Consider the following 144,179-nt stretch of genomic DNA (forward strand, 5'->3'; position numbering starts at 1 on the left):
AGTTCTTTGGAGTCCTCAATAATTTTTAAGTGTGTAAAGGAGTCATGAGACCAATTACTTTAAACAATTGTGTCATGAGTTCATAAACTTAAGTGGTGTGGTTGATTTAGTAAAAAGCAGAACATTTTTCTCTGAGGTCTATAGTTCAATCCCTTCATTGTTCATTTCTTCAAAGCTGGTCTGTTGCTTGTCCCTGCTGGAGGTGTAAAGCAGAAGAAATCTTGACTACAGGAGAGCCCCATTCTATGGTTGGCTAAGAAGAAGCTGGGGAGAGTCTGACATGCCAACAAAATCCCAAAGGTGGAATGAAGAACTTCCTCTTTCTTTTTGTTTTCATTTTTTGTCTACTGTATCCAGTCAATTCTGACAGCTAGCACTTCTTCCTGGTTACATGGTGCTAATGAGTAGCTTCCTTTAAACAATGTAGAATATCTATGCTGGTCCCTAGTGTTTCATGGTTCATGGTGATTTGAGTGATTTCAGACATTCAGATATTATGCAGTTATCACAGTTACTGACGTGTCTTGCCATGGTCAATCCCTCTATAGGTGCACATGATCCCATACCTTCCTGTATTCTCTAGCTGATTGCATCCTGAATCATTCTACCCCCCCTCTCAATAAATTTTTAATTTCTCCATATCAACTAGTTCTTTCTCTATTGCCTTCAAATATTCTCAGATTTCCCCCCTCCTTAAAAAAAGAAAACAAAACCTTCACTAGACCCCACCCATTCCCTCAAGTTATTGTCCTATCCTGTCCTTTAGAAAAGTATCAGTTTTACGTTTCTTCCTTAAGGATATCATCACACTCAGTTTGTATCAATGTACAACATGGAAACAATGTAAAGACTGACAAATTGCTTTCTGTGGGCGTGGGGTGGGGGAGGGAAGTAAGATTGGGGGGAAAATTGTAAAACTCAAAATAAAATCTTTAATTAAAAAAAGTATCAGTTTTAGAACTCTATCAGCTCAATGATATATCACAATTTCAGAAGACTGACGATGGAACATAATATTCACCTTACTTTCTCAGTCAAACTCTGGGGAAAATCCCTATATACTTTTTTGCGATCTGGTTTCTAGTCTTATTACTCAACTTAAATTGCCTTCTTCAAAGTTATCAATGATCTTTCAATTGACCAAACTGATGGTCTTTTCTCAACTTAATCCTTGTCACCTTTCTGCTCTTGAACTTTTCTTTCTGGATTTTCTGTCTTCTCTGAGTTTTTTGGGCACTGCTCTCTCCTAGTTTGCTTCTTACCTGTCTATCTTTTAATTTCCTTTGCAGTCTCACTTTCCACATCAGGTCTCCAAATATGATGTTCCCCAAGGTTCTGTCTTAGATCTTCTTCTCTTCTCCCTCTCTCCCTCTCTAGTCTCTCTCTCTCTCTCTCTCTCTCTCTCTCTCTAACTTAATTAGTCTTCCCGGATTTAGTTATTATTTCTATACAGAAGATCTAGATCTATTACACAGTCTCAATCTCTACATTGAGCTTCAGTCCTGATTTACCAACTATCTGATATTTCAAACTAGATGTACCATAGACATCTTAAAGTTAACATGCCTAAATTGAACTCATTTCCCCCTAAACCTTCACTCTTCTAAACTTCATTTTTATTGAAGGCATCAGTGTCTCAAACTGGTAATATAAATATTATATACATCTCTCTCTTGATTACCCTATACATCCAATCAATTACCAGATCTTGTTGTTTCTACCTTCGAAGCATTTCTCTCTTATATCTGCTCTTAACTCTAAATACCATTCCTCACCTTTGGCCTAGATTATTTTAAAAGTCTTTAATTGATCTCCCAGCTTCAATTTTCTTCCCAGTCTATCTTCCACATAGCTACCAAAGAAATATTCCTGATGCTCTTATCTGACCACATCATTTTTCTATGGATTTTAATTATTTTCTATTGTCTCTAAAATATAAACTCCTCTGTTTAACTTTTAAAGACATATACAAACTGGCTTCAAACTATTTTTCCAAGCTTATTGGAAATAGCCAAACTGATCTACTTCTGGTTCCTCATTCACAATACTTTGTCTCTCATCTCTATGCCTTAAAATGACTGTCCTGGAATGTACTCCCTTCTTATCACAGTTAATACTTAATGGATTCTCCCTCTTCATTTAAGATGTAGCTCAGGAGCTATCTTCTTCAGGAAGTCTTGCCTGATTCCCCCCCAATTGCTGGTACTCTCACAGCTTCCCAAATTACTTTGTGTTTAACTACTTTGTATATATTTGTATTTATTAACTTTATGTTTATACTGTATATGTCTTTATATATAATTGCTGTTTCTTCTATTAGAATATAATTCTATTATTTATTCCCCATTGTGGGAAAGAGTTCATGACTAAATAAGCAATAGAGAAGGAAGAAATTCAACCTATCAACCATCATATGAATAAATGTATTTTATCACTAATAATTATAGAAATGTTAAAGCAATATTGAGGTCTCATCTCATACCCATCAGACTAACAAAGATGACAAAAGAAGAAAATAACATGTTGAAGGGATTGTGGGAAAAGTCAAATTAGTACACTGCTGGTAGACTTATGAATGACCTTTATGAACTTGCACTTTATGAACCCTGTAGTGAAGGGAGCAGAACTAGGAGAAAAAATATACACAATGACAACAGTATTATAGAGAAAAACAACTTCGAAAAGCTTTAGAATTCTAACAATTCAATGATATAACACAAGTCTAGAAGACTGAAGATGGAACATAACTGTATTCACCCTCTTCCAGAGAGATAATGAACTTAATATATGAAGAGATTTCAGGCATGACCATGTGAAGATTTGTTTTGTTGAACTAGGAATGTTTGTGATGCGTTTATTTTTCTTCTTTTGTTTGTTTTTGATTCAAAAGGAGGGACAGATTCTTAATACATATAAAAAAGAAATTAAATTACCAAAAAGCTATCATAATTAAGTAAACAATACCCTAATAAAGCAGAAATTCATTTTTAAATTGTTAGCATTGTTTCATCTTTTGTACTTGCAGAGGAAGCTAGGTGATGCAGTTCATTGAATGTTGGAATCAAGAGAGACACAAGTTCAAATGTGAATGCTGACTCATACTAGTTGTGTTTCTAGACTGGTCACTTGACTTCTTTAGTAGGTGTTTAATAAATACCCGTTGACTGACCCAGTTTGATGAAAAATCACAACTCATCACAGTCACTGTCCAAATATTCTCAGAGGCTTTGGCTCTTGGAGAAAAGAGGTTGAAGGAGGCATGGGTGGGGGTGGCTGCTGGGGAGTTTAGGATAGTATACTTATAATAATTCTGTTAGGAACCATTCAAGACAAGCAGAAACCTTTTTCTGTCACTTGTCCCCAATAAATTTAACTCAGTATTTGGGGTGAGAAAGTCATGATTTGAAGATCAATTTACTGAGAATATATTCTGGGAAGCAGAGACAGTGAAGGATGGAAGTAGGAGCAGCAGTGGGAGAGACACCAGGCTTGCTGTGATGGCAAAAGATCAATAATTCAGGACTGGTCCCTGGCCGGTCTTGTCATTCAAATCTCTTGTTACTCTATGTGTTTTTGTCAATGTGCCCATGCTGAGAGTGAGACTGTTCCAAGCAAGCTCAGTGGAGTGAGGTCTAGCTTCCAAGATTCCTCTCTCCCTACCTCACAGATAATTGGGGACCTGTCAGTGACCTGCCTTCTCTAGGGGTAGGAATGGGGTTGAGTCAAGTAAGAATGAATGAATAAATGAAAAAACATTTGATGTATGTCAGAACAGAAACAGTAACTCAATTTATATAATGTGTAAAATAGGTAGTAAGCAGTTGTCTAAATGTGCAGATGTGGCTCATGAGTGTTATGGATAGATAAACTTTGAGGCCCAGCCAGCCTCTATAGAGGGGAGAAGAGCCAGGGCTAGTAATAGCTGCTGCTAGCCTACTAGGTACGGGGAAAGGCAGGCTACAAGCGTACTTCCAGACTGGGTTCTTTTTTCTTCAGTTTCAGAGAAACCAAGCTAGAATAGTGTCTACCTGTTATATTTCAAATACCTGTCTGGTACAGGGGGTGTGAGTCTGGGTTTAGGAAAAAAAGACATTTTCCTGGTTAATCTTCAGGAGGAGAGTAGCCCTTTACTTACCTTATAAATTCAGTGTTTTCTTACTAAGCACTAGTTATACAAAATATCATCACAAATAGTACATATTAAGTAAATTCATTTATCTAATCAAACAGCAAATGGAAATCAGAGGAGTTATACACATCATATCTCATAGACTATACACAAGTGAATGAATTTTTTAGCTAGGAGGAAGTTTAGAACTCAGGTCAAATCAGAGGAGAAGGAGCAATCTCACTCAAAGGTGGTCCATTTAGGCATCTGTAGGATTTCAAGGAAGTCCAGAGACATATGTACTTGCTATTTCAAAGTCCTTTTCTTTCCTCCTTGGGGTGTCCTTCATCCACATGTCTCTCTGAAGAAGCTCTGAAATCCATTCAGTTAGTCCCTTATACAGGAAGGCAGTAATGAATTCAAGCATTCTCTCCACCAATCAAGAATCCCATTTCCCTCCATATTCATCATCAACTGCTCCTCTCCTGCCTCACTTGGGTGGGAACTGAGTTATTAGTGCTTTAATGTTTGCAAAGCACTTTACATACATTATCTCACTGAAAACTCACAATTACTCTGTGAGAGAGGTGTTATTGATTATTCCCATTTTACAGATAAGGAAACCTCACTCAGAGAAATAAAGAATTTGCTGCAAGTCCCTCAGTTAGTAAATATCTGAGAAGGGATTTGAGCCTAGGTCTTCCTGACCCATTCCTTGTCCTAATGCTTAATAACTTGCTTATCTGATGACTGAGGGATCATATTTCAGTACTCACTCTAAGAGCAAAGGTCTGGGTTAGTGATGGATTGCATGGTTAGAAACTTCACTAGCAGTGGCAGAAATGAACAAGATGCCTTATAGGAATGAGTTCCCTCTGTGATTGAATCATCCCTCTGTTAGGTAGAGGCTGAGAGATCCTGTGAATATGTTGGGCACTTGAACCTGGGGCGGAAGAAGTATTAGGTGGGTTAAGTAACACCTTGGCTGCTTTGACCTTGAACCCAGTCTCTTCAGCATAGGATCATTTACTTAGAATAACAGTTCTTCCAGTGGTTCTCAAACTGTGGTCTGTGGACCCCTAGGGGTCCCTGAGATACTTTCAGAGGTTTCTCAAGGTCAAAACTACTTTCCTAATAACACTGAATCACCATTTGCCTATTAAAATATTTTCCCAACTGCATATCTCTGTAAGGCTGACTTTTTCATATCTTTCAACCAAAATAAAATAATACAACAGATTAAATGCAGAGACAGATAAGAAAATCCAGCAAATCCTATTAATCCAGACATTAAAAAGATTTGCCAAAAAATAGGTAAAATAATACCATTGTTCTCACTATTTTTTTCTGTTTTAGGAAAAATATTTATTTTAATAAAAATATTATATTAACATGTAATGGGTATTATTGTTATTTTTAAATGAATGGATAAATATTTTTGAAAGTTTATCACTTTTAATGTCTAATAGGATGAATAGTAATAGATATAACCAGAGGTATGCTGGTAAAAGTTTAACAACTAGCTCTCCCCCCACCCTCCCACCCCCAAAGTATGACAATTTTAAATTTAATTTCCTTGTTAACATTTTATCCACAACTTTCTTAAATATGGAAATTGACCAAAGAAAAATCAAGACTTGGGTTTACCAGTTCCAAGGTATAAATGCTAATACTGAAAATTTAACAAACTGATCTGACTTTAACACAGCACTGGATATAACCTCCACAAACAAAAGCTTCTTGGAATCAATAATTATTAAGAGAATAAAAGTATCCTGAGATGAAAATATTTGAGAACTGATAGCCTAGAGACACCATTCAAGTCATATCACACCCTGCCTTATACCTTGAACAGACATCCAAAATAATTTATAGTAAAGTTTTTGTTTCTGTTTGTCCCTTTCCTTAGGTTATAGAACTCATTGGGTTGTGAATATGTTTGAAAGTATATGAATGTGGCTATTATGAAGTAAAGACATGCTAACTTTTTCTTCATGTAAATGTCAATAAAATCTTTCCCATAAATTCACTAAAAATATGCTACACTCTACCAAGAGTCATTAATATAAGTACTGCTATACCCTCCCTATTATGACTCCTTTCCCTCATGTACATCCCTCCAAGGACAGCAATATTAGTTTCTTGACCTTGTCCTTGCTATCAGAAATCCTAGGAGTATTTCTTTTATGTGAAACAAGAGGAACAAAGGGTATATTGGGCACTTCATTCAATCTTTTGCACCAGTAATTAGAACCTATTGTACATTGATTAGACTTGTCAGGCAAAATTGGGCAGAGAATAGGTATAGAGCAGACTCTCATATTTTTCTTATGTACAAGATGAAGAGATGTGGGTTATATGATAGCAGTTGGGTGGTTTTGGAATAGGCTGAATGAATAAATCATTAATGGATCAATGTCAGCTTAGAGGAAAAAGTCTAGTGGAGGGCACCAGGAATCTGTCCTTGCTCTGTGTGGTTTAATATTTTAATCAATGTCTTGGTTAAAAACATAAATTCCATGCTTATCATAATAATATATGACATAAAGCTGGGAGGAATATCTAACACACTGCATGACAAGAGTCAGTATCTAAAAAGATCTCACTCATTTCAATCTAAAATGTTGACTTGAATTTAATAAGATGAAATTTAAATATGGATAAATCAAATGCTCTGCATTGGAAGGGACCTCAGAGACCATCTAGACTAAATAATTCTAACTTGAATTCTCTCTAACAACATACTTGATGAATTTGTGGCCAGCTTTTAGAGAGAATGCTAGGTGAAGAGAAGGGGAGAAGGAGAAGGGATTGTAGAGATCTGAAGTGTTTTACAGTTGTGAACATGGTCAAGGATGGAAATCTGGATCCTGAAATTGGGGAGGAGTAGAGGAGAAGAATATCTCTAAGCTATATGAATACTTACTATTAGAAGAGGAAGAAAAGGAGAAGAAAAGGTGAGAGAGAGGTGGTGAAGAAGATGGAGAGGTAGAGAAAAAGAGGAAAAGAAAGAGATGGAGAGGAGAGAGAGATTAAAAAAGAATAAGAATAAAAGAAAGAAAACAAGATAGAGCAGTGGTGGTTGGGAGGGGGTTGACTCTCAAAAGAACCAAAAGATGAGTCAGGAAAGGAGCAAGAGCCAAGTGAAGAAAAAGCTGCCTTGCTCCATTTGCATTTCAATGAAGACCTGAGTTGGCTATTACTAATAGGCTTTTAAAAAAGAATTCCTATAACCTTGTACCATCCTCCTGCTTGTTATTTTTAACTCTGGCTTGTTTCCCTGTCTTTCCTGGCAGCAAAAAGCTGGAGAAAACTTGTAGAGGGGGATCAGTGTTCAGAAAAGACCAAAGCACCAGGGTTCATCAGAACAAACCCAGATTTTGTAACCCTGGCTTTGCTGTTTACTTTTTCTATGATTTTATGGGACTGTCTTCATCTTTCTGGATCTCAATTTCTTCATTTGTTAAATGGGGAACATTAGACTAGATAACATCTCAAGTCCTGTCCCAACTCTAAATCTATCCCCTAAGCTAAAGCCTTACTGAATACAGCATCTTCAGATTTGAGGTGCCAAGGTACTAAAAACCTTTTGACTTAAGACAGTTAAATGGAACAATGATTTCTAGAATTAGGAAAACCTGAGTTCAAATTGACCTCAGACACTAGCTGTGTGATCCTAGGCAAATCACTCTTAACCTCAATTTCCTCAACTGTAAAAAGAGGATAATAATAATAATAACACCTACTTCCCAGGATTGTTTTGAGGATCAAATGAGAGAATTATAAAAGGTTGGCACATAGTAAGTACATGGTACATAGTAAGCTTTATAGAAATGTTACCTATTATCAATATAATTCTTCTTCTTCTTGAACCCTTGTATTTTTTTCCAATCCCTGATGACTGATTGACTTTCCTTCTTCTGTTCCTTCCCCTGTACAGGAGAGACAGGGTGATTCCATTTGATTTAGTGTTGAGAGGGGAGACCTAGGAAGTATTCAAATCACAATGTTACCTTGGGCAAATGATTTAATTTTGGACTTTAGGTTCCTCATATATAAAATGGGATTGAGCTAAATGATCCCTTACAGCTTTAAATTTATGATCTTGGAACTTTGTTTTTGTGCCCTTATCTTTTCCTCTTTTTACTCAGGTCTTCACAGGCTACAGACTAGAAGAGTGTGTTCTCTAAGGTTTATTCATTCACAAAGCAAAGAAAAGGAAACCTAAGTATTTAGGGGGTCAGGGAATGAGAAGCACAAATAGAAGTGACTACTCAGCAAACTAGATAGTAAAAACCTTGCTAAGCAATTTTCTAGCTAAAGTCCTGTGATCAACCTTGGGCCCTCTTCCTGGGGCTTAGGAAGGGATGTTCTGTGTGAAAGATGGAAGTGTCTATCTGCTGTGTCTATTACTAGTGTTCTATCCCTGACCAAAATGATGATAGATTGCTGTTTATCTGTTTATCTCTGCATATGTTGCCTCTTCAAGTAGAATGTAAGCTCCTTGAGATCAGGAACTGTGGTTTTTGTCTTTGTGTTCCTTGCATCCAGGACAGGGTCTGATACTTCATAAATGTTGAACTGACTTGAGCTATTCTGTGAATGATTGGGAATGTCCCTTTAAAAAGGAGGAACACCCTTAGGTTTATTTTCCCATCTCTAAAAAAAATTTGGAAGGTGGCATGGTACTGTGTGGAAATAGCAGTAAGGTGGCCATCAAGGGCATATTGATCCAAATCCCCACTTTGTACTACCTGTGCATCCTTGGGTATATTGCTTCATCTCTGTCCTTAATTTTCTTGTCTATAGAATGAGGGAGTTGGACTAGATGACCTCAGAACCTTTCAGTTCTAGAACTATGATCTCATTTAACTATTTGAATTTCTTTGTAGGTCTGAGAAGGTTATAACACCTGACTAAAGATGACTTATGTGGAAGACAGAGCATAAAAACAAACATCTACTTCTATGATGGGAAAAGTGAGTGAGTCCTCATGGAGTGAAGGTGAAAAATAACAGATGGACAACTCAAGTACTTCACTAGTACCCACAGAATACCAAAATCACAAGAGGAAAGGCATCCAGAATCTTGGAAGAATTCTCTATAGAAAGACATGAGCAATGATGACCCAGAATAAAAAGGATGGATTATAATTTGAACTAGAAGAGAGAGAGGATCCACATCAACATCAAAATATCTTAAGCATTTTCATGTTCATCTCTTGGTGGAGAGAGGTGCCTGTTAGATACCTACTTAGCTAAGTCCTATGGTTTTGGTACTATGATACCCTGAATCTACTATGCTCTAAATCAGGATTTCTTAGCTTGGAGTTCATGAACTTGAAGCTCTAAGTAGTTCATATACTTGAAATGGGAAAAAGATATGTCCACATTGGCTTCCTTTGTAATATTTATTTTATTTTGTACATTTAAAAATCTTATTTTGATAAGAGGTCTGTAGACTTCTCAAGATTGTGTCAAAGGGGATTGTGACATTAAAAAAAGAATTAAGAATTTTTTTCTAAGACTTTGTGATAAACTGAGAATGAACTGGGAGTGAATGAACCAGTGACTTTGGTCCAGAGTGCCTATGTAGATAATCTCACTGTCAGTATCAGAAGTTCTGAAGAAAAGATGTTTTCCTTAATCTGTGCCATGAGGCAAGCAAGTAAAACGACTATTATTCCTAACCTAGAAAAGATCAAGATATTTAGGTCCTTCCTAGTGCGTCCACTAGTGTTTCAAGCACAGAATAGTTTAGGCTATATGGTTTAGGACTAATGTTATGATGTTGCTCTTTGGGTTTTTGTTTGTTTTGGTGTCTTATATAAGTGTTGTACCCCATCTCCTGATTCAAGGTAACACAAGGTATCCTGAATTTCTGTTATAGAATAAAATTTAAGTGATGACCTAAGTCCTTGAATGGAACTGATTATTTTTATTGCTTATTGAGTTTTGAAATTGTCAATACAATGTTCATTTTAGGAGCTTTCCTTCCTCATTAGATGGAACATTTGTATTGTGTAATATGCTCTACTAATTTCTCCTTGCAATTAGACATTAATAGTTTTCTTTGAAGTATACAATAACCACTTTTGGTCTCTCGATTTGCCCATTAAAAGTTCAATTTTATTTTCTCTCTTTTGTAACTTTTGGGAGAAGCCCTTACTATCAAGTATTTGTCCTCTATTCTAAGGTAACAATAGCTTCTTCAAGGACAGTCTGAGACAATTATGAGATCTTGAGCTGGACAGTTATGAAATCATAGCCACTTCCAAGACTATTAAGTGTGTGCCAAGACTGGGATGCCCAAAAGGTCGATAAAGAATTCAGAAACACTCTTTGTGAGCTCATCCATCTCTACTCTAGCCAAGCAGCACTCACAGCATTTAAGACTAGGTTAACATGAGATTTTGCTGATAATCTCATTTTATATAATGATGATGATGCTTGTCCTTTGTTCTTGAGGAAGACCATGCCATCAGGGAGGTGATGTCATGACATTCACATGAATTGAATTTGAGTGAGGGATTGCTGTGCTAAGTCACCATCCTCACTTTCTTCTCCAGAGTCATCTGTGTCCAGTGGCCAGATATGTATCAAGACAACTGAAAATGGCCCTGGATGTGAGGTGTTAAGTGACTTCCCCAAATTTACACAGTTAAGTCTGAGACCCAATTTGAATTCAGTTCTTCCCTACTTCAGGGTCCATATTCTACCCATTGTGCCATTTAGCTGACCTCATAATATTTACTATTTTCTGTTTGTTTTAAGTCATTAATTTATTTTTGGAAATATTGAATTCTATCATTAAATGTATAAATAAAATAAAAATTTAAAGTCATTTGTATAAGAAAGAACAATCTAGCCTCAAATGGTACTGTTGCTGATAATTCACTATTGCTTGTTCTTCCCAAATGTAGAAAGACAATGCAGTTGTAGAGAAATGAAGACTCATCATAGGCCTGAGAGCAACCTGTTGGAAGCAGTAATATTACAAGATGATTCCACCTTATCTTGGTACCTAGACATCTGTATTCTGTTCCCCAATAGTCTTCAATAAACCGCAAATGGATATGTTAGTTAAGTATTGATCTCTACTTTGACTTTTACTGGTATGGTAAAAACATTTATATGACCATCTACTACATATTTAGCTATGTTAGGGGAGGATCATCTTTTCTGGCCTCTGAAATTAATCCTCAAATCCAGGACAGCTAAGTAGACTTCTCTTTTAAAAATATTCCTGGTTACACTCATATGTTCATTATTTATGAATGATATATCCCTTTCTATAATTAATAGATCCTAGGAAAACTACCCCAAAATGAGGTGGCAAAAGGTACTCAAAGATGATAGTGGCAGAAAAAAGGGGACAAACAATTAATGTTCATATGTGATATATCTCTGAACTCAGATAGCAAACTTTATTCAGGACCAGGTGACTTGTTTGCATTTCAGAATCAATTCTTCATCTAAAGTTATTAGCTTTGGATACCATTAATGCCTCTATACTACTGAAGTAAGGAAAAAAGGAAATAAACATTCATTAAATGCTACTCTGTAGCAAGCACATTATTTCATTTGATCTTTACTACAATCTTGTGAGTTAAATGTTATCTTTAATTCTTGACAGTTGAGGAAACAGGTAGGATTTAAGCTGTTTTCCTAGATCATGCAGCTAGTTAATGTCTGTTGCCACATTTGAACTTGGATCTTCTTGACTCCAGGCTCAATGTAATATTCATTGCACTATTTAGTTTAGCTTTGAACTCAATAACGTTGACTATTGACTTTAACTTCAGCTGTCAATACCACTTCTATAGGATAATAGATTTAGGACCTGAAAGGGGTCTTCTAATGCAGACTCTCATTTTACTGGTAATGAAACTGAGGAATAAAGGGAGAAAATGATGTACCCAAAATCACATGGATAGTAAGAGTTGGGATTTAATCCCAGGTCTGCTGACTCCAAACCTTCTGCAACAAACATCTCCCCAACAGTTTGGGCCCCAATAGTGGGAACAACATCTACCTGTCCTGATTTATATACTGGACCACAAAAGTGAGAATGGGACCATCACATCTGTAACAGCAGCAAGGAAGGAAGGAAAAAAGAAGGTAAGGAGAAGATTTTCTTGTAGAATTGTATTTTGACATGGAAATGCTCATTAGGTAAATTTTTAAACCAAAAGCTTTCCATTATTAAAAGAAGATTTGTAAAAATCAAGTAAAATTCAAAAATATCAAGTAAAAGCAAATAAAAAACTAGAAGAGAGGGAAAGGTGTGTCTTGAGGACAGCCTCAAAGAAGGAGTCCCCATGAGGGATCTGAGAGGTGGGGAAAGAGTCCTTCAAAGGACCATATATCTTGCTCCAGGGCCTTACAACTGACCCCCTTTAATCAGACCAATTGAAGGATTATCCAAACCCAGTCTTGTCTGTTTTCCCTTTCCCAGGTTCAGGAGGGTAGGAGGTCAGGGAACATTCAGTCATCCCCAGTTTAGAGATAGGAGCACTTGCAGTAGGCCATTTTGGAAACTCTCATTCTGCTCTTCCTCTCTGCATTCCATATCTGAGGGCTTAGAAAGAGAATAATGGTAAACTAAGGGCTGCTTATAATATAATGAACTCTGTTTCTAGGACAATCTAATTATTTTTTCTAGGAAAGAATCACAAGGAAAGGTTTCTGAGGAAGAACTACAGCCTGAACTATGAAAAGAAATCCTGGGAATAACTGATCTCAGAGAAGATCAATGTAACTAGGGCTAGGACCAAAATGGAATTGTTCTTATTTGGTGTTCTCGGTGGAGGCACTTTGAGCAATGGTTGAAGTTGTTAAAAGTTATCCAAAAATGGAATGGGCTGCCTCTGGGGGAGGGGTAGGTTCCCCTTCCCAACAAAGGGGTTCAAATCAGGTTTAATGGCCACTTATATGTTAATAAAGATTCTGTTTCAAATATGAAAGTTTCTAGATGACTACTCAAGTCCCTTCAAACTCTGATATTCTATGACTATGACAATGAGGGGGAATAGTGTTTGGAGTCTCAGTGAAGCATAATACTTCTAAGAAGTAGCTAGTATGCCCAATGGTTAGAGTGCTGGGCTTAGAGTCAGGAAGAATTGATTTTAAATCTGATCTCAGATACTTACTCTGTCACCTTGGATAAGTCACTTGCCTTCTGTTTTACTTAGGTTCTTCATGTGTAAAATGGGGATATAATAATAACAGAATATGCCTCCCAGAACTGTTGTGAGAACCAAATGAAATAATAATTGTAAATCACTTAGCACAGTGTCCATAGTTGGTGCTATAAAAAAATGTTAGCCATTATCATTATCAGGAATTTAGCCAAGATGAAAGGAAACAAAGACTAAATTCCTCAGTCTCCATAAAGCTTAATTAGGTCAGATCATTTGGTAGGAACACCCACAGAATTTATACAGTCTTAGGGTTCAGAAAGGTACTTTAAGATGGTATGGTAAAAAGAATCAGAAAAACAAGGTTCCAGTCAAGTCCATCATGTCCCTGCCACTGGCTGATTTGGTGATGGTGGATAAATAATTTTCTCTCTTTGGGACTTAGTTTCATCATCCATAAAGTGGGAAAACTAATCTGTCTCCAAACTCTGTAAAGGGAAGGACAAGGACATATAAATTTCATTGGTTTGGGGGTCATTCAGCACCTCTGTAACCTGCATAGGATACTAAGAGATTAAGTGACTTTCTGAGAATTTCAGAGCTATTGTGTGTCAGAGACAGGGCTCAAACCAAGGGCTTCTTCATTCCAAAACTGACTCTCTAGTTCAGGGGCAGGGAACATCTGACCCATGCCCTTGAAATCACTTGGTGTGGTACTGCCACAGGCAGGACTCAAAATTCAATAAATTTAGGAGTTTTTTAGGGGTGAATTGTTTAAATGACCAAATATAGCAGGCTATTTTTTAGGCTGATGATTTTACATAACATCAAATGATGTTATGAATATCCAAATGACCCTTGGCAGGAAAAAAAGTTCCCCACACCTGCTATAGCTCTTATGGTCTCATCAATCTGTGTAAAAGAGTATGCAAAAGGGTTTACTATGATGAAGGAATAGGGATGGAGATAGAAATTGGAGTTGTGATTTTAATGATGGAGGGAATTTGCTGGAGAAGAAATTCCTTCTATAGATACAGTGCATCATCTCTTAACTTTGGAGTCTTAGGGGTTGACTACAGCACTGAAATGTGGTTTTAAGTTAGTGTTAAACATGGTGTACACAAATTTAAGTCATTATTCTTCTGAACTTGATTGTACATTGAGTGCTGAAGTCTTCTCCAGCAACAGGAGCATAAGTCACTTTATCTCTACCTGTCTCTTTTTTCCTTCTCCATAAAATGAGGATAATAATAGTGCCTACCTCTCAGTGTTGTTGGGAGGAGAAGAGGAGACTGTATTTGTAAAGTGCTTTGCAAACTCTAAAGTTATATGTAAATGTGAATTATTATTATTGTTATAAGGAGAAAGTTGCTGGAGAGAAAAGAAGGGAATGAGGATGGAGCAGCTTGACTTTGGGCTTTGGTAAGGTATTAGAGGCTTAATTAGAATATTAGTATTACCTTTCCCACTGAATCCCTTGAACTTCGATTCAAGAAGAAGAGGTCCTTGGTAGATCATGGTGTCCTCATGTTCCATACCATCCCCTCCTTGACAGTTTGAGACCAATTTGTGATATGGAGGGTGGAGGTACTTAATGATCTTGGTGTGGTGAAGACAGCCAGCATCCTTAAATGTGTTATCTTATGTTTTGGGGCAGGGGCTAGGGAGATGAACAAAGATCATAATGCCATGGACTGTAAGAAACTGGGAAACACTAGTGGGAGAAGACCTGAACTGGTTTGGACTTGAAAGGAGGTCATCTGGAAGATTATTTAGACTTATCTCTATTTATTCTTTATGTACACATTGTCTCCCCAACAGAATATCAATTCCTTGAGAGTATGGCTGTTTCTTTTCTTTTTATTTGAATCACACAGGAGGCACTTAATAACTGTTTGTTGATTGACTGATTCCAGAAGGCAGAACCAAGATGACGGGGGTGGAAGTTGCATGTAGGCAGATCAGCTCAGTGTAATTAGGAAATGTCTAAGAAGTAGGATCTGTCAAAATATGTGATGGGCTGCTTTGTGAAGCAGTGAATTACTCATTGCTGGAAGTATTCAGACTGAGTCCAGTTGATCACCTACTAGGAATATGTAGAAAGGATTTCTATATCGATAAGATGCCAGCTGACCTCTGAGATCCTTTCTAACTTGGAAATTCAATGATTCTAGTTGGGCGGTAGTGTGGTATGTTGGAAAGATCACTGCCCTGGAGGCAAAGGACTTGGATCCAAATTTCACCTCTGATACTTGCTACCTATAAACCTTAGGCAAGTCATGTAAGCCTTGGTTAATATGAGGGAAGTTGTATTTGATCACCTCCAAGATCCTTTTCATTTCTAAGTCTGGCCCTGGTTACTGTTTTTCCTATCTGTCTCTAGGGCTATTTAGTGGAGAGGCAGATTGTATAGTAGTCATTCTAGCCATCCTTATAAGGGACATTGAAATGTAGAAGAATCAGTTGTCCTTGTTGTCAGAAAACCCATCTTAATGATCTGTAGTGACTTTGGACAAGTTAAATAATTTGGTCTCCTGATCTGTTGTGGGGAAAGTACTTGTGAACTAAAAGGTGCAATAGAAATGTCTGAGTGTTTCTTCTTGAGAGCCAAGCTGCTCCTGGAGGCATCATGAGGCCTGTCTAGTCTTTCTCCACAACCTTTCTGTAGGTACTGAGACCACCTTAGGGGCTTACCTGGAAGTCACTATGGTCTTGTACTGGTAGTAGTTTCCCATTTGGGTGTGAATGGAGGAACAGATTGAATAATATGAGCTGCCTAACAACTTTTGAAAGACTTGAGAACTTAGATCAAGTGTCATCACCATTCATGATTCCAGACAACTAATGATTAAGCAGTCAATCCACCTCCTGACAGAGATACATGATGCAAAATGACACATACACTTTTGAACATGGCCAGTGCAGGAATGTATTCTTTTTGATTATGCACATTTGTGAGAAGGGTCCCACATCCCACCCCTCCCACTCCCAACCCCCAACTTACCACCAAAAGAAGGCAGAGAGAGACAATAAATACTTGATTGAAAATTAAATTAAAAAAGAATTAGGAACATCTCTGGGTTTTAGGAATTGCCAGCAAGACAACCTAGCAGTTTGATCTAGGTTGCCTCATCCTGGCACAAGAGCAAATGGGGGCAGCTGAAAAAAACAGGCCATCTTTCCACTCTCTCCTCTATGGAGAACTTTCCTTGTTTTCTTGGTCACCTTGTTATGATTTTTTTTATGAGGTTGGTTGTCAGGAAGCAAACCTTTGCTTTGGAAGTTTGGGCAAGTGAGAAAGACTGGAAGATCCCAGATGGTAGGGATCTTGTGAGGTAAGCTACCCTGTCCACCTGGCAGGGAAGGATGATCAGTAAGGAGCATGCCAATGGATGAAACATACAATGAGGAAATCTGAGGATTCTGAGTTCTAAAACAAGCAAGTTGTCTTTCTGTGTTGGGTTAGATTTGCCTTCCCTGGTTCCATCTATTGCTTTTGTCATTGGGACCAAGCTAACCAGCAAGAGAGTACTGGGCTAAGGGATGAGTGTAGGGTCATTTCCTTACTTTTGCCCAAACCGACTGGAGTCTAGCCTCCAGAGTAAACATGATAAAAATAACTGGAGGCTGTCCCTGGTCTGAATGTACAGAATTTATTAGTTGCCATTCTTGGTGTGAAGATGAACAGGTAGATGGAGTTGAGGTGATACCTCTGGGAGTCTTCAAACCTCTGCTGAACAGTTTCAGAGGCTGTGTGTGAGGGGAAGACTAAGGGTGAGGGTGGAGGGATTTTCCCACATGTATTGCATATTTATTTGGCAGTGTGGCCAGGGATAAGGCATCAGGGAGGCAGAGAGTCTACCTATAGAAAAAAAGGAATTTGAGGAGGGGAAAACAGAGGGGTAGGGGGAAAAGAGAGTGGCACCATCATTTAGCCATATTTCTTTCATTCCTGGTTAAGGATCCTTGGCATTCTGCAGTTGCCCCTCTTCCCATCTTTTTTCTTTTCCCCATCACTTCCCTGAAATTGCCAGTCCTATGTATGTGGTTCTCCATGGTAGAAAAGCAGGGCGCTCCCCATGTCTGCTGTGCCACTGGGGAGTAGTGGCAGCTTTTAAGGAATCGTGGGACAAGGCATCATAGGATGGGCCTGTGGATTATACACAGGATGGACAGAATCAGTTCTACAGATATACAAGTGAGGGGTACATGAAGTGTACATGAAGTGAAAGGCATCTCTCTATGTAGCTCTTATCTGTAACCTGCACCCAACCCTTTCCTCACCATTTATTATTGATTCTCCTGCAGGTCTGTCACACACACTGATCCTCTACTTTGTGGGATGGGACAAAAACTTTATTCATCCTTAGAGAGGGACCTGAGGGGCTCATGTGGACCATCTTCAATTTCTTGACATGCTTTCCCTATAACAACTGGAGGCACCTGTTGATCCTAGATTGTCTGGGTTGAGGCAGGGGGTAGTGGCCTCACTTTTGCCTCTTTTCTTTTTCCAGGGGTTCTGGTGTAGGTTATGGCAGGTGAACCAGTAACCTCTTCTAACAATATAGTCAAAATCTTGAAAAAACAAATCCTCAGCCTCTCACCATGGCTATCCCTACTGGATGGACTGTCTGGGGCAAATCCCGCTTACCATTTCCATAGAAGTGAATGTTGGTGACAGCACACACCCAAGTTGGAGGCCTTGATCACTTGAGCAAAGAACTGAAACATTAGATAGGGCAGTGGAGAAGATACTGAAGGGGAACACTCAGCCAGAGAAATGTATGTAGAAGAAAGGGAAACACAAAGCCTCACTGCCAGATGGGCATCAGCAGATTTATCCCAACTGTCCTGGGGAGGGGGTAAGGGAGAGGGTCAGTGACAGACATTGGTTACATACTGCTTGGATGTGAGAGTCTTGGGTCATTGCCGACACCAGCAGACTGCTCCATCTCTGTCTCCTCCTACCTGCTGCTGCCCTGAATCACCACACAGCTCTGCTGTCATTTACTGAGATTTGTTCTATTCTAAGGATAAGGTACTGATTGGGACAACTATGTCTGAAAAAGCCTGCCGGATGTGGAGGCAGCAGGGAGGCCAGCCATGCCCCCTTCCTGTTTGGCAATTCTTTTCCCTGTTTTGAGCTTGAATGATTTTTCCTACCCTGTCACTGGACAGATGAGCACTATTCTGAACCCAAAGGATGCAGATGTGTCCACCTAGGCTAAAACAGAGCCAAACTATGCCTGTTAGATGAACTCTACATCAATGGAATGATGAATCTGTCTCCTTTTTAGGTTTGCACTGCTATGGCTGCCCCCTAAATTCCTGTCCTGATTCCCTGAACCAGGAAATCTCCTGGCTCAGTACTGTGTCCTTGCTCAAAAGCAGCCATGGTCTTCTTAGCTATGGTGATCTGATCAGTGATCAGGGAGGAAATAGTCAGGAAAGGATAAAGGACTCAGTCCCAGGAAAGAGAACCAAGGTGGACTCCATGCTTATTTTTCGTTTCGTTTCGTTTTGTTTTTTTGCTCTCTTCTTTCCTCTATTTCCTTGATTTCAAGTTTGGGGATCTTTCAGAAGTTCTGCCTCAAAAATAGCCAGAAGACACTAAGGTCCCCACACTGAGGGTTCCCCTCATTCACAGGCAGCTTCAGATGTGGAGGTCCCAAGAGTTACCTGACTACAGAGATGCTGCTCTGACTGGGAGAAGGGCCTCAGGAGTACTTGCTGACTGGCCAGTAGCTGCCTACTCTTTGGAGGGTAGCAGTGGTCAGGTCCCAGGATCCTGGAGCTGGATGATATCTTTGGGTTTTTGCTCCAAAACTGCCTTGGTGACATGGGGGTAGGAGGTATATATTTGGGGCAGGTGATCAGGCAAAGAGATTCAGGAGAAATGGTTGACTGAGTCAACAAGGAACAGGAGGGTATGGTATTGAGAAGGTTTTGAAATGGGGATCACTACCCATCCCCACCCCCAAGGAAACACACTAACCCCTTCCACTTTGAGAAATGTGACTGAGTTTTTCATTTGAAAACTCCAGTTTGGGTCTCAGACATAAGCACTGGAAGAGATTCCCTTGCTTACTTTCTGTCTTTTCTGTCTTCTCTCAGCTGTACTTTACCTCTTTGTGTACTTTACCTCTTTGCAAAGCCATGCAAAACCAATATAAAACAAGGCTTGGGGTGGGGAGATGGAGAGGTGTAGCTCAGAACTGGAGAGAGGTGATGGGGAGGAGATAACAGGGAACTGAGCACACTGGGGAGTGAGGGGGCAGCAAAGAGTCACTGGCCCCGGACAAGGAGAGAAGGAAGAATTTCACAGATAGGACAACTGTAGGACACTAATGCTGAGAGGTATAAATAGAGATGCAAACAAACACTTAACATAGAGAAGTCCCATTCCAGGAGAGAAGGGTGGGTGCATGGATGGGCCTCTGAGAACAGCTGAGCCTCAAGGGCCAGGCCTGCAGCTCCTCAAATTTCCAAGACTAGCAAAAGTTTCCCTTTTAGATCCTGTCTGGTTCCCATCCCCCACCAAGTTTCACATTTCTTGGAATTTTTGGAGCTTGGAGGGAGTCTCAGATGCAAGAAACCCCCTAAGCAGAGGCCCTAGATTCTGGGCAGGCTGGTGGGGCAGGCACAGTTGGAGGTCTTGGGAGAAAGCTAGATGTCCCCTACACCGACCAACAGTGGGTGAGCAAATCTCAAGGCTGTGGGGGGCATAGATCCCACAGTCTCGTTTCTTTAACAGATCCTCTGAAGCCAACCTTTTTGGGGTCCATCTTGTCCTGCTGCTCTCCCTCCCCTCCCCCTTCCTTGGCCTGTGTGAGTAGTTCGGGACCCACAGCCAGTCACCGGTCACACCGAGCTGCGACGTTTCATGAGGCCACGGAAGGTGGACAGGCTGTGCAGACCAGTGGAGACAGAACTGATGGCCGAGCGCTGGGCCGTGCAGAGGCAACGGTGAGAAGGAGTGTCGACGTAGCGGCCCCCCCCGGGCGATGACTGGCTCTGCTCCACACAGGTGTCAGAGGTGGACAGGTCCCGGGGGATGATCATGGGGATGGAATATTGCAGCTTCTCCCGACTCTTGTACCACAGGCAAGAGCACATGGATTGGAAATGCAGCACCTCCGCGTAGACGTTGCGGAAGCCCCCGCTCCCAGCGATGGTGGAGGACGCGGTGTCTGTGGTGTGGATGCTGCCACCCGCCTGCCCGTTGCGGGTCAGCAGGGCCCTGTGCTCGGCGTCCCGCTTCTCATCCTCCGCGTTCATCGTCATGAAGCGCAGGACTACAAGGTTGAGGAAGGCGCCGATGACCGTCAGCCCCGTGAGGATGTACACGAAGCTGAAGGCCACGTACTGGGGCTGAGTCTGCAGGGCCTGGTCCTTCTGCAGGGCCACATAGTCCCCAAAACCAATGGTGGTCAGGGTGATGAAGCAGTAATAATAGGCCTGGAAGAAAGTCCAGTGCTCATAGTAGGAGAAGGCGGCGGCTCCGATGCACAGGGTGCTGATGCAGGAGAAGAAGCCAATGATGACCATGTTGGCCATGGAGACGTCCGACCTCCGCATTCCCAGCCCCTTCTTGGCCCGGTGCAACAAATATTTCACAAAGGTGTTGATGCGTTCGCCCAGGCTCTGGAACATGACCAGCGTGAGGGGGATGCCCAGCAGGGCGTAGAACATACAGAACACCTTCCCACCATCTGTGCTGGGGGCTGCATGACCATATCCTATGAGAAAAGACAGGACAGACAATGGTTCTTCCTTTTCCTTCCCAGTCCTCCATTCTGCCCACCCTTAGCTGCCTCATCCCCTTTTGCACAAGGGAGGGAAATGACACGTGGATAGATGGAAGGAAGGTCAGCACTTTTTATGGATGTGTTCTATTGAAATAAAAAAAGGGAAACTGAGGCATGAAGACCCCCCCCTTATTAGGACCCCCAGTCTAAAAGAGGTTTCTTAATCCAAGTCCTTCATTTTACAAGTGAGGAAGTTGCTAGGGAGCTTTATAGAGTGATAGATTTGGATCTGGAATGGATGTTTTGAGGACCATACTCCAGATTAATATTCTCCTCCCCATGCTTTGAGTGCCCATCCCAGTTTCTGTTTCCATAGACTTCAGTTCTGGGGCAGAATCACAGACTCTCACATGACATTCTAGATTCTTCAGGAAGAAGCTGGGTCCCTACTGCCGCTCCATCCCTATGGACCTTCTCAGGAGGGTTGGTCTGGGGTAACCATAGCTGGGACTTCAGTCAATCACCAATAGTCATAATGGAGAATTCTGTTTGACTCATAGGAAATTTGGAACCCTTTTCCAGATTACTTCTTCCCAAGCCTTCCTTGATTTCATGCTGTTTTTCAAACCTGGTCTTTGTCTTTTCAAGCCTTGGTAAAAAGAAATGAAAATGCTGAAAATGCCACTACCTTAAAGAAGCTTTCTCTGATCAGCTGAACTGAAGTGTCTCCTTGCATTTTGTTGAGACCCTGCTTTCTATTATACCCTGTACTGAGGCAGCTAGGTGACATAGTGACTAGAACCCAGAAACTAGAGTCAGACCCCAGAACTAGAGTTCAAATTCTGCTCCAGACACTTACTAGCAGTTCAACCCTAGGCCAGGTCACTTAAACTCTCTCAAACTCAATTTCTTCTTCTGTACAATGAGGATAATCATAGCACCTACCTTATAGTTTTGTAAGGATCAAATGATATAACATGTAAAGTGTTTTAAAGACCTATACAGAGTGTTTCAAGACTTTTGGAACACCTTGTATAAATGTTTAGCACTATTACCACTACTCCTACCACTACCACCAGTACTACATTACCACCACCACTACTACCATTATTACCATCACTACCACTACCACCACCACCACCATCACTACCACCACCACTACTCCCACTACTACTCCCATTACTACCACTACACCACTACCAGTACTACTCCTACTATACTTATCTGCCAAACAAGACCTTGAGCTTCTCAACATGAGTCCCTCCTCCCCATTTGCCTCTCCCCATCCCAGTCCAGAGAGCTGATGGACCTTGTCTGGTTAGCAAGTTGTGCCAAATTTGTGAGAGACCTTCTTCTAAGGCCTCTTGAATCAATTAACATTTTCCCTAGTGCTGCCCACAAAGCCTTACATATAGTAGGTATTTAATAAATATTTCAACCAATTAATAAATATTTTTGAAGTGCTTAATGTGTTCTAGTTCCAGAAATACAAAGGCAAAAGTGAAATATGCCTTGCCCTCAAGGGGCTTCTACATTCTGAATAAATGAATGGATACTGCTCAAACCCTTAATACTATTCATAGAATCTCAGAGTTGGAAAGGGATTCCAAGGCTATCCATTTCACCTTTGGATAGTCCTGCTCCTTAAGAAGACTCCCCCTCCTCTTTGAAGCATCTATTCATTGTTTCTAGTTCGGTCCTATGGGACATGTTTATCTGGTTCAGCATGAAAGCTTGAAGGTAGCTATCACACCAACCCTAAGTTAGCACAGGTCATAGATTTAGAACTGACACTTTAGAGGTATCAAGAGTAATGATTTTTATATTGATTAATATGACATATGTAATGAATTTAATTATTATAATCTAGTTTCTAGAGATCCTTTTCGTAGGTAGACTCTGGATCAGTGAAAACAAAGTAATCATTTGTTTTACTCAAGATTAGTCCTGCATTCTTTTGCCACTGTCATGTGAAGTGAATCAGCCCTATTCTATTCCATATTGTACAACCCCAAATTATACAATCAATCCAGTCATTCCTATAGGACTCCTACATGGATGGTTACAAATGATAAAATCTTTGTAAATTATCCTGCATGGTGGTGGACTTGTATTGGGAAGATCACTCAAGCCCCCCAAATACATACATACAAATATATGCATATGTATGTATGTATGTATACTCTGCCCAAATGTTAGCAAGGTGGATTTGAAAATTGGTTTCTTTTATAAGGAAAGTATGTCAAACCTAGGTTAGAGACTGCTCAGTTAACATTAATCTCTTGACATCTAAACCTGCCCCTTCATTTTACAGATGAGGAAACTGAAGCACAGAGAGTAATTGGTGGTTTAACAAAGGTCACAGAGATGGTTAGGTGAAGGAGGAAGGATTTGAACCCACTTTCCCAGACTCCAAATTCAGTGTTCTTTCCATTGTTGTACCACACTGTCAGAATCTTCTCTTCTCATGGCTAAATATCCCTGGACCCTCATCTGGCATAATCTCTAATCCTCTGACCTCTCTTTTGTCCTCCTCCAAACATATTCCCATGGATCTCTGGTCTATCTAAAATGAGGCCCCTAGGACAAGCCCAGCTTCTCTAGATCTAAGATTCTTGGACAGCCTTTTGAATCTTAAACACCAAAGGGGGCTCAGCAACAGTTACACCTGTGTGTGGGAGAACCAAGGCAGGTGTGGCGAGGAACCTGCTTCAGCTGCTATAGTTTTTATTTCCTAGGTATAGTCAAACCCAGGAAAAATTCATCATCTCAGCTCTCCTTGTCTGGCTCACCTACAACAGGGGAGAGTGAGAACATAACTGAGTTTGCCAGCTTTGGGCCCTATCAGAGGAAATAAAATATACCTTGACAACTGGACTGAGTAAGAAAGAAGTGAAATGGCTTGTTCCTGCCCTTGGCCCTGGAAGGGTTACATATTTTCTGAGAGTTGGTAGTTAGAAATCTTGGTGTCTCAGAATTCAACTGAGAATTCAAGGAGAAAGTAGACCCTAGACCTTAAGATACAAGGACTTACTGAGGGGAAAGACCCCAGGATACTATTCAATGGATATGTCATGGTGCTATCATTATCATCCCATTTTATAATTGAGGAAACTGAGGCAGACGGAAGTTAAGTGACATGTCCAGGGTCATACAGTTTGAAAGGATCAGAGGCCAGATTTTAACACAGATTTCCTGGACTCCACTCTATCTCCTGAACTACTAGCTGCCTCTAGGTGGAAGGAACATCTTCACCAGGAGTTCCTAATTCAATAAAATTACAGATCTAAGAAATTCTTGATGAGTATAAAGCTAAAGGAGTAGAAATGTCATCATTGCCTTCTAATTTCATGGGCCAAAGTCCTGGTTATTCATCTAAAGTTCTAGCTCTATATTCTCATCATGCTGTGAACCTATCTTCTTTCTATTTAAAAATCTGTATTTTATTTCAATGTGTTTTAAAAAGTTAAATTCTGGTATTAACTGAACTGCTAAAGCAGTTATGAACTCTATCTGATCCTACCTTGTAATGTTAGTCATTTGCTTTTTTTTTTTAGGTTTTTTCAAGGTAAATGGGGTTAAGTGGCTTGCCCAAGGCCACACAGCTAGGTAATTATTAAGTGTCTGAGACCGGATTTGAACCCAGGTACTCCTGACTCCAGAACCTGTGCTTTATCCACTACGCCACCTAACTGCCCCCATTTGCTTCTTGTATTTGGTCTCCTCAACTAGATGATTCTAAACTACCTTGAGGCTTAGCTGGATAGCAACCAGACCTAGTAGTTATAAAGTTGGTCATAAGAATAGAGTGAGATTCCTGAAAGGGTAAAGTGTGTCCTACCCAAAATACGAGTGATTATAATCTGTGAGCAAGTAAGTAAAGTTTTCTCCTGCTAGTGAAATCAAAGAGTGGATAGAACTTGCTTGCTAGTGTTCTTTGATAGATGATATATGTTCTGAAGCATACAAGAGCTCTTGCTAAGGCTGAAGAGGGTTTGTTTCTGAGTAAGGAGAGTAAAGGGGAGGTAGAAAATCAGACTTTCAACTACTAGTTGAATATTCAAGAGAAAAATTACCTAATTGTGCCTAGTTCATTAGTTTTTCTTTAAATTTTTAAAATTCTAAATCCTATTTTAAAAGTAGCCTTACTTAATTTCTATACTACTGTCCTTTGCAAAACCTCCTTAGAAGCAATCTATAACTAATTGAAAGAATTTGGTTGAAATGTGGGGGGGGGAGTTGGCAAGAAAGGAAAGGAACATTTATTATGTGTCAGGCCCTGTGTTAACCATTTTGCAAATATTATCTCATTTGATTCTCACAACAACCATGAGAAATAGGTGCTATTATTATTCCCATTTTATAGTGAGGAAACTAAGACAGACAGAGGTTAAGTAACTTGCTCAGGGTCATACAATGTCTGAGACTGGATTTGAATTGAGGTCAGGTTGCTATCTGTTGCTTTACCATCGAAATTCTGCTATGAAGTGAGAGTGACAATCTGTAACCATCCGTCTATCTAGGACAGACAATGCAAATAGTGAAGAAAAGAGGAAGGGAATAGTTTGGTTTGTCTTCAGGAAATGACACAACTCCTTTCACTATCCCAAACTTCTTTCATGAAAGTCCATTTTTTAATATCAATATTCTGCTGGCTGAAAGTCAAAACTTCTCTGAAGAATTAACAAAGTATATTAAGAGGACAAAGGAAAGGTGAATGGTGGGGTGGATGTCAGCAGTCTGAAATATATAATCAATAAGGATCTTCAAAGAGAACCAGAAATGAAAGAATATCACCATGGAAATAGGTGATAGGAAAAGAGAGGATTGAGGGACAGGTCCTTGTGCATAACTGATATCCTTGAACTGTCAGGAAAAATCAAGAAATGCCCCTTAATACATTGGTAGAGCCTCATATGTCTAACCTATGGGACTCATGGATAATGGTCAAATGAGATAGGCAGGCATGAGTGGGTTGCAATTTGTATCATTGAGGTGAATTCCCACATCAAGGAGATCACAGCTTTATTAGAGTCCCTTGATTACTGCTATGTTGATTCAGTATTTTCTATTTGGAAAAAAAGCATCAAATGCAGCAAGACTTAATCTCAGCATTAATTAACCACATCTTGGATCTATTTGTTGGTTTTCTTGGCAAATATAGCTTGCCATTTGCATCTCCAGCTCATTTAAGGAATTTTAAGGCAAATTAGATGGAATGACTTGCCCAGGCTCACACAACTAATAAGTATCTGAGGTCAATTATGAATTCAGGAAGATAAGTCTTCCTGACTCTTGGTCCAGCCTTTAATCCACTGTGCCACTTAACAGCATGCCCCGCCCCAATTATCTAGAAACTAATGTCCCAATGGTGACAGCTTACCCAAATTTCAAGTATTAAAGTTTAATAAATTCTACAGCTACTAGTCTTGCAAAGCCCAATTTTGCAAAGTGACAGTAAGGTCCTACTTGTAAGGCTTTTCCATCTATTCAGGGCTAACTCAGATCTAGGAAACTAGTTTTGCATCCAGTGAACTTTTTTCTCTAGCTAGTTCTCCTCTTATATAGACATAGTTCTTTCTTGCCCTTGGAATGAACTTTAAAGATCTTTTCAACCCTAAGACCATTCTTTAGAGACACTGGTTTATAGGCTTTAGAGTTGAGTAGGGCTTTAAAAAGATCTCTTCATTTCAGAGAGAACACAGACATGGAGAAGCTACAAGATAGGTATCAAAGATTGAACAGGTATAATTGAAGAGAGCTGGAATCTAAGCCTACCAAATTCAGTCCATGTTCCACAATATAACAGTACAGTTCTGCAGCTGGCTGTGGTTCTTATGGCTCTTAGCCCTAGTATCAGTCAGGTAGGATAGAGTCTCCTTTCCTAGAGAAAGGTTTATTAACTAATGTCTATTTAGATTATCAACTTGTCTACTTTTTAGCATTGTGTGTCTCAGACTGCTCAGAAATTGGCAAGATGGATGAAATAAATAGGAAGTACTCCCAAGTAAGGCTAGATAGTCTATTAGCAGAGGAAGGAAATTGTTTGCCCTTGGCCTTGGATTTCAAATAGTCAAAGCATGTCCTTAAACACCCAGTGCTGACACCCAAGGTCAAGAAGACATATTTTCCTTTCTGTTTACTACACCCTGGCTCAATACTCTTTCCTTTTTTCAAGAATTATCTCTTCTTTTTTCTAACCCAAATTTCTGCCACCTTTATCCCTGACTCCCATTCTCCTTTTGCTGCTTATTTTCCTGTATGTCATATTAATCCTTTTGACCTGCTATTGACATTTTTAGTACTATTTCCCTTTGCCATCACCATCATGATGCAATTCAATTCAGCAAACAGTTATTAAGCACTTTCTATGTAGCAGACACTGTGCTAGGTGTTTCTAATAGAGTCAAAAATAATAATCATCTCTAGGGAGATACAAGATGTACACAGATTAGTTAATGCTCAGTCATTTGAAGGAAAAAATGATTAAAAAGTAGGTAGGATCAGGGAAGCCTTTGTGTAGGAGGAGGCATCTGCATTGAGGATTTTTAACTTCAAAGGAAGTTAGGAATTCTAAGAGGAGGAGGTGAGGAAGAAACAGATTTCAGGTCATAGAGGTGGGAAATGGAAAACAAAATTCAGGGAACAGCTTGGTATGCCAGTTTGGCTAAAATGTAGTGTGTGAAGGGGATTAATGTTTAAGAAGTCTGGAAAGGTAGATCAGAGCCATATTGGGGAAGATTTTAAATGCAAGGTTGAAGATTTTGTACTTTATCTGAAAGGCAAGAGAGAGGCTCTAAAGACCTTTGAGCAAGGAAATAAATGACACCTTATTAAGATTATCTTGGAATATGAATTTTGGGGGGAATGGAGAAAGGAAATAAGGAAATCTTTTCATTAATCCAGGTGAGAGATGATGAAGACTTGTAGGGAAGTGACTGTGAAAGTGGAGAAAAGGGGATAAAAATGCAAGAGATTCTGTAAAAGCATAAGCTATAACAATTGGCAACTGACTTGATACAGGATGAAGGAGGTAAGAGTCAGGGATGACTGGGTTTGAAAACCCTGGTGACTTAAAGAATGATAGTGCTCCTTGTATAAAAATATTTATAGGAGCTCTTTTCTGTGGTGGCAAAGAATGGGAAATTGAGGGAGTGCCTATCAATTGGGGAATGGTTGAAAAAATTATTGTATATGGATGTATTGGAGTACTATTGTTCTGGAAAAAATCTTGACTGGGGTGAACTACAGAAAAACTTGGAAAGACTTGCATGAACTGATGCTAAGTGATTAAGTGAGCAGAGCCAGGAGAAAATTATACACATTAACAGAAATATTGTGAGATGATAGACTATGCTCCTTTCAACAGTCCAATAATCAAGGACAATTCTAAAGGACTTGTAAAAGAAAATGCCTTCCACACTCAGAGCAAAAACTATGGAATCTGAATGCAGAGCCTAGATACTATGCTCACTTTTTAAATTTTCTTTTATGTTTTTCTTTCTTTTTTATGGTTTTCCCCTTTAGTTCTGATTCTTCTTTTATAAGATGACTAATATGGTAATATGATAAATATAATTAACATCTACATCTATATTAGATTCCTCTTTTAAGGGGAAAGGGAAGGGAAGAGAGGAAAAAAATGTGGAACTCAAAAACTTACAAAAAGATGAATGTGAAAACTTTCTGCATGTAATTTAAAAAATAAAATTAACATTAAAAAAGAATGACAATGCTCTCTCATTCTATAAGAAAATTTACAGGAGGGACAAGTTTAGGGGGAGAGGATAATTAGAGTTATTTTGGACATACTGAATTTGATATGACTAAGGACACCCAGGGGAATATGTCCATCAAGCTGCTGATGACAGATCACAGTACTGGAATTCAGGAGATATATTAGTAGATAGGTCTATATTTATATATAGCTAGATAAATTTGTTCTCTATAGAGTCATCCATATAAAGATGATAATTAAACCTATGGGGGCTAATGAGATCAACAGAGAACATGGAGAGACTCAGAAAAGAACCCAGGATAGAACTGTTGGGGACATCATATTCAGGGGAAACAAAGAGTGAATGAGAAGAGATAGGAGAATTGGGAGAGGGAAGTATTATGGAAGTCAGGAAGGAGAGAGTATTTCTGAAGAGGAAGTGGTTCATAGAATCAAAAGTTGTGTAAAGGTCAAAAAGGATGAAGACTGAGGAAAAAAACCCATTGGATTTATCAGCTAATAGATCATTGTTAATCTTTTAGAGAGTGGTTTCAACAGAGGAGGGACATCAGAAACCAGTCTGAAAAGAATAGAGAAATGAGTGGGTGGTGAGAAAATAGTAGGCAGTGAGGGTAGACAATTTTCAGAATTTGGCAGAAAAAAGGAAGAGAGATATACTGGATAACAACAGGAGTGGACTGTAGAAGGGCAGAGGCATATAAGCATTTTTCAATTAACAAGCATTATTTTCTCCCTTCTCCCTCCCTCTGATCCCCACATTAAAAAATGACCAGGTATGCTTGTAGACAGCAGGAAGGAACCAATAAAGAAAGTGAGAATGAAGATAAGAATGGATAAGTTAAAATTCTGAAGGTGTTAACATGGGATCATAGGCACTGATAGAGAGGCTAGCTTTGGCAAAGAAACTAGAGCAGAGGAGGAGGGAATCAGGGTATTTCAGGGTTTTGAGTGTGATAAAAGGACAGGAGTGGTATCTATTTTCTCAGGAAATGAGGGAAGCAGAGAGCAGATGGAGTGAGAAACGTAAGGAGAGAGGACAAGCCTTGGAATTTCTGGCCCTAGGATTATGATAGAATCAATCAGAGAAGAGTAAAAGTAGTAGGACCCAGGGAAGATTAGACCTTTGGTAAAGGACCTTTTTATCTTAGTTGCATGGCTTCCTGTAGCGGTGTTGAGCAATGTTGAGTGGGTTTGAAAAGGGTGAATGGTAGGGGGCTACTCAGGGCTCAGATTTGACAAGATATGAGCTGCAACAGCACAAAAGGGATTCAAGGGTAAAGGACAGAGTAGTTTAAATAGTCATTCAAAGGACTGAGGATGTGAAGAGAGGAAAGTGAGGGCCCAAGAAGAGGTGATGGAAGAGGAGAAAGGACTGGTGGGACTGGAGATCACAGTAAGCATAAAATAATAGGTTCAAGAGGGGTGAATAAGGAGAAGAAATGGAAGGACATGAATTTATTATCAGTGTAGGTATTTTTAGAGTTTTGGATAATAGAGACTGAACACATATGGTTGATAGCAAGATAAATTGTAGTTATTCCTGTGAGTAACTGGAGTAAAATGAAAATAAAGATCAGCAGAGTTGAGGAAGTTGATGGAGGATATTATGCACACCATGGAGTTTTCAAAGAACAAACTTCCCTTCATCTTAGAACTGCACCCCCTACCTGGAAACTACTTCTCAAATATTTTATATTTACTTATATGTGAACATATTGTTTCTTCCCAACAGGATCCAAGTTCCTTGAAGGGAAGGATATTTAATTTTTTTGTCTTTTTGTCTTTCATTTCTAGCATTTTAATATATGCTTACTGAGTTGAAGTATTGGTTGAAGTTCCTGAGTATGAGGGCAGGAGTTATGGTTGAGAAGACTATGAACCAGGGGCTGAACTGGGGACCAGTAGGCAACTGTACCACCTCTTCATCTTGGTAGACACTGGGGCTAATGCACTTCATTCAAAGAAGCTACTCACACCAATAAACTCATTTCCCAACTACCTATACTCCTTTGGACTGAATTCCATCATAGTGATAGGTACCTCTTTCCCCCTCTTCTCAGTATCATTTTGTGTGTGATCTTCTTCATTAGATTGTTAACTCCTTCCATTCCTCCCCTCCCCGACCCTCCCCTCCCCTCCTCTCATTCTCCTTCTCCCTCTCTCCCTCTTCCCCCTCTTCCTCTCTTCTTCCTCTCTCCTCCTCCTCTCTCTTTGTTTGTTTGTTTGTTTCTTTGTATATGTATTTATAGCATTTATGATCATGTCTGGAATATGGTAGACACTTAATAAATGTTTATTGACTAACACCATCATAGCTTTTAATTTTTTATTATGATCTAGATGGATGATATACAAGGACGAAGGGAATCTCAAAGGAGAAGGCATTGCTAATTGATGATCTCAGAGGACGGGTCTGGAAATGGCAATGAGAAATAGGAAGCATGTTTCCTTTTCTTCCTTCATTGTGTTGTATGAGGGAAGTACCTGAAATGGTACCTCTGGTATGGTACAGTGTGACCAGAAATTCAATGTCTTTCAGTGGAAGCTAGGTTTGCATGAATATAATAAGGTGCAAAGAGTGTGAGAAGAGGAGATTGTGGAAGAGGGAAGTTTCTTAATAATAAAAAAAGGAATTTCGAAGGGTAGAATGGAAGAGGCTAGGGACTGGGGATATGGGTATAGTTAAAGTGGAGGGGAATAAGAAATTAGAGAAATGGCGGCAAAAACATGATAGTTTTTGTTTAGGATTTGTGTAGGGTTACAAAACATTTTCCATTTAATGGAAACATTACTCAATGTAATCCTTACTATATAGCCTGTAAGACCAACTAGGAGTTGTAGTAGATAGAACACTGTACTTGGTATTAGGAAGACTCATCTTTATAAGTTCAAATCTAGTCTCAGACCCTAGCTGTGTGATCCTGGGCAAGTCCTTTAACCTTGTTTACATCACTTTCTTCATCTGTAAAATGAACTGGGGAGGGAAATGGCAAACTACTTTGTTATTTGTATCAAGAAATGGGGTCATGAAGAATCAGACATGTCTGAAAAATGTCACAACATGTATTGTTGCGTGAAGTATTTAGAGTAGCCTCACTTTACAGATGAGGATACAGAGACTCAGAGAGATAAAATGAATTGCCAACAGTCATACTTTGCTAAGTGAGAATACTAGACTCAAACCCAAATCTTCAGACTCCTTGTCTGATCTCTTTTCCCCTTCACCATAGTCTCCAAAGACTCTCTGCTCCTTTCCCTGCTGCTCCCCAGCCTCAGAATCCATTCTGTCAGTAACTCACCCTTCATTCTAGTATTTGCCCTTGCTCACTTTGCCCATCCTTCCCTCCTCTTGGCAGGGCTTCTCTATGTGTATTAAGTATCGACCTTGGCCTTGAGCCACTCTCCAGAGAAAATAACAGATCTGCTGTCATTGCCTCTGGGATGACAAAGGGGAAAGAACAAAAACATCTGCCAGCTCCAGGGTATCTAATCCCTCAGAAGTGAATAGATGTAGGGTAGGGGTGCCTCAGGTAGATACAATGGGAGCACTGGAGTTCAGCCTTGTTAAGCAGCACTGCTGTAGACTCCCCAGTTTTTGTTGACAAGGACTTAGCAAAAACTTCAGTTTCCCTCCAAGTGTACCTGGCCATTGACAGTAAACCAGAACCCAGGTCCTCTTCTGATCCTTAGACCAGTGCTCTTTCCATTGCAGCATGCCCCAAGGAGAAGTCCCTCTGATCCACTCCCAGAACTTTTATCAAAGACATTTGATATCTAAACATTCCAAGAAACAAGTTTTCAAATGCCAGCACCTTCAGGCAAAAACTGGGACATCCTTTCCACCCATGACCACAAATTGGGGCAGTGATTGGGCAGCAACACAGAATCCTTCCCTTCATCTACCTGTATCTATTTCCAGTCCTGGCCTCCTTCACTTAGGGACCACTGTCTTCCTCCTCTCTTAGGCAGGATATAAAGTAGCAGTGATAGATGGATACAAACCCCCCTCCCCCAACCCCACCCAGGACATTCCACCAGCTGCCTTAGCTGGGATCTGGGTCAGAGTCAGCCTTCTACATTCCCTCCTTCTGAGCCCCTGCTTGTCACTTGGGGAGAGTCTGAAGGAGGGCCATGAGGAGTTGTTGACGTGCATTTGCTGCCTAGAATGACTCCAGCCAGGGTTGAGTGGTTCCCAAGGGGACTCAGGAACTTCTGGAAAGTCACTGGGAATGCGACAAATCCCACTCCACTGCCAGCAGGCCAGACGCCTCCCTGGTCTCCTGACACAGAAAACTGGGATTTATGAGCTCAAATCAAGGGAAGGGTGTCCATGGTCTTTACTTGAGGAGCAGCTCCTAGGACTTTCCACCAGATGCTTGGGTCAGGGATCACTCAGGCATCCTTGACTTTTCCCTACCCCAGTTCTTTCTCTTTTCCCATTTTCTCCAACATTCCCCTGGGTGAAAAGCCTTGGGGGAATCTAGCAAATCATTCATAAAGGCCAATCTCTAGAGTAGCTTCCCACACAGATTTCATGACCCTTAATCTTAATCTTTCATTCCAAGCTCCAGGAAATGATTCTCTGATGTCTAATTTGTCAAGCCTTCCATCCCCTGTCTTTAGTACTCATTCTTGCTTCTTATGAATAATTCACATGTTTACAGTGGTTTTGGTAGGCAGTATAAGTATTTTTGTCCCCAATTTATAGAAGAAACTGAGGTTCAGAAAAATTATGTGAATTATCCACATTCATGTATTAAGTGGTGGAATTGGGGTTTGGCCCCATAATTCTTGAGACTTCAGGTTCAGTGCTTTTTCTTCTCTTCCATTCTAGACCTATTAGTGAGACACTCATTTCCACAGTGATTTACTTACAACTTTGTAAGACCAATCTTATCAGCCTCTTTTTATAAAATGAAAAAAATTGAGGTTTAAAATCCTAGTTCAGTTAGGAGAGCCAGTGATCCAAGTTCAAAGCTTTATCCAGTTGTTTCTCTCTAATTCATACATCCAAAGCTGGAAGGAACCCCAGAGGATAGCTAGTCAACCCCCCCCTCCTTTTATAAATGACTTACTCAAGGTCATACAGTGGGAAATATTTGGAATGGGATTTGAACCCATAGTACCCAACTGTGTCTACTACTACCGCTGTAAACTGTTCTTTACCAAGTTCATCCATGATGTCATTGATCCTTTCTGAAAATATCTTCTTCAAAAGGACCACCATTACCACCACCACCACCACCAACAGCAACAACAACAATTCTAGAATTTATTTAAAGATCTGATTATCTGGGTCTGACTACCATTTATTACTTTGAATAAGTCATTTTGATCTCCCTGAGATTCAGTTTCTTTAAATAAATGTACATAGTTTCTACTTCTAAGGATTTATGAAGATTAAACATGAACTTTAAATGCTATTAAAATATAAGGAATTGATAAAAGACAACAGAAGTGAGTAGGTTATTTATATCTTTTGAATCTTATTTTCTTCATCTGCAAAGCAAAGACAATATTAAAGTGAAGAGGGCAACATGGTATCTTGGAAAGATATGTGAGGAACAAAGTTCTGGGTTCAAATTCCTAGCTCTGTCACTAACTACCTGTATGACCTTGAGTAAGATACTTTTCTGGTTCAAAGTACCCCTTAAAAAAAAGGGGGAGGAATTGTTCATCTGTAAGATTCCTTCTATCCAAGGGGCAGCTGGGTGGCACAGAGGATAGAACATCGGCCTTGGAGTCAGGAGAACAGGAGTTCAAATCCAGCTTCAGGCACTTGACACTGTGAGACCTTGGGCATATCACTTTGATACAGGGAAAAAGATATAGAGAATTATGATTGTAACAGAAACAAAATTTGTAATCATTTTTTTTTAGGATTTTGTAAGGCAAATGGGGTTAAGTGACTTGCCCAAGGCCACACAGCTAGGTAATTATCAATTGTCTGAGACCAGATTTGAACTCAGATACATCTGACTCCAGGGCCTGTGCTTTATCCACCCCCAAAATTTGTAATCTTAAAGACTGTTGAATCTTGTTAAATTGGGCAGAGGTTTCCTACTCTTGAGATGTAAATTGACAAGATGTAGAGAATTATGAATGTAACAGAAATAAAATTTGTAATCTTAAAGGCTGCTAAATCTTGTCAAATTGGGTGGAGATCCCCATTCTTGAGATGTAAATCGACATTGTTTTACATTGTTTAATGTAAAATTTGTATCCTGTTCTCCTTAGGCTTCACCCTCTACCTAATTCTGGGTCCAGTAAGGGCAAGGGGATCCCCCTTTTGCCCTCTGGATAAGGACAAGGCTATAAAATCTGAATGGGACCTCCACTCAGGTCTTCAGGACCTCCACTCCAGTCTTCTCTGAACTCATCTCTTTACCTACAATTTTCTTATGCAACTTCTTTAATAAACTTTTGTTTTATTTCCACCCTTGCTTTCCTGAGTCTGAATAATGATTCCTCATAGGCAGAACCAAACTCAAGCAACCAGCACATACATAATGGCGAACCAGCCAGGATGAAATCTCTGCCCAGACTTGGGAAACTGTATTGAACTCCTTAAGTGAGAAGCACACCCCTTTTTTTAGATCCTAGATTTTTAGAAAAGTAGGAAAATTATTGGAACTCTAACCCTCTTTCTGTGTTTCCCTTTTTCTGGAAAATGGAAAAAGCTAGAGTTTTGTGGGGAGTCACCTGAAGTGTGCCATCAGATATGGCCCATATGTTGATTCCATGTGGTGTTTCACAGTAGCCCCTGTGTGGGCCTGCCTTGTGTTCTGTCCAGGCTGACTGGTGTTGGCAGTTCTGAGGTGTTTGGTTTATATCCCACTGTGGAGTGAGGGTTGTTAAGGAAGGATGTTTGGCTTATGTCCAATTGATGTATTCCCTATCTAGAAGTTTAGGAAAATTAAAACATGGGGGAAAATTTGGTACCAAAGACCCCCTCTCCCCAAGCTGTGTGCTAGCTCTTTGGAAGGAATTAGATTTGATTAGCAAAGCACCTGAGCCCCTGGAAATTATCTTTGGGTGAAACTCTCTTACTCTCTTTCTCTTTGAAATGCTCTCTTTCATTCTGTATTAATAACTAATTTCTGTAATAGAGTAACTGGATTTGAACTTTATAAAATTATTTAAGAATGCATTCAATTTTAACTATTGATAGGCTATTTAAAAATCTTTATGAATATATGAGGTTCCTCAAGAAATTCTGATTCTAAAAATTATTTTTTGACTGGTCTTAATTGGTACATTCAAAATGAATGTGTGTGTGTGTGTGTGTGTGTGTGTGTGTGTGTGTGTATGTGTGTGTGTGTGTATGTGTGCATTTAAACACCAATGGGACATTTTCACATCTCTCCAATGGCCTGGAGTGGTGGGAAAATGTTTCTCTATTCTGAGATTTGTTGCCAGCCAGGGTATCCAAAAATCTCATTTTGGTAAATTTGAAATCTGAAATTTGAAAAAGTTGTCTCTGTGTTTGTGTCTGTGTGTGTGTGATTCAGAACTGAAATAGTTAGCTGAGTTAAATGTTACTCTTTTTAGTTTGGATTTTGAATTTAATTGCTTAAAAAGGTCTAATTTAAAATTAAGTAATTAATGAAGTTGGGATCTGAGCCTATCCCCTTATACCATTTGAAAGTTTATAAGTGGCAAAGTTTGTGAAATGAACTCAGCTGTGAGCTAAGTCTTTGTTAACCTAATATTGGTTGACAGCTATATTAAATTTATGTTAATTGAGACTTTAAGGTTTAGTAAATGTAGACTTTCTGCTCTCAAGAGGCTTTGAAAAGAGGGCTGGAAGGTCTGTGATAGGAAAAGGTCACCACTTGTGTTTAAAAAAAAGGAAACTATCTGAGAGCTAAATGAGAGGAATTTAATCACCTTTGAAAGTTCTGTAACAAGTCTTGAGAATTTATTATGTGTTATTAAGAAGGAAAATGTAATTGGGATAAATTGTATGTCAAGGAATTTGGGAATATTGAATCACATATAATATTATATTTACTGATTTCTTTTGGGAAAGAGAAATATTGTATTAAATTTTGCAATCTGATTTGTTTTGATGCTAAATTGATATTGATAAAACATTGTCAACAATCCTACAAGGTCTTTTGTTGGTAAAGGAGGAAAGTTTGTAATAATCTTTGTTTCTTATCACATGTTTATGGAAGGGAAAATATATATATATATTCATATATATATATACATATATATGAGACTAAAAGTAAATTCTACTTAACATCTATTATCTGAAAATAAGAAAATGTATTAATGTTGCCTAGTATTTATAGCATTTTGCTTTTGTTCTAAGGGGAATGAGCTGTTTAAATAAGAATCTTATGTCCAATGTAAATTAACAATGTATGCTCAATTTTAAAGAAGTCAAGAAAATGGACTTTCTCATGATTAACTGAAGGCAGCTCTGACTGACTAACATAGCAATTGTATGGTCTCTCTATAAGATAACTTATTGATGAATAGGATGTATTTATCAGTTATGTAATATTCTTTTGTAACTTCAAAAAAATCACATTTACAGTGTCTGGCTATCTTTTGTGAACATGTAAGCTATTTGAATACTGAAATATTAAAGCCTGGAATTAACGTGTGATTGCTTTGAAGGGGTGGTAAGGGAAGTATGACAAATTATGACCCCTTCTGGGATAAATCTGTGGATTCATGCCTAATAATTCATTGACTTGATTGCCTGATTGTTTTTACTATTGTTTAATTGCACTGGAATCAATAACACATATTAGAAATTTGAGGTTATCTAAGATGTTCTAATGCTTTTTTAAAGAATTCTGAAAGTAATAATTTGTATTCTGAGGATGGCTAGTAGTTAAAAGTTTATGTATAGAAGTTTCTAGCTAGATATGTAAACTGGGACTAAATTGTGGTTATTTGCTTTGAGGAAAAACATGAGGAAGATAAAATAATGATAATTTGAGATTTTTATGTGGCAATCTCTAGCCAATTGATATGTGAGAAGCCAGAAGGAGATATTTGGTTAATTTAAACATAGTTAATAACTAAACGAGTTCTTTGCAAAAAGTTGATTTTACATATTTAAAAAGTATGAATTAGGGTTATTGTATTTTCACATCTCAATCTGTTTTATTGCATTTCATTTACAGCACTGTCCTTAGGTTCATGAGCAACAATTGAATTATAAATTTTTCCCTCTATCTCATATACCAAAATACAGCCTGGCACACTCTTGGCTCTCCTTAGTGCTCAAGTCACCTGAAACTCTGGTTATAGGTAATTGCTATATTATAACATATTGATAATTGATCTGTATGACATCAGGTATGTTATAATAGAAAGACAATATGCCAATGTAGTCATTAGCACTATGGGGTTTGATGTTAAATACTGTCTGTATGACTTCATAAAGGAACATGTCCTTGTATTCCTCTCTGTGCTGTAATAGCAAATTTCCATGATCATTCCAGGTGTACCATAATTAAGTATGAGAGTGAACCAATGGAACTCTTATCTTCTAAATTTTAAATAATTGGCAAATATTTTGTCTTGGCCTTTTAACATAGGATGTGAATTTTTTACCACAACAGGTTCCCTTAAGGAAAAGAAATATCAATATGGCTATTTATATCAAGATAATGCCTATTGGTCTATTTCTTAACTGCTTTAAAAGAGAGATCCATTCTTCAACTAGGATTTTTGTTCATAAACATGACCAAAGCAAAATAGAAAATTTTGTTGCAAATTACCTTTTGGACATGTGCAGTTGTTTATTCTATTTCTGAACTTTTGTTAAGAATATAATGTGACTAATTAATGAATTTGTTATATTGTAACCCATGTTCTTATAAAAAGGTATTTTGATACTGCCTTAGGATCATAAAGTATAATTCTTCCTCTTTATAGATTTTCTAGTTTTTTCCCAATTGTTGGACCTCTGTTAAATAGCCTTCTCTGTTGCAATATCTCTGGTTTTTGCTTTAATTTTTTCCCTTGAGTTTTGTTTCTCTAGCTGTATATCTCTAAGACCAGCCTCTGCAGGATGCCAACCAACTGTGCCAGCCAATCATTCTCTGGACCCTGCCTCAATGAAGTTCTTGCTGCGATGCATGCATCTCCAAATGGACTTTTTTTTTTTAAGATTTTTCAGGGCAATGGGATTAAGTGGCTTGCCCAAGGCCACATGGCTAGGTAATTATTAAGTGTCTGAGGCTGGATTTGAACTCAGGTACTCCTGACTCCAAGGCCTGTGCTCTATCCATTGCACCACCTAGCTGCCCTCCAAATGAACTCTTAAAGGCCCAGAAGAATCTGGGTTCTGAATAATTTTGAGGGGGAATAATACAGGGAAAAGATATAGAGAATTATGATTCTAATAGAAATAAAATTTGTAACTTAAAGTCTGTTGAATCTTGTTAAATTGGGTGGTTTCCTACTCTTGAGATGTAAATTGACAAGATGTAGAGAATTATGAATGTAACAGAAACAAAATTTGTAATCTTAAAGGTTGCTAAATCTTGTCAAATTGGGTGGAGATCCCCATTCTTGAGATGTAAATCAACATCATTTTACATTATTTAATGTAAAATTTATATCCTGATCTCCTTAGGCTTTACCCTCTACCTAATTCTGGGTCCAGTGAGGGGAAGGGAATCCACCTTTTGCCCTCTGAATAAGAAAAAGACTATAAAAATCTGGGTGGGACCTCCACTCAGGCCAGTCTTCTCTGACTTGCTGGCCTAGTCAGCTCTGCTTGACTGCTCTTTTGTCTCTGTTTCTCTTTACCTACCATTTTCTTATGTGTTGTAACTTCTTCTAATAAATTTTATTTTCCTTTCCTCCTGAGCCTGAGAGGTGATTTGTCACAGGCAGATTTGAACTCAAACAAGCCAGCCAGCAGCTACAACTTAACCTTGCATCCTGATTTATATGGCTTCAGAGGAGAGAGTCCGGCGATTTAACCCAACACCTTCCTCACTATGCCATCTCCTCCCTGACGTCATGGCCTTCTTTAGGAACAAAGGACAAACATCATCAGCCATCTCTAAATCTATGATCCTAAGCTGACTGTAGCCCCATCCTGTCACAAGTGTTTGGTGTAGAGCTACTGCTATCTACTATGGAAAAATGGGGAAAGATGAACTGGAAATGGGGAAGTGTTACTTTGGAGAAAAAAATTGAACTAGTCTAGGTTTAAGAGAAGCTGACAACATTAATAAATGTTGATTGATTGACTGATAGTGAATTCTAACTGTTGCCTCCCCCATCTATCTATCGTCTGTTTGTATCTAGTTAGATATTGATAGGTATAGATAGATGTGTGCATGTATTATATATAAAATGCATATTTGTATATACATAAAATATTCATATGCATATGCACATATACACAGATATATATTATATATAGTATATGAGGCTGGACTGAAAACTCTAAAATTCCATTCAGCTGTTAATTTGGTGATTTTTTTTCCCCCCTGATTCTTTGACCCTCTCTGCCATTCTGAGAAATGCCCCTCTCAGTACTGGGTAACTATGGTGCCTAGTGGTGGTGGTGCCATGATGAGTGTTGGATCTGAAATCAGAAAGACTTGAGTTCAAATGTCCCCTCTCAGATATTTATTGTGACTAGACAAATTATTTAATCTCTCTGCCTCAGCTTCCTCTTTGTAAAATAGGAATAATAATATCAACTTCCTAGGACTGTTGTGAAGATAAAATGGGCTATTTGTAAAATTTTTTCAAAAGTACTATATAAGCTCTAGCTATTATTACTTAACATTGTGTATTATTACCCCTTAATTTGTAAGACAAATTTATAAAATGTAAAAGTAGGCTTTAGGTATGCTAATGTTTGTGTTCAAATCAGTTTAAAAAAAAAACAAACCAGTTATTAAAAAGTAGATAGGGATTAGCAGCTACCTGAAAGAACAGAAACTAGCTGGTCTTTGTGGACTGGGGTGTGAAAGAAGCTCGAGTGAAAATGGAACCTGATTAGAGTAAGTTAGGATAGGGTGGGAGAAGTAGAAATAAGGATGAGGTTGCATTATTCTGTCTTTTGAATCAGCATGGATAGCTAAAAAGGAACTGACCAGAAATGAGAAAAGACTTGTCACTGAGGAAATTGTATAATAAGAATAATAACTAGTAATTTTGTAGTGGCTAAAAGTTTGCTGTTAGGTCATCTTTTAGTCATTTCCAGCTCTTTGTGATCCCATTTGGCATTTTCATGGCAAAGATATTGAAGTAGTTTGGAACTTCTTTCTCCAGCACATTTTACAGAAAAGGAAACTAAGGCAAATACGGGTTTGTCCAGTATCACAAGCTAGTAAACATTTGAGGCCAGATTTGAATTCAGAAAGATGAGTCTACTTGGCTCCAGGTCCTGCTCTTTAACCACTGCAACATCTAGATGTCTTCCTTAAAGACTTATGTTTTTTTTAGGTTTTTGTAAGGCAAATGGGGTTAAGTGGCTTGCCCAAGGTCACACAGCTAGGTAATTATTAAGTGTCTGAGGTCAGATTTGAACCCAGGTACTGTTGACTCCAGGGCCGGTGCTTTATCCACTACCCCACCTAGCCACCTCCCTTAATGACTTATATAAAGCTTTATTCTCATAACAACTTGGAGGGTGGGGGGGAGAGGCACTATTATTATTCCTATTTTACAGAGGAGGAAACCAAGACAAGTCAGAGAATAGACTTGCCCAGGGTCACACAGCTAGTAAGTGATTAAAAAGTCATATTTGAACTCAGGTCCTCCTGACTCCAATTCCAGTGGTACATCTGCATGCTACCTACCTGCCTAATTTTAGAAATCTAAACTTTTTTCCAGGAGATAGGAAGTTCCCAGGAAAGACAGATACTGGATGTGGGAGACAATAGTGTATGAGAAGTATATTTGAAATCAGAGGATCTGGTTTTGAGTCCTTATTCTGTCAGTAACTGTGAGTCATTCAATTTCCTGAGTCTCAATTTTCTTATCTATAAGGTGGGATGACTGTATTTGCCATTGGGAAATGGCATTAAAAATGTTAGATAATTTTCATTTATACAGGTGTGGAAGTACAGGTGGAGGTAGGAAATGATTATGAGTGCCCCATCATGGGGAATGTCCCCTGGCATGCCCCCCTCCCTGCCAGGACCATATAAGGCAACAAAATTGTTCTGTGTCCTAGGAGGTTGCTAGGCTCCACCTTGTCCAGGAAGACTCCCATGAGCAACAGTGTGATGTAGGGTATAGTCCACTTAATTTGGCCTCAATGTTATTGTTCAATCATTTCAGTTCTGTAGGATTCTTTGTATCCCTTAGTAAAGATCTTGGTTTGTCATTTCTTTCTCCAGCTCATTTTACAGATGATGAAAATGAGGCAAACAGGGTTAAGTGACTTGCCAAGGGTCCCACAGCTAGTAAATATCTAAGGCCAGATTTGAACTCTCAAAGATGAGTCTCCCTGACTCTAGGCCTGGCGCTCTATCCACTGTGCCATCTTATTGCCCATGTTCTAATTCCATTTCTGACCTTTTATAACTGTTGTCAAACAAAGGCAAGACATTGACTTTTTAGAGTCACCTCTGAACAATAAGAAGGATAATACCTTCAGCATCTACTGGACAGAATTGTGGCTAGAAGACCTACCTTATCATCTAACTTATGACATATATTAGACTTCCTTATCATCTAACTTATGACATATATTAGACCTACCTTATCATCTAACTTATGACATATATTAGAACTTATGACATATATTAGAGGTGAGATCCTTAGCAAGTGCCCTTTTTTTTTAATCCCTCAGCCCCATTCTCTTAGGAGCATAAATTACAGAGGAATTGCCTTCTGTACTGATGAAGGGAAGCCCCATACTCCAAGATTTATTCACCAAATGAAATCCTCCATCTGGACCAAAAATCCCCTTCTATAAGAAGACAGGGCACTTTTGAGAAGTAAAGAGGAAGGACTTCCAAGAAGTTCTTTCCTAAAAAAGAACTTCCAAGGACACTGTCTTTGTAGGAGAATTCCTTGAATCCTATGCTGGTGGCTCCAGTTTTCCCTCCATGGTGAATCAATCATCAGTAAGCAAATATTCACCCAGTGAAAGGCACTGAATATAAAGGTAACATGGAAACTGGGCAGTTTTTTTCATTTAGGAAGTGCTACCAGATCATTCCACCATTCTAGCTCAACTCCCCAAAGTTATACCACTGCCTACATTCTTTCCCTGTAACCCCACCCCCTTGACTTTTGATCCCTTCCCTCCCATGCCCTGGGAAACCTTGGGCTAGTGATTGTTCTGGCCAGAAGAAAGGCCCAAGAGAACCAAAGTCTGATATTTCTTCCCCACCCCAGCCTCTGGGATCCACTGCTCCTAACCAGAGACCTTCCCCTCCTCCTCCTCCCTTTCCCACTTAACACAGTACCCCCTTCTATGGCCTCTCCTCGCCTCTTTACAATCTCAACTTTTAGTGTCCTCAGCTCCACTCCCTGTCATGTTGCCCGGTTTCCCCTCCCTTTCTTCCTGGCCCCCTTTCCTTATCTCTCTCCAGTGTCTACAGGTGTTCTGAGTCCCTGCCTTCCAGGGCCTTAGGGTTTAGGCTAATCCTTCCCCTTCCCCCACCCCATCACCCACCCTCCCTGAGTCCAAGTGGGGCTGCAGAGGGAGGGTGAGGGGATGGTGCTGGTGTCATGGAAAATCCCTCCAGCAGCCAAGGTCAGTGTTTGCAGACACAGCCTGGCCCAGGGCCAGGCCCAGCCTCTCTCCACCCTGCTCCTTCCAAGCCCTTTCTTTCCATTGAGCTCAGAAAACCTCCCACTGGTCTGGGATTCACAATATGCACTTGAGTCCCCAGGGCAAGTAGGCCATGGCGCTTTGTCCAGGGAATGATGGGAAGGGATCTCAGGGTATGAAAGCCAAACTCCAAACCTGCCCCAGACCTTAAAGATAGGTTTAGCCCACTTCATTTTACAGGCATGGAAACTGAGGCCTAGAAAGGTGTTGCTCCAAGTTACCCAGGCCCAGGAGAGACAAGAATTCCATCCAACTTTCTTTCCAATAGACCATCTCTGCCATCTGCCTTTCTTGGTTTCAAACAAGATTCCAGCCCTTCTAACCGACTCTTCCAGCAAATCATCCTGGCCCAGACAAAGCCCATGAAGGATCTATAGCTTCCTGTAGAGGCTGGTGAAGGAGTGGGCAGCCACCCTCGACACTCTTTTACTTTTGTGCCCATCAATTCTGCTAGGCTATCATAGGGGATAATGCCCTGATGCTTCCCTCCATCATCTCTGATTTTCAGGCTGAGGCTTCTTTGAAAGGAATCAAGAATCAGGAAGACCTGGATTCAAATCAGGTCTCCCTATTTCCTAGCTGTGTAACTCTGGGTAAATCGCTTAACCTTGTTTTCCTCTAGATTCCTTATTTGCAAAAAAAGAGCTGGAGAAGGAAATGGCAAGCCTCTCCAGTATCTTTGCTAAGAAAGTCACATATGGGATTATAAAGAATCAGACATAACTGAATAACGGATATTCCCAGTGTTGCCTATAGCAAAGCCTGCAACCAAGGTCTTAAGAGTATGGGTTAGTCTTCAGTGACTCTCTATTACTTCCAGGATCCTATGTAAAGTCCTCTTGGCCTTAGTTCTTCATAAGATGGCCTTTTCCCACCTTTCCAGGCTTCTCACATCTTTTCTTCCCTCGGGTACTTTGGGAGCCAATTACAAAGCCAACTACAATGACCTTCTGGCTAGTCTTCCAACATGAGCCCCTTTATCCAAATTCTTTACCTTTGCCCTGCTGTGATCCCACCCCTGAATGTGCCCCCTCCTCTGCCTCTTAATTTCCCTGGCTTCCTTCAAGATTCAGCTCAACTCTCACCCTTCAGCAAGAAGCCTTTTTGCTGAGATGACTTCTTATCTACTCCATAGAAGATCTTATATGAATCTAGTTATTTATATGTTGTCTCCTGGATTAGTATGTATGGTCTTCATGGGAACAGCAGCTTTTTGCCTTTCCTTGTAGTCCCAGGTCTTAGCATACAGACAAACCCATATATATCCATACACATTATATATCCATATATATATAGATATAGATATAGTTCTATATATGGGTATATATTGTATATATATATATATAGTATACATAGTGTATATACAGTATATATATATATATATATGTATATTTGTGTATATATATAAATAACTATACCCCTATCTACATATATACATGAGTACATAAATCCCTTTATAAATGCTTGTTTATTGACACAGTCAAGGCTGATCTACAAACTGCAAACTAGCAAAGGAACTAGTAAAATGAGGGGGGGAAAGAAGCAGAGAGAGAATATGTGGAAGAGACTGGAGGTGAAAGAGGCCCAAGGAGTTTCTAGAGGGGGCCTGGGATGAGCCTGGAATCCAATAAAGTGGAAAGAAACTCAGAGACTATGGGAAAGACTCTAGAATGGGAGGGTTGGGGGGTATCAGAGAAAGTAGTGAATAAATCTGGATGGAAGTAAAGGAGAATTCCTACATCCAGAGGATGGAGTAGGATCCCAGAGTCCCTTCAAAGGGAAGGGACCAGAGACTGGAAGAGGATGAAGAGGATTGTGGGAGAGAGGGAGAGGGAGAACCTGAGTCCCCAAGAGAGGTAAAAAAGTAGATGTGGGAGGAGGGGTACAATGAGCATAGGAGGTTTGATCATCTGCGGCTATGAAGTTTCTGTTTGTAGTATCCCAGGCATTAAAGTAGGTTTGTGGATGTCTCGGTGAATAGATTCTGTGATGCCCTGAGCAAGGTCTCTCCCAGAAACCTAACTCAGATGAAATGAGACAGGAAGCTCATGAGGGTTCCTTCATTTCCAGCTTCTCTGTCTCTAGGATGGCTTGTCTCAGGCACAGAAAATTTCAGTTAGTCCCTGGACTGCCATAAAGAATAGTGGGGCAGGGTGAATTCTGCTCTCTGGGGAACTCTGCTTGGTCACCCAGTAGGAATTCACAGTCCCACTTGGCTAGGAGGGTGAGGGGCTGCTATAGCTGTCACATCTCCTTCCTCTGGACAGAAGGCAGGGCTGGGCATCTTGAAGACAGCAGCCCCATTCCCTGGGGGAGAGTCAGGCCAGGCCCCCTTGGACCCAGCTTCTTTATGAAGTCCCAACCCAAGACCAGGCAGGGGGAAGCCTGACAGCAGCCTTCGTCCAGGCAGGACAGGAGCAGGGCTAAGGTTAGTGCAGCTCGTCCAATATCCCTTCATGTGCTGTAGAAGTGAGCAGCTAGCTAACAAAACACTTCAGAGGGTTGTTAAATCCTAAATCATCTGTTGAAAACAGACAAGGAGACCAAAGAGAAAGCTGACTTTCAGGCAGAAAAGGGTGAGGTTAATGCAGAGCTTAATGTAGTACTAGATATTTAAGTACCTGACTTGATTCATGGAGGATGATGGGTTTGGGCATCCTTGCTCTAAAGATGACCCTTCAACTGGGTTCCAGGACTAGTTGAAATTTAGGAGCAGCTTTAACTGTTCAGCATGGGGAAGATTATTTAGGTCCATCCAGGGATCACCACACACGAGACCCACTCCTTGGGCAGGGCACAGCATGTTTTCCCTAAATGCTTTGGTCCAGACCTAATGCTTTTATCTTTTCCTATTGGTCTCCAATCTCCCCACAGAAGGAAATTGTGCTGGAATCAGGGGCGGGGACCCCAGGTTGGATTCCAGTCTCTGTTAGTTGTTTGAAGATGGACAAATTATCTAATCTCTCTGGTCTTCAATGACTTAACTATAAAATGAGTTTAACCTTTCTTTTTTGTTGTTTTTTTTTTCTGCAGGGCAATGGGGTTAAGTGACTTGCCCAAGGTCACACAGCTAGGTGATTATTAAGTGTCTGAGGCCACATTTGAACTCAGGTCCTCCTGATTCCAGGTCTGGTGTTCTATCCACTGTACTACCTAGCTGCCCTGAGTTTATCCTTTCAACTCCAAATTTATGATATGATCCTAGTCTTACCGTTTATTAAGAGTTTCCACTGTGCCAGATATTGGGGATACAAAAAGAGGCAAAAGACAATCCCTGCCTCAAGGAGCTTACAGTCTAATGGGAGAGTGATATGAGAACAATGATTAGATGCTTCCTCAGTTTCTTCTTCTATAAAATGAAGAGGTTGGATTAGAGCTTTAGATCTGGAGTCAGGGGAGGTAGTTCAGGTTCAATCTGAGTGACTTTGGACAAATCTCTTAACCTCCCTAAGGTCTTGATTTCCTCATCTGTAAAATGAAGGAAAGATAGATTTAGATGGATACTGAGACCCCCCCCACCCTACTCTTTAATCCTAAGACCCTCACACCCTGACCTTTTAGATCTACTTTTAAAATGGTCCCTGAATAATCATTTTAAAAAAAGTTTCATTGATACCTTTTATTTTTTAAACTATCATTTTCAAATTCATCTACCATTCCGTCTCCTGCCCTATTAAACCTTACCTTGTGACAAACAAATTGTTCAACAAAACCAAGAGACTCTGCAGCCTTGTCTGTTCTGGTACAGAACATTAAATAAGTTCTTTCTAACGCTGTGAGCTTACAGATCCCACACTGGTCTCTCTTCTTGCCCTCCTTCCCCTCCTTTCTCCCAGTGGGTTTGGGGAGCATGGTAGATAGATGCCCCAAAGAGATGGAGAGAGAATTTCAAGGTTACTCCCTTCTTTCTGCTGAATTTTCATTTTTGCTTGAATGGATTACATCTGCTGTCTGGAGGTCACAGTCTTTCCACATTATTTTTTTGGCCTTCACAATATTCATGTCAAATAGTGATTGCTAGCTATCTGCTTGGCCCTGAATATACATATATGTGTACATGGAAGCTCTTTCTGGTGTAAGAGTGTAAGTCCTTGAGGGTAAGGGCTATTTCATTTTTTCTTTGTATCTTTAGTGCCTAGTACAAAGGCTGGCACAAGTATATACTTCATAATTACTTCTTAGTTGAATGGGAAGAGCTTATAAAATCTTCCTTCAATACCAATTCCTTTTTTGTTGTTTGTTTGAGTGTTTTTGGTGGGTTAATGAGGTTGTGATTTGCCCAAGGTATTATGGCTAGTAAGTATCAAGTATCTGAGGTTGGACTTGAACTCAGGTCCTGCTTACTCCAAAGTCAGTGCTCTATTCACCTCTTCACCTAGCTTCCCCCACTCAATTCCTTTAACACTGGTGGTTTATCTGTACCAGATGGGGCAGTGAAATTTGTGTTGGAATTAAGGGTAGAGGCCTTGAGTTGGATTCTAGCTTCTCTTAGCTGTATGACCATGGACAAATGACCTAACCTCTCTGGTCTTCAATGCCTTCTCTGTAAAAAGAATTTAACCTTTCAACTCCAAATTTATGATATTATGATCCTAGTCTTTCCACTTATTAAGTGTTTCCACTGTGCCAAGTACTGGGAATACAAAGGGAGGCAAAAGATAGTCCCTGCCCTCAAGGAGCTGCCCTCATGTTGCTCTAATGGGAGAGCAACATGCAACTAACTAATATCTATTTATCTATCATACAGATATAGATGAACTATATATAAATAAATAAATATATTACAGCATAATAACATATAAATAATATTGTAAGTATAATATAATAAAATAATATACATATATAACATATATGTAATAATAGTATATATTTATATAATATTGGCATTATCACCTATCTTGTAATACATAGCAATATATACCTTGAGGAATAAAATTCTTTTTAATTAAGTCAGTGTAGGAGAAGTTTTTTTTGGGGGGGGCAGCAAACAGTCCAACATTTTCAACACTCAATATTCTCAACAATCCTATGGAGGTTAGCAATGATAGCTCTGGAGGAAGGTCAGTCATGATAGATACAGGTCTCTTGTGGAGACTGAGACCAAGGCTTTTCTGTAGAAAGTGCTATATTTTTAGGAACTCAGAGGTTGATCAACCTGGGAACAGATTGTTTTATGCAGGGAGTCTAACTCTGTTTCCTGGAAATAGGGAAAGAAGAAGAAACTGTGGGGAAAGAGAGTGATAGACCTACTTGTGGGAAGGTGGAGAGGTGTGCTGGGGGAACACATCCAACCTTAGGGATGGAACCTTTTCTCTATGCCAAAGGAGCACTGTGTGAGAGTAGGAGTATAGGAAGATGGAACTTCAGATGTGAAAAAAGAAATCTTTTCTTTTCTCCAGGTCACTTTTGTTCTCTGCTCCTCAACCCCTTCCTTTCTTTATTCTCTCATCCTCTCTATTGTCTCATCCTCCTGCATTGCCTTCTCCCCAATTCCTGTGTCCTTTCCCCCCATTCCCTTACCTCATCATCCTTCCATCCTCTTTTCATTGCCTTATCCTCTCTATCACCTCATTAATAAATGCTTTGCCACATTTAGTCATTCTCTCATCCCTCATTTTTTTTGCCTCTCATCCTCGATTCTTTGATGCCCTCTTCACCTCCAATCCTTCCTGCTTTCTATCTTTTCACACCTTCCTTACCTTAATTCCTTTTTCTCTCATTGTCTCTCTCCCCAGACTGTTAACAACATCAGGCTCCCTAGTACTGGTGAAGTTTCTTTGCTTGCTATTCTCCTCTGTCTCTCCCTTTTGGGCATGGGCAGTGGCCCAGACAGCCCTGCATTGGCAGGGATTTGGGGAGCAGATGCCAGGAGATGTGAATGAAGGCTTTTCTTGTGATCAATGCCCTCCCCAGGGCCCAGGAGCTCAGATGGTGTTGGTTGGCACTTTGCCCAGGATGAAAGGGACTCCAGGCTACAGGGGCATCTGCCAGGACCTTCTTCTATCCCTCTGTGTCAGTACTAAAGGTTTGATCCTCTTGCTCCTAACACATTGCACTGAGGCACACACACAACACACACACACACACACACACACACACATACATACACACACACACTCATGGCATGGCTACTTCTAAGTTCTAGGGCAGGCAGTATACAGAGATGAGATGAATGAAGAACCATCCTCAGATTAGATGACTGCTTTTTTTGGACATCTTAAAATATATATCCTTGTGCCTTAACATAGCCTCTAAACAAGTCACACTCTTTTCTCCAAAATCTTTTCTTCTTCTATTACTGTCAAGGGTCAGACCATCATTCTATTCATCTAGAATTGAGATCTAAATCATCCTCTACTCCACAGTCTCACTCAAACCATCCATCCAATCTGTTGCCAAATTTGGTTGTTTCTACCTTTACTGAATTTTTGATGTATATCTCCCTTTTTCTTACTCATCTCCTGACTAGATTGCTGTACCAGAATTCTAAATGGTCTCTCTGCCTCTTCCCCCATTCAGCCTCAATTCAGTTGTCCAGGGCAGCTAGGTGATACAGTGGATAGAGCACTGGCCCTGGAGTCAGGAGGATGGGAGTTTGAATATGGCCTCAGACACTTGACTCTTACTGTGTGACCTTGGGCAAGTCACTTAACCCTGATTGCCTCACATCCAGGACCATTTCCAGTTATCCTGATTCATATCTGGCCACTGGACTGATGGTCTGAAGAAAAAAGTAAGGCTTGTGACTTAGCACAGCAGCACCCTCCCCCCAATCCAATTCACATGCTTGTCATGGCATCACCTCCCTGATGTGGTCTTCTTCAAAAATGAAGGACAGAAACAAACAAACAAACAAAAACAAACTCAGTTGTCAAATTGACTTTTATAAATCTAATGACTGAACATGTCACATTACTTCCTTTCTTCCTTCAATAAATTCCAATGGCTCCCTGTTACCTCCAGGATCAAATATAAAATCCTCTTCCATTTAAAGCTCTTCACAACCTGGTTCTTTCCTCCTTTTCCAGGCTTTTGACACTATTCTCCTCTATATTCTCTCTCTCTCTTTCTCTCTCTCTCTCTCTCTCTCTCTCGTCTTTTGCAAGGCAATGGGGTTAAATGACTTGCCCAAGATTACATAACTAGAAAGTATATTAAGTGTCTGAGGTCAAATTTAAACTCCGATCCTCCTGACTCAAGGCTGGTGCTTTATCCACCTGATTATCTCTCCATTTACTCTTTGATCCTTTACCATTGCCTAGTTTTCAGTTTAAATTCTACCTTCCACAGGATATCTTTTCATGTTTTTCTCATGTTACAAAAGTCTTTTCATTTGAGATTACTTTCCATTTATCCTGTATAGGTCTTGCAGGAAGAAAGTTATTTACATATTTTCCCCCTTTAGAATATGAGTTCTTAACAATATCTTAGCCACAGGTTTTTGTTTTTTGTTTGTTTGTTCACTGGGGCCTTTCTTTATGTCTCCACAGTGACTGGCACACAAGTACTAGATAAATGCTTTTTGACTGACTGATACATCAAAGAATCCAGACAACCCTGAAGATTAACCTTTTCCTATTTCCTCTCCCAACCCACCCCCACCCTCCCGTACCACCCCAGTCCCAGCTCTCCCAAAAGGCAGTGCCCTTTACATGGCCCAGAGATAGGAGACTACTGTCTCACCAAGTTAACCCAAGGCCATGATGTTCTGGAATCTAAATAACAGGAACAGAGACTTTTAACCTTGAATGGAACCTAGTCATCTAATAACTTCCCCAACAGTTGCCTGGCTATTAAGGCTCTTCTGGTGTACATTATCCAACCCAGGTGAGACTAAATTATAGAAGTCAGAAGATAATTTGAATTCTGAAGAATTTGTAGTATGTGTAATATGGTATGGTGGAGAGAAAGAGAGCTGAATTTTGTATTTAAGACCTGGGGGATCTTGGGAAAATTGCTAGATTTTTCTTTGACCTTAGCTTCACCATGATCTTCATCTGTGAAATGAGTTGGATTCATTGATCTTTGGGGTCTTACAGTACAATCTTGGGGTAATAATTCTTAGAAATCAAAGATTTCCATAGCTTGTTTTGGCACACAATAGATATTTAATAATTATTTATTGACTGACTAACTGAATCTCACTATCAGAAAACTCTTGCTCTGATGTAAATTATATCCCTTTGTTTAAATCCTTGCTGTTCTGTCCTCAGTTAAGATGGAAATTGGCTTATCAGCAGATTCTGAGGAGCAACTCAACCCTTCATAAATGGAAAAGATCAACACTTTTACTTCCTGTCAGATGCCATAATATAATGAAAACGAGTTAAGTGATTTGGAATTCTAAACTTCTAGGCACTTGCTAGCTGTGGGATCTTGGACAAATTTGATGCTATAGAGTCTAGGTTTCTCATTTGTAAAATAGAGATGCTAATATTACTCTACCTGCCTCATAGAATTATTGTAAAGAAAGTTCTCAAATCTCAAATACTACCCCTATGATCTTGAGTAGGTCCTTTGAATTCTAGGCCTCAGTTTGATAATTTGTAATAAGAAGGATGGAATAATAAGGAGGCTGTAAGAGCTCAGTTTTCTCATTTGTAAAATGGAGATAGTAATACTATACAATCTGCCTCACAGAATTATTGTAAAGGAAATTCTCAAATCTCAAATACTACCATTATGATCTTGAGTAAGTCCTTTGAATTCTAAGCCTCAGTTTGTTCATCTGTAATAAGGAGGTTGGACTAGATGTCCTTTAAGGTTCCTTCCAAACTTATAGCTGGTTACTGAAAAAATAAGCTTCTATTATACAAGTTTAATTTCCAGCCTTTTAACTGCCTCTGTGACCCTGAATTATCCTTCCAAGTTCTTTGCACCACTATTCAGAGATCAGAATTGGACCCTGGATTCATCCACCACTGAATATATTGGGAGAATGATTCATTATTCCCATATTTATTCTACACAGTACTCCTGAACCTTGTACTATACTGACTTTTTATATAATCAAGCAGCTCTGGTAATACCACTGCTGACCCTTGGACTGAGTTCAATCAGCCAATCAAGAATTATTAATTTATTCAGCACCTATTACATTTTCTGGCACATAGTAGGTTGACTGTCTGATTGTCCTCTATTTGCCAAGAATTGTGGTGGGGATTGGAAGAATAAAGAAAAATGGTCTTTGCCTTCAATGACCTTACATTCTCCTTGAGGGGAAAAATATGTATATATAAGTAATACAATATATTTAAAAGTGGCTACAATTAAGTGGGGGCCACTAGCCAATGAGGGGATCAAGCAAGTTCTCTTGCTTAATTAGATAGCATTTGAATTGAGCTTTGAAGGAAACTAGGTATTTTAAGAGTTAGAGATGAGGAAGGAGTGCATTTTAGGCCTGAACACAACCTAAAAGAGCAGGGACTGAAGATAGAAGGCCACTACTGAAGAATAGCCAGTCAGTCTGGTTGAGGTTTACAAGATGTGAATGAGAGTGATGTGTAATAAGCCTGGGTAGATAGGCAGGGGCCAAATTGTGAAGGGCTTGCTTTAAATGTCAAATCTAGAGTTAGATCCTGGAGGAACTAGGGAGCCTTGGAAGATTTTTGAGCAGGAGAGTGTCCAGCCAGACCTGAGTTTTTGGGAATATCCCTTTGGCAGATGTGTGTAAGATGAATTGGATAAGAGGGAGACTGAAGGCAGAGAGAGAAATTAGTAAGGTATTGTAAAAGTTCAGGCAAGGGGTGATGAGGGTCTGATGGCTGTGGTGGTTGACCAAGGATGTGACTGGTGTTGTGGAGGTAAAACTGGTAAGGCCTGGAAACTGATTGGCTATGAAGGACAGGGAAGAATCAAGGATGATGGCAGTTAAAACATGATGGGTTCATATGTGATAAAAGAGATTGAGCCTCTAGTTGGTACAGCTAAAGTTCACATCAACTGGAAGAAGTAGATTATATTTACTTTTAAATGCTGGTTCAGTTCAGCCCATGAAGAAGAGAGAGCGGGAGGTGAAAAACCATTATTCTGCCCTTCATTTGTGGTCCATGACTGGTCAAGTTGGGGTGAACTGAGACTCTAAAGAAACCTGGATTGGATGATGTGCACCAGAAGAGCTTTAGTAGCCTTAGTAGGATGATCCAGTTAGGATAGGGAACAGCTGGAGATGGGAAGAAGTAAAGGGGGTAGTGGATACTATGATAATGGTGACAGCTAATAATACGTTTAGGTTTACAAAGCTCTTTATATTTATTATCTCATTTGGACCTCACAACATTTCTGTGAAGTAGTTGTTAATATTAATTCCATTTTACAGATGATGAAACTGAGGTTGAGGGAGGTTATGTGACTTGCTGGAGTGGAGGAGTGGTGTCAAACAATTGGCATGACTGAGCCAGGGGCAAGGACCTGATGACCTGAAGCATCAACCCAAATGAAATATCTTTTGTCCTTATATGACATATAACTGGAACATATGGAAAAGAACTATTTAATTTGTCAATAAGAAACAGTGGGACACTTAAATTATATTTTCCCCATCCATGGAGAAGAATAATTTAACTTGTCATCAATGAGAAATGATAGGATATATAAATTATATATTTTCCCTCTGTACTCTATTTAATAGATTTTTAATAATAGAAAAGACATCTTGGATAGGTCATAACTGAAGTATTCCTACTCTGATCTCCATGCTAAATATCTTTAAAGATGTAAATTACAAGTTTCTAATTTCTTAAATCAAAATAATTAGTTTCCACAAAGATATATCTGCTTTTTTTGGGAGAGGAATCTGGACCTGTAATTTCATTGCTGTAGAAAAGGACTGCTAACAAAATTCCTTTTACTAATTCAGAATAATTCCTGCTTTGTAACCTATAGCCTTCGAGGATGGCTATAAGATATGAAGAGGTTGAGAGAGATTGTGTGACCAGACCTGACTCACTCTATCAGTATTTGTCTTAAACTCACATTTTCCAGTCTCCAAGACTTTCTTAAACTACATGCCTCTTTTACAGCTAGCTAAAGCCAATAAAAGTTAAATAAAAGGTTATTAAGTCAGGTAATGTTATGGGTGAAATGTATGTAGTTCCAAGCTAAGAATTTCAATCAATTCTAAATGGATATTTATTAAACATACGCTAACCTTTGAGGACACAAAAACAAACAAACCTACCCTCAGGGTGCTTCCATTACTAGAACTTTTACAGAACAGTAAATGAAAAGTAATTTGAAGAATTCTTTTTTTTCATTCTTTTTTTTAGTTTTAGTTTTTTTTTTTTGCAAGGCAAATAGGGTTAAGTTGCTTGCCCAAGGCCACACAGCTAGGTAATTATTAAGTGTCTGAGGCCAGATTTGAACTCAGGTACTCCTGCCAGGGCCAGTGCTCTATCCACTGCGCCACCTAGCCACCCCGTAATTTGAAGAATTGAAGAACATTAGCAATTTTGGGAATTCGGGAAAGTTTCACTGAAGAGGAGCACCTGATTTGAGCTTCAGGGAAAACAAGAACGATAAAAACAAGAATAATAATAACTAGATATTTCTAGACCTAGCTAGTTCCTATTCTTGAGCTCTGCTTCTGACTCTCTGGACTTGACCACCATGCCTCAGATGCTTTCTCACATTGTAACTTTCTTCCAAATCTGCAACTCTCTTCTAATATTGGTAAGTTCCTCCCACAGTCTCCATTTTTAGGAAGGATTCAGATGAGGCTTTTTTATTCTTCTCTCCCTCAACTTCTGATTTTCCAAACTTTGACACTATGTCCCAACAGGGGTACCTTCCTTTTCCTTCCCACCTACCCCAACTCTCCTCTTCTTTTCCATCTCTTCCAGGAACTTAGAAGTTCCCTCTCATCTTCAGTCAGTCCTCTTTTTCATAGTGCTTAGATCCATCTGATCTATTTTAAAAGTTTATTTGACTCTTTAAGCTATTCTAGCACCATCTTTTCCCTTCCAAACTCCTAGAAAGATGCCTCCATTTGTAAGCACAATTTACTTCTCAACCTCATGTAATAAAATGTGACTTCTCACTCTGTCACCAGATTGAAATTCTTCACCAAGCTTACCATCCACAATAACCATTTAAACCATTTTTTAAAAAGTATGTCATAGCCAGTATATCCTAAATTTGCATTTGGGAATTTTGGTTTCATGGCATTGAACCCTCTAAAATTTACTGAATATCCCCTATACTCATGGTTTTTTCCCTTGCAGCTAGAAATTGCTCTCTGTATCTTTGTCCCAACTCCTTTCCAAAATTTTATATCCTAACTTATTCCTTTTTCATGTCATCTTGGATCTTAGTCCATCTTTTTTTTTTATTTCTTGAATATTCTCTCTCACTCTCTACTGTGTTCATCCACTGTTTAGATTTTGCTGCCCCTTGGATTGCTAGTCCTATTTTTCCTCTTCTCTGGGGGTATGATTTTAGTATCTGATACAATGGATTACTCATAGCCAGAGGATTCAAACAGTTCTTTTACTAAAAATATATCCCAGTGCCCCCATATAGTTTCTCAAGATAGTTAAAAAAGAATTCCAAGCATTAAAACAAACAAATAAATAAAAGCCCTTGAAAAGGAGATTATAGTAGGCCATAAGGTTCCTCGAGATAGCTGGAGTTTCTTGACCTTTATAATTGCCATTATAATTCTTCTTGCCCCCCAAATCCCCACATCAATTCACTAGGGAACAAAAGTAATCCAAACTTGTTTTCAGCACAATTTCTTTGCATTATATGTGCTGACCAATGTTGTGGAAGTGTATATGTTGGGGATTTGGGAGAAGGTTGATTCATACCTCCTCCTTTCTATCAATATCCTTACCCACAGTAACTTTCTTTCCCTGCCAAGCTCTCATTCCCCGTCACATTAGTAGGAGGTAAGTATCTTGCAAGCAAGGACTGTGTCACATTTATATTTACAGAGCATGGGTGGGAATTGGCCTATATGACTGATCCTTGAAGCATCAATTCCAGGGAGGCAGGATTGCTCTGAGCTGGTCATTAGAGCTATGTGGAGGAGTGACAGGTGCCTCACTTCCACATCAGCTGTGAGTTCAGGGCCACCTCTCTCTATTCGTGTTCATTATCTTCAGCTTAGGTGAATGAATATTTTGAGATAGAACTGTACGGGCAACCTTGAAAATTCTGGAGATCAAGAGTCCCATCAGAGGTGCCATTGGCAATTAGAGATGGATACTGATAATAACTATGGTCACTCAAGCAGCAAATGAAATACTTAGTATTATTTGTAGTTTTTTTAAAAGTTTTTTTTTGCAAGGCAAATGGGATTAAGTGGCTTGCCCAAGGCCACACAGCTAGGTAATTATTAGGTGTCTGAGGCCAGATTTGAACTCAGGTACTCCTGATTCCAGGATTGGTACTCTATCCACTGCACCACCTAGTCACCCCTTATTTATAGTTTTTAACTTTATAGTTAGGCTGTATGTTTTTATGTTTATTTGTCTGTCATTATGGGGAAAGAGAAAAAGCATATATATATACATATATATATATATATATATATATATATATATATATATATATATATACCTACTATGAGCCAGGGGGCCTGGCTAAGCATTCTTTACAAATATTATCTCATTGGATTCTCATAGCAACCCTCTGAAAAAAGGTTTTTTTTAAAATTATTATCCCCGTTTAGCAAATGAAAAAATTGAGACAAACAGAAGGTAAATAATTTGCCCAGAAAGTCACACAATTAGCCAATCAATAAACATTTATAAAGTGCCTGTTATGTGCCAGGCAATGTGATAAGTTCTGGGGAATACAAAAAGGAAGCAAAACACAGTTCTTGCTTTCATGGAGCTTACAATCTAAGTCTAACATTGAATTTGATTGCAGGACTTCCTGAGTTCAGGAACTCAAGACCTCAGGACTCCTGGTCCAGCACTCTAGTCAGTATGCCACCAGCAGCTGCCAATCATCAGAATGGCTCACTGGGGCCATGGAAAGCTCATTGGGGCAGGTGAAAGTTGTTTTAGTCTTTGGACTCAAGATCTCATTACTTACCTAGTGGTACATTAAGTGATAAATACATACTGATTATTAATTGGTCACCCCACTCGTGCTTTTGCCCTTTATAATCTGACTTCCATTTTCATCACATTATTAATCTGTCCCTTTGGTGGCACTAATGACTTCTTTATCCCTGAATCTACTGTTATTTTTTTAAAAAAATCTTTTCATCTTCCTTGATCTTTCTGTAACATTTAAGGCTATTAACCCATTCTCCCCTCTTGAAAGCACTTCTCCCATGACTTCTGTGTCTACTCTTCTAGCCTAGCTATGGCTTCAATATTTTCTTTTTTCTTTACTTGTTCATTTTCCTTCTCCTTCCCTCACATTGTGGGCAGACCCCATGGAACATTTCTTGGCTCTATTCTCTTCTTTGACTGACACACTCTCCCTGGAAATCTCATCCCTTTTCGCAGCTTCTTCATTATTGCCTGTATGCAGATGACAACCAATTCTACACCTCCAACCTAAATACTTCCTGAGCCATAGTCTGCATCTCCAGCTGCCTGCTAGACATCTCCCCATGAATGTCTTCACATGCAACATGATTAAAACTGAATGTTATTTCCTCCTTATAATGGAAGCAATGCTTGGGTAGAATCAACCCTCTTGTCCATGCCCCAGGTTCACTAAATGAAGTGGACTAGCTTATATCACCACTACTTCCTTCCTTTGGCCTCCACTATTTTGATGAGATTCCCGAAGGTCATTGCAGTCCATAGCTGATAGAGGTTTGGAAATCTAGGACTAGTGGATCCTCAATTAGGTTTAAAAGTCACATGTGTCCAGAAGGTCTTTAAATTTGACAAATTAAAATCATGACTATTATCTTGCCCAACATTTCATCTGTCTTCTGGAACAAAACTCATAAATCCTGAAATATGTATCTTGACCCTTGTTAGACTCCTTCTTAGACCTTGTTTTAAATTCCTAGTTTTGATCTTGCTTTCATTATCAGCAACATTTCCCATCTCTGACTTTTTCCAGTTTGTTTTGTGTTTGCTAGGTTCCTGGTTCAAGCTTATATTTATTTTTAAAATCATTTTTATTGATATATTTTGTTTTTATATTGCAATCATTTCTGGACATGGTCTTCTCTTATTCTCTGTTCCTTTCCTTATAACAAAGAAAAAATTAAGCAAAACTAACCAATTGACTGTGGCAGTATATGTAATATTCCTCATTCATGGTCCCATACCTCTCCATAAGGAAAAAAGAAGATAGATGAACTCCCTCATCACTTTTGCAGGGTCAGGATTGGTCATTAAAATTCTGGCATTGACTTCTTGTACCATATTCATGACTTCATCTTTATTGGAAGATTTTTTAAAAAAGGTCTTTATTGAAAGGTTATTCTTTAATAACCTTTCTTCCCTATTTCTGGAAGGGAAGATACAATCAATGACATATTTCTATAGTACTTCCTAGCTTCTAGCAGTTAGAGTTATTTAAGTGGTATGTATTACCTCTGAAAGGGATGGATTTTTCACTGTGGATCTTCATGCAAGAATGAAACAGGCCTTTTGTTGGATGAATTATAAAGGGAAGGAGGATCCTTGTATGTGAAGCCTAGATGTGTAATTCTTTGATTCTATTATCTCTCACTATCTTTTCCCTTTCACTTTTACTGCCACCACCCTAAAGTGATATTATCCAGAGTAGAGCAATTCTCTTCTAAATGGTCACTCTGCCTCTAATCTCTTCTACTCTAATTAATCTTTCAACCATTTTTCACAAAACAATCTAAGTATCTCCCAATTATCATAGACAATTAATAAATGTTTCCCAAAATTCTTTAGACTCAGCTAATAAATGTTTTCTAAAATTCTTTAGTTTGGCATTCAAAGATCTCCAGAGTCTTACTCCATAAGTTGATAATATTTGACAGCTAGGAAAATTTCAGCCAAGGGAGCAGGGATTTGGGAAAGGAGAAGAACATTATAGAAAACTCAAGACCACCCTAAGTCCATGACAGGATATTTGTTTACTGTTTTTCTTATGCTTTTACAGGTATGAATCTATTCAGGCATGTCTGACTCCTCATGATCCCATTTGGGGTTTACTTGGCAAAGATACTGGGCAGCTTTAGTTGAAAGAATGGTCTTCCTTAACTAACACAAAATTTGTCTCCCTGTAACTCCCACCCATTAGTCCTAATTTTGGCTCTAGGAGAAAGTCAATCCTTCTTTCCCATGACAACCCTTCATATATATAAAGACACCCACCATATCACCCCTTCTCTTCTTCAGTCAAATTTTCCTTCAACTGGTCCTCTTTTGATATTGTTTCCAGAGTCATCACCATCCCAGTTGCAGTCTTCTGGATACCTTCTACCTTTCTAATATCCTTAAAGTAAAATAATGTCTAGGACTAGAGAAGATTCAAGACATAGTCTAACTAGCATAGAATCTACTGGGACAGTTCCTTTCCTTGTTTTCCATTTAATGCTTCTATGAATATAGCCCAAGTCTGGGTTAACTTCCAGGCAGACAGGATGGTGGAATGAATAGAGTCAGAAAGTCTAGTTTTGAATCCTGATTCTGTTATTATCCCTGTAATTTTGGGCATGATCATTAGTCTCTTCAGGTCTTAGTTTTTTCTTCTTCAAAGAGGAGTTAGAATCGATTATCTTTGAGGTTCCCTTCAGTTCCACATCTACCACCCAATGAATCTGAGTCCTATTGTTTTATATCAAATTAAATTACCATAAGATAATTCTAGCTCTGCTACTAATTCAAAATATGATCTTTGAGCACTGGATTTAAAGTCAAGAGATATGAGTTCTAGCCTTAGTTCTGACACTTTCTGATTTTTCTGACCATGTGCATTTTACTTAATCCTGCTATGCCATTTGTAATAGTGGAAAGTGAGATAGGGAGGTAGTATATATTAACAAATTATGCCACCCACCTCACTGAATCATTGTAGGGAAAATATTTTATAAACTTTAAATATTATGTGCAAAAAGTTATTATTTGAAGCAAACCATTTTCTCTTTCTGGGCCTCAGTTTTCTAATCTGCAAAATGAGGGTGATTAGAACAAAATGGCTAATTTTCAACTTTTCCTACTCTAAAGTTGGATCCTGTGACTAAGTCCCTAGAATGTTTGGAGGGAGGGAGGTTGGAACTAAGGTAGGACTGTGTGTGACTGGAACTAATTCTAGGAGTGTATATAAGGGTGGAATAGCATTTTATATTGAGAAGATGCCAATGTATCAAAACCCAGAAGCAATAGAAATAGAGCATAAGGGGAGAGCATTTGAATGAAGTTTAATAGAAGTAGAAACAGAACTGTATAGTTCTAATATACAACAGACCACCTGAACAGAAAGAGATGAGGAATTTAGGAAGCACATCATCACAAGCCTGACACTGAGATGTGATTGGATAGTGATGGAAACTCCAAAAGTCTGGACATTTTCTGTAATCCAAAGAAGGAAACTGCAATTCTGAATCTGATTCTAAATAATAACAAGGAATTGGTTTCTGATTTTAGAATGATGAGGAAAGAGATCATTTCACTTTAGAGAAAGAGAAAAGCCAGTCATAGACTGACGTACAGTCTATTTATCATTGGATTGCATCAAAAGGAGAGTAGCCAGTGAGTTGAAGGTCCTGAGATCATTCCATATGAGGAAAAGTGAAAGAACTGGGATGTTTAACTTGGAGAACAGAAGCGGGGCAGGGAGATGATATTTGTCCTCAAGTATTTGAAAGGCTGTCAGTCAGAAGAGGGATTATGCTTGTTTTCTTTGGCTCTAAAGGGGAAGTCTAGGAGTGATGGATGGGTGGAAGCAGCAAAAAGGTATTAAGCCTGATGAAAGAAAAACTTCCTAACAATGAAAGCTATCCAAAAGTGGAAGAATCTGCTTAAGAAGGAAGTAAAGTTTTCTCCTCGTTAAAAGTCTCCCAAACTAAGGGGAGATGACCACTTGTCAGAGTCATTGCAGAGAGGATTCTTGTCCTTGTATGGATTGGACAACGGACCATGAGATCATTTCCAACTCTGAGATTGTGTCATTATCCAACCTTACCCCCATTCTCCAGAAACAACAGAAGAGGAGATAAGATGGTGCAATGAAAAGAGCACTGACTTGGGACTCAAAGAACTTGGGTTCAGATCTTGTATCAGCTATCTATGTAGTCATGGAAACATCACTTAATCTCCTTGGACCTTAGCTCAGGTAGGGCATGGTGATGGGGTTGGGCTACATGAACTCTGAAACATCTTCCAGTTCTAATTATGAGCCTAATTCTAAAATGTATACAAAATGGATCTCTGCAGTTACAAAAAGCAGGCGGCCCATCTGAACAGTGATATTATAAGCCAAGAGTAGGACTCTGATCTCAGATATTTTTTCTTAGGTTCTCAGAGGAAAAGAGATGTTACTAGAGCCCCCTTCTACTACCCACAGCCATAATCTTGTGCCTTAAGGCCTTTGTCATCTTCTTCACCTGATCTTCCTGGCCTGATGCAACGAAATAGGTTACAGAACAGTCAGACTGAAAGACAATGGAGCATGAGGGAGACAATGCTACCTGGGAGTGTTGAAGATGAAGAAAGGATAGATGGAAAGATACTGAATGTGGTACAGCTGAAAGAATATTGGTTTTGGAATCAGGGGACCTGCATTCAAATCTCAACTCTGCCATTCACTGCCTGTAAACTCTGCGGACCATAGCTCTTCATCTGTAAAATAGGGAGATGGTGGGAGTGGGAGTGACTAATCTAACCTCCCTCTCGGTTCTAAAACTATCATCTTATGATCTTTAACTTAGAGCAGAGGACATCCTTGGATGCTGAGACTGGAGGTTCCATGAGATTGGTAAGAGGGCAGTGGATACAAGTGTCTTTCATTGCTTCCTAATTCTTTCCCTAGAGTCTTTTATGGACTAGCCTTAGGATGTTGGGGTCAAGAGCAAGGGAGACAGAAAAGCAGATTCTAGAAAAGAGGATCCTTTGAACTTAAACTTAAAAAAAAATTAGTCCAAATTGGATCTGGCACCTGTAAAGGGCAATCACATGGCCCTTTCACTTTAAAAATAAACTAATAGAATAGAGGCAGCTTAAAAATAAAGCATGGGCTGAAGGGGTTGGGGGTGGATATGTGTGAGGAATTAATTACTATCGCAAACTCTTTGTCAGCATCCTGGGGGCGGAGGGAAGGTTAGACTCTTTCTAGTTTCCCAGAGATATGGCGCCGCCTCTCATTCAGCTACCCAGGTGACCCAGGTAACAGAGTGAGAGTTGTAGAACTACTCTGGCAAGCCTGGGGAAAATGAGAGGGAGAGATGACATTCAGCGTTTGGCTGGAGAGGAAGTCCCAGGTTAAAGGTCATCTCCAAATGATACAGGGCCTGTAAAGGGTCGGGTCAAGGAAGGGATGGCTGGTTCTATAAACCTGAACACTAATGAAAGGAACCGAAGTGGATGGATATTGCTCATCTCTGTGAATAATTATCTTTGCTTACTGATTCCTCTTTCCCTTGTAGTAAAGCTTAACCTGGTGCCAAATTGACTATATGAATTGAGTTGTGTGCACAAAAAGGGTGTGTGTGTGTGTGTGTGTGTGTGTGTGTGTGTGTGTGTGTGTGTTTGAGTGTGTGTGTGTGTGTACACTTAAGTAGGAAGTGGAAATAGATTTCTAGAAGATTAACCAGGGAAAAGGAAGGTTGAGAATCCAGGATTTCAAGAATATAATCCTATAAGGGTAATATTCCCTTCTTTGTAATAATTCACATGGAGTAATACTTTGAGGTTTCCAAAGACTTCCATTTGAAGCAGCCTAGATGAGTTAGGTTGTTTATGTATTATTCCCATTGCACAGAGGAGGAAACTGAAATCACCACAGGTTAAATATGCTATGTTCAAAATCACACAGGTAGTAAGTAGTAGGATTTGAACTCAGACCTCAGCTTCAAATTAAACACTTCTTATTGTACTATACTGTCTCTTGAGTCAAACTTCATTTATAATTATCAAGGTAAGAGTTACCCAGTCTGAAGCAGTGAGGTGGGTAGAGAATGAATGATAAACTTTGAGGCAGAAAGACCTGAGTCTTGAACATTTACGTGACCCTGGACAAGTCACTTAATATATCTAACCTCAGTTTCCTTACTTGTAAAATGGGGATAATTCCAGTTTTATTGTGAGGATCAAATGAAATAATATTTGTAAAATGTTTTGCAAACCATGTAAATGCTAGATAGTTATCCAATCAGACATCAGGCAGCTACTTTTGGGAGTACTCTGTGTAATATTTATACTCTGACAGTTATATCTATCTTCTTTTAACCTTCCAAAGTTCATGTTGGGTAGAAAGACAGAAGGGGAAAGCTTCAAGAAGTAAGGAATGAAAGAAGAAAGGAAGGAAGGAAAGAAGGAAGGAAGAAAAAAGTAAGGAAGAAGGAAAAAGGAAAGGAGGAGGAAGAAGGCAGAAAGGAAAAGAGGGAGGGAGAAGGGGAGAGGAGGGAAAGAAGGAAGGAGAAAGGGAAGGAATAAGAGAAGTAGGGAAGGAAGGATGGATGGAAATAAATATTTTTTAAGCTCTTATCATGTATGCTGCATTGTGCTAAAGACTTTTTAAAAAGAAAAGTGTGGATGGTGGAACTAGAGGCATCAGCAAAATGATGTAGGTTTGGGGTACAGGAAATTAGAAACTGAGGCTTGGTAGGTCATCAAATATAGACTAACTCAGGCTTTCAGCTAGGAAGAGTGAGAATAGCTGGAACTCTGTACCTCTGTGCTGGGGGATCCAGTATTCATCACAAGGAGAATCATAGGATCACAGAATTTCAAGGGTGAAAAGACTATTCAATTCAATCTGTGCCTAAATAAGAATCCCATCTATAATATACATAAGTAGCCATTCAACCCTTATTTGAAGGCATTTAGATGTCACAATGAATAGAGGGTTAATTCTGGAATCAGAAATACTTAAGTGGTATAAGAAATGTAATGAAATACAATTGTTCTATAAGAAATGATGAATAGGCAGATTTCAGAAAAACCTGAAAAGACTTACATGAACTGATGCTGAGTGAAGTGAGCAAAACCATGAGACATTGTACACAGTAACAGCAATATTGTGAGATGACTGACTTTACTCATCTCAGCAATAACAGTGATCAAAGACAATATCAAAAGACTTAAGATGGAAAATGTATCTACACCCAGAGGAAGAATTATAGAGTCTGAATGCAAATCAAAGCATACTATTTTCAATTTTTTCAATTTTTTTGTTTTCTCTTTCTCATGGTTTTTCTCTATTGTTCCGATTCTTTTTTCACAACATGACTAATATGGAAATACATTTAACATGACTGTGCATATATAACCTATATCAGATTATTTGATGTCTTGGGGAAAGGGATGGGAAAGAAGGAAAGGGAGAAAAATGTGGAACTTAATCTTACAAAATTGAATGTTATTTTAAAATTTCTTTATATTTACCTGGAAAAAATAGAATACTATTATGATAAAGTTTTTTTTAAAGAAATACATAAGTTCAAATCCTGCCTTGAATATTTACTAGATGTGTGACTCTGGACAAATCATTTAACAAGTGTCTATCTCATTTCCTTAACTATAAAATGAGAATAATAATAGCTACCTTCAGAGTTGTGAGAATCATATTGGTTAATATTTGTAAAACACTTAGCATATAAATATTTGTTTCCTTTTTTTCTGATTTTACTTCTGGGAAGCTTCTACCCATTGTTTCCTTTTCCTATTCTCTGAGGTCAAGGAAAACAGAGGCAGAACTCCTGAGAGAATAGTGGAGTCAAGAAGTCCTGGATTCAAATCTGCCTCAACATTTGCTACCTGCCTTACTACAGGCAAGACTCTTCACCTTTCTGGGTTTCAGTTTCCCTCTCTATAAAATGAGGGGTGGGGTTTAACCTTATGATCTCTCAGATTCCTGCCACCTTTACATTTGTGATCCTAGAGCAACAGCTTTTCAAATACTTGAAAACAGCACAGTAGGTTGGGCATGGCATGAGATAGGACTTGGAGAGGGAGTTGCCCAAAGCAATTATAGATCTCTTTATCTCTTGGCTAAATCTTTGGCAGGTGTCCTTCATTATTAATACAAAAGGGGCTCTAGACCAGGTTGAGGAGGAAGTTAAAGACTTTAGTTGTCCCAGAGGGTGGTAAGGGCAGAGAGATCAGAACTACTGGTAAAGTTAAAAGATCAAAAGACTGGGGGCAGCTGGGTGGCACAGTGTATGGAGCGCTGGCCCTTGGAGTCAGGAGTAGCTGAGTTCAGATCCGACCTCAGACACTTAGTGAGTGCCTGGCTGTGTGGCCTCGGGCAAGCCACTTGGCCCCCATTGCCTTGCAAAAAAAAAAAATCAAAAGACTGTTACCTGGGAACTGAGGGCAGGGGAGGTAAGGAGAAAAATGGGAGAAAGAAATGAAAGGGAAAAGGGGATAGTAGAGTAGAGAACATAAAAGAAAAGAGGGGCAAAGGAGAAGAGGGAAAGTGCCAAAGATTTGGAGCTGGAAAGGACTTTAGAAGTAATGGAATTCTCTCCTATTTTTGCAGATCAGAAAACTGAGGCACAGAAGATTCACAGAACTAATAAACATCTAGGGCAAGAGTTGACTCCAGATCCTCTAGTGCCCTAAGGGAAAGAGGAACAAATGGGGGAAAAGGAAAAAGAGACCATGAAGAGAAGAAAAGGGCAGGAGGAGAGGGAATAAAGGAAAAGGTACAAAGGAGAAGGAAAAGAAAAGGGGAGTTGGAGGGGAGGAGGGAGACTGTGAGAGTGGAGAGAAAGGACAAAGGAGGTGGGAATTGGAGTCTAGGGATAGAGACAGAAAATATACCTTTTTTAAAAGTGGAGACTTGGGTTATGTAGAGAGTAGTAATTCAGGGAGTCCTTTAAGAAGGAGTTTCAGGGGCAGCTAGGTGGCGTAGTGGATAAAGCACTGGCCCTGGAGTCAGGAGTACCTGGGTTCAAATCTGGTCTCAGACACTTAATAATTACCTAGCTGTGTGGACTTGGGCAAGCCACTTAACCCCGTTTGCCCTACAAAAACCTAAAAAAAAAAAAAAGAGTTTCTGCTTCTTGTCCCCAGTTAGCCCTGAAACCGCCATGTTTTTGACACTGGCAGGAAGACCATAAAACCCCAAGATCAACAGGTCAGTAAAGATGCAGTGACCAGGGCTCAAAGCTATCATGTGCTTGGATGTCCTGGATCCTTGCCTCTAGATTCTCCTAGCTCTTGCAAGGTTCTGGCCCAGGGACTGAGCAGGAATGATTTCTATTCTTTCCTTGCTGTTCTGCTAAATTAGGGCATTGACAGAATACTGAATTCTCATCATTTCAGTGGCACAGTGGTGCTGAGAGAGCCCCGGGGTTTGAGTCTTGTCTCTGCCATTGTTTGACCATGGGTGAGTCACCTCATTTTCTTGGACCTTAGTTCCTCAGATTGAGGGACTTGGATGAGGTGATTCCAAAGGATCTTACTGATTTCCATATTCAATAATTTTGTTTTTGATTCAGCCCTTCAAATCCCAGGGTTCCAGATCTGTGAAATCCTAGGAACAGAAGCCCAGGATGAATTCAAGAATCTTGGGTCTGCTTTTGATACACTGTGTCCTGTCCTGAATCAGTCAACTGGGAAAAAGAGTTTGGCTCCAAGCCTGTTTCCGGGGAAGTTAGACAGTTAACAGATGGCCGTAGGGTCAGTTGGCTCTCATTACCCCCCCCCCCCAACCCCAGCTTCTGCTTTCCCCTTTCTGGAATTACTATTGGAGCCCCTCTATTGGAGAGATCAACCTTGCCTCAGGAGATTTGCCGTTTCAGACTGGGAGACTATGGGAGACTATAGAATCCCAGCTGTCCTGGCAGTATGAGAGAGGAGTGGTTCTTCTAATTTAGTGGGACCTCGGCTATGGTTAGAAACTCTGTTCTTTTCTTTTCTTTTCTTTTCTTTTCTTTTCTTTTCTTTTCTTTTCTTTTCTTTTCTTTTCTTTTCTTTTCTTTTCTTTTCTTATCCTATTTATTTATTCTTATCCTATTTATTTATTTGCTTATTTACTTATTTATTTGTTTATTTATTTAATTTAATTTTTTTAAGGCAATGGGGTTAAGTTGCTTGCCCAAGGCCACACAGCTAGGTAATTATTAAGTGTCTGAGGCTGGATTTCAACTCAGGTACTCCTGACTCCAGGGCCGGTGCTCTATCCACTGTGCAACCTAGCCACCCCGGTTATTTTGTTTAATAAGTCACTTTGCCTCTCTGGGCCTTGGTTTCCTCATTTGTAAAGTGAGAAGGTTAAGAATGAATAGCTCTAAATTCCCTTCAAGTTTAAAAATCTATGATTATGTGATCTCTAATCTAGTCTAACCCTTCCTTTTTAAGGATGAGGAAAACTGAGGTGTCAAGATTTGTCCAAGTGCACAGAAGCAGTTATTTGAATTCTGCACTTTTTCCATTTGTAAATATGTGTGGTGGTGGGTAGGGATGCTTTCTGTCCTCTACAAGAGGAGTAGAGGGTTAAGGATTGAAAAGCTTTGGACTTGGCTTTAGATTGCTTTTAGTTGGAATGGGGGCACGGAGGATAAAGGGAATGGGGAAAGGAAAGGAAAGCTTCCTTAAGGGTAAATCAGAGGATAACAATAGTTCTAGTCAGACTTGCAAAGAAGTCTGGAGGACAAATTTTTTCTCTATCTTTGTAATAACTCTTGTTTTACTGCCTTCTGGGGGGGGGGGGGTAAGTAAGAATAGGGGAAAAATTGTAAAACTCAAATAAAATCTTCCTTTCAGAAAAAGAAAATATTGGATCTTAGTACACTAGAAGTTAAATAAAAAATAAAACTCTTGTTTGAGTTTCCTTCTCTCTACTCACACACAGCCACTTATCCACATTCAGGACCTCATTGCTTGTCACCTATTCTACTGCAACAGCCTTCTAATTGGTTTCCCTGTTTCAACTCTCTCCCTATTCCATTCTTGGCTCAGCTAAATGGTGAATGGAGTGCTGGACCTGGAGTCATGAAGACTTATTTTTTTTTTTTTTGAGTTCAAATCTGACTTTGGATACGTTACTAGCTATAACCCTGGGCAAGTCATTTTAAACCTGTTTGCTTCAGGTTCCTCATCTGTAAAATGAGCTGGAAAAGGAAATGGCAAATCACTCCAGTGTCTTCGCCAAGAAAACCCCAAATGGGGTCACAAAGAGCCAGACACAACTGAAAAATGATTGAACAATAGAATCCATTTTCAGCTGCCTAAGTGATTCTCTTCAAGTGTAGGCCTGACCGTGTCATCTCTTCTTCCTTCTGCAATAAACTTCAGTGGTTTCCCTTTAATCCAGGATTGAATATAAAATATGCTACTTCATATTTAAAGTTCTTCATAACTCGGCCCACTCCTACCTTTATAACTTTCTCTCATTTTGTTCTCCTCCTTGCACTCTATGATCCAGCTACAATGGACAAAGACTTAGTTACAATTCCTCAAACACAGTACTACATTGCCCATCTCTCTGTCCCTTTGACAGTTTGTTCCTTCATCTATGGAATGCTTTTCTTCCTCACTTCCACCTTTTAGTTTTCTGGCTTCCTTCCAAAACTCAGTTCAAGTACCATCTACTACAGATGGCTTTTTCCTATTGCTCCATCCCATTTCCATTCCCTAGTACCTTCCCCTTTGTGATTTCCAGTCTCTCTCTCTCTCAATCTCTCTCTCTCTCTCTCTCGGATTGGGGTTGTTTTTGGCCATCTTTGTATCCCCAGAACTTACCACAATGACTGACACATAGAAATCATTTAAAGAAGTTTTGTTATCTGATTGATTGACTGGAGAGAAGGGTAGTAAGAATAGAAGACATCCAAATCAGCTTAGACTTGTATAGTCCAGCCCAGGCCTGTCCCACTCCACCCAGCCTAGCTCAGCCCAACCATAGAACTTGGCCTTGGTAAATCTGACAGAAGAGGGAGTTGCACACAACACCCAATAAAATGTAATCATTTTCTAGATTTTTTTAAAAATAAAAAATGAAGATTTGGGCATGGACCTTGATATGTATGAGAGAGAGAAGATGAGAGGATACTGAAGCAGGAATAAGAGGGATACTTGGCAATCCCCTTTGGGCTCTCTTGGGCAGGTGAACAAATCAAATTTCAGAGGCCAAGCCTGAGAATTAAGGGGAATGGTTGTGGCTAAAATTCTGCTGGAGGTGGCCACAGCAGAGTCTAGACATGCTCCACCCAAGCCTATATTCTCTCTGTCCTTTCCTAGGGTAGAAGTAAGGGTGGGAGGTAGTAGAGATGTTGATCAGGGCCCAGCCCTTGCTTTATTACAGAATCCTTAGAAGATCTGCTCAGGACCCTTCCTGTTTGCCCTTTATAATGGAAAATCTATGAATCAGAGCCATGGGGTGAGTGGGTCACACTGAACACTGCCTTGCCAAGTTTCTTTCCATTTGTTATGTTCTAAGTGAACAAATCTCATGTCTCACATTCAGGGCCAAACAGAATCTCACCCTGCCTTTCTCCTGCCTTCCTTTCTCCCTTTCCCAAGCTGAAGATATCAAGGGGAGTCAGGCAATATGTATAAAACTAACAAAAGAGGCATTAAGGAAGAAATTAAGGAAGAGTAGAACTGGGATTCCAACCTAGGTGTCCTGACTTTGGGTCTCCTAGGTGCAGAGATCTAGAGCTAAAGGAGACCTTAGAGGCTATGTAATGTACTCATCCCATTTTATAGAGGAAGAAACTGAGACATAGGAAGATAAAGTGATTTTTCTCAAGATCATATACAGGTTAGCATCCAAGGTGGTATTTGAACCCATATTCTATGACCTAAGATCCAGTTCCATTGGATCATACTAATTCTATCACAGTTCCCCTTCCAATGAGTTTCTACAATGAGGAAGGTAAGGTGGGAAGGAAAGCACCATTTGGGGCTTAGCCATCAACTCCCCAGTTTCCTCTCTCTGAATCAGTGATATAAGAGACTGTTGGAAGGCTGGTTGGAATGTATCCCTCACTTTGGCCACTGCTAAGCTCCAGGATAACAAAAATCCAAGAGCCATCCCTTGAAGTAGCATGTAAATTTCCCATGGGCATCCAAGCAGGGTCTCCTCACTCCAGAATGCCCAGGGGCATCATGGCAAGGGCACTAGAAAATCCTTTGGAAGCTTCCAATGTGGAAAGGGCAGCCAAGGCCTGGCAACCTCTTTCCCCTGGGGAGCTTAGGAGATCATATTTACATAGCTCTTTGTAGTTTGCAAAATCCTTTCCTTGGTAGCAATCCTGTGAGATTGTTGTGAAGAAGTGAGCACATAAGGAAATTGAAAATCCTGTATCCTGTGCTTGGCCTGGGGGTGGGTGAGGAAAAACTGCATCCTATTTAGGTCACTCCATCAGCTAGAGCTAATACAGAGATCTGACCATATCACTTTTCATGCTCAAGAAACTCCAGTGGCTCCCTATTGCCTGTAGGATCCAATGCAGACCCCTGTTTGTCATTTATAGATTGTCACAGTCTGGCTCCAGTCTATCTAAACAATCTACCATTTCCTGTCTCTGTGACTTTGCTCAGGCTATATCTCATGCATGGCAATGGGAGACAACTCCTCTCATCACTGTCACCTTTCAGAATCTCTAGCTTTCTTGAAGGATCAACTCAAAGAGCCACTTCCTACATGAACCCTTCCTTGATCTCTGTAGTTACTAGGGGTCTTTCCCTTCCCACATTATTCCATGTATATGTTTTGTATAGATTCTATATTGATCTGTAAGTACTATTTCTCCCCTCCCACTCCAAATAGAATGTAAACCCTTCATGGGCAAGGGCAGTCCTTGTATACACCAACACAGTACACAAAGCTTGGTATGTTTCTTGTTGTGCAACTGTTTTTACAACTTTTCATGACCCCATTTGGGGTTTTCTTGGTCAAGATACTGAAGTGATTTGTCATTTCCTTCTCTGGTTCATTTTACAGATGAAGAAACTCAGACAAACAGTGTTAAGTGACTTGCCCATGTTCACATAGCTGACCAGATTTGAATTCATAAGATGAGTTTTCCTCACTCCAAGCCTAGTGCTGTCTGAGACCTGGGAAAGACTTAAGCTTAGAAAGACCAAAGTCTCCCTCTGCATCCAGGGCATCTCCAGTTGTCATGATCTACAGCCAGCTTCTGGATCCAGATGGCTCAGGAGAAGAACATAAAGTTAGTGACTTTGCACATTTCTTCCTCGCTTAAATCCGATTCACTTGCAAGTCATGACATCACCTTTTTGATGTCACATTCCTCTTTGAGATCAAAGGACAAACAACATGAGGATGATTCCTAGCCCCATGCTTGGAATATACCTATTATGCATATTGGATTCAAGGCTATAAGTTTTGATATCTGAAACCAATAAATTCAGAAGTACCCAAATCACTCTGCTGTGTTACTTGGGAGACATTTCAGGATGGTGGAAAGAACACATTGGCTCTGGAATTAGAGAATATGAATTCAAAATTTGGATTTCTACCTGTGTGACTGTGAGTATATAATTTAACTTTTCCTTACCAGTAAAATGATGGGGTCAGACAAGCTGACCTCTGGTATTCTACCAATTCTAGATCTATGATTCTCTAATTTATCATCCTCCTTTGAGGGTATGAAAGGGTTACTAGTGCCCAGTCTCCTATCTAAGTCCACTTTTTTCCAATGACGTTCACAGTGCTTCCCTTAATAAATAGCTGTGGGTTTGAATCTGGTATGTCTGGGAACTGCCCATCCACTCTACTGTTTCACAGACAAGAGAGTAACAGTGCTTTCCTTCAAGATGAAGCCTGTCCTCTCTCCAGAAGATAGGCAGCTTAGAGGTTGCAATTATTCTGCTGATAAAGCCTACAGCCCTGGTCCAGAACGGAAGGATCTTTCCCCTATTTTCTGTAATTGGGCAGCTGTCTCTGGGTTTCTACCATCTAACAGGGGAAGCTGGAGCTTAGAAGCCAAAACCAAGGGGTGGGGGTGGGATAGGCGGAGGGAGCCCCCGAGGGACAGACACTTAGCAGACCATAGCCAGAATGATTTTTCTTCTACAATCTGATTCTTTCTGAATGAGAGGTGTGATCAGGTAACCAGTGCATTCCTAGGCAGGGATACTGCATCTACAGTCAAGTCAGAAGGTTTAGAAGCAAGATGCTCCTGAGATACTTTAATACTCAAGATAGGGACTGGGGGATATGTAGGCCTGAAGCAGAGGTAGAAGTGTGTCCATGGGAAAAAAAAACACATAAATAATCACAGCATATCCTCTGGACCTAGCCTGAATAAGGTATGGCACAGACACTTATTATTTAGATATATTTTCTCCAGATTCTTGTTTTGACAATACATGGTGACCTTCCAACCAGAAGAAGAAATGTCAAGAGGCAGAGGTGGGTCAGAATAGGGAGAGCAAAGTTGGTGAATAGGCTGGGGAAGGAATAGCTCTTTGCGGTTCATCTATAGGATGAACAGAGGCATCAGGTAAAGACCATGACAGCTAGGTACCATAGTGAATAGAGTTCTAGTCCTGGAATCTGAAAGAACTAAGTTCAAACTCTGCCTCAGACATTTCCTTAGCTCTGTGACTCTAGGCATGCCATTAAAACTTAGTTTTTTTTTTTCATCTGGGGTATTTCAGCAGAGTATTTCAACAGTTATTACATTTTTAAACTAATAAAGCTTAAAACTGTACCAAGTCTTTTGGGCCACCCTGTAATCACATCTACCCTCTCAGGATTATTATGAGAATTAAATGAGATAACATGAGAAAACACTTTGCAAACCTAAAATTTATAGACAAATGCTAGCTGTTATTTCCATTGGCATTATAGATTTAGAGGTGGAAGGAATTTAGAGACCACTGTATCTAGTCCGAGTTCCTCAGTCTAATGATGACAATACTGACTCAAAGAGGTGGGTGATATGTCACCCAATTAAGTATTAGAGGTGGCAACATTTGAAGTCAGGTCTTCTTTATTTCAAATCCAACACTTTAATCACTTAAGCTTATTCCATGCTGCCTCTTTAAGTATAGCATCTGAGCCTAGATTATTCTGAGACCTGGGAAAGACAGCTTAAAAAGGCATTCCAGATGAAAGGAATGCTCTGATTCCAGGCACCATTGCTCTTGGAGTAGTTTAGAAGAGTTCCTGGTCAACTTTGGGTTTGAGGAACCAAGCTCAGAACCAATCTGGTGTCCCTGAGATTCCTTGGATGGGGGGACTTCCTAGATAGACCTTCTGCTGATTAAGAGAGACAAACTGAGGCTGGCTTTTAGGGCTAGCTTGGTCTCTCTGGGTCTGGTTATCTTGTGGTTCTCCTTCTTAGTCACAGGACCCCAAAGAGTTTTTGTTTATGTAGGTTAGCAATTAAAATGTCTTAGCATTATTACAAAAACAGTTTGAACCTCTTAGACCAACTGAAAGGGTCTTAGAGACCCTCAGGTCATTCCAACTACATTTTAAGAAACATTGTTTTAAAAAGAAAAAAAGAACTTGTTTCCTTCAGAGTGGTGTAATAGAGAAAGCACTGTCTTCCTAGTAAATATGTATCACTGGTTTATAGACTTATAGCTAAAAGAGACCTCTGAGCCCCCCATCCCTGCAAGCCCCCTTATTTTACAGATTAGGAACAGAGAAATTAAGGGACTCAGCATGGGTCACACAGGCAGTAAGTAGCAGAGCTGAGATCTGAACCAGGAATCTGGATTCTATTCCTGGTTCTGCCACTTTTCATAGCAGTGAAATGAGGATAATATTTGTGCTACCTGCATCTCACAAGTTAGTTTTAAAGATGCAGCTTAGGTGGCACAGTGGATAGAGAAATGGCCTTGGGATTAGGAGGAGAGGAGTTGGATTCAGCCTCAGATACTTGTCACTTACTAGCTGTGTGACCTTGGGCAAGTCACTTAGCCCTGACTGCCTTGCATCCAGGACCATCTCCAGTCATCCTGATTCATATCTGTGATTGGACCCAGATGACTGTGGGGGAGAAAGTGAGACCAGTGACTTAGCACAGCACTCCCTCACTCAAATACAATTCATGGGCTTGTCATGGCATCACCTCCCTGATGTCATAGTCTTCTTCAAGAATGAAGGGCAAGCATCAAATAAACCTTAAAGGGATATGTAAATGAGATAGGATATCCTGTGGATTCTTACCAAATCCCAATGTTGTAAACTTGTCTCCAGTCTCCTAATAATAATTAATAATAGTATTCAAAGAGCAAGTCAGGGAAGACCTTGACCAGCTTCTCCTGCAAAAGCATTACCAGGGTCATCTGGACTATCCCACTGTTTTCCTATTCCCCAGTCCATCTCCTCACCCTGGGACCATTTCCAAAGCCACATTCTTTGCCAAGAGATAGTGAGATAAAGTATAAAGAATGATGGATTTAGGGTTAGAGGATGTGAATTCAACTTCTACTTCTACTGCTTACTTACCAGAAAAACCTTGGGCAAGTCGTTTAATCTCTTGGATCTTGGTTTTGTTATCTTTAAAATGAAGGGATTGGATTTAATGACTATAAAGTTTCTTTTAGCTCTAAAGCTATAAACCTGTGGCTAAGCTCAGGGACTAAGAACTCATGAAGCTTCTCTCCCTTTAGTCAAAAAGGTAATGAAATCCTAAACCCTCAATTCTAGAGGAGAGGCAGAAAACATTTTATCCTACAGTACCTTGTGCATTTTTCACAGGAGGGTTATAGCAATAAAAACCTAGTGATGTGGGGGCAAGAGTGGTAGGTCAGGGAGTCAGCAGGTCCAAATTCTAGCTCTGACTCTTGCACTGACTCACTCTATGGCCTTATCCTTGGGCAAGTTATTTTAGTGACCTTACCTTCAATATCCTCATGTATAAAGTAAAGGTATCTGATGTTCTCTAAGCTTCTTTACATCTATAATGTTCTTTGATTCTTTAGTCAGTCCCGAGATGTTTTCTCCTCTCTCTTTCTAGTTTGAGTAACTGGGAGAAAGAAAATGTATTTACTCTTAGCATAGTGTTTGGCACACAGTAGATGCTTAATTAATGTTTGCTAATTGTGCCAGAGAAAGTGGAAGACTGGGTGGCTATGTTACAGAGTTAGGAGTAATCGGCAGAAGGGGAGTGGATGGAATAGTGAGAGGAAACAGAGATAGAGATACACACACACACATATGAGAGAGAGAGAGAGAGAGAGAGAGAGAGAGAGAGAGAGAGAGAGAGAGGAGAGAAAATGACAGAGAGAAATAGTCATAGATAAAGAGATAGAATGAGAGAAATAGAGACACACAAAGAGATACACAGAGAGAAAGAATTGGGAGAAAAAGAAAAGAGAAGAGAGGAAGAAATGGAAGAGAAGAAAAGAGAAGAGGAAAGAAGAGAAGCCATATCATCCCTCTTCTTCCTATGAGCAGCCCAAAACATTGGACTTCCACAGACTAAGCAGGTAGGGGTATCCACATAATGGAGCTGTGGTTCAGAAGATTGATTTATTTCTTCATTTGGGATGAGATCCCTTCCAACTCTACATCTGTCTTCCAATGAAGCTAGTTTCAACTCCTTCCTTTTAATGAAAATTTTGACTTTAAAATTGTGAACACTGATAGAATATTATCTTCTTGAGGACAAGAACTGTTCAATTTTGTCACTGAATGACCAGAGAGACGAGTACAATTTTTGACTCACAGCAGGCACTTAATAAATGCTTGATTGATTCCTCACATGTGAGGAATTGGTCTCATTATTCTGGGGGTTCCTTGATACATTGTCTCAGATTTCCTTGGTGGAGGCCATGAGTCAAGGGAATGAGAAAATTTCCCAGAGTGTGTACCATGGACTCCTTGTGTCATCAAAGTATCTGACCCCAGGATTTCATTTTTGTGACCCCCTAGCAAATGCAAAGGCAATTTACACTTACTGGATACCCTTTCTCCTTATTCCTTTTTTCCCTCCTTTTTCTCCTCCTGTGGTGTGGCTAAGCCTTCCAGATTTCCTTGAGTGACTGGGCAAAGCCCCTGCAATCTGGCTGGCTCCCTTCTTCTCCCAGCCCCACCCTTCACTCCAGTTCCAGCTCTGGTCTCATTCTGGTTAGAGCAGCAAATCTCTGGCCAGGACACTCTGGCTTAAGTATCAACTGGGAACCTGGCGTTTCCTCACTCTCTGGCTCCTGGCATTTTAGAACTCCCACTGATCCTCCCCAGCCTCAGAACAACTGCTGCAGCCTCATGAAACCAGAGCTGGCATCACAGATAGACTCTCAGGCACCCTGTCTGGTTCAGCTCTAGGAGGGTGTGAGGGGTGCCAGAATGGGGTGGAGGCAGCAGAATGTGGTGAAAAAATAACCCTGGTTTGGAATGAGTAGACATTGATTTGAATCTTGATTTGACTACCTGAGTGACTGTAGGAAAGTCGTTTCATTTCTCTGGTTAATCCATTTCTTCTTCTGGTTAACCTGCTTCCTCAGATGTAAAACGAGGGGGTTGGATTTACATGATCTCTAAGGTTCTTTCTCATGCTAAGTCTTAGGAGTGGCTGGCCAGGGGTAGGTGCAGAAGGGAGCCCTGGGAACAAGAGCAGCTGTGGTGGGGATGACCATGAAATACAAACCAGATGTCCTTGGGCCCAGGATCACTGGTGACAATTAGGGGTAACTCCTACTTTGGCTTTTCCTGTTTCCCAGTAGCTCCGAGCCAAACCATTTCTCTTGCTCTGGTTTCTTAGAAGCTCACACAATTCTGACTAAAGGTGCTTTTATGATTGGGTTAAAGGACCTAGATTTCCTCTTTATGTCTCTTCTTCCCCTGAGAGAGTAAGAGAACAAGGGATCCCTAAATGGGAAGGGAAGAAAGAAGCCTTGAACTCAATCAGAAAGACTTTAGTAAAACGGGAGCTATATCAGGTGAAGAAAGTGGGGTTGGCCGAGCTCAGACTGCATCTTTTGGGCACCAGAGGCTGATGCTACATCTGAAAACAGTGAAGGATGTAATCAGGTGGGTTCCTCAATTGGGGGAGATGATGACATTGACCAGAAAGTCTGGAACAATCTCAGTGAGAGGGTGATATTCGGTATCAGTAAGACCAATTCCAAATCAGAGCTTGGCTCTCATGGTTTGGAGATCACAGAGAGAATAGTAGCCATTAACATCAAAGAAGTCCAGAAAAGGTGGTGGGATTTGGGGGGTAAGTGTGAAAATTAACTCCAAAAAATAGCTGTATCTGTTCTTTTCCTTCTCTAGGGGCAATGTAATCAAGTGGAAACTGAGGCCAGGAAAGCTAGTTTCATGTCTCAGTTCTACCTTTAACACTTGGACGTGTTCAAGATTCTGTTCTACCCATCAAATTCTATGACTGCTCTGTCAGTACTCTTATTCCCTAGATATCATTCAAGTCAGGAACCCAGAAGGCAAAAGTCACAATTGACCTTGAAGATTGGGGGCAGGTTGCATCATATTGCTTACTGTGGCAATCATAGCACCCCAGAAGTTCCTCATCTGGTCTCTGTTAGGGATTGACCTGGGGGTGGGTCAGACAAAGAGCTTTGGAGTTTAGAAAAAAAATTTGTTTTAAAATAAATCAACACCCAGATCTTCCATTTGAGCCGCCAGCTGAGCACCATTTTTAGTGGCAATTTACTCTATATTCATCTGCACTTGTTTATGTTTCCCTTGTGAACATTTTAATGTCTCTGTCTGGTGTTTTGCCTGTCTCCCTTTTGGGCTGGGGGGGGGGGCCTGTATCTCCTCTGACCATGTAGTCTCTTTTTTTAGTATAAGTTTGGTATGGTAGATAGAGCACTAGATTTGGAGTCAAGAAAACTGGATTCAGATCCCAATTCTACCACTAACTTTCTTTGTTATTGTGGTCAGGCCTTTATCTCTATAGGACTCAGTTCCTTCATCTGTAAAGTGAAGGGAATGTAAATATAAAATGAAATTGTTGAATCCTTTCAGACTCTTTGTGACCCCACTGGAGGTTTTCTTGGCAAAGATACTGGAGGAGTTTGCTATTCTAAGACAAACAAGATTGAGTGAATTGTCCAAGTTCATCATCAAGTCTGAGGTCAGATTAGAACTCAGGTCCTCCCCAATTCCAGGTCCAGCATGCTAACTTTCTAGCTGCCCATAAGGATTTTACTAGATGGCCATTAAGATTCCTTCTATGGGGGTGGCTAGGTGGCATAGTGGATAAAGCACTGGCCCTGGAGTCAGGAGTACCTGGGTTCAAATCCGGTCTCAGACAATAATTACCTAGCTGTGTGGCCTTGGGCAAGCTGCTTAACCCCATTCCTTGCAAAAACCTAAAAAAAAAAAAGATTCCTTCTATCTTCTCTGACAAGTGTTTGTTCTCTTCAATCCATCCTCCATACATCCCCCACACTATTAGAGCAAATTTCCTAAAGCACATGTCTAAACATGTCATTCTCCCACTCAATAAAGTTCAGTGGCTCTTTGTTACCAATGGAACCAAATATAAACTCTCTATATCTCTCTTGATCTGGCCCTAACTCATTTTACCACCTTATTACACATTATTACTGCTTGTATCCTTCTCACCAAATTGATTTGTGTTTATTTTATATTTTTACATACCTATACATGTGTATGTTTTTATATAGCTTTACATTTGTGTTCTATAGGAGAGAATACAAGCTCCTTGAGGGCAGGATCTATTTCATTTTTCTCGTTGACTCTCCAGAAGGTCTCCAGCAGCATAGTGATGTTTGTCCTTCATTCTCAAAGAAGACCATGACAACAGGGTGGTGATGCCATGGACATGCATATGAATTGTATTTTAGTGAAAGGGTTGCTTTCTCCTCCAGAGCCACCTGTGTTCAGTAGCCAGATCTGAATCAGGATGACTGGAGATGGCCTTGGATGTAAGGTAATCAGGATTAAATGACTTGCCCAAGATCACACAGTTAGTATCTGAGGCCAGATTTGAACTCAGGGCCAGTGCTCTATCCACTGTGCCATGTAGCTACCCAAGTATTTACTGGTACATACTGGTACATAGTAAATGCTTAATGCATGTTTGTTGATTGGTTGGTTGATGCTATAACCCTCATACTACTATATGTATGGCCAGACTGACTTGTTTTTTTTAAGTGACAAATGATGATATTCTATATAACCATCCAAAAGAAGATCTGAATAAGAAACAATGTGACATTGGACACAGGACCTGTAGTCAAGGATCCTGGGTTCATATCCACAATATACCATTTAATTGCTTTATCCAGACCCTTCCCATCTTCAGTTTTAACACAGGTCTTGCTGTCTACCAATCACAAGGCAATCCCTAAAACTTTCCAGTCTGTGAAGTGAGGATGATCATAGATAGGGCATCTTGTAGGAACCACTTCACAGGCTTGGGGATGGTGAGGCTCAAATGAAATAATGGAGTCTTTGTAAAACCTATGTCAGCTATATTATGATTCTGATCTTTAAGATTCTTGCCAGCTCTTAAATCCTATGATCTCATCCATGATCCAATATCCCCTAGGGCCTTCCCAACTTGACATTGTTCTATGGTCCTGAAGGGGAGAAAATGGATAGTAATTGCAGCCTAGTATCATTAATCTAAAGTGGGAAGGAAGGTTGAGAGGTTCATTTAATCCTACACCTTCATTGTATGGGTGCAAAAGCTGAGGCCCAGAGAAATGCTATGAATTGCCCAAGGTCACTCAGGTTTTAATAGTGGAGCTTGGACTTTGACCCATGTCTTCTGACTCATTGAGTAGTACTCTGGCTGCTTGGTCACGTTGCTTCAGCTGCCAACCATTGCAGGGTGGTTGGGAGGCAAGAACTTGGTAGACAATCATGTGCTAGAGAAATGGAAGTTGTTATCTATTCAATAACAGTTGTTGTCTGCTGGAGGATCTCTATGGTTCCTCCTAGATCTAAAACTGCTGTGTCTGGGTAACAGTTTAGCCTAATGCCCTCCTTTCCTCTGCAAAAGCACATACAAAAAGGAAAGGTTCCCATAGAGCTTGCCAGCCCCATGTATATGATAGGAGACTGATCCCATGTATATATGCTAGAAGATGAGGTATCTGATCTTTCCTAAAGCTTGACCCAAGTTACTCTCCTTAAAACTCCCCTCCCGCCCCAAACACACACACACACACACACACACACACACACACACACACACACACACACACACACACACACCCAAAGTGAGAGTGGTTCTCTATTGCTTTTAGGATAAATGTTTAAGCTACATTTCTTTAGTCCTCTAAGGTTTTCCAAGGTCTTTACATATATGATTTCATTCAATTCTCACAAGCCAATGATATAGGTGCTATTATTACTTTCTCCATTTTACACATGAGGAAAGTAAGAATAAGAAAAATTAAATGATTTGCCCAACTAATGCTTACACAGTTTGTCAACTGTCTAAAGTGAGATTTGAACTCAGGTTTTCCTGACTCCTATTCAGGCATTCAATCCCCCTTCTTTTTGCATTTAAATATACTTTACAATCTGGTACTAGATTAGCTTTCCAAGCCAGGAAGTTTGATGGAGTCAGTGAAGGGATATTGGGATCCTAGTTTTAACCCAGCTCTGCCAGTCTGAGCTCTTTAACTTGGGATAATCAATTTATAAACATTTGTTAAGTGCTTATTGTATGCCAGAGGCCACAGAGACAAGCCCTTAGCCTAATACCTTCCCCTCTCTGTGCCTCAGTTTCTTCAGATACATAATTAGGAGATTGGGTCAAAGGATTTTATTTTTTGCAGAAAATTAAGAATTTTGACCTAATGATTTCTACATTCTAGCTCTTGATACATAGACCTTGGCCTCAAGGAGATTAATAATTAAAAAATAATACAGTTAAAATTCCCATCAATGAACATAGATAAGACCAAAAGAAAAGTTTTTTTCTCAGAGATTTCTTTCCAGACTAAGATCCCATGAACAACTCAGAATAGCTAACACAGATCTTGCTGTCTTTACCAGTCACAAGGCAATCCATAAACAGTTTCATCTCACAATACATGGGCCCAAGCTCTATCTGGGTGTGGTGGCATATGGAAGAGACTGCTGGGGCCATCCAAGGGACATTCTGAAGGGAAAAGGGGAAGGATCATTTTACATAGATCTGACTCCTGTTTTTTTAGAAGGTGGCCCACCCAGGCTGTCAAAGAGGCCTTGAAGCAGAAGCAGCTGCTGCCCCTGAGTTTTCTATCAGTCAAAAACTGAGCTCCTGGATCAAAATGCCCCATAGCAGTACTTTTATCCCATCTCCAACCCTCCCCCCCAACCCTCCTACCTCCATGCCAACCACTTGCAGGTACTCTGTGAGAGTTTACTACAACATGGAAGCTCCTAATCAGACCTAAGATGGCAGGTGCAGTGAGCTTTAGTGATCAGAAAGGGAAAAGGGAGGAATAATTAAGGGGCTGAGAGGGGGAGCATGGGACAACCAAGGTGCTGGCACACTGCCCTAATGCTGTTTCTCCTCTTACCAAAAGCATCATAAATTAATAATCACCAGACCCACATATTGTCTGTCTCCCTCTGGCTGCTTTTAGTCTTTTACTTCCTGGAGTACAAAGTTCTTTTTGGAAAGTAATAAGAGGGTCTGGTTTCAGGGTATGTGTGAATATCCAGTGTCATCATCATTATTATCATGTTAACTTCTTCTTTGTCTTGAAATTACTTTTTTATTTTTTTAATATAGGTTTTGTATTTTTTCTGAATATACCTCTAATCCACCTTCCCCCCTCCCACATTATATGATCTTTTTGAGGGCAGGGACATTTTTATTTTCTTCTTTCTATTACTATTGCTTAACACAGTACCTTGTACTCAGTAAGCTATTAATAAATGCTTTCTGAATTCATTTAGGAACATACTATATGCAAAGGCATAGGAGAATAGATTTAGATCTAGAAGGGACCTTTGTGGTCATCTAATCCAGCCTTTTTACTTCATTTTTATTTTTTAAAGTTTCATATTTTTTCCAAATATACCCTTCCCTCTCATATGCAGTGAACTTTCCATTGGAACAAAAATTTTTCAACAACATAGACTCATTAACTTTGGCCATCAGTATCTACAATATGCCTTACCCATGGTAACTCATCTCTCCAGTGGTAGGAAGAAGGTACATGATGAGAAAGTAAAGCTACTTGCCCAAGAGAACAGGGAATAAATTGCAGACTCAATTCAAAATTAGGTCCTCTGATTTTAAATCCAGCATTCTTCCCTGTGTACCACATAGATGATTAGGATTTGAGTGTGCAAAGAGGCAATCTGTTTTAGAGGACCTTATAGTTGGATGAATACAACATATAAATAATAATATTGAATAGCTTAAGCTAAGGGTCAAAGGATAATATGAGTTCTCCCATTCTTTTAGTAGACCAGATTCCCTAAAATAGAGTCATTTTTGACAGTTCTCCTTAAGTTAGTTCTTGCCAATTTTCACTTTATAAAATATCCCATATGCATCCAATTCTCTACATTCAGAAAGTCCCTAATCTAGTTCAGGTTCTCATAACCTTTGACTGATTTTCCTAGCTAAATTCTCTTTACTTTTCAATCCTCTCCACAACCAAATAAATGGTTATTCCTAAAACACAGACCTGAACATGTCAACCCCTATAGTCTTCAAGACTCCTCTACTGTCTCTAGATCAAAAACAAGATCCTTAGCCTGGAATTCCCTAATGTGTCTTCCACCTATCTTTCCATTCTTCTTACATTTGATTTTCTTCTATGTATTCTCCACTTCAGTCAAACTAACCTTCTATATATATTACTTGTTTATCACATTCTCTCTCCTGTCTATATTCCTTTACCAAGGAGACTCCAGTGTCTGTCATGTACCCCCCTCTTCACCTCTGTCTCCTCAAATCTCTAGCTTCCTTAAAAGCACAGCCTTGGTTCCACCCTCCTACACTTACCCTTTCCTGAGTCTTCCCATTTAACATGCACTTTCTCTCTCTTCAAGGGAATTGGAACTGGGATTGTGAATTCATTGGTTTTAAGGAACTCCCATGAAGTATACTTTTGGTACTTAAAACAATATTTTCTCTGCATCTCATAGTAATAGAGAGTTTCATAGGGTACAGAGGCTAAATGATTTGTCTAGGATTACAGAGCCAGCTTGAAGGTTTTCTTCAGTCAGAGGCTAGCTCTATCTATAACAACACACTACTTCTCCTTCCTCTTGAAATTGTTTTTATACAGGGTTTCTCAACAGTCTTCATGATTTTTGCTATTAAAGCTTAATACTGAGTTAACACTTCAGGATACCCCGTATATACTTGATATTGATTTACATGTTCTATCATCCTAGTAAATTGTAAGCTACTTGAGGTCTGTTTGTGTGTGTGTGTGTGTGTGTGTGTGTGTGTGTGTGTGCACACGTGCATGCATTTGCCTTTCTTTCTTCAGAACAGTGTCTTATACCTAGTAAATACTTAATAAATATTTGTTGAATTGAACAAAAATAATATAGTTTATTTGGTACAGGCTGTAGCAGTCTGGAAGAGAAGGTGAACCTCATGAGTTGGAGAAGATGGCAAATTGGCTTCCTAGAAGAAGGTTTGAGGTTTGATCTGGGCTTTCAAAATAGAGGAAGACTTTTTTTTTTTAGGTTTTTGCAAGGCAAATGGGTTTAAGTGGCTTGCCCAAGGCCACACAGCTAGGTGATTATTAAGTGTCTGAGACTGGATTTGAACCGAGGTACTCCTGACTCCAGGGCTGGTGCTTTATTCACTGTGCCACCTAGCTGCCCCTGGAAGACTTTGATACATGGAGAGGGAAGAAGAGGGCATTTCAGGCTTAGGAATCAATATGAGCTGGGACCATAGGTTGGGAATTTGCATGGCCAGTTGGGCAAGCATTAAGACGACTAGAGTGGAAGATTTCTGAAGCAGAGAAGGAAAAAAAGGGTTTCACAGTATTGACCAGAGTCAGATAGCAAAAGATCTTGAGTGCCAGGATAAGGAGTTAAAACTTTATCATCAGCAGACAGTGGGAAGTCACTGAAGGATTCTTTACAGGGGAGTGGTGCGTTAGAAAGATTAATCTGGCAGCCATATGCAGGATGGATTGGAAGGCAGAGAGAAGAATATTGGAGCCAGAGAGATCTGCTAAGAAACTACTGCTGCAGTATAGATGTGAGGAAACTGAAGCTTAGACTAGAGTGGGAACAGTGGTAATTTAAAAAAAATGGATGTTGAGGGGAATATGAGAGACATTTCAAAGGAAGAATGGATAGACTATAGTAACTGATTATATTTGGAAGGATTTCAAAGACCTTTAACTGGATCTCTAGGTCCAGGTGGTCAGGTGTAGATGAGGGTAGGAAGAAGGAAAAGAATAAAATGATGGAGGCCTAGATGAATGAGTTCCTATCAATTCCGATGGAGGTAGCCTCCTTTCCAAATAACCCCTGAGTCAGTCATCCTAACCTAGCCCACAGTATCCTGCTGGAACAGTGGACTGAGATTTATTTCCTATATGACTATATTGTCTACTGATTACATACCCCTTGTCTTCAGAAAGGAACAAAATAAGCAAACTCTCCTCCCAAAATCAGGACTCCTGACCCCCAATATGCAGGGGTAAATACTAGGGCACCAGGACTTGCTTATGGTTCCTCAGCAGGTCAGGAGCTCAGCTGGGAACAGAAAACAGACCAGTGATCACTGAACCATACTAATTACCCACCATGTTTTACTACTCCTTCCCTTTGATTCCAAGGAAAATACCTCAATCCCCCCTCCCCTGGCCAAACCTAATGGGAAACAGGACATGAGAGTTGTTGGAAGATCATCATTTTTCAGGGGAAAGAGTCTGTAAGAAATGATGAGAATGAGGATAATGAAAAGACAATTGTCTTTCACCAGAGTTCCTTAGCTCCTTAGGAAGCAAGTGGAGGATTTATGAGAAAGAGGAGTGGCAGGGGTTATTTTCACTAGCCTGGATCCCCCTGGATGTTAAACTGTAGCATAAACTCTTTCCCTAATATGTGAAGAAGGCAACCGAAAGACTGGTAAAAGACTGGGCAGGCAGTGGGAAGGTGTGTGTTCCTCAAAAAGCCTTCTTGCCACAGAGAAAACTCCCTTCTCTCCCTTCACACAGTCCCCTGCACTATCCTGCAGGCTTAGCCCTGTTGAAGAACATTTTTCCTGGAACCAGCCTCCCCAAGGGAGGAATGACTGTGGGTGTGGGACTGTCAGTCGGCACTAGCTGAGAGAGGGAGAATTCTAATTATTCCTACAAGGTGATTCTCTTTTGGGACAGTAGGAAGCAAAGGAGAGTAGTGCTGAGCTGGGAATTCCAGCTGCGGGATGCCAGTCCCAAGAGAGATTTAAAAGAAAATTTACACGCCCATTTCCCCTTCACATATATGCACCCACTGATACATATACAGTCACACACCCTTTAGCACACACAGAGTCCCACGCAGTCCCTTATTCTTCCAGATGCGCTGGGTGCCATGTCTGAGATTTCAAAAACCTTACAGGAAAACCTATCACTTTGCTTTTTTAGTTACAGTTCCGACATTCGCACACGTTCCTTGGCAATAAATAAATGGAACCCACGTCTAACCCATACAGCTCCCAGCTCCCAACACACACACACACACACACACACACACACACACACACACACACACACACGAGTGTGGTTTACACTGTCACGCTCTGACACGCTCGCTTTCACTCACACCCCCTGGATGGTGGTACATACGCTGGGATAGTGTCTTTCTCAAACCCAGGGACAGTTTTTCTTTCTGCAACCCCAATTCCGGGCCTCATGAACTCCCTTGCTGGGCCTGAGCCAAGTTCAGGGAGGTCTAAAAGTGAGAATCCTCAAGTCCTTCCCCAGAGCTCAAAGCCCAGGAGCAGGAGCAGAGGGTCTTCCCTGCTTCCTCCAGACGAGGGGGGATCGTCCCCGTTTCGCTTTTTGCTCTCCCAGCAGGCAGGGCTCCCAGAGAGCAGATCTACGAGTGCGCTAAAGGGGAAGGGTCTTAGGCTATGCAGAGGCAGCTGCTGAGGGAGGGACTCTCAGCTGCTCTGCCTGGGACTGGAGGCTACCCCTGCGCCCCGCTGGCCGGCCCTCCTCCTCGCACCTCGGCACTCAGTGCCTACAGTGTCTGGCCCCCCGTTCTCTGCTCCTCAGGCCCCCCGTGACCCCGGGGGGCTCAGCCCCGCTCGCCCTTCGCGACCCCAGGGCCCTCTCTGCTCTCCTCCCTCCGCTTCTCCGAGGCTTGCTCCCCACGCTCGGTGTTCCCGGCCGACCCTCCCCTGGGGCCCCGTCCCACTCCGCCCAGTCGCCTCCCGCCCGGGTTACCGATGGTGGTGATGACGGTGATGGCGAAGTAGAAGGAGCCCGCAAAGCGCCACTGCACGCCGGCCTTGTGCGGCTTGAGCAGCAGGACCACGCGCTCCAGCTCCTCGTAGCCGCCCTGGCTGAGGTTGTAGCGCGCCCGGAGCTCCAGCTGCTTTCGCTCCAGCCGCTCCCGGTCCGTGGTTTCGGGCTCGGACTCGAGCGCGTCGAACACAGCGGCGCCCACCAGCAGGTAGGTGAAGGTGCAGACGATCAGCGCCAGCGTGCGCACGTTCTGCCGCTTCATCGTCCCGCCCGGGCAGCGGACCTAGAGCCCCGGCCTCGCCGGGCTCCCCCGGCTCCCGCCGCCGCCGCCGCCGCCGCCGCCGCCGCCGCCGCCGCCGCCGCTGCTGCTGCTGCCGCTGCCCCGGAGGCGGCCTGGGGCATGGCTGCGCTAGGCTTCTCCAGCGCCGAGGGGACCAGCGGCTCCTCCGCGGCTGGGCTCCGGGATCTGTGGCTGCCGCCGCGGCCGCGTCGGAGCTGTCCCTTCAGCACCACCCACCCGCCCTTCTCGGCCCTGCCCCCCAGCTCTCTGGCGGCCTGGCTCCCGCCAGCCCTCCCGTCCAGCCAAATAAGGACTGGGGAGACGCACAGAGGTAGGCGAGGGGGGAGCAGGGGAGAGAGGGAGAGGGGGAGAGAGAGAGAGAGAGAGAGAGAGAGAGAGAGAGAGAGAGAGAGAGAGAGTGAGAGAGGGAGAGGGAAAGAGAGAGAGAGAGGGTGAGAGAGGGAGAGGGAGAGAGAGAGAGAGAGAGAGAGAGAGAGAGAGAGAGAGAGAGAGAGAGAGAGAGAGAGAGAGAGAGAGAGAGGGAGAGGGAGAGAGGGAGAGAGGGAGAGAGAGAGAGACAGAGAGGAGAGGAGAGAGAGAGAGAGAGAGAGAGAGAGAGAGAGAGAGAGAGAGAGAGAGAGGGAGAGGGAGAGGGAGAGAGGGAGAGAGTGAGAGAGAGAGAGAGAGAGAGAGAGAGAGAGAGAGAGAGAGAGAGAGAGAGAGAGAGAGAGAGAGAGAGAGAGAGAGAGAGAGAGAGAGAGAAAGAGAGAGAGAGAGGGTGAGAGAGGAGGGAGAGGGGAAAGAGAGAGGAGAGAGAGAGAGAGAGAGAGAGAGGAGAGGAGAGAGAGAGAGAGAGTGAGAGAGAGAGAGGGAGAGGAGAAGAGAGAGAGAGAGAGGGTGAGAGAAGGAGAGGGAGAGAGAGACAGAGATTGACTCTCCTTTACACACACATGCGTTTATGAAAACACATACACACACACACACAGCCCCGTGCACATAGAAAGCCAACACCCAAAGAAAACTCTGTTCCTATAAAATTATGCTTCTCCCAGAGTCAGTAAATAACCTGAGACCCATTAGTCTGGCAAGCAATCCTACAAAAGAACAAGATACATTCCTAGTAAAATCAAGCTTCTTTTTTCTACCCCAGGTCTCTTCGGCCTTTCCTGGTGAGATGAGTACATGTTCCGGTTACCAGATACCGATACAGAAGGGTCTGTGGAAGATAGGACTGGTCTGGCTTCCGGGAAGAGCCAAGTTTGAAATTGGGATAGATTCCAAGTTAACTTTGAATACAGGCTTGGCAACAGGCAGGAGAAATCATGGGCCAAGACTGTTCAAAGTGCCCCCAAAGAATTTCTTGCCTCTCTCTTTCTCTTCCCTGTGTCTTAGTTTCTTCATCTGTCAGAGGATGGTGGTGGTAAAATATATATTCATAATGAGGTGGAGGAGGAGAAGGGTATATAACACGATGGTTTTTCCCTTTTATTTTCCTATGACTTTTATGTTCAGAGGATGATGTAATGAAAAGACTCTGTTGGATTTGGAGTCAGAGATTTTAACTTTCAGATGTGACAGTTTTTAAGTTAACATATGACCTTTAGCAGTCTACTCTTTGAACACCAATTTCCTCATCTGTAAAATGGGGATACTTTATAGATATGGAAGGGAGACAGCCTTGTATGGCCAATAGAGAACTGATTTGGAAAGTCAGGAAGATTTGGGTGTGAGGGATCCCTAGCAGGGATACTACCTGCTAAGTACTTTTAGAGGCAGTGCATTTTGATGGAAAGGACATATACTTTGAAGTCTTGACTCATGGCTCTACTACTTTCTTTTGTGACCTTGGGCAATATAGTTTTTCTCCCTGTGCCTCAGTTTCCTTATTTGTAAAATGAAGAGGTTGAACTAAGTGATACCAAAGAATCGTTTCTACTCTAAACTCTTACTACTTAGCAAGGGAAGGAGTTTATTTACTGACTCCCATGACTTCGAGGTGTGGTGAAATGTCTCTCTTAATCAACAACGCATTCTGTTTCTAGCTGTATCCTTTGTCTGAAATTCTCAACAATTCTTTTAATTAAGACAAAGGGAATTTCTGTTTATAACTATTTTCCGGGAAGAATAACAAAGTAAATGCACCATTTACATCTTAATGTTAATTAATTTGAGTACATTCACCTAGAAGGACTTGAGCCCATAGTTAACCAAAGGAGGTAAAGAGGCATGGAAACAAAAACTTATTTACCTTCATAATTTCCCTAGCATCAACCCTGGATCTAGAAGTTTGGGGAAAGCTCATGGAAAGCTTATAGGGTAAATGTACATAGAAGAAATCATCAGTACTCCAAGTAGCTATGCAAGGGAAGGAAGTGTTAGAAGGGAGGGGAGAAAGAGGAATGAGCTTTTACTTTTCAACCCTTTAAGTATCCTCATTTTGAAGTTGAGGAAATGGAAGCAGAGATTAAGTGACTTTCCTAAGGTGACTCAACAAGTAATATCTGGAGTTGAATTTAAACTCAGGTTATCTTGATTCCAGGTCCAATACTTTTACAGGTCACCTAGCTCCCTCAGAGCACTAGAAAATCAAAGTGGAAGTGAGAGGATCAATTCATATCCTGATCTCATTTAACCTCACGTCTCACTAATATTCCTAAATAAAGATGAATAACTTTCAAAAAGCTATATGTCCTTGCCTATGGAGTAGGACAAAAAGAGGCTTCAGGGTTCTTCATGATTTCCCAATAGAAGAAAGAGTGGTGGACTTGGATTCAAATCATCTACATCCAGATCTAAGCTTTTTTATTTTTTTAGGAATCATATCAATTATGAATCTTAGGCTTGGAGTCTTAAAGTCATCTGGTTCACTTAGTGGATAGGGTCATGGACTTGAAAACAGTTAGATCTGGGTTCAAATCCAGATTCAGTCACTTATGAGTTCATCGGGTCCAACTCATACATTTTACAGGTGAGTAAAGTGAGGACCAGAGAGATGAAGTGACTTGCCCCAAGTCACATAGCTAAGTAAGCACCAGAACTGGGATTTGAACTAAGGCCCAAGAATCACAGAATCTAGTACTCTTGTTTCTTTACTAAACTAGCCCTAATTCAGTAGAACATACAGACAAAGGCAGAGAAGAACATCAAAGTTCTAACTCCCTGTCCATGGTCCAGTGCCATAAAGGTGAGGTGATTCTAGTACCCCTTACACATATCTCATTACTAGGGGAACTGGACTAGATGGAGGACTGAGAATTGAAGTCATGTGGCAGAGTGTCAAGATTGGGAATCAGAATCTGAGGCCCATTACTATTAAGGTGATGTAGAGTAAATTCTCTCTTGAAATTGGATCCTTCATCTGTGAAAATAATGGGGTCTAACTAAATGAAATAATCTTTAAGGTACCATCTTGATCTGATTGATAGACAATGTTCCTAAAACCTGTTCCCTATTACTCAGGGACATTTGCACAAATAAAGGAATATCTCAGACTTTGATTTATATGGACAATCATATTTGGCTTTCCCCCCTTTTGCCAATGATTCAGTCAGAGGATATTTTCCAACCCTTCAACATGGAGACAATGCTTGTCATCTCCTAGTTACCAAGGCCTCTTTCCATTTCCTTCCACAGGATTAAAAGAAGTTCTAGGTATGTGCCAAACTGCATATAGGATTTTTTTGAAGTTTCATAAAACTGGTTTCCTTACCATAGCGTTCTCTAGATGCCAGGTTTACCTGAAACTTGCAAAGGGTAAGAAATTGGTTTATAAGAAATGATGTAGTATAAAAAGGCCATGAACTCATGATTTCCATGTCATTTATGATTCACAAGGTTGCTGAGAGGAGAAAATGAGACATTATATTTGAAAGCACTTTGGCAGAGGAAAAAGCACTATGCAAGTGAAAACGTATTATTAACTTTTATGATGATTATGTGAAGTATTGGCATATTGGTCAGGGATGACAGCTTCAAATGCAATTGAAGTTTCACTAGAGACCAGTGGATGACCAACTAACTTCCTGGAATGACCAAGGATGGTGCCCCTACTAGATGCTTAGCATGCCCCAGGTTCATCCTGGAAATATAATCTGAATCTGGAGTCACAGGGAAAATTCTTTCAGTCAATACTGCCTGTTCTTTTTTTGGCTTTGTTACCCTGGGCTCAATGTACACCACCCTTAGGCTTTCTCTCTCTCCCCATGCCCTTATCCCATTCAGTCCCACCCTCTTGGATCTTTTTTCTCCAAAGATAATGTAGTAGTAAAGGAAAAAGCACTCTATTGGGAGTCAGTAGAGTTAGATTATGTTCTTGGTTCTGCTATCAATTAGCTGTGTGACCTAGGTCAAGTAATTTCATCTGAGGGCTTTTATTTGGCTATAGAAGTGAGGGAACAAGATCAGATGCTATGTAAGATTTCTTCTTTCTGAAAATATTGAGAAATTCTTCTTTTTGGTTGTGGCTTTTGTCTCAGGAACTGAGATGACCTCTATAGATTTTGCAATTCCAAGATTCTGGGATTTCATAGCATTGCTTGCATCTTCTTATCACTTCCAATGTGGATCTGAGTGAAGAGGGTTGGACCTTCCAACTTAGACCCTGTATAGTGAAATTGAGTCATTGTTTCATTCCTTCAGTGATTATCACCTTTCTCTCCTTTCTATTACAATCCAAAGCCAACTCTCTTCTTTTCTTTTAGTTGATATAGACTAGCATAGATTTGGACTTGAAATCAGAAAGACCTGAGTTCAGATCCTTCCTCAGTCTCTTACTAGTTGTGAGACCCTGAGCAGATTATTTGAGCTCTGCCTACCTCAGGTTCTTCATTCAATAAAACAGAGATAATAAAGTACCTATTTCTTCGGGTGGTAGTGGGAAGGTCAAAATAATCTATGTGCAAGCATGATATAACATGAAATGGTCAGGGAGGCTTTTCCTTTGGGAGTATGTCCCAAAGCCGGTGTTCAATTCAGAGCACCAAAAGAGATTCTCTCATGTTACTCATCCCATGAAGACAAGAAAATTTTGATGAGAAAAACCAACGAACTTTCTATGCTTCCTAGAGAGACAGTGGCAGTCACTGTTCCAGCTCTGTTTGTTCACCTTCCTCATCCTCTATCCCCAAGTCTGAGAATTAACTCTAATTCCTTCCAAGCAGGGAAAGAAAAGATTGATAATTTGAGGATCTGGAATCGTAGGAAGGAAAAAAAACTAAGAGAAATGATTAAAGTTGTTAATCAAGTTTTTACTGAGCCATCTCTAACCTGATCATGACAAAACTGGCCAGAGACAGAGTGTCAGCAAATCATATAGTGGTTTACTATTTACTTTCTTTGTAAGTAAGTGCTTAGCAAATCGTGGGATTACTCCATTCCTTGAAGCTCCAGACATTTTATACATGATCATTAATGGGCAGGTATATTATAGAATAATCAAATTTGGGGCTTGAGTGATCTTCCCAGGATAAGCCACATCATTAAACAATTACATCACTTGTGATCATTCAAGAAGAAGTCTTAAGGGGATAACTGAGTTGATTGTATAATTTTGGGGTTATAGTAAAGTACAGATTATACTGATACATTTTATGTAACACAGGTAAACACAATTCAAGGAAGAACCTTTCATGATTGGCAGGTGACTTCTGTTCATTGTTTTCTCAGGACCAAAGTTTGTCTGTGAAAAGGGATCTCAAGAAACCAGATTATTATTAACTTCATTATACATATAATACTAATCAATATAAAAGCATAACTTTTGACAAGGTTAATAAGATAAAGGTAATCAATCTTCTATTATGCCCACTACCTATTGAGAGTCAGATTGGGTCAGTGGATAGAAAGTGAATCTTGTAAAGTAGAAGAACTAGGTTCAAATTCAACCTCTGACACATCTTAGCTGTATATGACTCTAGGTAAGGCATTTAACATTGCAATGCTTCTAGGTAATTTTCTAAGATTGTTAGTTGCATAAGAATTGTCCATCTGAGTTCTCAGAAGGAATTTTCTCAACAGGAATTCTCTACACCAATTAAATCATAGTTTCCCTCAAAAAAGGTCAACTTTAAAAGTTCCATGATTTCATTAGTCAGTACTACAGATCAAAAGCCCTCTTTGTCTTCATAACTGAATGTTCTTTATGAGTTGCAATGGCCCAAGTCATTTATCTTTTGGGGGTTGACTTTCTGATAAGGAGCCTCTTCATTTTAGCAAGTTTTTGCCTTAGATCCAAATAACCCATTGTTGAGATTATATTTCAAACCTTTCCATCTTTGCAGTATCTGCTATGCTTGAGCCCTTTGAGTTAACATTTTTATAGCATGTTTCAAGGTTTTCAAAGCATTTTATTTTTACTCACTCACTCCTCACAATGACTCTGTTAGGTAGGTGCTCTTATTGTCCCCTTTACAGATGAACATATATGAGGGCTGAGAAGGGTAAGCAGATTGCTAGTCATGAAGTTAGCAAAAGTTTGAGGCAGGATTAGAACTTAAGTCTTCCTGATTATGGTTGGACAGTTAGGTGATGCAGTGAATAGTGCTCTGGGCTTGGAATCAGGAAGACTTTCTGAGTTCAAAGCTGGCTTCAAACAATTAATGGCTCTGTGACCCTGGACAAGTCGCTTAAATCTTGTTGCCTCAGTTTCCTCCTCTGGAAAATGAGCTGGAGGAGGGAATAGCAAATCTCTCTAATAACTTTGCCAAGAAAAAAATGGGGTCACAGAGTAGGACATGACTTATCAACTTCCTGACTACAAGTTCAACATTCTATACACTTTGCCACTTAGCTGCCTCAAGAATCCAGGGTTTTCATTTCTTTCTGTAAATGGCATGGGAGAGTATGCCTTTGTGGAGGTTCATTATTATTATTATTTATAAGAATATTAATTACTAATCAATAGTAATTATCATACGCTACCATAAACACATTATTCTTTAAGAATATAATTAATAATCAACATAATTAAGAATATAATCAATAATCATATTTATAGCAATTATCATCAATAATAATAATGAAAGTAAAAGGCATTTACATAGTGTTTAAAATCTGCAAAGTATTTTCCATATATTAGTGTATCTAAGCTTCACAATAACCCTTTGATGTAGGTATTAAAGATGATAAAATCTCCCTTTTCCTTATCATAGACCCCTATCCTGTGAGGAACTGGCTTTACCTTTTTTCCTTCCTTTTTTAGATACTTTATGGGATGCAGCCCAGAAGAATTTGCATAGTCCTACCCAGCTTCTCTGGAGGAAAATGTAGGGTGGAAGGGAGGTAGAAAAAGCAAATGGAGGAATGAGAATGTCTTCTAAACTTCAAGACTCCTTTGAGAGATAATCCAGAAGAGGTCTAGGAAGGAGGAGGGAAATGACTTGGAAATCACCAGAGGTCAATGTGGAGGGTTAATAGAAGTCCATTTGTACTAGACATAAAAAGAAGTGTTCCTGCTGATACCTAAATAAACCATTTGTGTAAAAAGCATGTGACAGTAACATAAACATAGCTTTAATAGCCTGGAGGTAATTTATTCCCAGAGATGGGAAGATACAGTTGAGGTGCCACTATAATCTTTCCATGGTCCAGTTGCTTGACAACTGGTAGTCTACTTAGAGGACCATCAAAATTGAGGAGCAGTGATTAGAAGGAAAGGACTAGATAAAAACAAACATAAATGATCAAACACCTTACCCCTTGCCTTAGCCCCATTCATAATCTTAACAAGGATTCTATAGGTTGGGTGAGGGTTGTCCACTTCTATAGATCTGGAAGTCCTTGAAGTGTATTTGTATCTTTAATGATAGAAGGGCACCTCTGAAACAAGAGTTTCATAACATTTTATTATTGTTATGCCCTATCAGTGATTTCAAATGAAAATGGTGGGGGATGTTTTTTATCCTTTTTTCATAATCTCTTCAGGGTATAGACCCAGTAGTGGTATTGCTGGATCAAAGGGTATGTACATTTTTGTTGCCTTTTGGGCAAAATTCCAAGGTGCTCTACAGAAAGGTTGGGTGAGTTCACAGCTCCACCAACTATGTATTAGTGTCCCAGATTTCCCACATCCCTTCCAACATTGATCATTGTTCTTTCTGGTCATATTGGCCAGTCTGAGAGGTTTGAGGTGGTACCTCAGAGATGTTTTAATTTGCATTTCTCTAATAATTAGTGATTTAGAGCAATTTTTCATATGATTAAAGGATAAAAACATCACCTGTACAAAAAAATGTTCATAGTAGCTCTGTTTGTGGTGACAAAGAAATGGAAACTGAGGGAATGTCCATCAATTGGGGAATGGCTTAACAAACTGTGGTATATGTATGTGATGGAACACTGTTGTTCTATTAGAAACCAAGTAGGGATGGGAATTCAGGGAAGCCTGGAAGGATTTGCATGAACTGATGCTGAGCGAGATGAGTAGAACCAGAAGAATATTGTACATCCTTACAGCAACATGGGAATGATGATCAACCTTAATAGACTTGCTTATACCAACAGGGCAACAATCAGGCACAATTTTGGGATATCTGCAATGGAGAATGCCATCTGTATCCTGAGAAAGAATTATGGAGTTTGAACAAAGACTAAAGACTATTAGCTTTAATTTTTTTAAAAATGTTGTCTTATTATGTAATTCTGCTATATCTCATACTATGTTTCTTCCTTAAGGATATGATTTCTCTCTCATCACACTCAACTTAGATCAATGCATACTATGGGAATGATGTAAAGATGAACAAACTGCCTTATGTGGGGGGGGTGGGTGTGGGTGGGGAAGCAAGATTGGGGGAAAAATTGTAAAATTCAAAATAAATAAAACCTTTCTAAAATTTTTTAAAAAAGAAAATGGTGGGGGGGTGTGTGTACAACCAAACCATACATAAAGATCCCTGTGAACCACATATTGACTTAGGAAAAAACACATTCATATTATCTATGTTTTGTTGTATTTTTATTTATTTTGTTAAATATTTCCCAATTACATTTTAATTTGGTTTGGGCTACTCTTGGGAGTGTTGTGGTTTATATGCAGCTTGACCCTGAGTGTTTGATATCTCTGCTCTAAGTGATCTCAAAGCACCGAGAATAAATTTTGATGTCCCAAGGTAATATGGACCCATTATCCTAAGAGAATAGCAGAACAACCCTTAAGAAATGATGGAAGAACTTTTGATATCATCTGTTACAGGCAACTTGGAAAAGGAGAGCAGATACAAATTTGGTTCTGTTTGCAGTATGCTCATATTTCCAAAGACTTAAGTCGTAGTTGGTTGGAAGAAGACAGACACAATGTAGTTAGTCACAGCCCAGAGAAATGGAATTTCTAACTAGTTCCAGTTGTAAATATCACAACCTGGTAGAGATCAAAATAGGTCAAAGGCAGCTTCTCCCCCTGGTTTGAGTCAGGAAACCTCATTTGGTTTGGCTTTACTTAGCTCACTTTTTTTTTTTTTTTTAGTTTTTGCAAGGCAATGGGGTTAAGTAGCTTGCCCAAGGCCACATGGCTAGGTAATTATTGAGTGTCTGAGGTTGGATTTGAACTCAGGTACTCCTGACTCCAAGGCCAGTGCTCTATCTACTGCTCCACCTAGCCGCCCCTTTGGCTCACTTCTTAATGCATAGATTGAATCTGGCTTAGGATCTCCTAGAAGCCAGTCAAAGTGTAGGCCAGGAATCATTTACCATTTTGTCTCATGGTCATAGTGCAGTCTTGATGCTTTTTCAGAATAATTTTTTTAGTTACAAAAAAATAAACTACTTTGGATTGCAATTATATTATAGGAATCATATTCTAGTTTATTAAAACAGTTACCAAAACATTAAAAAAACCCAAGTTCTTGGACTCTAGATTAAGTATCCTTGATCTAGTTATTATTGATTGTCCTTGAATTGTTTTTCATTCATATCTAACTCTTTATGATCCCATATAAGATTTTCTTGATAAAGATACTAGAATGATTTGCCATTTCCTGCTCCAGCTCATTTTACAGATGAGGAATAGAGGCATATAGATCTGATTAAATGACTTGCCCAAAGTCACATGGCTAATAAGTGTCCAAGATTGGATTTGTACTTACAAAGAGAAGTCTTCCTAACTCCAATCCTGGTACTCTATCCATTCTATCCCCAGCCACCTTTCAGTCACCATAGACGAGGCCTACAGAGATAAAATTACTTTTCTACTGCTAGACAGGTAGTAAGTGAAACTTCTGAGGTTCAAAAACGGAATTATCTTACTCTGAATTTAGTACACCACATCACACCATCAATAAGAGCCTTGAGAAAAGAGCTGTACTTCTACGTTTTTGTGTCTGCTTTAAATTCTGGCAGAATTCCATTTATTATTTCATTTGTGTATTATTAAGCATAGCCCTTCTCCCTGAGAGTGTGGGATCATGTAATATGATCCTGGCTACAGATCCCAAATGATCAGTTTATTCCTTTAGGCTTATAATACAAATTAGGTATTAATTTGGAGCTTAGGTATTACTCTGGTTTCCCAAGTGAGAATGACATGGGCCTTAACTCCAAGAAGAACTCTCCACAGAGAACATAGAAATGAAAAAAGACTAATAAAATCTCAGAAAGAAATTCAGAAAGTATATCGCTCAGAGAAGTCACAGACCCCCATAAGCAGATATGAAAAACATATTAAAAAACTTGTAATAGTTCCCTTAGGAGTAATTGAAATTGGAATTGCAATCAGAGCAACCCTTTGATGTTTTGGTGACTCTCTGACACAACGTTCTATTTGATTGCTAAAATACTTGTCATGTCACTCTCTGGTTTGGAACCTTCTCAGGAGGCAAACATACTTTGGGACTGCTGGATAGTCAATCCCCTTCACATAAGATCTTCACTGTCCAGAAACCTCAGGATAATAGCAAAAAAGCAAGCTTAGATGCTTTGCTTCCAAAGTTATATATGTCCCCTTTACAATTCCTTCAGTGGTGGTAAAGTGAGTAGGAATTTTTTGAAATGTCTTACTTTCTCAAGAGGAGAAAGTTACATTGAGTTACATAGGTTACATTGAGGTAATCCCTCAGTCTGGTGCTATCCTAGTAATCTCTTCTCTCTCTCTGAAATGTCTAATTCTGGAATCATGCTACCTGATAAATTAAAATCTTCCCTTCTTTCTTCAGGAGTAAGAGTTCAGAAACATTTTTCAGAAATTCTATTCTTGATCCAACTGGACAAATAGAAATCTGCTTCTGCCATATTTATCTGTAGATAGACTGCTCTAGTCAGTACTCTCTCAGGTTGGAGAGCCCATTTTCAGGGACAAACATGAATGCTTTTGTAAACAATCTTACCTCCACCATGTGCTTCTTCTGGTGCTCCAAAAGAATGGGAGATGATTGAAGGGTGGGCATGAATGCCCAGGAGTCCAGTAGTAGCTGGAATGAGAAGCATCTTTAAGTGGAAGAGAGAAGAAATGCTCTGTTCTACCCACAGGTCAGAAAGCATTTCCTTTGCTTTTTTGAACTGCCCAATTTCCAAGGATTGGAAGTGATAATTACGGACTTGAACCTCGAGTCAGGTTAATCCAGGAAGACCTGCAGACATTTTGTGGATGATTGAGGTTTCAACTGGCAAATATCTTTAAGGGATAAAATTAATTGATGTCTGGGATAATAAAAATATTATGTTTCTGTGATTCCTTTGAGAGCAGACATCACTGAACATCAATTAAATCAAACAAAAAAGGTATAGATTATAAGAAAGGAGAATCTTGGTACTAGAGTTCCCAGCACCATGCTGGGAACTAGGAGACCTAGCACCACTTTAGGCACCTGTTACTCAGACAAATGGTGTGGTAGATGCTGAGAGTTGAGATAGAGCCCTGAAAGACTGGGAATCAATATTACTGTAGTCCACTCTCTCAAGTTGGGGAGTCTGAGACAAAATGAAGCAAAGCTGTCTGCTGCAGCTAAGAATTCTGTTGCCTGCCTTCTACTCTTTCCACCACCCTCCATATTTCTATTTCTATTTCTCCCATTTCTTTTGGTTGGAGAAGTTTGTGTGTTGGTGATGGAGAAGGGATTGGAGGTGGGATAACTTAGTTAATATGACTGCCTTGGTCACTTTGAAGGCTTCTTGTTGGTAACCCTGGGTGGTTAGAGAAGCCCGGATGGGAAAAGTTGCCCTTCAGTATTGGAAAGTATCATAGGAAGGGTCAGATTGGCAAGCTAGCCAGAGCCCCAGATTTCTGCCTCTCCATCTCCTCTCTCCCAGATCTTCTAAGTATTGTGCAATAAAAAGAGCACTAGATTTGTTGAATTTGGAGTTAAAAGAATTGAGTTTAAGTCCTGCCCTCTGGTAGAATGTGATCTCCTTAAGAGTAAGGACTGTTTGTTTCTTTGTATTTCTGTTCCTGGCACCCCTCACAGACTCTGGTGCTTTATAAATTCTTATTGATTCTTAATAACTTTATTATCAGAGATAAGTCCATTATTCTCTCTGAAATGTAGTTTTCTCTTTTATAAGAGGGATAATATTTTATACTGCTGCCTCAAAAAGTTTTTCTGAAGGAAGAACTCTGCAAAAGTGCAAAATGCAGAGTTGTTTTTGTTATTTCTATGATATCCTCCTGCTTCACTTCTAAATCCTGCTCATTCCTTGTAAGAGTGATATAACTATAATTTCAATAGTGGGAAAGCATATGACATGGCAGGAGAGTATATTGAAAAAGTGGAGAAAACAACATGTAGGGAGCTAGGAGACTTAGGTTCTAGATCTAGTTGTATAAATTCTTTTTCTAATGGATAGTTAGTAATATATTTTGTTTTTTATATAATGTAGGTTTTCTCTTCTATCCTCCCCTCTTTCAGAAATTAATCCTTATAATAATTAAAAAAAATAAAATTAAGAAGAGAAAAATTCAGCAAAATTGATCATTATACCTTAAAATCTGATATAATATATACTGTTCCACACCCATGGACCCTCTTCCCCTGTTTCCCTCCATTTCTGCAAGGAAAGCATCTTCTTATATATCTTTTTTTTGGGGATCACAAGTTACTCTTTGTGATTTTGCAGCATTAATTTTCAATTGTGTGGTTATTATTCTTTCTATGTACATTGTTGTGGTTATTGCATATATTGTTTTCTTGGCTCTGCATGCTATAGTCTGTATCAGTTCATGTCAGTCTTTCCATGTTGTTCTGCATTCATTATACTCATCATCCTTTACATCATAGTGATATTCCATTATATTTATGTACCACTATTTAGCCATTTACCAATAGATGGGCATGTACTCTATTCCCATTCTTTGCTATAAAAAAAGCATTGCTATAAATATTTTGCTGTATATGGAACCTTTTTTTTTTTTTTTGCCAGTGACTTCTTTAGGGTATATGCCTAGCAGTTAAATGCCTGGATCAAAGGATATGGACATTTGAGTCATTTAATATGCATAATTCCAAAATGCTTCCAAGAATGGTTATACTAATTCACAGTTCCAACCTACAATCTATCAGTGTGTCTCTCTTCCCGCAATCTCTTCTAACACTGATTGCCCATCTTTTGTTATCTTTGCCAACTTTCTTTGTATGAATGAAAATGCCAGGGCTTTAAAAAATTTTTCATTTCTCTTATTATTAGTGATTTGGAACATTCTTTCATATGGTCACTGATAATTCTATTATTTGTAAAGCTGTTCATATCCTTTAACCAGTTTTCTCTTAGGGAACTGTTTTCGCTGACCTTTATTTAGCAAGAAAGTTTGCATGAAAGTTGAGCCCTACAACAGCCCTGGGAAGTAGATACTAAAGGAATTTTGACCTCCAGGTTACAGATGAGGAATATGAGGCTTCTTAAAGATTAATTGACTTGCCTAATAAAGGGCAGATGTAAGATTTGAACTCAGGTTTCTGAACTCCAACTCAAACACTTTAGCCATTTTGCCATATTGGCACTCAGATTTCCATCTTTTTCACCACTCTGAACTTTATTGCCTCATTTATAAAATAAAGTTGTGGATTGGAGCACAGGATTTGGAAGGAAGATGATTTCTAAGGTCCTTTTTAGCTCCAATATTATATGATAAAAATAAAATGGGTGAAATGTTTGTCATGCTTTAAGATTGACAAAATATTTTATGTCCCTCTTCTTATCTGAGTCTCAAAACAGTTTTGTAAAGTAGGTTCCACAGATATTATCACCCCCATTTTAAAGAGGAGAAAGCTGAGGTTCAGAGAGATTAAATGACTTACCCATGGTCACACAGCTAGCATATGGCTATCATAGGGTTTAAGTTCAAATCTCTCTACACTGAGACAAATATTTCTTCCAAAACAACATTCTTTCACACTTTAAGTTTTGTACTTGAAAGAAAAAAAACTAGACCTATGATTTCTTTGCTATAAGGAACTCCAAAAGAGAAATACCTTTTACTAGTGCAGACCACTGTCTACTCTGTTGTTTATGTAGTCTTAGAGAAAACACTGAGAAATTAAGTAATTTGTCCTGCCTCACACAACCAGTATATGTCACCTGTAGGATTTGAACCTGGGTCTCCTGACTTTGAGGCTACCTATAATTAAACTATGCTGCTTCTCAGGTTTTATGAGCTCTCTACCAGTTAGTGAAACTTTTATCTACCTATCAGGGAAATAGTCTATATTTTACTTTATCAGTATTTTGGGGCCTTTACTTTATCAGTATTTTGGGGCCCAGTAAATTGATCAGCAGTCAATAAAGATTAATTGATCACCTTCTGTGGTCGAGGCACTGTGTTAAGTGATAAGGATACAAAAAAGGGCAAGAAGAACCCCTGCTGTCAAGAGCTCATAGTCTAATGAAGGAGAGATAATGTGCTAACAACAATAGACAAACACGATATATACAGAATAAATTAGGGGTAATCGCAGAGAGAAGGCTAGTACTAAGATGAAAGACTGAGAGAGGTATAAGTGTTTTGGTAAATGTTAAAAAATAGACCCTCTAGGGGAAAAATTATAAGCAAGAAACACTTTCAATTTTAATCTGCATTATTATTAACACTTTCTTTTTAGATAATCCACCAACAATAGAACAACTTTAATTTGAAGGGATTTTTGATTTCCAAAGCGTAAATGACCACTCTCAAAGGAGGTTTCAGCAGATCAGGGTCTGGAACCTTCTCACTTGCTTCTGCTTGTGCCCTAGCACTGGACATTCACTCATGCATGAGTTCTCCATACATACTCATGCAGAGACCTAGGCACACCCATCTAGAGAAGCCATGCTGGGCCCTGCCTATCATAGGAAAAATGGATCCATCTCAGGATAATTACTCAATGCTGATTCTATTAAGCAGGTAGCTCATTCCAGACAAAGCAATTATATCCATCAGCTCAATGCAGTAGTCAGAAGGGACAGTCAATACAATGTGATAAATGTGGCACCTAATCAAGTGGGAACATCAATGCTCTCCATTGGGAGAAGGCTCCCTGTCCTTAAAGTTTGGGAGTGGAGGGAAAGTGTCTCTTTTGCCCTTTATTTCTTCTTTTCTAGTGACCACATCATCCTACTTAGGTCAAAGTGAAAAGCTGAGAGACAGTAAGTTGGGTTATTTCCCTAAAATAAAGGTAACCAGGAAGTTTACTTCTCTGACACTCTTCATTTAGCCATTCTTCCCTCATCATGCATCAGTATGAAACAATACTTTGGGACAAGTTAGGGGCTGACCGATTTTTTATACATTGGAGTAAGATGTGTTTGTTATGCTGATGCTTCACTTGTATATATCTTTTCTCTCTCTCTCTTTAAAAGCTTGTAAAACAGGGCAGCTAGGTGGTGCAATGAATAGAGTACCAGCCTTGGAGTCAGGAGTACCTGGGTTCAAATCCAACCTCAGACACTTGATAATTATCTAGCCATGTGGCCTTGGGCAAGCCACTTAACTCCATTGCCTTGAAAAAAATCTAAAAAAAAAATAAAAGCTTGTAAAACAAACTTTAAAGAGCAACCATTAACATTTTTGGTCATGTATGTTCTTAACCTCAGTGGCTCCTGGGAAAGTATGGGCTGTAGACCAGATCACTAGCCACATACCAACAGCAAAGAACTAGACTATGAATATCAAAACTGATACAATATTGCTGCTACTGTTAGCCCACAATTATAGAATGCTTCAAGTCTTGCAAAGCACTAATACAAAGACAGGTGCTATTCCCATTTTACAGATGAGGAAACTGAGCTGGTAAGTCACTAGGGGAACATTTGAACGTCTAAATCTTTCACTCTGTTCAATTGTTCAATACTACCTAGAGCAGGTGTCAGGAAACTATGACTGGGAATCCTGTTTTTGTACTATATAAAAGATGTTTTCTTCATTTTAAAATATTACAAAATTTTATTTTAAAAGAGAAAAACATTTTTAAACTTTCTGGCTGAACAAATAACCTGCCAGTATATTCTGCTAACCCCTCCCTTAGAGCTAGGCTTGGACTCACTTTATGAGTTCAAATGCACCCTCAGACATTAACCCATTCAGACCCTGGTGACCCTGGGTAAATAATTTGACCCTGTTTGTCTCAGTTTCCTCATCTGTAAAATGAGCTGGAGAAGGAAAAGTCAAACCATACCAATATCTTTGCCAAGAAAACCACAAATGGGATCTGGAAGAGGCAGTCATAACTGAAAAATGACTCAACAATAATATTGTTTGTATTTAGTTTAACGTTTTCCCCATTAGATTATGAGAAAAGAATTACTGAATGCTATTGATTGAATGATTGACTGGATGGGAAAATCATATCTTCATTTTCACATATGTTTGGGTTTTTTTAAAATCTGATGTTCTTCATTTTATGCATTTAAAAACATGATTTAGAGAAGTGGTCCATAGAAAAGGGCTAGACCAGATGATCACAGGATTCGATTAAGAACCCTTGTCTTTGGGCCCAACAATTCCATTTTACAGAAGAAGAAGAAACTGAAGTTCAGAGAAATTAAGTAATTTGTTCAGGATCATACATAAATCCCAAACTCCAGGACTCTATCATTGTATTTACTATGCTCTAGTGACCGACCATCCAATCCAATGCTCTCATTTTACAGATGGGGAAACTGAGGCCCAGAAAAAGTGATTAGCTCATGATCACATAGGTAAGAGCTAAAACCAAATCCTATTTTCTCTGACTCAAATGACATTGCTGTTTCCATAATTCCACAATTGGTTCTAGTCCCAGAACTGTCACTAATGACCTTTGTGACTGGGGGTAAGTCTTCTTTATTGGTTAAAAGAAAGGGTTGGATTGGCTCTCTATGACCCTATTCTATTAAGAATCTAGGATTCCAAGTACTCTGTCTATTACTGACAGGAGGAAAGCTGTATGGGAGTGTTCTAGGAAAAGCTTAATTGAGGTTGGACTTAAATCTAAGGAAAAGGATAAGAATTTTCCACAGCTGTCTTTATTTCCAAAGGAAGATCTCCTTGATGATAAAATTCCATCAGATAGATAACTGTTGGGAACTACAGGCACCTAGCAATGTGACTATAAAGAGAATAAGTGAAAGAGTAGTTTTTACTACTTCTAATTTTTAGGATTTGAGAATTATCAGTAGAGATCCTTTAGATCCTGTCCCATTGTTTATAGCTGATGTCCATCTCTCAGTCTCAGAAAACATTGTAGATATCTCCAAATCCTAGCAACTCCAGTTTTTTTTTTTAAAAACTTTCTTTTAACAAGATGAAATTATCTTCCATTGTATAAACCATCCTTCCCTTTATTCTCTCCCTCTGATTCAGGCATGTTTAAATTGGATTCTCAGAACAACTGGAAATCAGAATTAGAAGGGATCTTAGAGACCACTGAATCCAACCTATTCCTGAATAAGCTTCATCTTTAAATCATACCTATCAAATAGTTTACTAGCTGTACAAGCTCCAGTGAGGAGAACTTCTTATCTCCACAAGTAATCCATTATACCTTAGTCTAGCTCTAACTGTTAGGAAATTTTTCTTAACCTTAAGGTTATAGTTACTTTTGTAAACTTTTACCCTTTTCTCTTAGTTTTGAACTATAAGTCCAAGCTGAAGAAGTCTAATCTGCTTTTTGCACGACACCCCTTCAAATACTTGTTTATTCTTGCAGTAGCAGTTTATAGGACTAGAGTATGGGAAGGGGGTGTAGGGAGAGAATATCCAGAGTTCATCAGTTGACCACAAAGAAATCCACAAGAGTCAAAGTGGGGCCACCACATGCACTAAAAGGCTGAAGTCATCCTTCTTCCTCTATCCGAGGCAAAAAAGAAGATAGTTCTTCTTTGCTCACAGCTTTTGGCAGTTTGATTCCTTTGCTGGTCCATATACCTCCCTTGGTTCTTTCAGAAGTCCATACCTCCCTCTATTCCTTTGGGAAGATGAGTATATGAACTTACCCAATAATACAGTAGCTGCAGCTAGGCTCCTAGAGGGACTGATCCCCTTATCCTAAGCAGTATGATCAGTAATTTGAGTCTCAATATTATGTCTTGTTTCCTTTCCATTTGGGCAATAAATGTACCTAAATTATCATCATCAGTGTCTTTTTCCTTTTAGTCTCCCAAGGCTGGCAGAGAGATGAAAATCTTTATGTGGAAATGTGTTTGATAATGTTCATTTGTAGATTCCCCATGATTTCTGGGAGGGATAAAGTATGAATCAAATTTGTGATAGATTTATTAAATATTGTGTGCAAATAAAATGCTAAGTTGATCCTAAAAGAACCAGAGACAGAGTAAAGGCAGAGTGGTGTTGGTATCAGCAGCTACAGTTTGGAAAGCTGGGATAGACACCACATTTCCTCTACTTACTTTAATGATGATGACAGGAGAAGATCCTTCATATTATTGGAATTTATCCCCATCTCTCTATGTGTGATGGTCCTTGTTATTACTATCAGTAGTAATATAATAAATAAAGACATCCATCTTGTATCTTTTTTTGTCTCAAAAAATGTTTCACTAAGATTTATATGATTGGCTCTTTTCTCTTGGAATGCCTTAAATGAGAGTGGTTTAAGTATGAAGGAAAATATACTCAAAATAGTATGGTTCAGTGAGAAGATCCTTGGATGTGGAGTCAAATGGAGTTGTATTCAAATCCCAACTCTGCTACTTATTACTTAGGTACTCTTTGGCAAATCAGTTTGCTTCTTTGAATCTCAATTTCTTTATCAGATAGGAAGGGGAAAACATTTATTAAATACCTGCTCTGTGCTAGGTGAGCCATTAAATAATTTGCAAACATTATCCCATTTAATCCTCATTACAATCCTGGAAGGTTGATGATGCCATTATCCCTGTTTTATAAAAGAGGGAACTGGGGGTGGCTAGGTGGTGCAGTGGAGGGGCAGCTAGATGGCGCAGTGGATAGAGCATGGGCCCTGGAGTCAGGAGTACCTGGGTTCAAATCTGACCTCAGACACTTAATGATTGCCTAGCTGTGTGGCCTTGGGCAATCCACCTAACCCCACTGCCTTGCAAAAACCTAAAAAATAAAATAAAATAAAAGAGGGAACTGAGAGAGACAAAAATTAAGTGAATTGCTTAGAGGCACACAACTAGTAAGAGTTTGAGTCAGGACTTGAACTCAAGTCTTCCTGATTTCAGTGACCAGCACCATATGGATGGCTCCATTTAGATATAAAACGAGGAAGTTTGATTTAGGTCATTTCCAACTGCAAAAGATTAGGTTTCAAAACCCATGGTATGGAGATTTACTGGCAATTGGATTGGAGAAAAAAGATCTGGGAAGTGGGGAAGACCATAAAGAATTTAGAGCAAAAGTCCAGAAAAGAGGTTCTGAGACCTCAAATATAGAGACATAGAGACTTTCACATATTGTGAGGTAAGAATAAAAATAACTAGCATTTATACAGCAATTTAAGATTTGCAAAGCACTTTATAAATATATTTTATACATACACATATACATATACATAATTTATCCTCACAACAATCTTTGGGAAGTCAGTGCTATTATGATTCTCATTTTAGAAATGAGGAAACTGAGGCAGAAACTAATTGATTTGCTCAGGGTCACTCAGCTAGTAAGTGTCTGAGGCTGGATTTGAACTTAGATCTTTCTGACTCTAGGTCAAGTGTGTATGTATATATATATATATGTATACACACATATTTATATATATATATATGTATACACACATATTTATATATATATATATATGTATACATATAGTGAAAAGGGCAATGAAAAAGAGAGAGGAGATTGGAGCAGAAGAAAACTTGGCAATTAATAGGAGATGGGAGATGGGGATGAGAGCTGAACCTAAGATCATTTCATGTAAATCACTTAACAACTGCATAATCATTGATAGGAAAAGTGAAAAACAAATGGAATTTAGATCTTCACAATCTCGCCTTCTCATTTCATCCTGTCCTGTGGCTAATGTGGTATAGACACAGCTTTGCTCTGGGGCTTGGGGCTCTAGGGTCTAGAGGAAGAATCCCTGGTGACTAGTTGCAAACCACAGGGAATGGAAAAGTGAGCTGATCTCAAGGCAATTAACATAAAAAAAGGAAAGTAATAATGACATTGATGGGAAAAGTGATGTCCCCAGAGCAATCATGTGGGGCAATGGAATGTGGTGTAATATGAAGAGTCTGAGAGAACAAAAGGAAAATTTACTGGCCCTGAAGATCTATCTAGCCCTACTCCCTACCTTAACAGGGAATTTCATTAGACACCTGGTTGATGCCTTCCTTCCTGTTGAGGGGGGACTGGGTGACAAATTGTAGAGTGACCTGACTTGGGGACCCTGGGCAGGTCACTTGATGGCTATTTATTTTCTCCTCTAAAAAATAAAGAGGTTGATTAGGCTTGATCATTGGATATCCTGCAGATGGACAATTTGCCCTTGAAATCTTCACAATCTTACCTACATACATACAATTCCTTATCTTACCTCTGGATAGAACTTTAGACTAGTATTCATCTAACCTTAAGTTTGAATTCCAATGAGCTTTGGAATTGATCCTGGGCAAGTCTTTATGCCTTAGTGTTTTCATCTGTAAAATGGGGAGCATAACCTCAAAGGGGGTAACATGAGGATAAAATGAGATAACAAATAGGAAGTGCTTTACACATTTTAAATCAACAGAAAAATGTCAGTTATAACAAGAAACTCGTTGAATCGCACTGAATCTGGAGACAGCTCTGTTGGCATAGAATAGGATACTAAATTTGGCATCAGGAGACCTGGTTACCAGGATTTAAGTTTCAGCTCTGCTGTGCCATTTTGAGCAAACAATTTAGCCTGCTAATTTCTAAAATGGACATAATATTTGCTTGACCTACCTCACAGAGTTATGGTGGAAATCAAATGCAAAGATAGAGAACTTTATAAATTGTAAAGTAAAAATAATAGTTGTTGTGTATTCAATCACACAACTCTTCATGATCCCATTTGGGTTTTCTTGGTAAAGATACTGGAGTGGTTTGCCATTTCCTTCTCCAGCTTACTTTACAGGGAAACTGAGGTGAAAAGATTAAATGATTTGCCCACATATGTATAACTAGAAAATGTCTAAGGCTGGATTTGAACTCAGGGCTTCCTGATTCCAATCCAGCACTCTCTAGCCACTATGTCACTTACACGCCTACAATTTACTAAGTAAATTGTTTATCTTATTATCAGCTATTCTGCCCTAAAAGCAATCTATTGTAATGGAAAGAAGGTAACTTGGAGTCAGGAAGACATGGGTGCACAAGTCCTTTCTCTGCTAATTAGGTGATCATGGACAAATCACTAAATCTTTCAGCACTCTGAGGCAACACTCTATCTTCAAGTTACAGAAGACTTCTGAATATGGATAAACATCAGAACAGGGAGACTGGAGTTGTAAGGCAATAGCTCAGGCACCATCTTTTTTTAGTTTTTTTGCAAGGCAAATGGGGTTAAGTGGCTTGCCCAAGGCCACACAGCTAGGTAATTATTAAGTGTCTGAGACCGGATTTGAACCCAGGTACTCCTGACTCCAAGGCCAGTGCTTTATCCACAATGCCACCTCGCCGCCCCAAATGATTTTTTTTTTTTTTTAGGGCTCAGGCACCATCTAAGACAGACTCATACCTGAAAAAAGAATCACCACTACAATCCACCAAACAGGTTGTCACCAGGTCTTTCCTTGGCCTGGAGAAATTTACTGACTCCAGAGGCTGACCTTCTATTTTAGGACAATTCTAATTGTTAGAAATTTTTTCTTAACAATTAGGATAGCTAATAAGAGCACTGGATCTGAGTTCAACTCTGGTCTCAAACTTAATAACAGCTAAATCCAGAACATTTTGTTAGTTCTTTTTTTTTTCTTTAGGTTTTTGCAAGGCAAGTGGGGTTAAGTGGCTTGCCCAAGGCCACACAGCTAGGTAATTATTAAATATCTGAGATCGGATTTGAACCCAGGTACTCCTGACTCCAAGGCCAGTGCTTTATCCACTACGCCACCTAGCCGCCCCATTTTGTTCATTCTTACAGAAGGTAAAGTGGATAGAGTGTCTGGTCTGGATTCAGGAAGACTAATTTTCTGAGTTCAAATCAGGCATATGTGATTCTGGACAAGTTACTTAAATCTGTTTGCCTCAGTTTCTTCATCTATAAAATGAACTGGAGAAGGAAATGGCAAACCACTCCAATAAAACCACTGCCAATAAAACACCCAATGAAGTCACAAAGAGTTAGACACAACTGAAAAATTACTGAATAATAATAATTTGACCTCAAGGAAAGACATGGATCAACTGCATCATGTCCAGAGTATGGTCACCAGAGTACTGAAGGGACACATGAGAAGGGACACATGAAAGAACTGGGCTTGTTTAGCCTGGAGAAGAATAGTCTGGGGAAACTTGAGAGACATGAAAGGTGTCATATAGAGGAAAGATTAGGTCTGCTCTGCTTCACCCTGGAGGACAGAACCAGGAGCATTTGGTAGAAGCTGCAAAGAGAGACATTTAGGCTTTAGAGAAAGAATAAGGGGTGAGGTGGGGGAGGAGAACAGGCATTTACTAAGCATCTACCATTTGCTAGTCACTAGGCTAAATTCTTTATCTCCATTTAATGTGATTCTAATTACAATCCTGTGAAGTTAAGTTGTTTTTGGAGTGGGCTTTTCCTTTTTTGAATCCAGATTGAATTAGCTCATCATGGGTACTCCAAGTGAGGAAACCCCTTCCTCAAATATAGAACAGCAGCTGCTTCACATCTTAGAGTCCTTGGATTTATTAAAAGACTTGTCCAGAGTGACACAGTCAGTGTGCATCAGAGACTGGTCTTGAGTCCAGGGTTTCCTGACTCAGAAATCAATTCTCTGTCTATTATATATCATATTTTCTCTTGAGGTAAGAACTGACTTTTTTTTATCCCTATTTTACTGGTGGGGAAAACAGGGACTAAGATAGGTGATCAATGATCTGCTTGGAGTTATGAGCTAGTAAATGTCTTTGGCAGGTTTCAAACCTAGGTCCATCTGACTTTTAATTGAGTTATTGAGTTAGTGCCATTTTTTATTTGAAATAAAATCTCCTAACTTCAAAGCCTTTTTATTATGCACAAAAGTCTCTGCCTCTCTTTGCCACTCTGCTTCCTTATTTCTAGTAGTATAAGTTATAAGAAAAGTAGCTGGGCAGTTTTGTGGAGGACTGACTGGCTGACTGGATTCTGCCAAGTGTATAGATCAGCTCAACAGTCAATCTTGGACTGTTCCAGGGAAATCTGATAAACTGTGGGAATACCCAGAAATTACATTTGTAAGTTAAATCTAATCACCACACATCCTGGAGCAGAGATGACCTTCCCAAAGCAAAGGGTAGGAGGCAACTCAGTGTCACAGCAAAAGGCAAGTGGACTTAGCATCAGAGGAAACTGAGCTTGAATCTTGTTTAAGATTCAGCCTCATTTTTCTCATCTGTAAAATAAAGATATCACATTGAAAACTGCGTTGCAAATCTTAATGTGTATATACATGCTTGCTATCTGATTACTTTTTTTTTTAGGTTTTTGCAAGGCAAATGGGGTTAAGTGGCTTGCCCAAGGCCACACAGCTAGGTAATTATTAAGTGTCTGAGATTTGAACCCAGGTACTCCTGACTCCAGGGAGGGTGCTCTATTCACTGTGCCACCTAGCCGCCCCCTATCTGATTACTTTTAAAAAGTCCACCCCACTCACATCTCTTCTTGCTGTCATCTTCCTAATCATCCTTTTCAGGATTGTTATTATTGTCCTTCTCTTCTCCAGACAAAATCACTTCAGTTTTTTAAATTGCAAATTGTATTTTTAAATCTTTTATTATTTTGGTATGAGTCATTGAGCCTATACTCATCACCTGGGCCTACAACTTTACCACCATTCAAGGAAGGGAGTAAGGAGGAGGAGAGATGCTATCAGGGAGCAGGGCTAGAAAACTGACTAGTAATGTTATTGCCCAGAATGGGAAACTGAGGCATGAAGCTAGCCACTGAATTAAAGGCCAGACTCTAGATATCACATCTTCAAGTCCCATATAAAGGACTGAGAAAGGCCTAGGACTAAAGGGGTAGACAATAGAGGGAAAAAATATTCTGTCTCAGATTCTCAACTGGGATTGAGAATGCCAAATCCTCTTTGAATGAAAAAGGGATTAAAAAAAGAGATCAAGATATTAACCTGCTGAAACAGGACACTTCCACATAGAGATTAAATTCTTTCCTAAGCATTTTATTTATTTTCATAAACATCTTAAAAATCAATCCTTGCATCATAGGCTTCCTGGATTATGAATGGATGAATGGGTGGCCTTATTTCAGAGACATGTGTACACGCATGCACACACAGAGACTTGCTAAGAACACAGGTCTCTTGAGTGGAGGGGCTGCTGCTGGTTAAAGATAAGGGCTTAGAAAACCTCTAGAGCTGAAGAGAACCTTGGAGATCATCTAGTCCATCCCTCCCACCCCTTCTCCTTTTATTTATAGGAAATTAGATTGGAAGATTATTAGCTGGGTATTTTATAACAGAGATTCCATTTATATATGAGTTAGATGAGATGGAAGCTGAGGTCCCTTCCAACCCTGAGATTCTGGGAAACTGAAAAGGGAGTTGATTTCTCTGAAATCAAACAGATGTTGGAAGAGCTAGGATTAGAACCCAGGCCTTCACATCTCAGTTCAATACTCTTTTAACTGATTTTCCTTCCTCCATTCCTCTCTCCTTTTCTCCCTTCCTCCCTCCTTTCTTTTCTTTCTCTCTCTCTCCTTTCTCACTCCATCCCTTCCTTCATCCCTACCTCCTTTTCTTCCTTCCTTCCTTCCTTCCTTCCTTCCTTCCTTCCTTCCTTCCTTCCTTACAATGTACAGAACTAGGAGTCAGAGAAGATAGAAAGACAAGGCTTTGTACTAGTTCTTATAATGCTCACAATCTAGCTAGAAATGCTACACCATGTACATAAATATTCAAAAACTATAAGAGAAAGTAGGGAATTGAGGGACAGGCTTATGAATTTATTATTGTCCATAATATTTCTTGTCTGGTTTGATTTTTCTGCTAAGGAGTTCCAGCTCTGTCATTGTCCCAGCCTTACTCAATCCTACCATAAACTTGGATTTCTCAGCCTCCATCCTCAGCTGTCTCATCAAACATTAGGCTAGTCCTATCTTTAGCACTGGTTGTCTGAGCTCCATCACTCCAAGATCTTAATTTGATGGGAGAAAGAGGTCATGTGAGCTGAAAGGTTGAGAAACCAGGAGGCTATGGTTTTCAAAGATGGGGTTGGGACAGAGAAGAACTTGAATCAGTTATTGAACTTATTGGGGGGAAGAATGAGAATGACCCTGGGTGATTGTAGATGACAGAAATCAAGATCTCTCTATCTGGAAGAGATAGTGACCTTGAAAGGAAGAAAGGTGGTTGTAGAGTTATGTAGCAGAAAGAGAATCTGGATGGAATGAGGAAGAAGGAATATGCCAGCCCCCTCCTCCCCTTCTGTGCATCTGGGATATGGGGGGAAGCCAGACTTGGAGAGGATGCTGATGTGGTGTCTTCAGGAGAAAGTTTGACTTTAGTGAGCACAGGAGGATGAATGAAATTTGTCACAGAATGAAATCTGGGGAAGGAAACTTGGAGATCAAATAGTACCATCTTCCTATTTTACAGCTAATAGAGGATCAGGGCCAAGACTGCAAAGGTAATGCAAGGTAGATGGAAGTTTGAGCTCAGGTCCTCTAGACTCCAATTCTAGCAACCTTATCAGTCACTACAACAAAGATTCCAATAGGTATAGTGGAAGGGAAAGACCGGGTAGAGAGTGCCCAGACCAGGGGTGGAACAGAATTACCCTCCCCTCCCCCAGGATTGAAATAGTCATTGGAACCTTGGGCCAGAGAGAAAGTGGGCTAGGAATAGTGATGGCAATGATGTGTATATTGATACTGGTTGTGAGGGAGGCCAAGGAGGGAAAGAAGAGTTGAAAGAGGAGAGGTATGGGGTGTAGATGACCCAGTCTGGTACCTTGTCCCAGTATACCATACTGGTTCTGACTGTGGTCTTATCTTTCTCAATTACTGAAGAAGAAAAGTTCCTTTTTTACTGTGTTGAGGAGGAAGACTACCATTCCATAATGGAACCCAGACCTTGGATAGTCATCAATGTAGTGGAGAGAGTGTTCGTTTTGTAGTCATAGGGTGATAGCGATGGTGTTGGGGAATCTGGGTCAGAAGGGGTGTGGGAAATTAGTGTGAGTAACTTAGTACTGGGGTGAGGGACAGGGCAAGGAGGGAAAAGAGAAGGGGAAGAAGAGAGTAATTGGTGATAGTTACAGGAGTTGGGTTCAAATCCCATTCCTTTTGCTTCTTGTATGGGTTTGGAGAATCACTTTAATCTCTCTGAGTCTCAGTTTCCCCATCTCTAAATGAAAGGGTAGGATTAGATGACCTTCTGAGGTTCCCTCTCACTAATAATCTATGATTCCTTTGGTTTTGGGGATGCAGACGGATTCTGACAAATTACCAGCTATTGGATAACCCTTTAGGGTACTCTGAAAAAAAAAAGAAAATCTTACTTAGATCCAGCTTGGATAACACACCTCACCCCCACCACCCAGTTTCCTCAGTGAGTAAACAAGGTTTAGACAGTGTTCTGGCCAGGCAGGAAAGCATTGTCTAAACACACAGTGGGGCCTGCTGGTCTGGTTCTGGTTTTCTGGTTGTCACTACTTGGCCAGGTGAACCCGTTGACACAGACCAGGAATTTTCCATTTGCGTAGACCCCGGAGGCTTCACACTTTACTCTCTGTCTCTGATTTAGATCCAAGACATTTTCAGCACTTATTGTAAATTGTAATTCCCAGTCTCCTCCCTCACCTCCCCCAACCACATCACCACTCATCTCTACCAACTTTGCTTCAATCTAGTGAAGTCTTCAGCTACGTGCAGGGCAATGTCCTAGGCACAGGGGGGAAACTGAGAGATAAAATCAACTACCCATAATGGATGATAAAAAAAATTCTTGTATGAATCTTAGCACTACTTCCTTACCTGTAGTTTGAAAAATATTGTGTAGAAGAAGAAAGGGCTCACAAAGGACTAATTCATTAACAAGTGGGAGAGACCAGCCTCTCCCTGCTTAGCTTATCCAGTTCTAAATAAGCAGATACAATCTGGTTATGGGACTGTACTGGAAACCTCTCCAGCTTGGAAGAACCTGCCAGAGCTTGTGCCATGCAGGCACAGCCCTTAAGAATGGTGATATAGGAAGTAGAATATTGGATGTTTAATCAGGAACACCTAGGTTCAAATCCCAGCTCAGACATACAAGCTATGTTTACCCCAATAAACTGTTTTGGCAGGCTGGTTAAAGTGGGTTGAGGGTAGTTGAGGGAGTCTCAAACCATTGGCGAGGGAGTGGGGGTATCTATCCCAAGCGGGTGAAGTCTTCCACCGGTGGAATGGGTAGATGAGAACACTTTGTTCCATGGCCATGATGCCAGCTAAAGTAGGTGCTTTAGAGCACTTAGAGCTTAGTTAGACTTTGAAGATGCCAAGGTCATCCACTGCATCTAGAGCCATAACCAATTGTCTTAACTCTGTCTTGCCATACTGGATCAAGATAACTTTGGAAGAGAGAATGATGTGGATAACTTTGTGCAACTCTACCTCCCTTAAATCTAAATTACACATGCATCAAGATATCAGTCAATACCATAGTAGAGGGAATATTGGTACATGAACTTCTATTTGCAGATGATTATACATTCAAAGCAGCTCTAAAACTGAGATACAACAAAGTAGGGATTGATTCTCTATTGCTTGTGCTAATTTTGGTCCAACAATGAACACTAAGAAAACACAGGTGCTCCATCAGCCAGCACCACACCATCTATAAGTGGAACCATCGATTCCAGCAAATGGAGAAGTTTTGAGTTCTGTGGACAAGTTCATTTACCTTGGCAGTGTCCTTTCCAGGGAGGTACACATTGACATTGAGGTTGAGATATGCATTGCTGGAGCTAGCTCAGTATTTGGGATGCTCTGAAAGAAAGTGTAGGAAAGAAGAGGTATTAGACTGACTACCAAATTGAAGTTCTACAGAGCATTGTGTTGACCTCATTGCTATATGCCTACCAAACCTGGACAGTCTACCAGAGCTATGTCAGGAAACTGAATTGCTTCCATTTAAATTGTCTTAGGAATATTCTGAAGATCAGCTGGGAGAAGATACCAGACACTGAGGTCCTTTCTGAGCTAAACTGCCTAGCATTCTAACATTAATTATAGAGAATGCAATTATCATAAGCTGGACATTGTTAGAATGCCAGAAATATGCTTGCCAAAAAGACTATTCTATGGAGAATTCACACAGGGCAAGCTCTCACAAGGGGGGGGGGTCAGAAGAATCAATACAGAATACTCTGAAGGTCTCTCTTAAGAACTTTAAAATTGATTGTGCAGCATGGGAGACACTGGCACAGAACTGTCCAGCATGGTGTGCCCTCATCAGTGAGGGTGCTATGTTCTATGAGAAGGGCAGAATTGATATAGGTAAGTTTAAAGTACCCACCCTAGGTATTCACATGGACTATATGTGCCCAACCTGTGGTAGAGCATTCCAAGCTCATATTGGTCTGATCAGCTACAGTTGAATGCACTGTAATTTGTCTCAAATAGTGATATCATTTTGGTCTTCTTCGATAATGAAAGACAAGAGCCAGCCAACCATGTGACAAGTGTTTGGTCTCAGTAACCTTTATCCCTCTCAACTTTAAATTTGTGATACTATGAATCTAGAGTCACTCCTGTTCCATGATGTCAGCTTGGATGACCAATGGATAAACCTACATATTCCACTGGTATTTTTGCTATGTTAAGAGAAATCAGAGAAGGCTATGCTGAATGGACCTTTGGTGATGTATATATTAGAGCTCCCACAGGAGACTGGTCAAAGATAGGCTGCCATCTTTGTTACTGAAAATATCTGCATTATTGAATTTATAAGTACATTGGAATATTTGATCCTAAATTTAGAGAAAGAGCTTGCTGTCCAGTAGAAAGGAAGAACTTACAATCTGAGGTCTTGGGTCAGCTCTTTCACAGTTTCCAGGTGTTGTAGTTTATCCTTTACTTTCTTTTTGTAAAATTTATTAAGATGAATTTTTGAACATATTGAATTAAAATTTTTGTCAACATTTTTATTTCAAGTTTTGAGTTCCAATTGATATCCTTCCCTTCCTTCCTCTCCTCCTCCCTGACATGGAAAGCAATCAGACATAAAGACATATTTGTCATTTTGTACAAGAAGACTAAAATAAAAGAAAAAAAAGAAAGTGAAAAATAGCAGGCTTCAATCAATTGCAGTTTTTCTTTGGAGGTGGATAGCATGCTTCATCATCAGTACTTTAGAATTGTCTAAATTATTCACAGTTTTCCATTGAATAATACTATTGTTACTGTATACAATCTTCTTCTGGTTCTGTTTACTTCACTATATATCAGTTCATGTAAGTCTTTTCAGATTAGTTTTGAAATCATTCTGGGGGCAGCTCAGTGGTGCAGTAGATAGATCACTAGCCCTGAAGTCAGGAGGACCTGAGTTCAAATACAGCCTCAGATACTTAATAATTACCTAGCTGTGTGACCTCTGGCAAGTAACTTAACCCCATTGCCTTACAAAAACAAACAAGCAAAAAAACCCAAACAAGCAAAATTAAAGAAAGAAATCATTCTGTCATTTATTATAGTACAATAATATTCCACCTCATTTCAAATCATACACCACATCTTGTTTAGCCATTGTCCAATTGATGACCATCCCTTCAATTTCTAATTCTAGCCACTACAAAATAGGAGCTGCAATAAATAGTTTTATACAAACAGGTTCTTTTTCCTTTTTGGCGATGTCTTTGGGATATAGACCTGGCAGTGGTGTTGTTGGCTTAAAGGTTGTACAGTTTTATAGCCCTTTGGGCATAGTCCCAAATTGCTCTCCAAAATATCCTTCATTTTCAAAGAGTACCAATGACATCATATGGTGATGACTTGGCTTGTTCATGAATTGATCTTAAGTGAGGTTTCACTCTCTCTTCCAGAGTCATCAAAGTCCAGTGGCAGGACAAAAGTCAGGATGAATTGTGGTGATTTGGCATAGACTGGATTACCTTGGCATCTTAGATGTTGAACCAAGCTCTAACTGCTCCATAGGGACTGTTCTAGGGGCTTTCATGACTTTTGAAACAAATTGTTCTCATCTGTCCATTCTGCTAGGGAAAGTCTTCAATATTTGGAGTGGACACCCTGCTAATTCTACAATAAGTTTGAGGCCAGTCAGTTAGTTATCCTCAACCTGGCTTAGCTAGAATGTAGAGATGGTTTGACTCAAATGTGACCATTGATCATGCTACAGCTTCTTGGAACTACAAGTGAGATCTATGTGAAAGTGGACATCAAAGGTGGATGATAAGTCTAAAAAGGGCTCAACAAGCCCTCACACCAGAGGAACTAGACCTTCCTGAACACCCCCATCCCCCAAGATTTCAGGTAGATCTCCAGGGATCCACATTATTCTTTTCCCTAAAATCTTGCCCTATCAGAGGTCTTCCTGTTCCAGTTCCCATTCTTTTTCATGGAAGTCCTAGGCAGCATTAGGGAGAATAGGCTCCTCCAATAATTTGATTCTTTGGGTTGGCCTTCTTCCTTTCATTTGGAGTGCATCAGTCCACATTAGCTTTGGTTATTTTTTGTTTTTTAGGTTTTTGCAAGGCAATGGGGTTAAGTAGCTTGCCCAAGGCCACACAGCTAGGTAATTAGTAAGTGTCAGAGGTCGGATTTGAACTCAAGGGCTGATGCTCTATCCACTGTACCACCTAGCCCCCCCCCCATTAGCTTTGAATTGTGTGAAGGGTCACAACAGGTATAAGGGGAAAAAACAATCCTTTAACTTAAGAGAAAATGTTTACTACTTGGTACATTTATCCTAGTACTTGCCACAATTATTTCTGGTCCAGGTATAAGTTCTAGGAATTGTATCTGATTTTGCTACAAACACTTAGAACTTTCTACAACAATTCTGCAGAATTCAGAAACCACAGAAGAGTTTCATCTACCAGGCTACAAACCTTATGAAGAAGAGCACCAGGTATGATTTATTTTAGAAGTTTCACAGCACCTGGCACAATGCCAAGAACACAAGAGACATTCTCTAGTCAATGAATGAGCATCAACTGATGATTATAAAACACTTTATAGTTTATAAAGCATCTGACATTCATGATCTCACCTGTCTTCCAAAGGAGGTAGGAACCATGAGTAATATTATCCCATTTTATCAATTAGGAAGTTGAGGCTCAGGAAGGTTAAGAGAGTTATTCTTGGTCACCCAGCCAATAAGTGTCTGAGGCAGATTTCACACTCAGGTCTGCTTGACTTTAAAGTTAATACTCTAACCACTGTTATGCTGTCCTTTTTTTAATTTAAAAAATTTTTGATTGATATTTTATTTTATTTTTCCAATTTCATGTTATTAAAGTTTTTCAACATTCATTAACTTGCATATTTTTAAGTTACATATTTTTCTACCACCTTCCCTTTCCATCTCCCTTCTCTCATTTATGAACAGTCTAGTAAAAGTTGCACATGTTCATTGTATTTAACATGTTTACATATTAGTCATTGTGTGTATAAAGAATTAGGACTAAGGTAAAGAAAGAAAAGCATGAGATAGGAAGGAAAAACATTAGAGAAGTTTTGAAAAAAATGAGCATATAATCCATTCAGATTCTGTGGGTTGTTTTTGTTTTATTTTGTTTTGCTTTCCTCTGGGTGTGGATGGTGTTGTCCAAAGCAACTCTCCCAGAGTTGTCTTACATCTTTGAACTGCTGAGAGAACCTCCATCCATCATAGTTGGTCAACTCACAATGTTGCTGTTAATGTGTACAATGATCTCTTGGTTCTACTCCCTTCATTCAGCATGTGTAATTATTTCCTGCTTCTCTAAAGTATGGCTATTCATGATTTCTTATAGAACAGTAGTACTCCATAACATTTATATATCATAACTTGGTCAGTATTTATGCTGTCCTTTTTTAAATTCATCATGCCCAAAATGGAAATCAGAATATTTTTCTCTATATCTGTTCAGTCACTTTTTTTTAGTTTTTTTTTGCAAGGCAAATGGGGTTAAGTGGCTTGCCCAAGGCCACACAGCTAGGTCATTATTAAGTGTCTGAGACTGGATTTGAACCCAGGTACTCCTGACTCCAGGGCCAGTGATTTATCCACTACACCACCTAGCCACCCCTGTTCAGTTACTTTTCAGCTGCATCTGACTTTTCGTGACCTCTTGGCAAAGACACTGAAGTGATTTGGCATTTCCTTCTCCTGCCCATTTTTATAGATGAGAAAGCTTGAGGCAAACAAGATTTAAGTAAATAAGCAAATAAGTGTCTGAGGCAGGATTTGAATTCAAGAAAATGAGTCTTCTTGATTTCCAACCTTGTGCTCTTGACTGCTCCATCTGGTCTCTCGTTTTTACTCTTACCTCTCCTCCAAATTTCTCTAATTCCATTGAGGGCCCCAGCATCCTCCTAGGCTACAAGGTTTACAGCCTTTATCTGACCTGGGCAAACGACTTAAATCTCTGATTTCCTCATCTGGAAATGAGAATAATAATCACACGTACCTACTAGGATTGTTGTGAGGATCAAATGAGTCTGGTAAATAAAAAGTACAATATAAATAGTAGCTATTATTATTATTATAATTATTGTTTTTTATAATTACAATTAAGGTTATTGCTATTTGACAAATTCTCTTGCTTCTAGCTTGCAGCAATCCTGCCTTTCTCCTCACGCATACAGCCTAGAATAGACCTTCATTTCTTCTTACCCAGCTAATCCAGTGGTCTCCTGGCTGGTCTCTCCCTAAAGTCTCTCTCCTTCCTCCAATTCATCATCCACACATCTCCCAAAATAATCTTCTTCAGGTGCAGGTCTGACCATATTACCTTCCATTCTTAAAACCTCTCCTTTGCAGTGACTCCTTACACTCCTGTTATAAGGACTTCCACAAAAGGACTCCCGTCTACCTGTCCATCCTTATCCACTATCATTAATTCCCCTTCTTGTATCCTATGATCCAACCAAACTGGACGAACTACTTGCTATTCCCTGAACAAGCCGCCTCCTGTCTCCAGACATTCACACATATACCTAACTGCCTAAAATGGCTTTTTTCTCATCTGTACATTTCAGAATCATCAGTTCCTTTCATGATTCAGCCCAGGTGTCACCCACTCATGGAAAGTTTCTCTGATCTCCTCCCCTACCTCCCTCATTACTGTCTTCTTCCTCCTAAATATTCCCAGGACACTTTGACTGATACTTCCTCTGTCTTTATAACTCCCCAGTACTATATGATTTATCCATATCCAAGTTGTATCAGCCCTGTAGAATATAAGCTCCTTGAAGGCAAGGGTTGTTTTGTTTTGTTTTCCATATCCCCAGTGTCTCTAGGATGCAATAGGAAACCAAAGATAGTAGTGCACATAGTCTTTTCTTTATATTTCTTGAATTCAAACCTTATTGCTAATTACTTTCTTTTGAAGACAACTCCAGTCATTCTAGTTTATTAGCTAATCACAGGATACACCATTTTAACTGTGCTCCTGTGTCTGCACAAATGATCTGCTGGATCTAGGTGGCCTGTTGTCCTTGCCTCTGCTGCAGAGAATCTCTAGCTTCCTTCACATAGATTATCAAGTATCAATCCTACATGGACCTTTTCTAGTTTTTCTAATTAGCAGTACTTTCTATCTCTCTGCAAACTTTAGAGTTCTAAATTAACTTTAGTAATTGTAATTCTCATCACTGTTATAACTTACTATGTATTTTGTATTTACTTAATTTGTCTTCCTTCCCTTCGTCTCTCTCTCCCCAAAAGAATGTAAGCTCACTGAGTTCAGGCACTGTTTTGCTTTGACTTTACTATCTTCAGCATAGTGTTTAACTCTTACTGGTATAGGTGCTGAACTTAAAGTCACTCCTACCTTAGATATTAACTTAGCTATGTGTCATTTAAGGTCAAATCATTTGCCCTTTCTGGATCTGTTTTCTCATCTACAAAATGATCATGTAGGATCAGGTGACCACTACAATCAGTTCCAATCAGTTCTTTTGAAGATTCCCCTCCCTCCCCAAAAAGAAAAACAATCTTATGATCCCATGAATCTTTCCATTGACTAAGAGAGATGATTATTAATAATCAATGATTGGGAAAATATCCAGAGTTTTCCCCTTTTCCTAAAGTCCTGGTTTTTAAAAGTTCAATCTCTTAAAGAACATTGTTGAGAATGAGATTGGACTAACTTTCTGGGTCAGATACCCCCAAATGGAATAACCATTGTGTTCTGTTCAGAGGTGGTATATATATATTCTTTGAAAAGATTGCCCAAGGTGGGTGGGGGTTATGGTTTGGGAATAGAGATAAATCTCTCTGTCTAAGGGTGACATGATGACACTTTCAGCTCCTCATTAAACACCTACTTTTCAAAATGAGCCTGCCACCAGGATTATCTTTGGCCTACGATACGACCAATGAGCATCCTTAAAATAATAATATCCTAGTCTTATTAATAAAATGATTAAATTACCCAGAAACTATGTCTCTTGAATCTTTTTAATCATCACATTGACCTTCCTTTAGTAAAGACTTAGGAGGGTGATTTATGCTTTTCTCTGGACCTCATGTCCTTCCTTATGCATCATTGGATGCATGCCTCTTTGGAAGCTCTAGTTCTCGAGCTCAACTAGAGCAGTAAGGGTCCTTCCTTGATTCCTCCAAGTGTTAACTCCTTCTCCCCAGTAGGATTCCTTTTGATTTTGGATTAAACTTGTGATTTCATTTGCATGGGGAACTCCTGATGAAGAAAACCTTATATACTGTAGATTATGTTTTAGATCATGTATCATGCCTTTTGACAATGTATAGTCTTAGAGTTGTCTGGGGACCCAAGAAACTGACTAAACTGACCAGTTACCCAGTCAACACTTCAGAAATAGAATATGAACCCAGGTTTTCCTGATTCTGAAAACAGCTTTCTAACCATTGTGCATCATTGTGTCTTACTTTGTATTTACTTTGCATTTATTTTGCAAATATATTGAATTTTCCCATAAGATATAAGTTTCTTAGGAAGGGGAAAGAGGCATTTTCATTTTTTCTTTTGTATCCCCAGGACTTAGAATACTGTCTATATGCCCACTAGACACTTAGGATTGTTGACTCTTAGATTTAAAACTGAAGGGGGTATTTAGGGGTTATCTAGACTGTACCATTCAATTTATGGATGGGTAATTGAGGCTCAGAAAGGACTAGTAACTTTAATGAGGGTAAATATAAAGAATGTGTGAGGAGAAATACTTGCCTTATTCCCCCTTTCCATCATAAGGGGGAAACAATCATATACTTAATCTCTCAATGAAGAAACCTAAGACTATGGTTCAACTTTATCTCTCTGAGACTACCTCCCCACTAGGAAAATGAGGGGCTTGGATTAAAACACCATATCCTAGGTTGAGACCAGGAAAGGATCTCAGAGATTACCCAGGTTCCTCATTTTCCAGGGTAGTGATTTCCCCAAGATTTCATAGGTTCTAAGTGTCAGAGCCAGCCCTCAGATCCCCCAAGTGATCTTCAAGGTCCCTTCCTATTCTAGTATCTTAACTGATTTTCTAATTTTCTAGTAGGGGGACTAGATCATATGACAGCTTGCTATCACCATCAGTGGAGCTCTTACTGGAGGGTTCTGACACAAACCCTGATTTCTGAACAGAAATAAAATTCGGCTTGTTTCTATTTATGCCCCATCGTTAGTACTGCACCTGCAGCTAGTTACCAAATCCCGCTGCTTCATGGATCCCTTCTCACGCTAAATCTCAGATCCTTTGATCTTATGGCATTTCTGGTGTCTGCTCCTTCCTTCCTGTCCTTAGCTTTGTTTTTAGACATCTCTCCCTTGCACTCCAGGCTGCTTCTCCTTACCCTTCCTTCCCCAACCCACTTTTGCTAAAACGATCTCTCCTTTTATTTTGTCTCCATATGCTTCTGAACCAAATTTTTACCAGCCCCCATCCTTAGCCAGCTTTTATTAGCTCCCAGTTGTTTTTTTGCTATCATGTGGTTTACTCACTCTGCTTAGAATGATAGAATCAGAGAAATTCTAGGCCTGGAAGGGCTCCTAGGATCAGCTATTCCAATCCCATTAGTTCCCTGGTGAGGAAATTGGGGTGGGGAGAGGTGAAATGATTTATGTATGTAAGATCATACAGAGTAGTGGCAAAGCTGGGACTAAAACTCAGGAAGGAAGGAAGGAAAGAAGAAAGGAAAGAAAGAAGGAAAGAAGAAGAAAGAAAAGAAGGAAGGGAGGGAGGGAAGAATGAAGGAAGAAAAGAAGGAAGAAAGGAAGGAAAGAAGGAAGAAAGAAAGGAAGGAAATAAAGAAGGGAAGAAAGGAAGGATGAAAGAAGAAAGGAAGGAAGAAAGTAGGAAAGAAAGCAAAGAGTGAGGGAGGGAAGAAGTGAGGAAGGAAGGAAGGAGACACTTATTAAGTACTTACTTTATGCCAGTCAATGTACTAAACACTTTATAAATATTATCTTAGTTGATCCTCACAACAACCCTAGGAAGTAGATGCTTTTATTATCCCCATTTTAAGTTGAGGAAACTGAGGTAGATAAAGGTTAAGTGACTTTCCCAGCATCACACAACTAGTAAGTGTCTGAGACAGCATTTGTCTGTGCTCTTTATACTGTACAGCCTTCTAAATAGTTTGATGGATGACATTCCTCAAATGTTATATTTCATCTCTTCACATCATATCTTTGCAGAAACTATCCCTCATGCCTGGAATCTATCTCCTCTTCTCTTCCTCCTAGAAATCTTTACCTTCCTTCAAAGTTCAGCTCAAACATCATCTCCTATATTGGACCTTACTTGATCTTCCCAATTGCTAGTATCTCTGTCTTTAAATTGTCATGCATTTACTTTTTATGTCTTCTGTATGTGTAAACTTTTCTTCTCCAAATAGAATATAAGCTCCTTGAGGGAAGGCACTGCATTATTATTGTTATATTTTCTGTTTTTGTCTCTCCAATGTCTAGCATAGTGTATTCCACATAGCATGTGCTTAATAAACCAAAGAATAGAGAATGGTTGACAGAATTAATGAAATAGTATATGGTAGAAAGAGAATTAGATTTGGAATCAGGAGACCTGGATCTGAATATTAGCTCTGTCACTACATGTGTGAACTTGGGTCAATTACAATGTCTCTGGCTCTCATGTTCCTCGCTTTTATTATAGGAGTTTAGAACTAATCAATCTGAAAAGGTTTCAACATCTATGCTCCTATGATGCTTTGAATATGATGAAGGTTGTGGTAGCTGGTGGGGTTGACTTATTCCTGAGGATATTATCTCATCATTGTTAATAATAATCATGAGTTTCCATGGCCAAACTATTCATAACTTTGGGTGATCTCCCAGGATCACCTTCATTCCATGAAAAAGAGTTAAAGTAGAATTTTTGTCCAGAGGAAAGATTCTAGCTTGCTAGATTTCAACTATGGATGTTTTAAATAATGCTTCTGGTAGCTTGGTGACACAGTAGATAGAATCCTGGGCTTGGAATCAGGAAGACTAATCTTCCTGAGTTCAATTATGGTCTCAAATACTTACTAGCAGTGAGATCTTGGGCAATCCATTTAGCCTTGTTTGCCTTGGTTTCTTCATCTATAAAAATGAGCTGAAGAAGAAAATGACAAACCACTTTAGAATCTTTGCCATAAAAAATCCCAAATGGAGTCATGAAGAGTCAGACACAACTGAAAAACAACTGATCAAAAGTAGCATGCACAATGAAGATGTTAAAGATCTCAGAAACCAACAACACTTACACAGTAAATTTTTCATCTCCTTGTCAGATGGAAAAAATGATCAGCCAAGAGAAATGATGGTTTAGAATAAAAACCTTATTTGTGAAAAACTCTGGAGAATGATAGCAGAAGATAACTGTGAAAAGAAGTAAAAGTAAAAATAAGCCTAGAGAAAACTTGGCATGAATCATGCCCCCATCCCCATCATATGATCCCAAGAGTTTTCAAAGATGAAACTGGCAGGAGGACAATAAAGAGATGGGAAATCAAACTGATGTGTCAGCATTTCTATAATGTTCTATTTTCATCATCAATGACAAGAAAACCACCATATTTAGATTTTAATACCTCAGTCCTTCATGTACAAGGAAATCACAATAACATTTAAGGAGATGAAATCAGGAAAAATAGCTGGACTAGAACAAACACTCCCTGAGAAAAATCAATGTAAAAGGTGATGTCATCTTAAAAACACTGAAAATTTGTTTTATAAGATATCTCATGGAGGAGGGGAGGAAGCTACCAAGATAATGGAAAAATCATAGATTATAGTAGCCAAAAACAGTGAATGAGAGAATATTGAAAATTGCTGACTCCTCTGCCTAGTTTTTCACTTGTATAAAACTTGAGAATGGTCTATATGCTGTAGAGGGTATACTTGATGAAGATATGAAAAGGGAACAGGTAAACCTTTGAAAACCATCTCCTTTGGCAAACAATATGTTTATATTCATATAATTGTCAGAAAGTTCACAGAATGCATTTGAGAACGTGGCAAGTACTTTACATGACTATTAGTATTTCAGAGGATGAGAAATTCACTTGACAGAGTATCCAAGGAGAGAGATGAAATAAAATTGGTGGCTTAAAATGTCTATATTTAACTATACAAATTATGAGTAATAAGCAAAAGATTGTAATGCAAGGAAGCCAATTTAATCACATAACTGTTCCTGAGACTCATCCTGACTGACAGAAAGCTATGAAAGGATATGCCTCTCTAGCAGGGAGTTACAGTTAAGCTCTGCTTCTATCACCCTCCTCCTTACCTACCTAAGCAATGGCTGAATGTTTCAGGTTAGCCTTAAAGTTCAGATTGAAAAAACCAAAGTGTGTGGGTGGTTGAGGAGTGGGTGGAGGGGAGAGGGATGATTAAACTTGGGTTGTAGAATTTTTGAAAAAAAAAAGCCAGAAAGGAAAAGATAAGAGAATATTGGGTGCAAGAAGAGTCTTTTATCATGCTTAGCTCTATCCTTAAATCCAGCCTACAATATCACTAGTGATGAGCATCAAGGATTGACCAGGGTCCCAAACAGCCCCCGCCCCATGACTGGGTCTTGACCTTAAAGGATATTTGGATGAGAGTAGAACAGCTTTGAAGGACCCCCTGCTTGACATCAATTTCTGTCAAAATTCTATTATTGAAGAATCTGTAAGCATTTAGATAAGGAAACAGAAATTATTAAGAACCAGGATTACTTTCTCAAGTACAGGCCATGCCAGATTAATTTTTTGACATGGTTGCTAGGCTGTTAGATCACTGAAATATTATTGACATGGCATACCTGAACTTCATCAGAGAATCTCAGTTTTTCATATTATTTTTCATAAACAAGATAAATGAAGGTGGATTAGGTGACAGTGCAGTTAATGACTTTTGAATTGATTAAATGACTGAACCTGAAGGATAGTTGTTATTCCTTGAACAATGTCAAGTTGGAGGGATTTCTCCTTTTTTCCTATGTTGTTTGATAATTTAATCAGTGATTGGAATAAAAGCCTCTATTGCATTCTTATTAAATATGTGGATGACAAAATATTAAGGGAAAGCTAATGCACAGAATGACTGTCAGGACTGCCCCCCCCCCAATTCCCAAAAGACAAAATGATGGGTTGAATCTAATAAAGCAAAATATAATGGGAATAAACTCAAAGTATTTCACTTGAGTTCAAAAATCAGCTTCATGAGTTTGCTCAATTTCCAGTTTGATTTAGGGAGAAAGTTTTTGTCTTTCTTGTTACTATTGACTTTTTTATTCAAAATTCCTTCCAATTTCTCTTTTCACAGGACTATTGGCTTACAAGAAGAGAAAACTTTGTACAGAAAGCATATAAAGAAGATTCTGGGATTGCCCAACACTGTTAGCCTATGATATGGAAGTTAACAATGTAGTTGGAGTGGCCTATAAATCTATTAGAGAAGGATATTATCTTTGATTAGTATGTCTGTGGATTCAGTTCAACAGGATGCCAGAGAAGGCAGAGACAGTATGGACTAGAGATGTCAGGGAAGTCTCTTTGGAGGAAATGGAACTTGAACAGTGAATCCAGGAGTTGGCTTCTGTTCTATTAAACCATTTACATTTGCTTCAGGATGAGAGCCTCCTGGGTTTTAGTGTCCTGGAAGGAGCACTGCACCTGAAATGAGAGGATCTGAGTTCTGGTCCTACCTCTTCCCTAATTAACTGAATGACTTGGGGGAAATGCTTTAACAACTCTTGACCTCATCTCACTCATTTGTACAATAAAGCAATCAGATGTTCTTTAGCTAGCCTTATGCATGAACTGACACCAGAAGATCTTCAGTAAGGAAACTCCAAGATGATTTCAGAGAAACTTGGAAAGACAAATGTCTAATGATGCAGAGTGAAGTAAGCAGAACCAGGAGGAGAAATTTTCCAGTAATGGCATTTTTAAAACAAACAACTTTGAAAAATAGAAGAATTCTGATTAGTGAAATGACCAGCCATGATTTCAGAAGATCAATGATGATAAAGGTTACCTACTTTCTGACAAACAGGCAAAGGATTTAGAATGCATACATTTTTGGATGTGGCCAATGTGAGAAGTTTTTTGTTCACCTGTGTTTGTTTGTTACTAGGGTTTTGTTTTTCTTTTATCCTAGCTGAGGGAAGAGAGAGATAGAAAAAAGAGACAGAGACTGAGAGACAGAGACAGAGTAAGAGACAGTGACAGTGAGAGATGAAAAGAGAGACAGTCAAAAACAGAGAGACAGAGAGAGGAAGTAAAATATGATAAAATTATTTAAAAAATTTAGAGCTGGAGGGAACTAGAACTAGTGAGAAGTTCCTGGGAATTCTATTTCACCTCAAAAATAAGAAGGAACTTTATAACAAATACAACTGTCCAAAATGGAACAAGTTGCCTCACAACATAATGAGCTCCCTCTCCCTGAAAGTGTTCCGACAGAGTCAGGATCACTAATCATCCAGGATGTTGTGGAAGGTATTCACACTCTGGGTGGGAGGTTGAACCTGACAGTCACTAATTAAGCTCCCTTCTAACACTAAGATTGTGTTCTATCATCATTCTTTCTTGTTCTCGAATTTCTTGTACCTTATCACACAATGGGGAAAACTGGTGATCAGAAAAGCTCAGAGGGACAGTTTCAAGATCTCTTCACACCTTTGAGTGTTAGTATTGCACCCCCCCCCCCCAGATCAGGGACTAGGGTCATAAGGTGGTGTGGACCTTACATCCTTACATTTGACATACTATGAAACTTCTTTAAAGGGGGGACCTGACAAACTAAGCAAGTTTTCTTGTTTTGTGTGTTGAATTAGGAGCTCCTTTTTTTTTTTTTTTTTTTTTTTTTAAGGAACTGGGTGGCATGCAGCATTATGGTCTCCAGGAATCATGATTGGTCATTGGGCTAATCAGCATTCTTAAGTCTTTGCTCAACTGGGAAAATCTTTGATTTTCCTTGTCTAGTCTTGTTCTGACCAACAGGATGTCTGTTTGTTCCCTAGTCTTATCTCTTCTTCCTGCCAGGTACTTCTTGTTCCTGGCCTGCCCCCTCTCTGTAATCTTTCATGTTTGCATCATCCACCTAGAAGCTTCCAAACAAGAAGTTTCTTGTTTCCTCCTCATTGGTGCCTCCCTGCCTGTGACATAAGGGTAGGGAAGCCAGTCAGACCTACCTGAGAAGGATCCTTCTCTCTATTAAACGCCTGAGTGTCCATGATCCATATGCAGCCATGAACCTCTTTCTTTAATCTTCTTACACCTTACTCTAGACATGTGCTCTTTGATCTGGGGACACGGGACTGGGCGTCTTCTCTGCCTGTCCTCATGACCTGAATGAATTTCCTCCTCTATTCTGACTACTGACCTTCTTGGCTTCAAGCCCCCCCCCCCCCATATTAGAATCTCACTTTCCTCTATAGGAAGTCTTCCCCAACCCCTTTCTGTTAATTATTTTTTATTTATTCTGTATAGAGCTTGATTTGTATATATTTGTTTGCATGTTGTCTCTCTCTTCCATTAGACTGTAAGCTCCTTTGAGGCAGGGACTAGCTTGTTTTGTTTTGTTTTTGGCCCCTTTCTGTATTCTCAGCTCTTAGCATAGTATCTGACACATAGTAGGTACCTTTACAAATGTTTTTTGATTAACTGATAACCTTCAAGATGAGACAGCCACAACCTTGGAACTGTTTGATCTGCATAGAATTTTGCATCCAAGAGCCACCAGAAAGAGGCATTATCTTGCTTGAGACTCGGGTGGCATTCTGGGTATATGGTTCTCTGGTCTTTCCTAGACCCCCTGAGGGGTTGGTCTCCAAGGCAATGTAGGTCCTGGGCCCCATGTGAGATACTCTCTCATGAAGCTTGTAGCACCTTTCCTTATTGTCCCTGCCTCCCATTCTCTTGAGTGACTCTAATTAAGCCACATTATCTTCCCTTTCATGCCTTTCCTTATACACTCCAAATAAAAGGGTCTATTGCTTTCACCTTTCATTGGCTTATCTGATTCTTCTTCAATGCCCTTTCTATCTCTAGCAACAGATTCTGATATCAAGACATTAAGTAGTTCCTATTAGTTCTTAGGAGAATTTAAAATAGCATAAAGACCAAAGAAGGCTGTCTCTACCATCTGAACAGAATTTATATAGCCCTAACTAACCTGAGTTATAACTGGGGAAGAAAGGGGAGAAGAGATAGATAGATAGATAGATAGATAGATAGATAGATAGATAGATAGAGACAGAGACAGAGAGACAGACAGAGACAGACAGACAGACACACACACACACACACACACACACACACACAGAGCCAAAGAGATAGAGACAGAGACAGAGACAGAGAAGGACAGAGACAGACAAACAGACACACACACAGACAGACAGAGAAGAGAGACAGGGAGAGAGAGAAAGACAGAGAGAGACAGACTGAGACAGAGAGATAGAGACAGAGAGAGACAGAGGCAGAGAAACAGAGACAGTGAGAAAGAGAAACAAAAATAGAGAAAGAGAGACAGAAAGAGAAAGAAACAGACAGAGAGACAGAGACAGAAAAACAGAAATAGGGAGGCAGAGACAAGGAGACCCAGAGGGAGATGGGAGTAGTCAGAAGGAGACAGAGAGAGACAGACACAGAGAGAGAGACTGCAGAGAGAAAGAGACAGAGGCAAAGAAAAAGAAGGAGGGAGAGAGAGGAGAAAGAGAGGGAAGGAAAGAGACACAAAACAGTCTGAGTCAGAGAGACAGGCAAAGCTAGTAATAATAGCTAACATTTATAAAGCATGAATCAATGTTCTAGGTACTCTACAAATTTTATCATTTGATTCTCACAATAATCCTGGGAAGTAGAAGTTATTAATAACCCAAGTTTACAGATGAGAAAATTAAGGCAAAGGAGGTTGAAATTTGCCAAAGGTCATACAACTAGTAAATGTCTGAAACCAGAATTGAAATCGGGTCCATTCTGACTCCAACTCTTTCTGCCATGCCACTTAGTATCAGAAAAAAGAAGAAGAAAGAAGAAGAAAGAAGAAGGAAGAAGGAAGAAAAAGAGGGAGGAGGAGGAGGAGGAGGAGGAGAAGAAGAAGAAGAAGAAGAAGAAGAAGAAGAAGAAGAAGAAGGAGAAGGAGAAGGAGAAGGAGAAGAAGGAGAAGAAGGAGAAGAAGGAGAAAAGAAGGAAATGAGTATGGAACACAATCTTAGACTTAGCAAGGAGCTTAATTAGTGGCTGTCAAATCCAACCTCCCACCCAGTGCATGAATATTGTCTACAATATCCTTGATGATTAGTGATCCTGCTTCTGTTGGAACACATGTAGTAACAGGAAGCTCATTATACTGTGAGGCAGCTTGCTCCATTTTTGGACAGTTGTATTTGTCATAAAGTTCCTCCTTAATTTTGAGGTGAAATAGAACTTTCAGTAATAGAGATAGGGAGTCAGAGACAAACAAGAATACAAAGGTAGACACAGGGACAGTTACAGAAAACTCCAGAGGACCAGAGGAAGGCAAAGACATACAGACAAGGAAGAAAGAAGAGAGAGGGGAGGCAGGAGAGAGAGAGAGAGAGAGAGAGAGAGAGAGAGAGAGAGAGAGAGAGAGAGAGAGAGAGAGAGAGAGAGAGCACAGTATTTTCACTTATTGCTGGAGGCATCCCAGGGCTGCCCTGGAATATAAATGAAACCACTCCATCATCTTAACCTGCCTCTAATGATTCCATCTATAATTAAAGAGGGACTTTGTGGATGGCCAGCAGGAGGGAAAAATTAGATGCGTCCTCTTCATTGAGAAGAAACAGCACAGAGGAAAGAGAACTAGTCCTGGAATCAGGAAACCTTGGTTCCAGTTGCAGCTCCAACACTTCCTATTTTGAGTGACCTTGGTCAAGTTACTCAGTCTTTCTGAACCTCAGTTTTCTATTCTGTATAATGAGAGCAATAATATTTGCACCACCCACCTCCCACCCACCTGGAATGGAGGACAAGAAAGAGAGCAAGCTAAAGGAAAGAAAGAGAGAAGGGAAGGGATGAGGTGCACATCATTTCTCCCTTTTAATAGGAATAGGACCAGGCATCCTACATTAGGTACATCTGTCTTGAATTTACACTTCCTGTTTCTTCTGACAGTATTCTCTCCAAACACTCCACTATGACACATTTCATCCTTCACTGTTGCCTTCTTTCCTCCTTTGCTCCCTCCTTCTCCTTCTGTCTCTCTTTTTGCTCAAGTAAAGTAATATTTATAGGTTAAACTGCATCCTCTATATTATTCATATTTCCATTTTCTAGGATAATTTCCCAGCTGTCTTGTCTGCTTATTTTGCACAGGCCCACCTTTTTTTTTCAGGTGTCACTTCCTTTCCAGGAGAACCTGGGAGGCACTGCTATCCTGGCTCTGGCAGAGCTTGGTACTGACCTCAGGAGGAAGCTACTGTAATGGAGCTCAGCCCCACTCAATTGACTAGGTCCCTTTAATGTGGGGACAGATTCCCAGGGTGACACTGCATGAAAAGTTGAGAATGATTTACAGAAATTATATTTATGCATAATATTCCCTTTATATTATATATAATATTTCCTTCATAAAGAAAATTATTTATAAAGGGCCCAACTCACTTCAGGAAGAGTTCTCAGTTTTTGCTTTTAGCTATATCTCTGCTCCCTGACTCACTTGCCCCTGACTCACTTTGCTTACTCTGATCTTGGCCTAGGTTGTTGGATAAATTTCTGCTACTTTCTCTTGCCAGTCAACCTCAGATTCTACCTTTGAATTTTTCTTGCTTTGTTTACCCAATTTTGTGAGGAGTCTCTTGTCCCACTTAGCACTGTCTCAGTCTTGCCTTTGGCACTGACCCCCTGTTCACCTGAACAAACATTTATCCAAGGCCCACACTAATCACCTAAAACATCTAGGCTTTTGTATAATCAAAAATTTAATCCAATCTAACAATCAATCATCAAGTATTTATTAAGTCCCTACAATGTGTAAGGCTTTTTTTTTTAATGTGCTGGGGATAGAGGCAAAACAAAAAATAGCTGAGGAATATAAACCAAAAAATTATAGATAGCACTATAGATAAACACCACAGGTAAACAGATAAAATTCACATGATTATTTGAGGAAAGAGTGAGAGTTTTAAGAAATAGGGATTAAGAAAGTCTTCCTGTAATAGATGTCACATGGACTAAATCTTAAAGGAAGCAAAGAATCCAAAAAATCCGAGGTATTGGACCAGTCTTTGAAAAGGCTCAGGGAAGGGAGGTAGAATGTTGCATTCAGGGAATTCCAGATGTGCCAGGTTGACTAGAATGGAGAATATATGAAGGGGAAAGAAGGCTGCAAAGATAGACTGGAGTCAGACCATGAAGGGCTTGAAATGGCAAGATGATTGGTTTATATCTTGTTTTCAAGGCAATAGAGAGTCGCAGAAGGTCCTTGAGCAAGAAAATGTCTTGATCAGACATACTTTCAGAAGATTCCTTTGCAGCTGTTTGGAGGATGAATTGGAGAGGAAAGAACCTTGAAACTAAGACTCCAAATATCCCCACCTGCTGATCTGACCACTCCTATCGTCAGTCACACCCTGACTTCCTCTTATACCTTGCCCTAGCACATCTAGTCTTCTAAATTAACTATTCCACCAAGACAAGCACTATCTTTTGCTAATTCTCTATACAGTCTTTTATTTATATATCAGAAATATGATCCATAAAATTTTAATCTTCTTTTCTGGGAATGCCATAGACTCCATCTTTGAATGCATAGCAGTATGGTTTAATAAAAATATACAGTATTTGATGCTCAAGGCCCTGGATTTAAATCTTGATTCTACTGCTACCTGTATGACCTTGGTCAAGTCACTTCCTCTTTCCCTTATTAGTAAACTAAGTTTCTTTAACTGTAAATGAAGAAATTGAACTGGATTGTTTCTAAGATCCCTTCCAGCTCAAAATCCCAAGGTTGTCTGATTCTAACCTCTCAGATTTGACTGCAGAAATATGGTGGTAAAAATTTAACAACCAGCTTCACATGTACTAACCACTTTTTAATTTATTTTGCATTATTGATGTTTTCTTCATCACTTTCTTAAATCAGACAATCAACAAAATAATTTGTCAAGCCCTGATTTGTAACCTTGCCTATTGCCAAGGTCCAGAAAATTTAACAACTGACTCTCAATAACCATTTTGAGCTACCTCTAGCATATTCTAGTTCCCCTGCCTCCTAATACTTGCCCTGACTACTGTATGGGGTGTTCAGATACTCTTACTGGTTTGAAGTCAGAAGGTTCTAGCAAGTTTAACTGTGTCCTAGAGATTGAAAGGAAGAAACCAGAGCAAAGTCCAGATGAGACTTCTGACCCAAGCTTCTACCCTAATCTTTTGCTCTTCAGAATTGAGTGGTCCCAAGGAAGTCTCTATGTGAGTCAGAATAATGGAGGAAACCAGGGAACACCCATCAGAAGACCTGGGTTATAATCCTGGTTCTGCTACTGTGTTCCCTACCAAAGAACTTCAGCTTTCTGGTCTTCTGTTGTAATAGAAGTTGGCAATGGTTCCTTCCATTTCTCACATTCTGTTAGTTGTTTTTCTAATTAATTCTCTCTTTTTAAGTTTTTGCAAGGCAATGGTAAGTGACTTGCCCAAGGTCACACAACTAGATGATTATTAAGGCTTTGAATACAGATTTGAATTCAGGTCCCCCTGACTCCAGGACCAATGCTCTATTCACTGTGCCACCTATCTTCCCCTCTAATTAATTTTCTAATTTTGATGTGATTCTACCAGAGAATACAAATTCAGAGTAGAATATTCCAGTCAGAATCTTTTTTTAAAGTGTTTTTCTTCCCATGGGAAGCCCATTCTAGAGACTAAATAGGATTGGGCATGCCTATGCATAGAAGAGAGGGCATGTGTACTAAGCCCTGAAAAGTGGGTAGGATTTGGACAGACAGGATTAAGTGACTTGCATAGAGATACACACTAGTACATGTCTAAGGCTCGATTTAAACTTAGCTGGATTTAAACATGGTGGTGATGATCAACCTTGATGGACTTGCTCATTCCTTCAGTGCAACAGCCAGGGACAATTTTGGGCTATCTGCAATGGAGAATACCATCTGTATCCAGAGAAAGAATTGTGGAGTTTGAACAAAGACCAAACACTATTACCTTCAATTAAGAAAAAAAAACCTGTTCTATTATTATGTAATTTTGCTATCTCTTATACTTTATTTTTTTTTCTTTAGGATATAATTTCTCTCTCATCACATTCAACTGAGATCAATGTATACCATGGAAACAATATAAAGGCTAACAGAATGCCTTCTGTGGCGGGGGAGCTAGAGTGGGGAATAATTGCAAAACTCAAAATAAATGAAATATTTAAAAAAACCCAACTGGATTTAAACTTAGGTCTTCCTAACTCCAGGTCTAATGCTCTATCCACTTCACCACCTAGGTGACCCTTTCATGGGGTACTAGGAACTCAAGTGACTTATTTGTGGTCACACAAGACTTGAACCATGTTTTCCTGATATCAAGGGGCACTATTTATTATTTCATGCTAACAGCTCATAGAAAGGATGAGATGAGTTATTGACAGTTCAGGGACAAGAATGCAGGTGTCTTGCCTCTCCATGGAGAGTGTTGCAAAGCCTTTCTTTCATTCAAATTCTTAGTGTTTTTCCTCCTTTTCAGCGGAAGACCTCCCTGAACTGAGAAAATCAAGGCCAAACTTGTTCCTGTGTTCCTTCCATGACTAGAATGCATTCCTTTCTCATCTTTACTGTTCAGAACTTTCTTCTTTTAAAGCTTATCTCATATATCCTGACTTCAGTTTCAAGGGATGTAGGGTGTGTTCAAGGAAGAGTAGTACCTCTATTGTGAGGCTGCCAAGACCTTTTTAGGTTTGCTTTCCACCTTTGATGTATATCTGAGCCACTTAACTCTCACCTGTGACTCCAAGAAACAGTGGCGTGCATAGTAGCCACACCCAGGTTAATGTTTCTGCAGGTGGACTAAACCAGGTTGAGGGTAATTGAGGGAATCTCAAATTCACTGGTGAGTTGTGGGGAGTGTCTACCCCAAGCATGTGAAGTCTTAAACTGGTGGAGTGGTCAGATGAGAACTCAATGGCCATGAAGGCAGCTGAAACAGGTGCTGTGGAGTGCTTAGATCTTAGTTAGACATTGAAGATCCACTGTATTTAAAGCCATCACCAGCTGTCTTGACTCTGTCTTGCTATGCTGGATCATGATGACATTGGAAGAGAGAGTGAGGTGGATGACTGTGCAACTCTACCTCACTTAAATCCAATTTATGCAAGCATCAAAACACATCACTAATACTTTACTATTCCTCAAAATCCTGTAGCTACTGGCAAGTGATGAAGCAACAGGTACATATATACTGGGAGCAGTATTCACAATCCTACACACAGGTGTTTCGGACCATAGGGTTGTTTCCCCACTGAAAGCTGCAGTGAAATTTGGCAGCCCCCTGGGTGACTTTTAAGAATCACACTGCTCATCTCCTGATGTGAGGAAGGGCCTAGAAAAGGTGCACTAAAATTGTCTGTTTATCCATCCCTGGCCTGACTACCACAGCAGGCTGGAATCCCACAGTGCAGTGAAGTCACTAAAAAGTCTACAAAAACTTCTTCCAAGAAGATTCTATTCTCCACCAGTCTATGTAATGTGTGCACACTAATAGACAACACAAGATCCAATAGAGATGAAAGATGAACAGCTCATTGCCAGAGAACCCAGCAGGTATTATATCTAAATAGCAGCCCTGAGTGAAACAAGACTAGCAAATGAAGATCAGCTTACTGAGGTTGGAGCTGGATACACGTTTTTCTGGAGTGATCACAGTGAAGGGGAGTGCCATGAAGCTGGGGTAGGTTTTGCAGTCAAAACTAATCTAGTCAACATTCTTGAATGCCTACCAAAATGGAGTGAATGACAGGCTCCTGACAATGAGATTGCCATTTCCAGGAAAATCCCATGCTACCATCATCAGTGCTTATGCTTTCACCATGATGAACCCCGATGAAGTTAAAGAAAAATTTTGTGAAGACTTGAAGACCTTTATCATCAAAGTAACAAAATAGGATAATTAGTTTATAATTCTGGGTGACTTTAATGCTAGAGTAGGCTCAGATTACCAAACATGGCAGGGAGTCCTTGGGAAGAATGGAGTTAGAAACAGTAATAGCAGTGATCACCTACTATGGAAGACTTGCTCATCTCATGACCTTCTTATCACAAGCACTGTTTTCCATTTATCTAAATGCAATAAAACTTCCTGGATTCACCCTCACAGTAAACACTGACATCTAATAGACTATGCAATTATAAGGAATGTCATAAAGGCAACGTGTGGTGCCGAGTGCTAGACTGATAATAGACTCATTCTCTCCAAGCTAAATATTCACATTCAACCAAAGTGGTGACCCCAAGGTAAAATGACTACTAGAAGAATTAATGTCAAGAGATTAGAGTGTGTCTCTAAGTGGGAAAAGATTGTTGCTAACTTTGAGGGAAAACTGAGCCAACACACAGTTAGCAATAGTGGAGCAGGAAAAGAATGGGCAGCTTTCAGAGATCTGGTGGACAGCACTGCAGAGCACTTGTAATGTCAGAACACTTGTAAACACTTGGTTTGATGAAAATGACTGGGAAACACAGAAGCTGATAAATGAAAAATGAGAACTCCACAGGGCTTACCAGCAGGATAGTTCACTTATTTCTAAGAAGGCAGCATTTAACTCCATCAAAAGTAAAGTACAATTGAAGCTTAGAGAGATGCAGGACTCTTGACTCAGTAAGAAGATAAATGAAATTCAGTTTTATGCAGATAATAACAAACCAAAGTGCTTTTATGATGTCTTGAAAGCTGTTTATGGGCCAAAGACATGTGGTGCATCTCAACTGCTCAGTGCTGATGGATCAACATTGATCAATAAGAGACATGATCCTAGAGAGATGGACTGACTACTTCCATGGAGTTCTTTTTTTTTTCATTTTAAAGATGTTATTTATTTTGAGTTTTGCAATTTTTTCCCCCTAATCTTGCTTCCCTTCTCCCACCCCCCACAGAAGGCAATTTGCCAGTCTTTACATTGTTTCCATGGTATACATTGATCCAAATCAAATGTGATGAGAGAGAAATCATATACTTAAGGAAGAAAAATAATGTATAAGAGATAGCAAGATTATATAATGAAATATCAGTTTTTTCTAAATTAAAGGTAATAGTCCTTGGTTTTTGCCCAAATTCCACAGTTCCTTCTCTGGATACAGATGGCATTCTCCATCGCAGATAGTCCCAAATTATCCCTGATTGCTGCACTGTTGGAATGAGCAAGTCCAGCAAGGTTGGTCATCACCCCCAGGTTGCTGTTAGGGTGTACAAAATTTTTCTGGGTCTGCTCATCTCACTCAGCATCAGTTCATTCCATAGAGTTCTTAACAAACCATTATCAATCAATGTAGAAGTCATTGACTGTTTACCTCAAGTTGAAGTCAATCTGGCCCTAACTGAAGTTCCAACTGAAGAAGAGATTTTGAATGCCATTAGGCTCCTTTCAAGTGGAAAGCACCTAGTGCTAATTCTATTAAAGTTAATATCTTCAAGGTGGGGGTCCATTGCTCGTACAAAAGCTGAGTGAAATTTTCCAGATTATATGGCATGAAGAGTTTATCCCCCAAGAATTTAAGGTTGCCTCTATTGTCCACCTCTATAAAGCTAAAGGGAATAGATTGTCCTGTAACAATCACAGGTGTATTTCTCTATTAGTCATTGCTGGCAGGATTCTTGCCCCCTCAATGGGCTGATCCTTTACCTGGAAAATGGACATCTCCCTGAAAGCCAATGTGGCTTCAGAAAAGGTCAAGGAACAGTAGAACAGAGGTCTGTATACAACATTTGTAGATGTGGCCAAGGCCTTTGATACCATCAGTCATTAGGATTCATGGAAAATTCTGTCAAAATTTGGTTGCCTGGAGTTCAATATTGTACATCAGTCTCAGGATAGTATGCTTGCTGGATAGTGGATGATGCTCTTGAAATTTTCAATAGAGTGAAACAAGGATGTGTCCTTGCTCCTGTTCTTTTTAGAATGATGTTTTCAACCATGTTATCAAATGCCTTCACTGAGGATGTAGATGACATCAAGGTCAGTTACTGCACTGACAGCAAATTCTTCAACTTGAAAAGGCTACAAGCCAAGACCAAAGTGAAGGGAGTGTTGGTGCATGATCTTCTGTTTGTAGATGATTGTGCACTTAGAGTAGCTTCTGAAGCTGAGATGCAACAAAGTATGGATTGATTCTCTCTGCTGCTTAAAACACAAGTGCTCCATCAACCAGTACCTCACCATCCACATGTGGAATCATTGATTACAGCAAATGGAGATGTTCTGAGTACTGTGGACAAGTACACTTACCTTGGCAGTGTCCTTTCCAGGGAGGTACACATTGACAATAAGGCTGACATATGCATTGCCAGAGCTAGCTCAATATTTGGGAGGCACTGAAAGAAATGGTGAGAGAGAAGAGGTATTAGACTGACTTTATCAAACTGAAGGTCTACAAAGTCATTGTGCTAACTTCATTGCTATATGTCTGTGAAACTTGGACAATCTACCAGAGCTATGTTAGGAAACTGATTCACTTTCATTTAAATTGTCTTAGGAAGATTCTGAAGATCAACTGGGAGAAGATACTAGACACTGCAGTCCTTTCTCAAGCTAAACTGCCTAGTATTCCAACATTACTACAGAGAGTGCAACTGTAATGTGCTGGAAACATTGTTAGAATGTCAGACATATGCTTGCCAAAAACATTATTTTATGGAGAACTCATATAGGACAAGTGCTCACAGGGGGGTCAGAAGAAGCAATACCGAGACACCCTGAAGGTCTCTCTTAAGAACTTTAGAATTGATTGTACAGCATGGGAGACACTGGCACAGGACAGCCCAGCATGACATGCCTCATCAGTGAGGGGGCTGCATTCTATGAGGAAGGCAGGATTGAAGCAGCTCAAAGGAAATGTGACATCTGTAAGTTTAGAGTACCCTCCCCAGTGTGCACATGGACTATTTGTGCCCAACCTGTGGTAGAACATTCCAAGTCCACATTGGTCTGATCAGCCACAGTCGGACATATTGTAATTTGTCTCAAACATAGTGATAATGATAATGAAGAAGAACAAGAATTAAGCAGCACATTGCTGTCATATTCAGCACATTCAGCTGTCAGTTTAGGGAACTTCTGGTGTGGGAACTCACTCCACAAACAAATCTTGAAATTTGTCTCTAATTTAGTAGATCAGTCCAAGGGAGTTGCTTGAAGCACATAAAGGTAAAATAACTTGCTGCAGATAGTAAGTATAGAGATGGCATTTAATTTTTCTATTTTTTCCAATTCTTTAACATTTTTATTTAAAGTTTTGAGATCCATATTTGATCTCTTGGAGCAATTAGGTGCTGCAGTGGATAGAGTATTGGCCTTTGAATCAGGAGGAACTGAATTCACATCCTTATTAGCTGTGTGTCCCCAGTCAAGTCACTAACCCCATTGACTTGTCAAATATATATATATATATATGTATCTCACCCCTCTCTGATCTGGTGAGCAATCAAATATGGATTATACATGTACAATTATGTAAAACATTTTTATATTTGTCACTATGTAAGAAACCTTCAATAAAAATAGCATGTTTCAGTTTGTATTTAATTTCTATCAGTTATTTTTCTAGAGGTGGATATTATGCTTCATCATTAGTCCATTGGGATTGTATTGGATCATTGTACTGCTGAGAATAGGTCATTCATAGTTCATCGAACAAAATAGCTAGACCCATGTATAGTTTTTTCCTGGTTCTGTTTACTTTCCTATGCATCATGTAAGTCTTTCCAAGTTTTCTGAAATGATCTTGCTTATCATTTTAAATATTATTGCATAATAATATTTCCATACAATCATATGCCTTAGCTTGTCCAGCCATTCCTCAGTTGATGGACATCCCTTTGATTTCTAATTGTTAGCCACTACCAAAAAAATGTAAATATTTTTGTACAAATAAGGTTTTTTTTCCCTTTTTTGGATGTATTTGGGATGTGGACTTAGCTGTGATAATGCTGGATCAAAGGGAATGCACAGTTTTATAGCCTTTTGGGCATAGTTCCAAATTGCTCTCCAGAATGGTTGGATCAGTTTGCAACTCCACTGACAATGTATTTTATCCCAGTTTTCCCACATCCCCTCCAACATCCAACATTCTCCTTTTTGCTCATATCACCACTCTGATAGGTATGAGATGGTATAGAGGTGAGATTTTAAATTAGTTCTTTTTTACTCCTAGTCCATCATTTTATCATTTACCCTAGACTAACTGTACTGTCTCTATCTTGTAGGCACTTAACATTTATTGAAGTGCATTATAATTTCTGCTAGATGCTACATATCTCTTATCTTTCCCACTACACTTTACATTCCTTGAAGTCAGAGATGGAGTCTTATTCATCTTATTCATTTCAGCTGGCCCATGTATGTGGACTTTGAGTGGTAGAGAACTGAATGAAATCATGGGACCTGGAGTGATCAGGATCTGGAATTGTACTAAGTGTTAATATTTCCACAAACTACATAAGAAGATAATATAGTTTGTAAAACCTGTGGACTTTCATTTTCAATTATAAGGGAAGTAAAGGTAGAAGTCTTTCAATACCTAGTGGTATGCTCTGCCTTAGAGAAGCTTGAGAAATGAATGGATACATTTCTCTATGACTTTTCCCAGAGTGCAAAGGGGACAGCAGCACAAAAAATGAGTTTAGATTGAATCTCATAAGAGATATATCCCAGGAGAGATAATATGGACATACTGAGATGGTTTATCAAGGAAGGATATGGAATATAATTCTTCACAGAGCTGTAAGTATATTGAAAATATCTATTTGACTGAAATTTGAGTTCAGTTCATCCTGGAGGTAGGGAAATATACTAGGTGAACCTGAGAAGGCCCTTTTATCCTCAGGAGTCTATGACCCTAAGATTTAAAGAGCTGGTTCCATTTAGGATTTGGGGAATGTCCACTGGCACCAATGCTTCTGTGTACAAGGACCTACTGAACTTGGGAACCACAAAAATCTTCACTCCTGACCCCTTTGTTCTTAATCTCAAATAGAATAGGCAGGAAGTGGAATAGCTTGTCACCATGGTAACCAGGTCTATCAATGACCATACACTGGAGACAGAAGGTTCCTATTAGAGTGTAGGGTGCTACAGTACAGACTTCAGGAGGAGAGAAAAGTCACAAGAAATAAGAATGGGTCAGTGTTTAAGGCACCCCATGAGCTGGGAGGAATTGGAGGAATATCAGGTGGGTAGGGTTGGTAATGTTGTCCCTTGGACCATCTCCAGTCCATATGTCCAAAATTCTAAAAAAATGCTAGTAAGGAAAGACAAACCTTACCATACTTCTGATGCCACATCATGATTTTAGATCATTGGTTCTCAAAGAATGACCTGGAGACCCTTGGGTATATCTAAGACCTTTTCAGGGAGCCTGTAAAGATAAACTATTTTTATAATAATACTAAGACATTTTAATGTCTAATATAGTAAATACCACTAGATATCTCTCGTAAACAGAAACTCTTTGATGAGTCTTCAACAATTAAGAGGGTAAAAAGATTCTAGGACCAAAATGTTTTAAAATCACTCATCCAGAATAGATCAGTCCCTTCAGTCCTGTCCCTCCCCTTCCCATCTTCTTCACCTGATGCTTAAGGCTCTCCCAGTCTTGGCCTGATCCTTGCATCCAGTTCTTAGTTTTGTCCCATGTCATAGTTCAGTCCCTAGTACTCACTTACCATTTCCAAGTGGCTCCTAAACAATTATATGAGAAAAGAAGCTGATGATTGCAACTCCACTTCCTGCCCAGGTTGTTATATGAGTCGGGTCCAATTGTTATTTCCTTCTCCCTTTTGTAACATGGGCACCTGGTCCTTCCCTCCATGATTCTTGGGAACCTATGACTCTCAGGTTAATGAAGCTATGATTAATTGCAGGTGCTGACCTTTCTGACCAGGAATGAGATCTTATGGTAAGTGTATTTTTCGATCTCCGAGAGATACTCAGTTTGGGAGGATGCTTAGTCCTGGTTGGGTCAGTTGTCTCCATCTCCACTTTCTCTCTTCTCAGATTATTGACCTGAGATCAGAGTGAGAAAGCACAGTTAAGTGCTAGAATACAAAGAAAGGCAAAAAGATAGTCTCTGCTCTCAAGAAATTAACAATCTAAAGGAGGGGGGAAAAAAGCTGAAAAGTGGCAGGAGAGGGTGTATAACTGGCAATGGGGAATTTGCATGTATGGTGAAGACCTGCATCCTAGATGGAAATAATCTTAGGAGGTTTAAGTTACATAACTAATTTCATTTGTAGGATAATGAGTTTCTGGAGAATATGACATAGAAGAGAGTCTGTCTAGTCTCTTAACCTGGGAGCTGGAAGATAATGACACTTTTAGGGCTTGAGCTCACTAGAGAAGATGGGGGGGTAAAAGTTTCTGGGAGAAGCTTAGGGACTCTTGGTTATAGCCTTTTTCCCCCTGTCTGACAGCAAGATGTGGAATAAAGCTGCTGTCAGTAGCTGCTTGATTGATAATCAAACTGCCTTGTGAGCTTTTAAATTGTTGAGACTTTGGAGTCCATTAGCAATGACTACAGACCTCCATTTAGAATCCATTGATCCCTATTTGGACACACAGAAAAATGTCTTATGGCAGGGAGAGATGCATGCATTGTGTCTAAGAGGCATTTCACTATCAATCCTTAAACATAAGGACTTCTCAA

At 39.7% G+C, this 144,179-nt stretch overlaps 2 protein-coding genes across 2 annotated transcripts in view; one reads left to right on the forward strand and one right to left on the reverse strand.

Annotated features, from left to right (window-relative positions):
* Positions 1 to 16,329: 16,329 nt before the first annotated feature.
* On the reverse strand, positions 16,330 to 87,150 carry KCNK3 (potassium two pore domain channel subfamily K member 3). The gene is made up of 2 exons (XM_074209918.1): positions 86,868 to 87,150; positions 16,330 to 20,986 (listed from the first exon to the last, which is right to left on the reverse strand). The coding sequence occupies exons 1-2, from the start codon at positions 87,148 to 87,150 to the stop codon at positions 20,109 to 20,111; spliced, it is 1,161 nt and encodes a 386-aa protein (XP_074066019.1). The 3' UTR covers positions 16,330 to 20,108.
* Positions 87,151 to 142,567: 55,417 nt separating this feature from the next.
* The window catches only part of CIB4 (calcium and integrin binding family member 4), a 122,143-nt gene continuing 120,531 nt past the window's right edge, over positions 142,568 to 144,179 (forward strand). Inside the window, exons 1-2 of the mRNA XM_074209919.1 lie at positions 142,568 to 142,706; positions 143,398 to 143,432. Of these exons, the coding sequence (XP_074066020.1) occupies positions 142,653 to 142,706; positions 143,398 to 143,432 (89 nt within the window). The 5' untranslated portion in view covers positions 142,568 to 142,652. The remainder of the gene's footprint in view (positions 142,707 to 143,397; positions 143,433 to 144,179) is intronic.

Source organism: Macrotis lagotis, chromosome 1 (assembly GCF_037893015.1).
Source record: "Macrotis lagotis isolate mMagLag1 chromosome 1, bilby.v1.9.chrom.fasta, whole genome shotgun sequence".
In the NCBI taxonomy this organism is placed as follows: domain Eukaryota; kingdom Metazoa; phylum Chordata; class Mammalia; order Peramelemorphia; family Peramelidae; genus Macrotis; species Macrotis lagotis.

What these genes read in the sequence shown, in the direction of transcription:
- KCNK3 (XM_074209918.1), bottom strand. Translation starts at nt 87,150, where the DNA reads ATGAAGCGGCAGAACGTGCGCACGCTGGCGCTGATCGTCTGCACCTTC. An exon ending in CACCGTCATCACCACCATCG is followed by an intron (nt 20,987 to 86,867) that starts GTAACCCGGGCG and finishes CTTTTCTCATAG; the next exon opens with GATATGGTCATGCAGCCCCC.